The sequence below is a fragment of the Haliotis rufescens genome, unplaced genomic scaffold (genome assembly GCF_023055435.1).
Source record: "Haliotis rufescens isolate VD_foot unplaced genomic scaffold, xgHalRufe1.0.p SCAF_21, whole genome shotgun sequence".
Classification (NCBI taxonomy): domain Eukaryota; kingdom Metazoa; phylum Mollusca; class Gastropoda; order Lepetellida; family Haliotidae; genus Haliotis; species Haliotis rufescens.
This window is the reverse complement of record NW_025963902.1, coordinates 2,537,001-2,681,179: the sequence shown is the minus strand read 5'-3', so window position 1 is coordinate 2,681,179 and position 144,179 is coordinate 2,537,001. Positions and strand designations below refer to the sequence as shown.

The window sequence follows — 144,179 nt, the reverse complement described above, 5'->3', positions numbered from 1 at the left end:
ATCACCTAAGCTTTGCAAATTGAACAGAACGCTGAAAAAAATATTTTCATTGCAATTATTACAACATCCATTTAGACAGGACTCGGACTTGCCCCCTTTGTTCCTGGAACGCGTGGCAGCCATGGAGCAGCTGTAGCCAGACATGTGGAGGAGGTCAAAGGACAAGGTCACGGTCACCTTGTTGCTGTGAAGGGCAAACCGTTAAGGACTGCCTGTACGACTGCAGCCTGTCTGAGAATGACACAGTTGAGTCCGAGAGCTGCAATGAAGTTTGTTTCAACGACGGCAGTTTCTCAAGCAGCATCTGTGAGTGTGTACGAGGCTACTCTGGATCCTGCTGCTCTGATGGTAGGATGCTTCTCTATCTTTCCATGTGTTTCTGTTGATCGCGAAGTGTGAACTGGGATACAAAATGTGTTTGGCCCACAACGATTCAAAAGCTTATATATCAGAAAGGGTAAATAATAACCTATGAGTGTTATATGCATCTCTGACTATAATTAACTTGATAGAATATCTGAACGTGATGAAGTGACATTAATGATATTCTTATCAAATCTTCATCTCATCATGGTTATTTTTTTTAAATCAAAGCTAATTTCATTTCAGAGGCAACACGTGACAATTGTTCCAAATGCACCTGGGCGATGTGGGAACCATGGGGACTTTGTAATGGTTCCGAGAACGGAGAAGTAACGAGAAAACGATCCCTCTGTTGTCGTGTGGGGCAGAAGGAAGACGAGTGTTACGCCCAGTGTAATCGAGAGAGACACGAAACTGTAGACGTGAAACAATGTGACCTATTTGTAGTGAAAGGTGGGTTGAATGTGGAACAGATACTTATAATGCCAGAATACTGTCAGCATAGTATTACGTTATCTATGTCTACCATGATCATGTCAGATCACTACCAGTACATACAATATATAGTTGCTGTGACCAGTCACAATATTGTTAGTACATATAGTATGTAACTAACCTGGTCATGCCAGAATAGGGGGCAAGGGTGGCCCGGTCGTCTGTGCAGAGTTGCGTCCCTTGGGCACGCCAGAAACCTATGAGTGTGGGTTCGAATCCCGGTTCGCCCCGATTATGTTTCTAGGATTGTCAGCACCATACCAGTGCTCGTGGGTTTCACCGAAGTGGTAAACGTCTGAGACCTGCATCACTTCGGGCTTTCCTCCCACATTAAGCTGACACGCCGTGATATAACTGGAATACTGTTAAAAGCGGCGTAAAACCCAACTCACTCACTCATGCCAGACTACTGTCAATATGTAATGTCAGAATACTGCTAATTTTGATCAGTTGTATGGCAAATGCTGCAGCAAATTATCGACTGCTGTGAACAAAAGAAACTTGGTTTGAATAATTTAATTTAAATCGTAATCAAGTTACCTACTGCTGAAAAATATATACTTCAGGAATGTAATGTCATACGCACTATTATTTAGTATATTTATCAATATGGTTAACATTTTCAGATTCAACACAAATTCACTTCATGTACACAATCATCGCCTCTGTCGCCTCCATCGTGCTGACGTCGCTTGTCTGGTAGGTATTCTTCTCTAAAGTGTATCTCGGCTACACAGTGTAGTCAAAATATTGAGTATTCACCGAAGTCTTATACCAAACTGGTAATTAATATGAGCATGGGTATCGTGCTTATAAACCGGTGACCACAATCAGGCTGAATCTGCATCCCACCCATCCCTGTATTACATAACCCCCCTCATGTGCCTTAGTTCAAATCTGCTAGTTACAAAGAATAGCATACGCCTACTTAACACAGCGTACCGTTGAGGAAAAGGCGACAGAAAGGATATCGTAAGGTAAAGTAACATGGAAGTGCAGAAAGCATGCATAAGAGATGCAGTTGTACGTAATGTCAATATTTACTTTTAGGACCGTCTGTCATTGCATAAAGTATGGGCAGCGAAGAACACCCCCAAATCAGGAACTGTCTGGCGTGGCCAACCATGCTACTGAAATGGACAACTATACCAGATTGTCTGCTGTGCGAAGAGACGTGGTTCACAACGACTACCAGAAGACATCTGAGGAAGATGATGGATGTGGGTCCGTGTATGAAACACCAGAAACCCTTCATATGTAATGCCGACCAGTGATACTGTATCGTGTTGAATCATAATAGTGCGTAAGTTGGGTTTTACGCCATGTTAGCGTTCTTGCAGACATATTACGGCGTTGGGAAGCAAGAATGAGTTTCACATATACTAGTAGTACCCTCGTACGAAGTCTTCACAGTAAGGGCCCCCTTACATTGTGTCAATATGTTTGCAAATTTCTTATCAAGATGATATTACCAAAATATAACAGTTTTAGTGGTTACATATGATTATTAATATTGGAACTTTCCAAACATAGAACATTGTCGAAACCAACTTCTGGTGTCCTCCGCCGTGATATTGATGGAATATTGCTAAATGCGGCGTAAAACCATACTCACTCACTCAAAAACAACTATTATTAACAGATAGAGGTTATCACTCGAGAGTGTTTTGCGAGTGTTTTGCGATAGTCAATGTGCTGTATTGGGAATAAACGTTGTAATTTGGGAACTAAACAGACAGTCACCAAAGGGAAGCTACTCTAGTCTGGCTCGCGTTTTAACGTTTTGTAACAGGATTATGAAATGAAGTCAGATTCCCCAAACAGCGAGAAACGAAAAAAGGTAAAACTGTTTTGTAAATCGGAAAAAAGACCTCAAGCACAGATATGGAATCCCGCTATATCTGCCTTGCAAATCTTCTTCACGATTTATAATCCAAAGTTGCCTTCACTGTTGAAAGGCCTCATCTACTCCCTTATAGACACGGTTGATAACGATAACAATTATTCCAGTAATTTGTCCGATCGTCAATTCTGAATCGACCACCAATAGACCAGGGCGACACCATATTTGTTTGTAAACAATGAACCTTATATATTTGCATATGTATCCTTAAATGCCCATAAATCCCCAGTTGACATATACCTTTTTATCCGTTGGGATAAATCACACTGAACCTTCATGTGGAGTTAACCAAACATGCGATGCATCCCATTCGACTTATCAGAAGCAGACAAAGCGATAAGAGGTGGGAATAGGCATTATAATGAGTGAGCTACTAACTTGAATTAGACCTTTCACAACATTGTACTGTATGTGATTAGATTATTCATGAGGTTTCAGGCAATTGCCCCAATGAACACATATACACAATAGTTTGTACAAAGCAGTGCATTTGAAGAAAAGTTACATATATATAAGGTTGACTGCACTATTGGAAACTCCATACCAAATTATGATAAATAACAATGGATGTTAATGCTATGTATGTCATTTATGCATTGCAAAGTGGCATTTAGAAATAAAATATAATAATTGTAGCAAAGCTGCTAGTATATTTACATGATGACAATACCTCAATATTTTTATGCTAAGGGATAACATTATATTGAGCATTTAGATATTTATTTCAAAACACTGAATAAGCTTCACATTCTAGTAAAAATGATATTCATTTTCTGAAATATTATTTCCAAAAGGTAATCAATGGGCACAAACTACTACAAACTATAATGTACTGTGTAGGAAAATTAGTTTGATGTTGACGATATCTTAAGTTAAATAACACACGATTGTTGAAAGATGTTATCAGTTCGTATCAATGAAACTTCATTATCTCTGTAGAATTATGCATGCAATGTAATGTTGAAAATACAATTGTGTAACGTGTTGTCAACAGAATGCTACCATTTATATACCGTAGACTGTTGTGCAGATATCCTGCGTGCGAGTGCAACAAAAAGTGTGATTTGTGTGTAATAAGCATGAAGTACACATAATAAATGCGCCATATTCAGAGGAATTCTCTGCTAAAAGCAAAGTCCATTGTACGATTTCGAGTTTAGGAATCACTATTAATTAGTGATTGTATTAGGTCACCCATTTCTTATCTCAGGATGCGACTATGCTTGTCGTTAGAGGTGACGAACGGGATCGACTGGTCAGGCTCGCTGACTTTGTTCATGTATATCATCGTATCCTCATATGTAGATCGATGCTCATGATGTCAATCACTGGATTGTTTGGTCCAGATTCGATTATTTACAGACCGCCGGCATATAGCTGAAATACTGGAGTGCGGCGTTAAACAATAAAGAAAAGGGTTGGCGAAAAGGTGAGCTTCCCCACCAGGGGCATACATAACAAACACATGCAAGGGCAAGTCAATTGTTCACCTTAAAAAACACAGGTATATATGGTACAAGTCAAAATAGGGAATTCATTCAGACATAATTTGTGATACTGATACGACATGTCTTCCATAAAACGTTTTGAAAGTTTTTTTTCTGGGGCCTTGAATGTTGTAACCCTGGTTACACATCTCTTGTGCAAGAGTTGTATGGCGCTTTTTTAAATCTCCATAGAAACAGTATAGTCGACTGTTCTTCAAAAGTTGTCAAATGTTGACAAAGGCTAGAGCTGCTGGAATATTGCTCGACATGAAGTCCTCCGTCTCGTCAGACAGTCGTGTTGAGAGTCTTTTTGTCACTAGTGGTGAAAAATCAAATGTTTTGACAGAATTGAACTGGTGTCTTTTCTGAGATTGCAAAGAATTACGAAAATTAACATGGTATTAATTCTATTTGTATCAAACATTTTCTTTGAAAATATAGAAATACCTCGCTTAATTGTATTAACAATGGTAGTTAATCTTTGAGACAGAGATTTGGTGGTACATTTGCTGGACCCAGCAACTAATATCTCATTGTGAGGATTTGTGGAACTTAAGTGTTTAAATATACCCCATGCGCATGAAACATGATTGGGGGGCTACAAAAGTTATTCGAATTCACTGTCACAAGTGGAAAACACTGATGCCATTTAATGCTCCTGCGTTCAGGTACCGTTTCACAGAGCGACAGTCGTAAGTCTGTATTAAAGTATAGGAATTACGATACTTGAGTGCTACCGTTGTCACACTGGGTCCAACTACATTGTTCCCTTTACCTTTGTGATTATTTAACCCGTGTATGCGAATTAATGCTTTGTATCATAAAAACACCCATGTGTTACCATCTAATCTTGCTTAATTTCTATATTAATTAATTGTTTTGTTCTTGCCTCAGTTGTCATTGTTGCTGTTTTTTACTCCTATTGCTGTTGTTATAAACAGACCACGTCACATATCCAAACCAAGTCAGATACCCAACTCCCTAAACACACATCAACCCCCAACACCGAATATCAATTGGGGGGATCCTGGGTCGATTTCTGGTGGGAAAGTTTATATAAATCTACAACATTACGCGATAATATGCAACATATTGATCAAAACATCGTCACTGGCAACGATACAAATAACATAATTTATGTTACGCAATGTAATAGATGAGAAGAAAATGTAAATCATAAGGAGCATATATTGGTGCAACAGTATAAAGTCCACGAAACTTTGGAATACACAGTAAACATGCATGTAACATGTCGAAATATAAAACTTTCATGATGAATCAACTAGGCGCTACAGAGACTATGCTGCGGATAGCTAACCTTTTATGGATAAGAAATCCTTTATTTCCCTTAGGGCGTTTCAAGGCTAATTCTTGTCCATTCAAGAATTCACCTGATGATTGGGAAGAAGTAACCGTGAAACGTCACCACAAACAAATCACCAAGCATTGTGTCTTCCTGTTAAATCATCTAATCAATGCCAATTAAATAAAAGCGACAAAACTCTTTCCATTTTAAATAAAAATCCCTGCTAAAAGCGGAGTCCATTGTACGATTCCGACTATGTCATGAGCATGTGTTTACATATCACTATCAAATAGTGATGATACCAGGTGTTCGCGAAAAAGTGAGCGCTTTTCACTAAAATCAGTGACAATTCCGAAAAAGTTATTTTCAGTTTAACTAATTGAGTTTTCTTTTCATTCAACTCGCAATAATTCATAGTCGTACGACTAATTATAGTAGGATTACTGCTGTGCAGCGTCAATAAATACTTACTGTTTTATGCAAAATGTATGAATGGTTGGTGAAACCGGTAGGGCAGGAAATGCTTACCCTTTCGCGAACACCTGGTGTCATCACTGGTCTTCAGTGATCCATTCATATAATTCTCACAGCAATTTTGCACTTCAAGCCTAATGGAATCTTTTTCTTCTTTTTTTCATATTATTTTTGGTTTACTTCTTCTTCTTCTTTTTTATTTCCCGTATATATGTACATATACAGTTCTAATGTCATATACATCGCAGAGTATTCATACCACCACCAGCATTTTCATGTAGATCAGAGGGTATTCATACCAACATACCAACAGTGTTTATCATCCAAAACTGGCTCCCTCAGGAGATATCGCTTGGATGAGATCAAGCGATATCTACACTGTAGATATCGCTGCAATGAAATTACATCACAATGCTTTGCAGACCATTGTGACGTCACTGGTTACCATGACGTCACAATCAAATGACATCACTAATGGCTCTGCTACTGAAGCTGTTTGCAGTACTTTTTACACTAAAGACACTGCTAATTACTGTCTACAAATTGAAAAAGTTGAAAGAATGATGTTGGATGATAAATAAAATCTCACCCTCGTGTCTTTTGATATCAAATATATCAACACTCATTGATAAAAGTGGCAAAAATCCTCGGCAAGCCTCGGATTTTTCCACTTTTATCAACTCGTGTTGATATATTTGATATCAAAAGACACTCGGGTGAGATTCTCTATTTATCTACACATGCAGGTTTGTTAGAATATTGGTCGTTTTTCTTTTTGAGAGATAATATTAATGACATTTATTTAGCCGGACTTTTGAAGATATTCAAATGTTATACATAATTTTTTTAAATGTACCGAGAATACGAAAACTTCACTAAAATACCGAGAAAATTAGCTTGGAGAAACTGTCCTCATCTTTTGTATTTGCAAACAGAGTATGGAAAGATGACCAGTATGAAACAAAACTGGCTTGGTTGCAGTTTACAAAGGATCTTTTCTGTTACTGAATAGAATTCTAAAATTTCTCTTTGAATTTGTTTTAAGATTGACCTTTCTTTGTTTTACTCATATTGTATATAAATTGTTTTCCTCTCCAAACTGTAGTATTCAAAGGATTATTATGTTTACCTTTAAAGCCAAATATTATATTTTCCTGAGTCAACATTATTTTTCCTTCACTAACGGTATATAGCCATACTGACATATCTTTCCATATTTCTTCAACATATTTGCATTCACATAATAGATTATAATTGTTACATCTGTACCTTTGCAAAAGGTGCAGGATGGAGAGTCGATATATTTTATCTTGTATAAGAATACATTTGCTGTTATGATATTTTTTTTATTTTTTTTTATTTATTTTTTTTATTTATTCATTTATTTTATTTTATTTTTTTTTTTAAATTTTTTAAATTTTTTAAAAATATTTTTTATATATTTTATTTATTTTATTTTTTATTGATTTATTGATTATTTGTTTGTTGTTGTTGTTTTTTTTTTGGGGGGGGGGACTGAAACCATCTCAATTTTACCCTTGTAGTGTATCCATGTGAATTAAGATTAACATTCATCCATTCAGTTTCTTCATATTTCTTACCCATTATATTTCCCACATGTCTTGGTTTTGAATTTTAACAAAACATGTATTACGTAGTTATTGGTAAAACATCTTACTTCCTTTTTTCCAATAATGTAAATTATGTTATGTTGTGGTTTTATTATCCACGGTAATGTTATTGTTGTACCATATTGACTGGTTTATTAATTCTGCCTAGTTTTTTTTGTATTACCACGGTTTTTTTCCAAATAGCATGACCACCTATTTAATACATAGTGCAAAAATTTGTTTAAAATTTGGGTACAATACGTTCAGCCGTGTATAATGAATCCGCCATGTATTATGAATATTCTGTCTATCCATGTAAGGTTTTTGTTGAATATGTTTAACTTTTGGAAACACTAACACCTCCATATCCAGGTGCTAAATGCACAATGTTTCTTTTAATTTTACCTCTTTTTCCTTTCCAGATAAATTTATAGCATCTGTTTATGTTTGAATTTTAGTTGTTCTGGTGGGCTTGGAATTGAAGAATTTGTTTTTGAAAGTTTTGATAATAATAATAATGATTTCAGTACAACATTTGTCCCCGATGTTCATTTCTCTATTTATCTTTTCGGATTTTCTTGATAATAAAGTTGAGTCATTTCATCTGAGTCTGCATCAAATTCAATCCCTAAAAGTTTAAATGGAATCTGTTTGGGCTGATAATCTAGATGGGTTATTATCTTGCACTGACAATTTATATATTATATTGAGAGAGTCTTGTTCAACATTCAGCAAGTCACCAATTTTGCATAACATTTTTGTATATCATCTTTTTTTATATTTGCAGGTTCTATTTATTTTTCTCCCCTTAGTTTTTGTTACAACACATTTTAAAGTGGAGCTGGGATGCACATCCGGGTACCCATTTTCGTTCTTGGTTTATACGTTGTAACTGGTGTGATGAGTTTATTTGCATCAACTGCTAAGAAACAACATCAGTCAAACAAAATGGGTTTTGAATTACTTCCATTTTGCAAACTTAACTTTTAAGTTATCAATACCTCTCCATCACTGATGTGTGTGTCAATACCGTTTGGAAAAGTTTATATATGTTACCGAGGACTGTATTAGATGTGTCACAGTATTGTTTCCTTCACTTGACTAGAACGATATTCATCGCCAATATCCATCTCTGTTACGCGTGTCAGAACGGTTACATTTGAGCAGATTAGAACAATATCTATCGTGCATTGTTACCCATCCCAATAACTTTGGTCATTTGTGCTTCTTATTTTTATCTTATATTTGCATGCACATCATACTCGCCAATAAATTTATTTTAACCCATAAATACGTGTATTTCTGATTTTGTATGGCCTGGCAGCTATACTTTCTTCTTATAAGGATCTAAGTGTCTTGTAGGTATTTGTAACATTACGTTCCCTGTGAATGAATGAATGAATGAATGAATGAATGACAGACAGTTAACATCGATATCAGTTGTCGTGTCTGTGTGATGATGAACTAACTTGAGAATTGAGTCTTCGTGTCAGCTATACCATACACTCAACTGATATAGGTATAATTTGTTGTATGAAAGCGCTTTTCACAACAAAATAACTGGACAGGAAGTGAGTGCACTTGTTTAAGGATGTGTTTCGACAGTTTTTATTCAGTTACCGGTCAATCTCATTAAAATCAGATCCTAGTTCCCGCTGCCGCTACACAAACATCTGAGGACATCCCATTACGGGTCCCATTCAGACCGACCTTTCGCAAACTCTGATCGACCAATGGAATTACTGTCGACATTAACCAATCAGAAGGCAGCTTTCTCGTGCTTTACGGCACTAATTTCGAATTGGCGACTACGCTTCGAAACATTTTTTTGACAAATTCTCGCTTAAAAATTAGACACCTGAACAAAAGAAAGTTCTAGAATGGCTAATATATGGTCTAAATTGTATAGATTCGGCCGTGAAGCCCGTAACTATCGTTCGGTATACCCCGTTTTAACGTTTTCGAGGCTGCATGATTAGAAATCACATTCCGACTGTCACTTTCATGATCTGGTAAGCGACGCTCTGATTGGTCGGATGAAAGGTCGATCTGACGTGACCCCTAATGGAATGTCCTCAGATCTTTGTTTAGCGGTAGCGAGAACTAAGATCTGATTTTAATGAGATTGGTTAGGGGTAGATCATTAATGCATTATGTTTCAATTATTCATGTGGTGGATTCTTGTTGCTGACATTGTGATCTTTTCCGGTTATTTTCAGTTGCCAGAGATTTGTCAATGCCTATCGCTAATTCCCTGCACTGTTACACTGGTTGTACTTGAGGAAATCAATGGAGAATACTTAAATTCACACGTGACATATTTTATATCCATTTCAATAACAGCTTAGTTTGACGTTGTAGTTGGAAGTTTACCTCTTTAGGGGACAGCTGCAATACATAATGTACAGAACACCGGGTGTTTTAGTGTATGCATACACGTAATGCCTTGACTTTAAGTCTGAAGAGCCATAACGTGTCCAAATACTCCAGATCCTGGTCATCACATTAACATCAGTTCCCTGTGATGCAGGCCACATTGTGACGTCATAGAAGAGTGCTGACCCTTGTTTGATGCGTCGGTTTTTCGATTCATACCTCAATGAACCGAAACAATTACACAGTCAATGCTTAAGATTAAATTCGACAACGTAAAACATGTTTTATCTACAATAGTTTAACAAAAAACAGTTGTATATATCCAAACAGACAAAACTGACGAGACTGATAAACATTCCAGGTGTAGGAATACATACTGGAATCGGATCCCGCCCCCATCCGACCACGCCCGAGTCACCCCCAGAGCATCAACTGCCTACAGTGCGGCGTTAAACTAACAAACAAACAGAAATACAGACATTTACTACTAATATAGTAAACTCTATAACTAATCCATTCCCAAAAGTTTTAGGCGAATAACCTACTCAATTACAGATACCTTCTTTATGCAAAAGAAAAGGTTGTAGGTATACAGGAAAAAGTGGGAACGAAAGCCGAAACTAAGCCTCTTTTCCTCTGTGGCCAACTGACTTTTCAACAATAAAATCCTTATGAGATAGGCTGACAAGAGTAGCCTCCCTTATACCATAGTTGTCAATGTGCGTCTTCAACCCCATCCTCACACAAAGACATGATGATATCAGCTTTGGGGTGCGGACAACCCCAAGCCACTGTGCGGTAGTGCGTCCCACATTTATGATAGTGGTTCGAATCCCAGATTCGCCCTGATTAAGATTCTTGGTTTGTCACCACCATATATATGTCAGTGCTCGTGGGCTTCACTCCCGGTTTGTCAATGTAAATTGTGACGACGAGTTGGCGGTGTCTTCGATTTCACCGCATCCCACACAACTAACCCCGTTTATCAAGGACATTGAAGCGGCAGGCGAGATCAATGAAGCGAGAGCCACAGCCGTCAGCCTGAGCCAATTAGCGCAATAAGGTGCGAATCATAATCATGGAAATATAGACCTGTAGTACGCGGTCTACTTGGTGTCGGTTTTCCCAATTAGCAAAAGACATTTTCTCTACAACCCTGGCATTTTTTTACGATGTTGGTTGGTTGAAATTGTTGTTTAACGCCGCAGTCTGCAATATTCCAGCTATACGACGGCGGTCTGCAAATAATCAAGTCTGGACCAGACAATCCAGTGATTGATATCATGAGCATCGATCCACGCAATTGGAATCGATGACATGTATCAACCAAGTCAGCGAGCCTGACCACCCGATCCCGTTAGTCGCATCTTACGACAAGCATAGGTTATTGAAGATCTATTCTATCCCGGATCTTCTCGGGTCGTTTTACGATGTAACTTGCTGGAACATTATTACACATGTTAACCTTATACTTTAATGGCTGATATTTTGCTTCTAGTCGTATTACGACGGATAAGCGTGCGGCGATAGAACTGTCACGATTCAAGGAAATAAAGAGCCGTGGCAAGTCTAGAAGGTGCGTTTTGTTGTCAAGGAAAGACAACTCTCGTTTTCATGTGACGTCAATCAATCAACATGGTGAATACAAGTTCCTGTTAGGCCTTCGACCCTAGATATACAGTGGCGACAGAAAAAGAGACGACAAATCTCCTGTGGACTGACGATTGAAAAGTCATTGTTGGTAATATGCCCGAGTGTTATTATATTCGTCGTTACATAGTGTGTATTAGTGAATATTATAGACTCCGTAGTCATTAACATGTTAGGCTCAGCAGTAAGCTAGATTCAGATTTTGACGATTGTCTGCTATTTCGAGGAACTTTATGTCAAAGTAGCCTAGTGGTCATGTGGTAGAATCAGAAAATTGGCAATCTAATTGTCACAGTGTCTTTGCTCAAGTACTGTACTAATTTGTTCCATTTGTAAAATTTGTAAAATCTTTCACCCTGTCAACACCTTCGTTTACAGCAGAATCATGTACCTACTGTCTGGACAAAGCACTGTCCACTGACTGGGAGTGCACAGTGTTTAGAGGCGGAGATAGGTAGATAGGTGCAGCCATATTCACAAATGGATAGACCCCGACTGTGGCGACATATGTTTATTATTTATATGTTTATGATTTTATATTTGCCACTTCTTCCAGGGCAGGGACAACCACAGATATGCCGATAATAGTATAATCGAAGTACACTGCCCAAACCATTTATTGTCAATACTGTGATCAGCGTATATAATATCATGAATTATTATAATTTCAATAGCACTCATTTCCGAAAATTGTCTCTGGTAATGACTGCTTATTTTGCAATCTCATTCATCATGTTCGTAGACGTTTATTTATTTTGAGGTAAACATTTTCTTGAAAAATTTGATTGTTAAAAGTAAAGATTTGAATGCTGTGGTCGATAGGTGAGATATAATGCAACTGTACAATTGCCAAGGAATCACTTCCAATTTATTTACTCTTATATATTTCCAAAATGAAATACCCGTGAAGTTATGGGGTAGAATAGGTCTTCAGCAACCTATGCTTGCCGTAAAAGGCAACTAATGGGTGGATCGATGTTCAGGATGTCAATCACTGGATTGTCTTGTCCAGACTCGATTATTTACAGACCGCAGTCATATAGCTGGAATATTGCTGAGTGCGACGTAAAACACCAAACCAACCAACCAAATCAAAACTGAAATGTCGCAATGTAGTTGTTACTATGCGCTGATTAACATATGATATATCGCTGATGGAGATATAAGATAATTTCTTGTAGTCATCCAAACATTTCCCTACTTCATGTTACCAGCCAGTTCCCCTTGATAAGTCAGTTAACAAAGTAGAAAAACAATTTCAATTCTCCCTGAATAATAGTTTTCAGGAATAGTGTACGTGCTTGATGTGGTATGGCATTAATTAGCACAGCAAGCTGATAGCACTGGGAAGTGTTGTATCGGACTCAGTTTCCTTGTATACCTACGTTTTTGCTTTCGTTTCCACTGTGCATTAGTTCACCAACGAGTTACTATGGTTACTTCCCCAATAGAAGTAATTTAAGTTTTGTTGATACCCAACAAAAAATCTTTAATCATCACAGGTGGAGTGAAACACATAAGCCCTAAATTCCGTTATCAAATAGATGACTGTTTGATTGGCATTAGAAGTTGGCAAATAAGTAAGAAAAATGTACAACTTAATGGACAACAACGTCTCCAGCTTGACAACGGTGTAAGAATCTAGAGCAAAACGTTGCTATATATGCAAAAAGCCAGAAGTTGTGATCCCTAAAGTTGTACTGTTTTCTTACTTATTACCCAACTTCTGGAATGTCAATCAAACAGTCATCTATTTGACGTCTGTGACAATAGAATGTGTTTAAACTACGGTTTTGAACAAATATGATGCACTAAGATACAATGATTATTATTGTTTTTGTTATCTTTAGGCCAAGGCATGACCATGATAACAATGCTAAAAAATACCAATCTCAGTCACAATTTGACAAAACAAAGCTGAACTGATGTATAATCATAACTCACTCACTCATTAGCATTGATTAGGATCAGATCTTTTACTCACTTCAATACCTTTCTGTCAAGATCCAACAAACCTTTCATTTTGTCATGTCAGTGTATCAGCCAATCAGCATATAGACTTAGTTTATCTCAGTATAAACATGTGGAGAATTCAGAGCAGCTTTTCTGATTTTGGTATTTCAAAAATGAATGTAAATGGGCAGTTCCAAATGGAGAATAATAATGGCCAAATGTTTCAATCCACAACAGAGGACTTTGTTTTAGCTTTTGTTTTATTTCTACTACACTAAAAGTAAAACAGCAATTAAAAACTGTCCTATCAAGGCTGCCAGTTAGATCATGAAGGTGAATAATTTAGAAAGCTGATACCTGATTGGCTCAAAACCCCATGTATCCTTCATGTTCACTGGTCAGAGTTCACTGAGGGTTCTCCTGACCTGACCTCCAATGGAGGGTTTGCCAGATCTGTATACCTACAGGGAAGATGCCAGTCTGCTGTTGTGAAGACAAGGCTTGGCTAAAAAAATCAATAATCAGAATTATCGTTCATGGGAAGAAATACTGATTATTGATATGAAAATTGTGTCACTCATAATATCTTACATAACCTATTATGATGAAATCAAATTTTACTTTACCGAAGCAGACATATTTTTGTCCAGTGCCGAAGACGGAAAGCAACTGATTTTTTAACATCTCACATGTTCACAGAGTAATCAATGTAATTTGTGACCAATCACCAGTGAGGTAAAATATGTTGTTTTGTCTGAGCTTTTTGCGTATTTGCTTGAAGTTACTTCTCCATATTTATGGATAATTGATAGATATCGAGTATCGTTCTCAAAGATGTATATTGATATCCAGTCCGAGTGAAGACACAGTTGTATGTCATAAACAGGGTTGGTGAGTTCAGCTGTAGACCGTTGATGCTCTGAGGGTGACTCGGGCGTGGTCGGATGGGGGCGGGAGCCGTGGGCGGCCAGCAGCATCCAGGGACAGTTGTCAACGGTCAAGAAATTTTGTCAAAGACCATGGCCTGTGAGTCATGTGCTACGGAGTTCACAATCTTCAAACGGAAGGTATGTACTTTCAGTTTTGTTTTGTTTGTTTTGTTGTTAACGCCGCACTCAGCAATATTCCAGCTATATGACAGCAGTCAGTAAATAATCGAGTCTGGACCAGACAATCCAGTGGTTGACATCATGAGCACAATTGGAATACGATGATATGCATCAACCAAGTCACCGAGCCTGACCACCCACACTGTCACCTCAGAGTTGAAAATCAATGGGTTCTTGCCATATGTAACCCAAATGTTAAACGTTAAAGCTTGAGATGACGCCCTGATTAATATATACAGTAGAACACGGATATAACAAACCCGGATATAGCCAACAAACGGATACAACGAACTGTTAAAAATTCCCTGATTTATCTCCTATAATATATCATATAAAATTTACGTATATAACGAACTCTCTCCAGCGAACGAACGGATACAGCGAACTGATATCTGATCACCGACAAGCCCATCTATCACTAATTAGTGACGTGTATAGCGAACTGAGAAATCTCACTGAGTGTCAAGTGTCACTGACAATTGGCTGTACGCAATCAGTGGCGAATCAACACAATGGTGGCGAATCAATACAATCAGCTGTGACGGACCAACCTTGTTAAATTTGCATTGTGTTAATCTTACCTGTACATGTAATCTTGTCTGTTGAACAAACATTAAACATATACATTTTACGAGATTGTGTCCAAGTGTCAGTACACTTGCATATGCTATCATGGCGGGCAATAGTAAGAGGAAAGCTATCAGTTTAGACACGAAATTGAGAATTATTAATGCTGTTGATGCTGGCATAAAAACCAAGAAAGACCAATGCTGACGAACTTGCAGTGAAATAAGGCCATGAAGATTTCACATTAACACTGCAATTACGTGTATTGTGTTTTGTCTTATCCAAGATGACAGACGTTTCCGATCGAAAACGTGTATAACGAACAACGGATATGATGAACTGATTTCTCTGGTCCCTTGTAGTTCGTTATATCTGTGTTCTGCTATATTAGAAAGCAATTCCAAGTGATTTAAGGTAGAGAATCCATGATTGATATGTAGAATTAAATCGATTTGATTATTAAGAGTTTGAGGATTCAGTGAGTATTGTTTTACGCCGTTTTTAGCAATATTCCAGCAATAGCATGGCAGGGGACACCAGAAATGGGCTTCACACATTGAACCCATGTGGGGAATCAAACCCGGGTCTTCGGGATGACAAGCGAACTCTTAACCACTAGGCTACCCCACCTGAGGATTCAGAGATAACATCATGACAATAATGGAAAAGACTGGGACCTGAGAACAAAAAAGAAATCCATCTTGAACAAAATATCAGGTCTCCCAGTTTGCAGGAAGATAAAGTGATCAATCCCTTCTCTTGTTTCAAAGCAACATTGGTAACCATTATCTGTATCACAGTGGCATGGAAATAATCAAATCAAAGCCAGTGGTTGATATCAAGAGCCATGTCTTGGCATGATGACACACAGTCAGCAGTGAGTGGGTACCTGGTAGGATGAGATGGTAATGTGACTCACAGGCAGCTTGGTTGTATGCTCCCAGGGAGCTGAGAAAGAAAAAAGAGCGCACCAATCCATTGATGGGGGTGCTAATGGTTTTGTGTTTCGAGCATTCACTTATTTAAATGGAATCTGGTGCATTATTATGATTATTATTTTTGTGTTTGTTTTTATTGTTATTTATGAACCCAGTCTTTCATGATGACATGATCCTCACTAGTCAGCCTCTAACCCAGTGGGACATCGTATGTCAGATAATTGTGTGAAAAATGCAGTTGAAATACGAAATGTTTCTGTAGAAATGTTGTCATTGTTGACATTGTGTACACCAATATCAAGACTTGACAGTGAAAAGCTGTGATCATTCCTACATCAATATCCATTACTAATAATAACCTAAGTAATTCTTGAGGCAGTAAGAAGTAAGTTGTTTATGAACATGATTAAAGGCATGTTCAAACAAACATGACACTAGTTTCCATCCACAATGATTCAGACCTGTGAAAATAGGTCTTCCGCAACCCATGCTTGCCCCAACAATGCTTGTAGTATGGGGCGACTAACGGGATCGGGTGGTCAGACTCGCTGACTTAGTTGATGCATGTCATCGTATCCCAATTGTGTGGATCGATGCTCACGATGTCAATCACTGGATTATCTGGTCCAGACTTGATTATTTACAGACCACCGTCATATAGCTGAAATATTGCTGAGTGTGGCGTTAAACACTAAACCAACCAATCAAATCAAAAATGAAATGTCGCAATTTAGTTGTTACTATGCACTGATTAATGTATAAGATATACTCTGATGGAGATATAAGATAATTTCTTGTTGTCATTCAAACAAACAAAACACAATGATACAGGGATAAACATGGATTAACGTTAAAATTATCATTTGATATAAGGAGGAAATTAAATCTCCAACATGTTCATCAAATTATGGTTCATACATTAAATGACATGACTAATGTTGAAATCAAAGGAACATTAGTTCCTCTCTGTTAATCAGGTCTATATTTTAATGTAATGGTATGAATAGGTACAACCAATATCGGTTTTTAATAGTCCATAAACATGGTACAGTCATTGACATTTCTTCTCTTCCAGAAAATGTGCAGAGATTGTAAACGTCAATTTTGCTCAACTTGTCTGCCAAAAGAGGCAAATAAACGTGATAGACAATGTCAAAAGTGCCGAATTATTGTCTCTGGGAACTTTAGCCGCCAAATCTTGCAAGAGTGGAAGGTCAAGGACATGAGATGTTTCCTTGACAGCCACAACATTCCAACCAATATGTGCCGTGAAAAACATGACCTCATTGACCTTGTGATACGCCACTACAGCCGAGGATCTGTTTCAAACTCAGAGGCTGAGCATGAAAGACTGGTGCAGCAGTTGGTGGTAAGACTTGCTTGTGTTGAGTAGAGTGGGAGGGATGTATAAATGTCAATCAACTCAGAGAGGTGGAGCTTGAGAGACTGGTGCAGCAGTTGGTGGTAAGACTTGCTTGTGTTGAGTAGAGTGGGAGGGATGTATAAATGTCAATCAACTCAGAGAGGTGGAGCTTGAGAGACTGGTGCAGCAGTTGGTGGTAAGACTTGCTTGTGTTGAGTAGAGTGGGAGGGATGTATAAATGTCAATCAACTCAGAGAGGTGGAGCTTGAGAGACTGGTGCAGCAGTTGGTGGTAAGACTTGCTTGTGTTGAGTAGAGTGGGAGGGATGTATAAATGTCAATCAACTCAGAGAGGTGGAGCTTGAGAGACTGGTGCAGCAGTTGGTGGTAAGACTTGCTTGTGTTGAGTAGAGTGGGAGGGATGTATAAATGTCAATCAACTCAGAGAGGTGGAGCTTGAGAGACTGGTGCAGCAGTTGGTGGTAAGACTTGTTTGTGTTGAGTAGAGTGGGAGGGATGTATAAATGTCAATCAACTCAGAGAGGTGGAGCTAGAGAGACTGGTGCAGCAGTTGGTGGTAAGACTTGCTTGTGTTGAGTAGAGTGGGAGGGATGTATAAATGTCAATCAACTCAGAGAGGTGGAGCTTGAGAGACTGGTACAGCAGTTGGTGGTAAGACTTGCTTGTGTTGAGTAGAGTGGGAGGGATGTATAAATGTCAGTCAACTCAGAGAGGTGGAGCTTGAGAGACTGGTGCAGCAGTTGGTGGTAAGACTTGCTTGTGTTGAGTAGAGTGGGAGGGATGTATAAATGTCAATCAACTCAGAGAGGCGGAGCTAGAGAGACTGGTGCAGCAGTTGGTGGTAAGACTTGCTTGTGTTGAGTAGAGTGGGAGGGATGTATAAATGTCAATCAACTCAGAGAGGTGGAGCTTGAGAGACTGGTGCAGCAGTTGGTGGTAAGACTTGCTTGTGTTGATTAGAGTGGGAGGGATGTATAAATGTCAATCAACTCTGAGAGGTGGAGCTTGAGAGACTGGTGCAGCAGTTGGTGGTAAGACTTGCTTGTGTTGAGTAGAGTGGGAGGGATGTATAAATGTCAATCAACTCAGAGAGGTGGAGCTTGAGAGACTGGTGCAGCAGTTGGTGGTAAGACTTGCTTGTGTTGAGTAGAGTGGGAGGGATGTATAAATGTCAATCAACTCAGAGAGGTGGAGCTTGAGAGACTGGTGCAGCAGTTGGTGGTAAGACTTGCTTGTGTTGAGTAGAGTGGGAGGGATGGATAAATGTCAATCAACTCAGAGAGGTGGAGCTTGAGAGACTGGTGCAGCAGTTGGTGGTAACACTTGCTTCTATTGAAGTTGAAGATGATGTATATGTCAATCAACTCAGGTAGGCGGAACTTGAGAGAGCTGTAAATCTGTTTGTCTACTTTCAAAGATGAATTTGTCTGCATCAGAGTTTATTTACAGGAGCGGATGAGAGAAGACAGTGTCCCCGATGTGCCCCCGACAGACACACAGAGAGACAGTGTCCCGTCTCCAGAGGAACCCATGCAGGTACTCAGGTTACTCCCACCATCAGCACTGATCAGTGGTGATTCAAACATTGAAGCCTCGAGGAAAGATTTAGGACCCACTTATAAATATCCAGCGAGTGCTGATCTTGTGTGCTGATAATTTCAAGTGAGAGGCTCACATTGTCTTGCTGTTTTTAAGCAAACAACAGAGATGTTTTCGATGACAAGTTCTCAACTGATATGACTGCAGAACCATTGTCATGAACTCTCAATAAATTCTGAAGTAGTACCACTTTTTCATTAATTTACAGGACCCTCATATTTCCTGTAAGGACTCTTGAAATTAATTATTGGAGGTCCCTGGATGTTAAAAGATGGTACTTGTTGTTACCCTGTCTGGCACTCGGCATTAAGGGGCTAAAACAAGGACTGGTCGGCTCGGAGTCAGTATACTGCACTATAAATAGGCATCAGTCCCGACTAGTACAAGCAGCCACACAAACACACACATGTACATGCTATATAAGTGTAATAATCTTGGACACGACGTTAAACCCCATTTCACCTCACCTCTTTGCTTTTGGTAAGACCCACATGACATAGCACCACAGTTTAGCTCTAATAATGAAATGCGTCACAATCAGCTTTGACCTTTGGGTAACACACAGCATAATATTTTCTTGAATTATTTCCAATGGGGATCCTGGATTAGAATTTGTCACCAGCAACCTCTGGTCGTAAGAGGCAGCCAAATGAATTGGGTGGTCAGACTCGGTGACTTTGTTGATGGTGTGTCATCATACCCTAATGGCTTGGATCATTGCTCACAATATCGATCACTGGACTGTCTGGTCCAGACTCGATTATTTACAGGCTGCCATCATATTGCTGGAATATAGCTGAGTGTGGTGTTCAACAGGAAACAAACAAAGTCAAATAATTGTTGTTGTTTTTTCCTTCATTCAGGAGCTTTGACACTGGTGTTGTGTTCAGAAAGGTTATTCCTCATGTGGCATATTTAGGTCACATATATTTATTAAAAGATTATGTATATTCATAAACATGATAATTTATTGGACCCATGAAAATCGGGTTAGAATAGGTCTTCAGCAACCCATTCTTGCCATAACAGGCGACTATGCTGGTAAGAAGCGACTATCCGGATCGGGTGGTCAGGCTTGCTGACTTGGTTCATGCATATAATTGATCCCAATTGCAGACCACCGTCATGTGGCTGGAATATTGCTGAATGTGACGTTAAACAACATACAATAAAAAAGATAATTTATTGATATAATGACAGACATTTGTTCTGCCAAATGCCTCACTGAATTGAGTAGTAGACATTTTTTTGTCCTGTTGAACACATCTGAAATATTAGGTTGAAATATAACTGTGAATGTCTCGCACATGGGTATTGCAGGAGTCGCCAACGTTAGACCGAGTCCCACGTATGAGGCTTGAAAATATTGCCTCCGTGGAGGAAGTCGACACACTGACGGTCAGGCAACTCAAAGAGGTCCTTGCAAACAACTTTGTCGATTACAAGGGGTGTTGTGAAAAGACGGAACTCACTGATAGAGTGAAGCGGCTGTGGAATGAAGAACAGTCCAACAAAGACAAAGGTAAACAAGGAATTATTCAACGCGACATTCGGTATATTCTGTCCAAATACAACCTGCCTGCTTTGGCGCACATCATATCTTTATATGGGGTTGTATACTCCCCGGGGAGCTGAGGATGAATGGACACTGATACATTGACAGGAGTAATATTGTAGCCCTTGCTACAGGCATGGAGAGGTTCCATTTTGAAACATTTCAAAAAGAGTTTCAGCAGCCTCATCTAAGTGAAGAACACAGCCTTTGGGACAGAAAAAAGAGGCACTGGGGTAGCTCAATGATGAAAGCGTTGGCTTGTAACGCCACAGTGCTGGGTTAAACATCCCACGTGTGTACAATACATGAGTTCCAGTTCTAGTGTCCCCAAATGTGACATTGCTGGCTCATTGCAATATTAGAACGTTATGAACATACTTCATGTCACAGAAGTAATGCTGGAGAAGAAACAGTTCTGAATTTTCCTTACTGTGCCATAGAACACTTGCAGAAAAGTGTAACCATTCCTGTCCTAGAGCACAGCCGTGGTCTAGTGGTAGAGCTTCCGTCCTGAGAGCGGAAAGTCCGCGGTTCGATCCCCGGCCACGTCATACCAAAAGATGTTAACAGATGGTACTTGTTGTTACCCTGTCTGGCGTATACTGTGTCTGAGTGGGGTATTCATGTTAAACTGTGGCATGGTCTCAGTACCCGGGCTAGCACTATAAATTGGCATCAGTCCGGACTAGTACATGCAGCCACACACCCACACAAACGTGCATGTACGTTGCTATATACGTGCAATAATCTTGGACACGACATTAAACCCCATTTCGCCTGACCTGTTAGAGAGCAGGTCAGTGGAGCTGGTTTTGGGTCATTGTTTAGTCCCTTCTTACATTTCTTTCCTCAATTTGCAGCTGAAAAGATGAGAGAGAATGCAGATAAATTAAGTAAGTATAAATAGTGTTCTGTGGTCATTGATCGAATGGCTGTCTATCAAGATGGCCATCCTTTGGTCGGTTTAAGCCTTGTTCCAACATTATTTCATCTAGTTTATATGTGTCATGATGTATTGGCCCAATAACTCCTCCCATTGAATACGGCTCTTAAATATGACATGTTCGACTTCTAATATGTCCTACTAAATTTTTTTTTTAAAAACACCCCATTTTTTTATATGACTATAGTTGGTCTTTCATGGTATGACTGATTAACTATAGTAACATGAAAACATTTGGTTTTCTTCAAGTTCTTTTGAGTAGTACAGAGCTACAGATAAGCAGTGTATTTGCATAAAATACCCCCCCCCCCCCCCCAAAAAAAAAAAACCCAACAATTTTTTTCAGTTAACTTGCATACAGAAGCGCATGCGTTAAATGAAAAACTCTAATGTATAAAAACAGTGCGCTTAAATACCCAATGAAGCTTTTTCAGCATGCGTGCAAATTTCCGAAACACAGTTACGAGCTAATTTACTTTCAGTTAAGCCTATATATTTAGAACAGTTATATACATCTGAAACATTATTTCATTTTTTTTTAAATCTTAAAAGGGTCACTAATTTGGATAAAACTCAATAGAGTGATGAATAGATGAGTGAATAAATATTGGTTTTCCAATGAAAAATGTAATAACCCAATTAAGATAGAAAGCCTTGAGTATAAACTCAATTGCTCAAAAGGTTATCTGGAGCTCTGGTAGTATATGTAATATATTTTATCACATTCCTTTCAGTGATATGATGCTCTTGGCATGTGCAATAGAGCCAACATGGAGATAGTCATATCACAGGGGGTGTAATAACCTGACCCGTATCTGATAAAACTTATCAAGCATTTTGGATGGGCAATTGATATCAGCCTGGGTGGTAAGAAATTAGAGTGATGTCCCTTGTCTGTGTGTCTGCTCAGCTAGCTATCAGAGACAATGTTTTCCAAACGATGAAAAAGTATTGCATTCCCTTTCAAACAGAAACATTTTACCATTTGATGTTATGATATATGATAAAAAGATTATTATATGGCAGTTTCCATATCATACCTCACATCAACCCAAGACAGCTGATATGGGGTCTTGGATTTGATATGGGGTAAGATATGAAAACTGCCACATGATAACCTCTGAGTATTGAACATGCTCTTGATAAGAACATTCAACATTACATCCGTGTATTAGTTAAATGTCAATTTGTTATAAAATCCCCCCCCCCCAAAAAAAAAAGAAGACAAAAAGACAGACAAAAAACAGCAAATACCTTATTATCCCATGCCACTAGAAAAATTTGAATTTGAATTTGATTTTTTTCTGGTTTCCATGATAAAAAATTGGACTTAAGTTCAATCCGTGAAGGGTTTACTTACATCGTGAACCAATTGCATTTCCATACATGTCTTTCAAGTGGTCAACTAGCGACTTCACAGTTTTACAGTGTCGTTTGTTTTGTAATTCAATAAAAGCAAAAGGAAAACCCCAGAGAATCTGAGGTTAACCAGCCTACTCAGCTGGCAAAGGGTATCAGTGAGCTTACAGCATGTTAATCAGGTTTTGATTAAGTGTCATTCACTCTTTGGACCATCTTCCTGGGGCAAGGGATTTAACTGACTATACAAGTCCAGTTTCCATCCTTGCCGAACTAGACTGGAATTATGGAGTTATATTTTTGCTGGGCTAACGAGTCTGTGTATTAGTAAGACCTGTTTTATTACGATATAGATCTTGATTATCGATGAGATCGTCTTCACTGGGTGATGCCATTTTGTTTGAAGCAAGTGCAAGTGATATGAGGTGGAATCTGATTGGTCAATAGGAGGGATATAGAAGGGACTTAACTCGTAATAGCCACTTGCGGCACTGCGATTGAGCCAAGAAATTCCAGACTAGTTCACGAAGATGGAAACTGGACTTAAATACTCAGTTAACTCCTTTTCCTCGGAAAGATGTCTTTGCCATTTTAGAACAAGTCCCGGTTAAAGACATTCCTTTCACTTTTTGTCACAGTTACTTCTTCCTTTCCAGCAGGGACAACCACCAGTTCTGAGCAGGACCTGTGTAAGATATGCATGGACAATACTATAGACTGTGTTCTACTGGAGTGTGGTCACATGATCACGTGCACATCCTGCGGCAAGCGCCTCGCCGAGTGCCCCATGTGCCGACAGTACGTGGTGCGCGTTGTTCACACGTTCCGGTCATAGCCCTCGTCGCGGTTCCGGTCACAGCACAACCCTCATCATCAGCCAGTCATCTCTTGTCAACCTTCATCAACTATTTTTATAATGTATGACAAATATTTTCTTTCTTTACATTTATAAGCAAGCTATTTGTGTGAATTGAGTTATCAAAGGATATTTTTTTGTGAAGTACGTGTAGTAATGAAAATGCATGGCATTTAAGGATTTTAGAATGTGTGTACGAAATGCTTCATCGGGAGATGAAAAACGGACATTTGTTTTTTCATAATTCTACTCGTTGACATGATGAAAGTATTGCTGCGTCAATATTTTGAGTATTTATTTATTTTGTTTATGAGAGCAAAGACACATGCAACCCTTGTCAAACATGTGCTAGCCATCATGTCCATTCTCGGCAACTCGGTGCAATCATAATCTTCACATCTTGAAGACAATTAAGGCATCCAAGGCCCCACAATTCACTCTGCAGAGCGGTGCCTGAATCTGACGATTGTGAGTTTAGATCCCAGATATGTCCTGATTATGGTTTGTAAGCACCAACCCATTAGTCAAGGGGGCACGGGTGGCCCAGTCGTCTAAGGCGCCTCGATTCGCTGTGCAGAGTTGCATTCCTTGGGCACACCAGAAACCTATTATTGTGGGTTCGAATCCCGTTTCGCTCTGATTATGTTTCTAGGTTTGTCAGAACACTACCCGTGCTCGTGGGTTTCACCGAAGTGGTAAACGTCTGTGACCTGCATCACTTCGGGCTTTCCTTCCACATTAAGCTGACACGCCGTGATATAACTGGAATAATGTTAAAAGCGGCGTTAAACCCAACTCACTCACTCATTGGTCAAGCTTTCCTCCCACATTAAGCTGGCCTGATATAACTGAAATACTGTTAATCAATGCTTACTCAAGGATAATGCGGGGTCTGAGAGTACACCTTGTTATCTAAAAAAAAACCTAGATACTCACATTGATGGGGGCGGTCGGGTAGCCTAGTGGTTAAAGCGTTCGCTCGTCATGCTGAGACCCGGGTTCTATTCTCGACATGGGTACAATGTGTGAAGCCCATTTCTGGTGTCCCCCGCCAGAATATTGCTAAAAGCGGCATAAAATCAAACTCACTCACTCACTCACATTGATGCCTTGCAGGACCTAAGTTATCACTGCTTTGTAAGACCATATTGCTCTTTTTAAGAGGAAACAGGAACTTTGTAAAACTTATTGTTAGATTGCTACATGTTTGCACAACAAGATGGGGGTGTTACTAGAGATGGGGTGTTACTAGAGATGGGGGTGTTACTAGAGATGGGGTGTTACTAGAGATGGGCTGTTACCAGAGATGGGGGTGTTACTAGAGATGGGGTGTTACTAGAGATGGGCTGTTACTAGATTTGGGGAGTTACTATAGATGGGGGTGTTACTAGAGATGGGCTGTTACTATAGATGGGCTGTTACTAGAGATGGGGTGTTACTAGAGATGGGCTGTTACTATAGATGGGCTGTTACTAGAGATGGGCTGTTACTAGAGATGGGGTGTTACTAGAGATGGGCTGTTACTATAGATGGGCTGTTACTAGAGATGGGGTGTTACTAGAGATGGGGTGTTACTAGAGATGGGGTGTTACTAGAGATGGGGTGTTACTAGAGATGCCAAGAATGTTTCAGTACAGCCACCCAATAAACACAATCCTCATTCTCTATATCTCCAGGGTTTGTATTTCTTACACTATCCTACACTATCCCCGGGATCCATTCCCGTGATCTCAAATTACCCACCCTTGATGTTCATAATTTGATTGCTCCTCTATTCAGTCTAACTAACCAATCAGAATGCGAGTTACAAACCTGCCTCATCTCTAGTACGTGCATGAGATCTCTTGTAAATAAACTGTTTCTGTATTCAAATTGTTTGTGCATATATCCTTTTCTTTGAGAACTTCTGTGTTAGATGATACAATGATGTACACTGACATCTATTTGTTAGTGTTTTCAATGACACCTTGATGGCAGATTGTAATGTTATATATATTCTATTTATGAGTGAGAACTAAGTAGTGTACATAGGAAATTCTAAGCGTGAAGAAACGATGCACTGTTTTAACACTGATCGCCAACATAGGCAGTAATAAACAAACACACATTTTTAGAAAAGTGAGGTGGAAGACATATCCTTTATTATCTTATCATCTTTATTTGAAATTATTCTAATAGTTCAGGTTTCCATGGTTACAGGAAAAGATTACTTGTGATATAACCCATATGGCATACCAAGCAAGATTGGTATTGTGAAATATTGCAGGGATGAACTCATGTCATGTATTGACGCCTTCGACATCCTCTCCCCAAACCTTCCTATCACAGCCAGAGACTCAGGCAGCCAGTTGTCTACGGTGCCGCAATTTAACCGTGCAGAGTTACATCCCTTATGCAAGGGTTCGACTCCTAGATTCGCAATGATTACGTTTGTAGGTTTATCAGAAGCATACCCATGCTTGTGGGTTTCACCAAAGTGGTAAACATCTGAAACCTGCATTAGTGCAGGATTTCTTCCACATCAAGGTGACATGCAGTGATATAATTACAATGAAATACTGTTCAAAGCAGCATTAAACCCAACTCACTCATTCACTCACTCACTCACTCACTCACTCCATCCCACTCCTAAACAGTATTGACCAAAGCCCAACCATGCTAACATAGCTTATACTTTCTGATGATGTTGAGGTGGATATAAGGATAATTTCACAGGTTAAATATTGCTGCTGAGGCAATTAATTTTTCTTTGCTGGTTTACGGATTTGCTGACATTAAAAGTAGCAATGAAAAAATATTTTCAAACCTCTGACTCGAATTGTATAATGAAATAAGAAATATTACACAAATTGTTGAAAAATGGATTTATTGTGAACTACAAAATACATAGCATAATGTTTACCATAAGAGTTTGAAGCCGTGTTGACTGGTAAAAGTTATGTCCCTTTGATATGACATATCAGTCTGCATAGTTGTTTGGGCATGGAAAGGGTGACATTGACATGGCTTCATTGTGAATGCAGTTGATGGGCAAAAATTTAGGAAATTCAGGGTCATTTGAAGACAGTTATATTTTATAGTTTTTGACCACCGGCATTGTAAAGACAAAACAAACCAACTAAAAAGAGTAATCTCCTAAGTAGAGAACTAACCAAACCAAATTCTTTTTCTTTGGAGACTTGCATGAAGAACTGCATAATTATATGATTATCCTATTTTCTGAATTTCAGCATAGATAACAATCATATAATTGTAAAAGACTTTAATATCGTAACTAAAATATGTACATGCTATATATGCAGGCCCTCCTATCTATTGAAAAAAAAGTGTTGAATGGGTTTAATAAATGGCGTATTGGTAGCATTGCTTCTCTTTTGGAAACAAATGCATTTATTTTTCAAATGAAAAGAAACAGTATAGAATTTGACAGAGGTCGGATGCGGAATATGTGCACAGCTGCTATGGGGAAATTAGGTCAAGTTCATTGAAATAACTTTGACTGCATCTGTCAAAAGCTGACCGTAGCTAATTGACGAAACTGTTTCCAGAAAAACAGCATGCGAGAAATGGCAGCGATAAACAAATAAGTGACAGCGAAGTAATTTCTTTTGGTTCATCCGTTTAGAAGTCTTGACTGTAAAGTATAAAATTCATGGCATTAATATTATTGTTTAGGTGTCAATAAGATGCAGACTAATTCCTTAATGTCGACATTGATTGACGGAATGTTTTATTAACCATGTTATATCAACAGTTGTTGGGCAGATACTAGATCTAGCTCTAAGACGTAAACAGTGAAGTAAATTATGCGTGAAGTAATTTATCTAGCCAATGACTGATAAGCTTTACATTAATAATGAATACAAAATAGATTTTTGCTGAAAATGAGTAATCTGTATAGGGGGAATTATTGTTTACATTCAATGCACATGAAGTTCTTAATAAAAGTTACATTCTCTGTAAACAAGTCTTGATTAAAACACTTCACCATATCTCTTCTCTGCTACTGTCATCCATGTTTCGCTCGCTGTGGCGAGTGTTGTTGTAGTCGGTGAAATGCGGAATTTACAGAAGCGACCGAATATGTCCGGTTGCCAATGCTGTCGGTTTCAATAGCAGCTCTGTGGTGATTCCAATGAGAACCATTGTTACGACGATAGTTTATGCATTTATGTTGCATTTGAAACAATTCCTTCGCACTTAGAAGCTATACATTTATTCCGATGATGTATTCTTTTCATTCAAATAGATAGGAGGGTATGATATGAACTTTTTTTTAGTTGAGTTTTCACTTTCCACCTATCACACATTCTTGTTCTGTTGATTTTAGTGGTGGTGCTGGCCTTGGAAAGTTATTGTGAATTATTTTAATGTTTATGTGATATTTTTGTTTTATAGATTTTGTTCAGTTTATTTTGTCCGTTTATTGCATGACCTGGCCATTTATGAACATGTCATGGCATTAAGTATTAAGATATCTGCTCGTATTAACCCAGTTGCTCAAATATGACTACAGGATGTACCGTGTTGTAATGTATATTTGAAATCCAAATTCATGTGTTTCCCAAAATATTTTGATATAATCATTATCTTTCTTGCTGTGGATGCTATCCTTTGCTATTCAAAGCATTTCAATTTTTAAGAAAACCTATTTGTTTAAGAATTATGCAAGAGTCTTGCTTGTGCTTTAAAAATATGAAGGACCAATGTGTTTGAAGTAGGTTTCATTTGGTGTTCAGTTTTAAGACCAAATTAATCATGTTAATGAGCTGTGTATTCAATATATGCTTTTGAAAATGGTTGTTGTGAAAGAGCTTTTGAATCAGAGTATGTATCAGCTAAACTTTTGATAAACTACGATGGTGGCATTGGTGATGTATTTCTTTGAGGTCAGCCTCGTTTGTTCAAACAATTATTTTGGCTGACTTGTTATACTTTGTGACAATCTTCTCTTGCTTGATCTGTTGAAAGACTCTATGGTGCTATTGGAAAGATTTTGTTGATTGAAATATTTTGTGGACGACATTTTAGATTATGAAGGTCATATAGGCCACCTGAGACATAGAGAAGATGTAAACACTTTGATAACGTTCTTGTAAATGAAGCTGCTCGCACATAAATGTTTGTATATATCGGGAAACCTTTGACAGGAAATTTGTTTTATACGTATGAATACTAGTTATGAATTATATGAATAATAAAATGATAGAAGAGCAGCCTGTTGTGAAGTCGGGAAGACTGAATGACTGTACTTTATTAAATCTTATACAGCTGAAACTTTTACAATCTCATTAAAATCAGATCCAAGTTCTCGCTGCCGCTAAACAAAGATCTGAGGACATCTTATTAGAGGTCACGTCAGAACGACCTTTCGCCAACTTTGACACCACTGAAATGACTATCAAGAAAGTGACATCAGCCAATTAGAAAGCAGCTTTCCAGATTTAAGGCACTAGGCTTGAAAGATATGTTGACACAGTTCTCGATTAAAATTTTGAAAAATTAACAAACGAACATTCCAGAAGGTCTAATATATGGTTGCGGTTGTATGGCAGTGCTTCCCACGTACTGTGCAATGCCTCCTCCGTTCACATGTTTATTCCACGGAAGCGAGAGATAGACTATAATTTTGATGGAACCGACTGTCACTTTCTTGATCTGGCATGGGACGCTTTGATTGGTCGGATGAAAGGTCGCTCTGACGTGTCCCATAATGGGATGTCCTCAGATCTTTGTTTAGCGATAACGAGAACTAAGATCTGATTTTAATGAGATTGAAACTTTTAGTTTACGTAAGTTCTCATTTCTTAAGAAAAGATAGGAATGGCTTGTTCAGTACAGTTCTAACTATAGCGCAGATATTGAAATTTTAAAAGTTAAAGTATCTTTGTGCATGTGTATAACCTACCACTTTGATACGTAGAGCATCTCACTCGAGTGTCTTCTGATATCAAATATATCAACATTTGGGAATAAAATTTAAGACTCCGAGGGTTGCCGAGGATATTTGATATGAAACTTTCATCCACGAGTGTTGATATATTTCATATCAAACTTTCATCCACGAGTGTTCATGTATTTCATATCAAACTTTCATCCACAAGTGTTGATATTTTTCATATCAAACTTTCATCAACGAGTGTTGATATATTTGATAGCAATCTTTCATGCATTAGTGTTGATATATTTCATATCAAACTTTCATGCATGAATGTTGATATATTTGATATCAAACTTTCATTCACGAGTGTTGATATATTTGATATCAAACTTTCATCCACAAGTGTTGATATATTTGATATCAACATTTCATCCAGAGTGTTGAAATATTTGACATCTGAAGACAAAAGGGTGAGATTGTATTTATCATTCAGATCATTCGTCCACCCATTTTTATTTTGTAAATAGTAATAACCAGTGTCTTGAGTATAAAAAGCACTGCTAACCATCCTCAATAACAAAGAGATCGGAGATGTCATGATACCTGATGACTTCCTCAATGGTCTGCAAAGCATTGTGATGCAATTCGTTGTCCCAATATATCCCAGGTGGTATCTGCTGTGGAAGCCAGGTTTGGATGATATGATAAATGGCGGCTTATCAAGAACAGTGAAAAAAAGGTGTGATCTTGTTTGAGGATTTTACACGACTCTGTCCACAACTTCAGTTAGCGTGTGCTGTGAGATTGGCTTCAGCTTATGTTACCAGTATTTATTTATAGAATGTTGTCAGAAATATAGCATTGCAACAAGCATAATAGCACACTTGTATTATTCAATCCCATTTGTACACAATGTATTTTCCTAATCATGTATTTTCTTAGATTAGTTTCATGTATTTAAACTATATTTTTGTTGCGCGTCTCAAATTGTTTGTTTCAGCTTGTACAGTAGTTACATGATGGACTTGATACAATGGTCATAAGTCACAAGAATCTGATAACCTCTGTGTGTGTGGGGGGGGGGGGGGGGGCTGCCTGTGTGTCTGGGGGGGGATCAGGAAAACTACGAACCAGAAAATGCTGCAAAATGTAATTTTACAACAACATAAGTTTTCGTTTGAGTTGGTAGCCATGGTAACATGGTCAGTTGTAATGAAAAATATGTTCTATGAAATTATTTCAAGAAGTTCAGGTCCTCCTCACTTACAGAAAAAAACATTGTATATCTTGAAGCATTGGATTCCAAACTTAGTGCCTCTGGCAGGCAAATTGGGACAAAATTGTGATATTGTTCAAAATTTGATTTTTTTAAAAATATTCTTATTTTTTGTAAATTCTGAGGTATTGGGAATTTTTACTGTCACTTACTGTGGATCTCTGAGCAGGCCTTATATACGTGGAATCGGTCATTGTAAGTAAACTTGACAAACATGTCAATATCAAAGCAAGAAGGGCATTTGAAGCAACACACTGCATATTCATTAGCCTTCAATCCATGAATTTGGTGAATACTTCTCAATGGCCATGGGGGGCACGGGTGGCCCAGTCGTCTTAGGCGACGCGATTCGCTATGCAGAGTTGCGTCCCTTGGGCACGCCAGAAACCTATGATTGTGGGTTCGAATCCCGGTTCGCCCCAATTATGTTTCTAGGTTTGTCAGCACCATACCCGTGCTCGTGGGTTTCACTGAAGTGGTAAACGTCTGAGACCTGCATCACTTCAGGCTTTCCTCCCACATTAAGCTGACACGCCGCGATATAACTGTAATACTGTTAAAAGCCGCGTTAAACCCAACTCACTCACTCACTCAATGGCCATGCTTCACAAATAGAAACAATGCATCATTTACAGCCAACCTCATCTTTTACTCCGATATGATACGCAGAACGGAGTGGTTTCGGAGTAAAAGATTTGATTTTAATTAGATTGCATTTTCAGCCATTTGACATTCTGACCCTTGTGCTCCTACCTTCTGTGCACATGGTAACGATTGATCACACTAGCGGTGCATCAGAACTGTCCATGGACCGCAGGCTAAACATGGATGACAAGTTACCAGCAGTGAACATTGATGCTGCCTCACACTATAAATGCTCTTGACAGATGTAATAAAATGAAAAGATTGTGTGATTATATATATTTTATAGGTACAACTTTATCTGTAGCCAGGACCTCTCACAGCTTCTCCGAGGTCAAGAAAGTAGCAGTAGAAGCATTAAGGAGTAATACAGGATGAGATATAAAACCCTTAATTTACATTCAATGAGTTGAAAATACATGTAGGTATCCATTCATCCTCATTAAGATCAGGGCACGGGTGGCCCAGTCGTCTAAGGCGCTGCGATTCGCTGTGCAGAGTTGCATCCTTTGGGCATGCCAGAAGGCTATTATTGTGGGTTCAAATCCCGGTTCACCCTGATTATTTTTCTAGGTTTGTCAGCACCATACCTGTGCTCGTGGGTTTCACCAAAGTGGTAAACGTCTGAGACCTGCATCACTTCGGGCTTTCCTCCCACATTAAGCTTACAGGCTGTGATATAACTGTAATACTGTTAAAAGTGACGTTAAACCCCACTCACTCACTCACTCACTCACTCACTTAGATCAGATGTTTGTTCTCGCTACCGCTAAACAAACATCTGAGCACATCTCGCGACAGTTCACGTCAGAACAACCTTTTGCAAACTTTAACCAACCAACGAAATGACTGACAAGAAGTAGACATTAACCAATCAGAAAGCAGCTTTCTCGAGCATTCAAACTGGCGACTTCCACACCAGACTACGCTTTGAAAAATATTTCGACAAAGTTCTCGATTTTAAAATTTGAAAACTAAACAAAAACAAATTCTTGAATCTCTAATAGAGAGCTGATGTTGTGTGGCAGTTCTTCCCACAGAGTGTGGAAAATCTCGTCCATTTGAAATGTTTAGCCAATTGCAGCGAGAGATAAACAATGATTTTGACAGAATCAGTTGTACAGCCTGTAGCCCATGTTAACCCTTTCAAGGTTGCACAATAATAAAGTAATTCCGACTGTCACTTTCCTGAACTGGTAACCGTTGCTTTCATTGGTGTGATGAAAGGCCATTCTGAGGTGACCCATAATGGGATGTCCTAAGATCTTTGTTTAGCAGTAGCCAGAAGTAAGATGTGAATTTAATGAGACTGGCATCCATTCAGGAAATGGTCATAATTTTATGTCTGATTATCAGAGTTACCTCCCTTAGCTCTCACACCCTCCGATGTAATTTGCTTGCATCTATTACTTGGTTGAGCGCTGTTATCCTTTCAAGTAATGCAAAGCTACCTACTATGTATGACAGAGCAGTATATATCAAGCTATTGGGACAGTTGTTCCAATATTGAAATAGCATGGTGCCTGATAATATTGTCCTAACAATCACAGCTCTAGGCTGTGTGTGTGCATTCATTTGACCATGTCTGTGTGTGAGTCTCTCTCTGTCTGTTTCTCTGTCTGGATGTGTCATCAAATGTCATCAATGTCAATGTCATCAAAATAAGATCTTAGTTCTTGCTACTGCTAAACAAAGATCTGAGGACATCCCATTACATGTCACTTCAGACTGACATTTCGTGAATTTGACCAACCAGTGGAATGACTCAAAGTGAAGCCGACATTAGCCAATCAGAAGGCAGCTTTCTCGTGCTTTATGGCACTAGTTTCAAACTGGCAACTGCGCTTTGAAACGATTAATAATTTCAAAACTGATCAGTCTGAACAGTCTGGAATGGCTGAAAGATGGCCCTAGATTGAATGGATTCAGCTGTAAAGTCCGCAACTGTCATTTAGAATTCCCCATGTTAAATTTTCCGTCACGTTCCTGATCTGGTGAACGACACTCTGACTGGTTGGATGAAAGGTCGTCATGGGATGTCCTCAGATCTTTGTTTAGCAGTAGCGAGAAGTAAGATCTGATTTTGATGAGATTGTTTTTGATTGAGCTGATTTTTATGTGTTATCTAAACATGTATCAGGAAAGGGATTATCTCCATGTTTTGTGTTATCTAAACATGCGTCAGAAAAGGGATTATCTCCATGTTTTGTGTTATCTAAACATGCGTCAGAAAAGGGATTATCTCCATGTTTTGTGTGTATAAACTTGCTGAATAAACCTATGATTTGTCATATGATCATGTCGAATATTAAAAAACTGCTGTGTCCACATGAAATGATGAGAGTATGGACAATTTGTATAATATGGTTTAAGCCTTGAACAGTGTCTTCAACAGACTCTTAGATTTGTCCTCAAGTGGCATGTCATGTAATATGGGTTGTTAGACTAAAGAGTCATTGAGGAACCCATGGATGATCACGTTGATGATAATTTTGATGATCAAGTTGATGATCACGTTGATGCTCACATCCTTGTACCACACAAAGTTGAAACACTACACAATAGCCCAGCCAAGGGGCCCTTTCTCAAAGCAATCATATCACTGTGACTGTTGTAAGTCCAACAGTTTGATAAAGACTGACAACAGTCATAGCAGCACAGTTGGCTTGTGGAATGCAGCCCTGGTGTGCTGTTGGACAATGTCACGCTGAGCCAAACCCCCGTAGATTAGTCCCCAGGTTATTGTGCCCTTCTTTTCATATGACAAAAACAGACATCAACCTCGCAGAGGGCATCTTCCCGAGGCAAGTGAGTAAACTGACTATAAAAGTCCAGTTTCCACCCTTGCCGAACTAGGCTGGTATTATGGAGTTACATTTTGGCTGGACTAATGAGTCTATGCATAGTCCAATCAAATCGCGCACCGAAATCGAAATCCGGTTCATAAAGTGTCATGCAGATTTCGGTCGACTGCAGGATTTGCAAAGCATGTGCAGCGCTAACTTGTTGTCAACAGATTTTTTCTAAATCTTTTCATGCTTTTAATCAAGGTGCTCACGTGATTTGATGCACTTCGCGATGTAAGACACGCTTTATCACAATATAGATCTTGATTATCAATCAGATCGTCTTGACTGGGCGCCACCTTTTTGTTTGAAGCAAATACAAGTGATACGAGAGGTTGAATCTGATTGGTCCGTAGGAGAGGCATAGAACGGACATAACTCGTAATAGCCACTGGTGGCGCTACGATCGAGCCCAGGACTTCCAGCCTAGTTCGGCAAGGGTGGAAACTGGACTTTTAAAGTCAGTTAACTCTCTTGCTTCGGGAAGATGCGCAGAGGGTGCCGATCCCTACCCTCTAGGCATCCGGCATACCACTGAATGTGTCTTGGCATCTAATGTAAGAACTCTAAGAGTCATATCAGTGTCCACAGCTGGTACAAGTAGATTTTCACACATATTGCACTACAATATGCATGCTCATAAGCTTAGGGTGAAATATTTATTGATTTATCATTCTTTGCCAAAAAAAAAGGAAAAGGAATTTCAACATTGAAATATTGCATCCATGTAGCAGATAAACTTGACATCTGACATCTGGAATACCACTTAACAAGGCTCGGTATCTGCCATACCAACAGGATATTAGCTCCTTCAGCACCAGTGCAGTCACCAACTGTCTACAAGACTTAGTTTGAATCTGCAAATTAAAAAATATGTATGTGTATTCCAGGGGCGAGCTTACAGCCGGCTGGTACTACTAGTCAGAAGACAAGATTATTGTAATTATTGACAGCTAATGGTTGTTATGAGCAATAAGTAAACTTTGTAGTATTACCACGTGAAATATAGTGAAACATTCTCAACTCAGATCTTGCATAGATGTAGCAGTTCCTCAAATTCCGGGGAAAAATTGCAGAATAGCAGTTTTGTTCATGAAAACTGTCAAAGTCGCTCTTTATATGGTCAATATCTAAAACAGCTAATTTTGGTAAAATATCAATTTTTCTTATAAGACCACATTAAAGGTTTCACTGTATTTCTACATACAAATAATTTTTACAAGTATTGATTGTTATACTTAGCTTGTGTTTGCTGTGAAAGACAAAAACCATTGTATGTTTTTGTACAAGGCTGACTTTGCAGTGCTGAAGTATTATATTGATGCGAGTTATGAATGTATGTTTTGTAATTGTCACAATAAACTAAACTTGTGTTCATCACATGACATAGTATTATTTTGTTTCTCTAAGGTGTAGGCGTGTTGCAGCAATATAACAGCAGCCTGTCAATATCATGTCTAGACCAGACAGTCCAGTGATTGATGTTAAGGGGACTTATGCTTGCTGTTGAGGTACGATGACTACCATCTACCAAATAACCATGCCCGACGACCCGTAAAGGCCAGGGCTAGGAAAGGTCGTCAGCAACCCATGCTTGCCGTAAAGGTGACTATGCTTGTTGAAGTAGGCGACCAACGGGAGAGTGTGGTCCGGCTCGCCGACTTGGTTGATGCATGTCATCGTATCCCAATTGCGTAGATCGATGCTCATGATGTCAATCACTGGATTGTCTGGTCCAGACTCGATTATTTACAGACCGCTTTCATATAGCTGGAATATTGCTGAGTGCGGCGTTAAACAACAAACCAACAACAACAACCAGAGTCAGAGACCAGTGTTGCAGATGCGTTCACTTTCAAGACGTGACTGATGGTTTCCCTACAGACTACATACAGTCAAGTCTTGTAAATCTGACAATCGGCTTTATCCGACACTAATGATGGGAACCGATTAAATCAGTGCTATTTAGACCCATTAATCCGAAGTCTCGCACCCCGACTCCGACACACCTAATTTGCAACGAATTACCGAAATCACTCATTAATCAGACGCGTTAATCCAACACAGTGATCAGCATACTCCGTGGTCATCTGCCCGCAAGTACACAGCCAGTGTTTTGATTAAAACTTTGCTTAACAATAAACATTTAATGCTTTAAATATAGCAAACAGGATTAATCACATGCTTAGATTACATCAATCTCATTAAAATCAGATACACGTTCTCCCTATCGCCGAGGACATTCCATTACAGGTCACATCAGAAAAACCTTTCGCAAACTATGACCGACGAATGTTGGTACTACTTAATTTCGTTTATCCAACATTATCATATGCAACAAGCCATGTCGGATTAACGGGACTTGACTGTATCTAGGTGAGCTACAGTGCATTGGCTCTTTTTCTGTAAGATAAAATAAGAGATTATGAACATGCCATTTTTGTTTTGAGATCCAAATGATTCATTGAAGTGTCAGTGATTAGAGACCTGCCAAAATCAAGACACAGGAAATATTTTGTGAAAAAGCAAACATTAATGATCACACTACCATTTGTTCTTCACGTCAAGACAACATTTTCAGTGTGACATGATTCTATTCCATCCATTCGTTAACCATATAACATAAGACAAATATCAATGATGTGATGCTTTATTTCGTTAAGTAACAATACTTTTGTGTAAATAAACCACACAGTATGTATCATACAAAGAGTTGTACTGTACAGTTTCTCATGGAGACACAACAAAAGCATAGACCTAACAAACCTGTGGTACTTGATACACATACATGAACAAAACAGGATTGATACTATATTATGCTGGTTCTACACAACAAAATCAAATCTACATCATATTGCAATCTTGTGAAAAATGTTAAGCAGTCTTCTCCCCTTCACACTCTCATACAGGCACATTTTCATGTTGTATCACAGTTTGTTTGCTTATTGTCTGCGATGGGTGCAAACAGAACGAAATTGAAAGAATTCTCAACACAAAAATGTCAACGTAAACAATTTCTGTCACAAAATGAAACAATTTTGACAATGACACAGCACTTAACATAGGAAATCACTCATGAGAGTGTAATCATAGCGTGACAGTATTCCGCTGAACACGTGACAGGAACTTGTGTCATGATAGTCTATTTCGCTGAACACGTGACAGGAACTTGTGTCATGATAGTCTATTTCGCTGAACACGTGACAGGTACTGTGTGTCATGATAGTCTATTTCATTGAGCATATGCATGTTTTTCAACAAAATAAACAATAGCGTGATTTGGTCTGTTAGAAATGATAGGTCAGTCGGTAAAGGATTAATATTCCATACTGAATTCCAATCAAGTCTATGGTCCTACTGTGGGTCATGTCATTGCTACAGGCTCCACACAGCAACACTGACATTCTTAATGACATCACACTGATACTCAAACAATGGAAAACACAAGAAAATACAAATGTCAGCGCCAACATCATTCGACCAATCATTTCGTTTCTGTTACACCTAACCAATCAAAATGCTCTCTTTATGCTTCATCTTCTTCATCACTCTCTCCAGTCTTGCGCTTCTTGTACGGCACCATTCCACCGATGAGGCCGTTGGCGGTGTTGAACAGGTTGATGGGGCTGCTGCCATCAGTGATCAGTGTGGACTTGAGTCCCAGAGACTGCAGCAGCTTCACCTGCAACTCCGGCCCAGCGGAAGCCATCGTGCGCAGAGTGTCTGCCCCCACTGCACTGACCATTTCCTTGAACTTCTGGGTCTCAATGGAAGAGACCTCGCGGGATTTATCAAGTTCAAGATCATTCTGTTCCTTGACGTACCTCAGTTCAGCATCACGTGCCTGGGTGAGACGCTCCAGCTCGGACTCCTATAATCAAAATAAAATGTCAATAGAAGTAGAAGAAGAAGAAGAGTTAGTATGATTTTACATCACAGCAGGGGAGATCAGAAATGGGCTTCACACATTGTACCCATGTGGGGAACCGAACCTGGGTCTTTGGCATGACAAGCAAAAGCTTTAGGCTACCCCACCGCCCCTAGAAGAAGAAACAGCCTATATATTCGTTTTATAGCCCCGAAAGAATGTACAAATCTAAGAATCATTTCCTTCAATAATGTTACAAGCATAATGCAGGACTTCAGACTAATTCAAATATTCAAATAAGTGACAAGTGACCCAACCAGTAAACTGACTGACTAGATTACAGGAACAAACGGCATGGAGACCAATAATGAAATTCTCTCAGAAATGGAGAATTTCTTGAAACCCTTTGGCATAAGAAGCACTGCAACGACAGAAATAACTCCGCAAACTTACAGCTTCAATCTTCATGGCTTGTGCCTTCAGCTTAGCCTGCTCTACAGCAGCCTCTCCCTCGATCTTGGCTGCCTCAGCCCGGGACTGAGCCTCTGCCTTGGCCTGCCCGGTGCTCTCCACAGCAGCGCTGTTGGCCTGCAGCTCCAGCAACTCCTTGCGGGACCTCTCAGCCTCGGCCTCATCGCTGATCTTCTGACGCTCCAGGCGACCCTTGGCCTCTTGCTCCAGACGCTCAGCCTCATGTCTGTGAAGACAATGTAATATACGTATAAACGACTGTCCAATGTTGGAGAAGGATAAATAAAGTCAGCTGTAAACATTATTGTCACATAAAAGTTGAAACATGGAAAGTAACTTTATCCATTGGATGAATGTTTTGTTTGTTTGTTGTTTAACGCCGCACTCAGCAATATTCCAACTACATGACGGCTGTCTGAAAATAATCGAGTCTGGACCAGACAATCCAGTGATTGACACCATGAGCATCGATCCTCGCAATTGGGATACGATGACATGCATCAACCAAGTCAGCGAGCCTGACCACCCAATCCCGTTAGTCGCCTTTTACGACAAGCCCCAAACGAGTGAGAATCAGTAGCCTGTTGATCGGATAAGGAAGTGTTATGAATCATCGTTGCCACGGTTACCTGGCAGCAGCTTCCTGGGAGTTGGTGGTGATTTCAATGGCCAGCTGCACGGACTTCATGAGAGAATCCCGTGTGCGCTGGTCGACCGGCTCCACAGACTGGATGTCAATGCTGGTGATGTGAAGGTTGTTCTGGGGGAAGGTGAACTTCTCCCTCACCTTGCTCTTGTCGTCAATACCAAACACAGATGCACGGATGATCTTGGCAGAGTTCTGGAAAATATGGTGGTTGATGTTATTAATAAGTAACATATTATTAAAATAAATAAAAATATATATGGATTCATATTTCATTTCATAGATAACTCAAAGATGCATGTTTGAAAATGTCAAGTCGGCTCAACTCTGAGATGGCTGCCCGTCAGGCAAACCCGTGGTTGATAGTTTGCTCTTGTGACAAGCATGGAGTACTTGGAACTGTCCCTGCCATGAATACCCATGGAGTATGTGGAACAGTCCCTGCCATGAATACCCATGGAGTACTTGGAACTGTCCCTGCCAGGAGTACCCATGGAGTACTTGGAACTGTCCCTGCCATGAATACCCATGGAGTATGTGGAACTATCCCTGCCAGGAGTACCCATGGAGTGTCCCAAATTGATGCATGTCTTTAATATCTCCCATCACAATTAGAAAAGTACATTCTTTTGATCACATCAACGGAGTGAGTTAGATACATTTAACATTGCTTTTAACAATACAGTAAACTATGTTCATAACGAACACGCTTATAACAAACTTGCGTATATAACAAACTGTTTTTTTGTCCCGGCCATTTGTTGTGTATATGTTGTACATATTCTTGTAATGAACAACGGTTATAACGAACTACAATTAGTGGTCCCTTTGAGTTTGTTATAACCGTAGTTTACTGCATTTCAATCATATCACGTGTGAAAAAGTGTACAGTGTCAAAAATGATGCAGGACTTAAAATCTTTTACATCCACGAGGATGGGGATGTCGCTTACAAAGGGTTGTAATGAATGTGGATATATCTATATATATAACTACTAGGAAAGTATAACCTCTATATCACATATCTATATATATAACTACTAGGAAAGTAAAACCTCTATATCACATATCTATATATAACTACTAGGAAAGTATAACCTCTATATCACATATCTATATATAACTACTAGGAAAGTATAACCTCTATATCACATCTCTATATATAACTACTAGGAGAGTGTAACCTCTATATCACACATCTATATTGGGGTGGAGAATAACAACAGTTACTCACTTTGTGGAAATCATCGAACTGGACCTGGGCGACCGCCCCTCGGACCCGGGAAGCAATGGCCTTACAAGCATCTCCTGTGAAGTCTGGGACACTGAACAGTTTAGCCGCCTCCCCTTCCGACTTCTCAAGCACTTCAAAATGCCTACACAAGTACACAAGATATCAGAAACAGTCGATAAGAACTGACACAATTTTCAAGGTCTAATATAATTTTCAAAATAACAAAAGGCCATTACCGTATACTACTCAAAAGAAGCTAAGAATCAGTCGATTCTTTTATAGTACCATAGTTATTCTGTCAAAATTCAATTTTGAACAAAATAACTTTTTTTCAAGTTACCTCCCAGGGGATTCCTGGATAAATCACTGATGAATGCTTCACTGTATATAACTACAGTCTACAAAAGTGCTGAATTCAGATGCCATAATGAATAAATACTTGAAATCAGTATCATGAAAATAGGAACCTTGTTCACACCAACTATCACTAAACAGGTGCTATCCTCCACATGCATTAGTATGAGATGTTCAAACTTACCAGTTGTATGATAGCTGCAGTGACAGACGGGCGTGGTCGGCGGTTTCCACGACGATGATATCAGTGCAGAAGTCAGGCCCGAGAAGCAAGCACAAACTCTTGATGACATTGGGTTTCTTGGGCTTGCCGCCAGACAGACTGAGCTGTGTGAATTGTTCGTCAGGGCCCAACATCACCAGCTCAGGTCCAAACACAACCCTGAAACACAACGGGACTAAATCTTAAACAGTTCAAGATGTCAACAAAACTTTCATTTAAATTCAATTCAACACATTTTATCAAAATTTACATGCAAGCCTTGATAACACGATCAAGAAGTTCTTACATGATTATCAACATTATATATCGGTAGTCTAATCAAAAGACTGTTTGGTAGGATGAAAATAATAAATACTGTTTCAGATAAAGGACACTTTAGACAAGTGAGCTGAGACCAAAATTAATCAATTTGCAATATTTATGACTTTTGTCAATTGGTTAAGCTATCATGTTGTCACCTGGATCAGAGAACGGCCACAGTAATTTTATGAAAAAAGATCTCAGGATATTGAGTCTCTGATCCTTGTGTTTCTCATCTGACCGAGTCTCTGATTCAGAAAATCCAACAGCTTTGCCTGACAATGAGGATGTTGATGGTGACCCACCTGGCCTTCTTGTCCTTGTAGTCATAGATCTGGACTGCTGCATTGTGGGGGACTCTGAAGGTGACGACACGTGTCTTGTCACGTGGCTTAGCCGCGACGTCACGTCCCCGGTCACTACGGTCAGCGAGAGGGTCCTTACCAATCGCGAGGAGATTCTCTACAATAGGGGCAAGTGTCTTCTCCCAGAGTTCCTCATCCTGGTTCAACATGTAGGTCTCCCCAGTGATGGCACGCACCTGAGATCAAATATAACAGAGGGGGGGTCAAGTTTGGTTCAGGATATAACTTTTTTTTTTCTTTTTCTGTAAGTTAACACCACACTCAGCAATATCCCAGCTATATGATGGTAGTGTGTAGATGATCAAATCTGGACAAGCTATCCAGTGCATGACAACATGAGCATTGATCTACGCAATTAGGACATGATGAGATGCATCTACCGAGTCACCACCCGATCCTGCTAGTCGCCTCTTATGACAAGCATGGGTTGCTGAAGACCAATTCTAACCCAGATCTTCATGATATATCTAGTATCAAACATGAAGAAATTTTTCAACATTCCACTGTATCCTGTTCTTGTCTTGCTTGGACAAAAAGAGCTCAATTATTGTCACCTATGAGTGAGTTATAGTACTAGATGCATAACGCCGCTTTGATAGAATTTGTTACATTCCAAAATGACAGTAATTTGGGACAGTAACTTGACCACTTGCAACAAATTAGCATATATATCGTGCTGAAAAACCAAAAAAGCATAATATGTCATTGCGTTCCTTGACCAGCTGATCCTGATATGGCTAAGGGAGGTAATCCAGCCTCTTAAGAAGCCTCAGGTCATTGGGCCGGTACTGAGTGTAATGACACATCAATCAAGATTAGACATGGTTACCATTGGTCCTCATTTACCTGAGGGATACATTCTGCCATGAAATCCAGCATTTCTTTTAATGTTGGATTGAAACTTGAATACATTCATTTCTATATACCTTGCCATTCTTGATGTCTCGGACATATATCCCCTCATTCTCGTCCAGTGGGATCGCCTGACGTTTCATCACCACCTCCACCTCCACGGGGGGAACATACTCGGTGGGTCCTCGGATCATCCATCGATCTCCAGGGTTACGCTCGTCTCCCTACACAAAACAATAACATTAATCTGTTTTCCCATCTTGGACCATGTGCACCTGACGAAAATATTGTAATGAATATTATTAGCAAGAGCATACAAAAGGTTGCTGAATCCACATTAGAAAGTTATACTTGTCTGCTTGCTGCTAAAGGGAAACAACTCTCGACCTTGTTGAAATTTGGATGGCTTTTTCTTCACGGATTCAAAATTTATCATGGACTATCATCTTGACGGGTTTGACTGGTGTTCAGTGCTAATTTGCATCTGGTGATAACATGGGCTAAATGAATTGCCGAGATGACAGAGTTGGAGTACTTTTGCCCTTGAAATAGTGCCAAGGACAACTTAATAAAATGTCAGTCCTGAATAACTAGTAACATTTATGGGCGATAAATCTGAACCAGTGACAAGTGAAGCATGTTTGCACTAGTCCTGCGACTAGCGATAGTCTTTAAAAGTCAAATGTCTCATACTGCTGTACATTAAATACTACAGTGAGACTTCAGAATGTTTTTCCCAGATCAAGGGGCGGTCGGGTAGCCTAGTGGTTAAAGCGTTCGCTCGTCACGCCGAAGACCCGGGTTCGATTCCCGACATGGGTACAATGTGTGAAGCCCATTTCTGGTGTCCCCCGCCGTGATATTGCTGGAATATTGCTAAAAGCGGCGTAAAACCATATTCACTCACTCACTCACTCCCAGATCAAGCCGATAAAATCAAATAAAGTATGAAGACAATTTGGAAATTAAAATGCATCCTCACAGGAAAATAGGTTACCATGGTAATCTGTTACCATTATTTTCAATATGTTACCAATGTGATGCAGGAAATAAAACTTTGTGTTGCGAGTTCCATGCAGGAAACATGGTTCTCCTATGTTATCAGTTGTGTAGATAATAGTTTTACTCACTCCATCCTTGTCCTTGAAGCATTCATTAGCCCTGAGGATGAGACCCTCGTCTTCTCCCAGGATGTACACATTCTGAATTCCCTTCTCAAGCCGCTCACCGGGCAACAAGAAGAAGGACTTCTCTCCCTGAAGGAAAACAAACAAATTTTGAACAAGCTGATTATATAAATTACAGTCCAATTGTCAGTTGTATAATGAAGAAAATTAAAAACGTGCATTAAAGTTTGAAATGAATTTTTTTTTTAAATTATCATAATGCCTTTACCAGACTGATGAGGCACAGCTTGGTTGTGTGTGATGATAAGGAACGTGTTACCTTGATTACGTGTGATGGTTGGTGTGAGCGATGTTATGGTGTTGTGTGATGGTTGGTGTGCATGATGTTATGGTGATGTGTGATGATGGGTGTGAGTGATGTTACGGTCATGTGTGATGGTGGTGTGAGTGATGTTACGGTGATGTGTGATGGTGGTGTGAGTGATGTTACGGTGATGTGTGATGGTTGTGTGAGTGATGTTACGGTGATGTGTGATGGTGGTGTGAGTGATGTTACGGTGATGTGTGATGGTGGTGTGAGTGATGTTACGGTCATGTGTGATGGTGGTGTGAGTGATGTTACGGTGATGTGTGATGGTGGTGTGAGTGATGTTACGGTGATGTGTGATGGTTGTGTGAGTGATGTTACAGTGATGTGTGATGGTGGTGTGAGTGATGTTACGGTGATGTGTGATGGTGGTGTGAGTGATGTTACGGTCATGTGTGATGGTGGTGTGAGTGATGTTACGGTCATGTGTGATGGTGGTGTGAGCGATGTTGTGATGATGTGTGATGGTAGGTGTGAGTGATGTTACGGTGACGTGTGATGGTGGTGTGAGTGATGTTACGGTGACGTGTGATGGTGCTGTGAGTGATGTTACGGTGATGTGTGATTGTGGTGTGAGTGATGTGATGATGTGTGATGGTACGGAGTGAGTTACGTTTCGGAACGTGTATTACCTTGATAAGCTTCTTCCTCCCCAGCTGTGGTCTGCCACTCTCGTCGGCGGGGTCGAGAATCACACAGTACTGACGGTTAGTTAGAGTGGTGATGTTCACTACTCCCACAACCTGAAACACAAACATATTGATAATAGCATGTACACATTGTTAATTAATTTAGTACATAAAACAGTGATAAACAATAGGATAAACAGTTTCATGAATCAATTTTATTTGCAATAAAACATCTCAGAACGTTTTACTGATCTCTGAGCTGATGTCTCCACAGAGGCGGTCCTACAGATACAGGCATAGGATAGACTGTGAGTGAGTGAGTGCCACTTTTAACTGTATTCCAGTTATATCACGGCGTGTCAGTTTAATGTGGGAGGAAAGCCCGAAGTGATGCAGGTCTTAGATGTTTGTTTACCAGTTCGGTTAAACCCATGAGCACGGGTATGGTGCTGACAAACCTAGAAACATAATCGGGGCGAACCAGGATTCAAACCCAAGATCATAGGTTTCTGGCGTGCTCAAGGGACGCAACTCTGCACAGCGAATCGTGGCGCCTTAGACGACTGGGCCATCCGTGTCCCCCAGACCCATAAGAACATACTACAAATAATTGTAGCTCTAAATACCAACCAACCAATATATTTTGAATCCTTTGAAATTTTCTGTACAGAATGAACCAGTTTTTTTAAAACCTATTTATCACTTTTTTTATTGGAATGTAAATGTTTAGTGAGAAAAATTGAGTGTACTGTGTGTTTGGGTACGCTTGTACTCACCTCCTCGTACACCCCCGGGATGTGGGTCTCGGTGTCCGTCATTGTGATCAACCATTCCTCTCCATTCTTTCTCACAATGCTGAAGTCATCCTTGAAAGTCTTCAGTGAACGCATGTGAAGTGCTTTCTGCAAAAGAAGTAAATATGATATATAGTGAAAATGTTTCCCACTTGAAGTCTAGACATTGTTAAGTGAGTGAATGAGTGAGTGAGCGAGTATGGTATTTATTCCAGCAATATCACGGCGGGGGACACCAGAAATGGGCTTCACACAATTTACCCATGTCGGGAATCGAACCCAGGTCTTCGGCATGACGAGCGAACACTTTAACCACTAGGCTAAGCGACCACCCAGACATTGTTGAGTAATCACCGAAATGTTCAATAATACAGCAATCATTCACTTAGACATGCAAATTTTAATCATTTTAACATTATGGCAAAATCAGTATCTTTCACCAAAAAGGAAAAATCCTTTAGTTCAACCCATTGAACACACAAATTATACACAGTAGGCCTCATCAACTCAGATTTCTTTCATATGACAAAGCATTTCTGATGATGTAAGTTCAATCTTGTCTGAAATAGCCAAACACTGACACTCCTCTCTACCGATAACTCTCTACAAATAACTCAACTTGTATTTGTTATTGTCCCCAGGACTTTTCATTGAAGAAAATTCACTCAATAACTGCAAACTGAGCATATTTCAGCCTCATGTTTGGTGTAAATAATCAAGTCTGGTCACGACAATCCATGGATATTGTGAACAACGATACACGCCATCGGACTTTGATGACACGCGACTAAGTCACCGAGTCTGACCACCCGATCCATATGACTGCCTCTTTCGACCAGAACAGGTAGCTGGCACCATATTGTAACCCGTAATCCCCACAGGGAAATACATTAGGATAAAGTGTTATTTGGATTCATATATACTACTCAAAAGAAGTTCAAGAACACTCACAGTGCTGTGTGTTCCAACACCCACCAGCCATGACAGACTATTGTCACATGAAAGAAAAATGGGTGTTCTTCAACTTCTTTTAAGTAGCACATATCAACAAAACAATGCAGAATACTGACCTTTTCGGTGAGAACATAAGCATTGACAATATCGACAACTTCCTCGTATGCTCCAGGCAGGTAAGCTCCAGTCTTCTTGACCAGCCATTCCTCCCCTGTGACCCGGGCACTGCCGTCACGGTCCAGGCACTCTTTGCGAGCCCGCAGCCGGATAGCTTGATTTGGCTTGATGACGGTGGCCCTGATCGTCTCCTCTACTACTACCTCCTTACGTGGGATGTATGTGCCTGCAAAGTTACATAGGGGAAATGAGATTTACAATTTAGTTTCCACAAACTATATTTGATAAATAGTAACTTTGACTATCAACCTTGATGAAAAATTTAAATAATATACTACTCAAAAGAAGGTAAGGATCACCTGATTCTTTCATATTACTATAGTTAATCTCTCATGTCATGACAGATTAACTTTACCATTATGAAAGAATCGGGTGATCCTTAATTTCTTTTGAGTAGCATATGTGACTAGATGAAAACATCTCGTGAAAGATTTGTGTAAGAAGGAAACTTGAGTTTCATATATTTGATATATATCACGTATATCACTCATCTCTGATCAAGATCTAATACATTAACTCCTTCAATGATTTTCCCGAGCTTAACATAATGTCACATCAAATAATATCAATAAATATTAAATAATTAAATTGTTCCTTATCATGCAACAAACAAAATTGATTACATGTTATTAATTTTGACCAAATTCAATAGAACAAAGAAGTATTTCCATGCAAAAGCAATCAACTTGTTCAAGGCTATTTTTCCTGAAGAAATTCAAGGTTATTTTCCCTGAAGAGGTTTACAATAATCTAATTACTGAATAAAACTCCATAACATATGGCAGAATTAACAATGTTACCATTGTTATACAATGTAACAAATAAAAATCATATTAAAAACAGATTAACCAAAATGTGTAATAGTTTATGGATTGTCCCCAACATCATTTTTATCAATATGTTGTACATTATTAAATATATTTTGTTCTTTATTAGGGCTAATTGAGATATACCAGTAATATACAACACTTTGTGTTGTTAAATATGTATCATATACCTAATAGGCTGTTTACACTGTTGAGAGATGCAATAATTTAGGTTACTGTACAAAAATAAACCTTAGTCAGTTCTGTACTGATTTCCAAGAGTTTCATCATGCTTTGGATGATCAACCGCCAACAGGACATTTTGGCTAGCTGCCTTATTACCTCCCCTTTCACCAATCAGAGCAGCATTCATCAAAAGCTATTTTAAGAAACTGATTCAATGTCTACTTTAGACACAACTCTGCTGCCATACACATGGCCATATTAGTACATATGCTATTAGTCTGTTCAAAGTATATTACTCTTTCTTCTATTCTAAATATGGTAAATAAAAACAGTGTAAGTGATTGATGTAATGCAATTTATTTTTTCAAAGTTGTAATATTTTCTTAAACTTTACCTAAATCAACCCTGAATTTCTCAAGCAATTTTATTCAGCTGCCTGGATCTTGTCATGTTGACTACAGAAATCCAAGAACAAGTTTTGGCCAAGGCCTGAACCCATGGATTGCAAGTCTATGTTAAAGTATGGAATCTTCATAAATAAGACCACCATACTGAGCAATCACACATACATGGAATTCATAATTGCTTCATCAGCATTCCAAACTTGGTATCAGTATTAACCCTGTCTCCAAACAAAACAGGTATTCCAGGCAAATTATGTCCCTAGCTCTTTGTAAGGGCTCAAGTTAGCAATTTCGTAACGACATAGGATTCCAATAAGAAAATAGTTTCCCAGCAAACCTATGCTGGTCGTACAAGGTGACCAACTGGATCAGGTAGTCAGACTCAGTGACTTGATTGATTACAACCTCTTGTATCCCAATTGTGTAGATCGATGCTCATGATGTTAATCACTGGATTGTTTGGTCCAGACTCGATTATCTACAGACTACCTCCATATACACAGCTGCCTTAAATAACAAACAAATTTGATTTCATGTCCCAAAAGTATCATTGTTTTTAATATCACTTCTTTAAGACTCGATCAGAGGTCAGTTGTTTGTTTGTTGTTTAACACTGCACTCGGCAATATTCAAGCTATATGCTGCGGTCTGAAAATAATTGAGTCTGGACCAGACAATCCAGTGATTGACAACATGATCAGTAATCCTCCCAATTGGGAAGAGGTCAGTTGTCTTTCCCCATTATCTGAGAAGGTTCGAAGAGCATCAGGTAATCTGACTTCCTGAAGAAAGCAGCCCACAACGACTGTACATACCTGGTCCCTCAAATAACCACTCGTCCCCTGCAGTCCTCTTCTCCCCAGTCTCATCCTCAAAGTCCAGGATTGACCGGAGACGAAGCGCTGAGTTGGCAGGTACTACTTTCAGCGGAGTGACAGGCTGCAATACAAATGTTATTATCATATAAATAGTACATTCCATGAAACATATGTAAACGACACAACTCTTGGTAGGGATATTCAGATCTCTTTCTATTTAGATAAACAATTGACATATGAGAATCATCTTTGAATATGACGAAAGGATACAAACATTCCTATCAAAAGTCGAGAAGTATACTTCATAATCTAACAAAAAAATAAATGGTTCAATTACTTAGCTTTCTTCAAGAGTAAAACAATTCTTTTCTTTTTCATAATATAACATATAATTATCCTCCGTTTAGACCAGTCTGAAGTTGGAATATCAACTTTTGACAGAACATTCTTCCATATTATAAAAAATTAGGGGGAGACAATAAGTCTTGAAAGTGAACGCAACCCTGGTCTCTGACTCTGGGTGTTCTGGTGTTTGAGATGTGTATTTATTCCCACCTGTTTGAGCACCTCCCCAGGGTACAGAGGAAAGGGGTCTTGAGCCAAGCGGATCTCCTGATCAGCGTGGAACAGCTTGGCCTGACCACTCTCATTGCACACGATGTGGTCGTCCTTGTTGCGGACGACGGGGTTCTCAACGACGCAGTAGTGGCGAGGGGGCACCACCAACATCTTCTCGGGGCCGAGGACAACCCTGGAATGTGCATTTAGAGTAAAGTGTGGCCAAATACTTATTTTAACTCTTATATTTTCACTTTGCAAAATATGAAGGTGTTAACTTCTCACATAAGTCACCTCCTCTTTGATTTTCCAGGCATTTTCTATCTTGAAATAGGAACCATCACCAACTGAAGATGTACCAACTTTATTATTTTTTATAATTCAGCTTTCCTTTGATTTCACAAAAAATAAAATAAGTTACTAAACAGTTTTCTATTATATGCTCTTTTGCCAATATCTGTTTCTTAGTTACCATGGAACTCTAAAGAAGTTGAAGAACACCCGATTCTTTCATGTTTCTGTAGTTCTGTTATTCTTTGGTGTCATACATTTTGAGACAGCTTTTTTTTAAAGCGTTCTTTTTCAGAAAATATACCATAAATCAACACTGAAAATATTTTTATTCTTTTATATTTTTCCCAGTATCTCAGAAAATTCATTTCCTGCTTCAACTTTCTCAACCCCTGTCTCCTGTCGATGTCTTCCATCGTACATGTAATATGCTTGAAGCCAAAGTCTAATCTCTTTTCTGTTTATATACTCCAAAACTAGTACCTAATCTCACCTCTCATTGTCCTGTCTGATGTACGTCTTTGGCCCAATCTCCAGCCGTGTGACGTTGGTGTTCTGGTCCAAGCAGTGGATATAGTAGTAGGGAGGGATCCTGTACAAGGACTCCTCCACAGATCTTCGTGGTGCAGACATCGTGTGTGTCTCTAGCGTAACCTCAGCTGAACATACAACACATACAGCTTAAACATACTGCAAGCATAGATCAGATCAAAGATCAAAGATCAAAGAGAATGTGGACAATTGGATTGAACTCACTGTCTAGCCTCGTTCTTGAACACATATGATATTAATTTCTTAAAATATATGAAAGAGATCTAATTGAGAAAATGAAGCTGTTAATTGATCAAATGAAATTAACATGACATATTAAGCACATGAACCTGCCATTTTGAGTGAGTTGATATATTAAAAATACTTATGTATTGCACACTTAACGATTTTGTTATGCAACATAATTCCATTGACATCATGTTAATATCTCAACTACCACTGGAAACTTTATAATAAGTATGTGATAAAGTCAATAAAATCATGAATCCAAATATATTCCACAGAAACCTGGGATAATGTTTTTCGAAATTCATTTCGACAAATTACATGAGGTGAGGTGAAATGGGGTTTAACGTCGCGTCCAAGATTATTGCACTTATATAGCGACGTGGAAGTACGTGTGTGTGTTTGTGTGGCTGCTTGTACTAGTCCGGACTGATGCCGATTTATAGTGCTAGCTCACTGAGATACCATGCCGCAGTTTAACATGAATACCCCACTCAGACACAGTATACTGACTCCGAGCCGACCAGTCCTTGTTTTAGCCCCTTAATGCCGAGCGCCAGACAGGGTAACAGCAAGTACCATCTTTTAACATCTTTTGGTATGACGCGGTCGGGGATCGAACCCCGGACCTTCCGCTCTCCGGGCGGACGCTCTACCACTAGACCACGGAGGCGGTACAAATTACATGAAGACAAGCTTATACTGTTAGTTACCGTGTTCTGGTGCGCTTAGCATATATCTAATTAGCATAACCAAACGCTGTAGGTTACAGGATCACAACTATGTCCAAGGTTAATACATCCCTGTACATCCTCGACGTGATATATCAGGAATAGTGTCCATTTGTAGTGCCGTTGAACAAAATTCACTCACTCACTGTTGGAATCAAGTGTTACAATACCAGATGGTTACATTGTAAAATTACGAAAACACACTTACCTAATATAATAACTTGTCCCTGCCGTTAACTGCAACAAGAAAAAGAAACGATGTGAACAGATGAACTTTCACATGCTTTAGCTCACGCGCAGTTAAGAAGATTCTCCCACGACTAACTCACTTCTGGCTGCGCTGGAACGAGAAGTCCGGGTTTATATGACGTCTATTTAGCTGCGCTAGCGATATGAATCAAGAAATGACGCAGGTGACAAGACATGGGACCCGTATCCACTGGACCGCAGAGAGAGGATATCACATTGTATGTACCTGACAACGCCCAATATCAGCCGCGTCAGCGATTTCAGCAACCACTTAGTACAGTATTTCACAATGTTTACTTCATGTTTCTACGAGTCGGCGCATGCGTAGTATATTCCACGCAACTAATATCAATGCGGATAACCTCAAGGCCGTCTGTTGCAATCTCCAAAGCTTCATTGTAATCATGTAGTTGTTTGTATTTACGGTACGTCAGTATTGAACGTCCTGTTACACACGACACCTTTCGGAAATAAACGCGGGGGAATACCATATACTATTACGCGCAAACATGGCACATATTACAGTTCACCTCTAATGTTAAAAGGTATTTCCTGGTATAAGTTGTCCTTGAGGCGCTGTTTCATAACACTAATCCTCGTACACAAGTTATAACATGTAAACGAATTCAAAGCATTACAAGCTCGTGGGCTATTGCATGCAACCCGTTTCTACTAATGAACAAAATACTGGAAATAGGTACATGCAAACAAAATACCATTCTGAGGTAAACTTATCCCAAGGAAAGAAAATCACATATCATGAAAAAATGAAATAAGCATTTCCTTGAGGGTTTGTTGTAATATGTGTTCCCATTGTTTCGGGAAATAAGGAAGTAGAAACACATTTTTGCGAGAAAAGGCAAACTACCATCTCCTACAGTCTATTCTACAGTGCAAAGTTATGTCTAAATAATAAATACACATTAAATTGTGATACAGTGATCTTCGTGCAACCCATGACGCAGTGCACGTGATATGAAAGATGCATTCAAAATTGATGATGTTATGCATGGATAATTGCATATGGTCCAAACTGACAGTCTAAATCGATCGAGAGGCCAAGCAATGCCTAGCAACAACCTACATTTACTTCTACTGACTAGAGGCGATCAAGGGTCGATCTATTCGTCACACCCCGCTTAACAAACTCTCTAAACACGGAAGTTTATTTGCGTTTTCACATGCTTTAGTGACAGACATCTTTTTCAAGCAACTGGTCATTTGGAGGTTTCGATCTGGCTAATGTTGGTTCACACTTGAAATGTCTGATGAACTGTTCTCACGATACAAGCATGTTCAAAGTGGGCGTGTCCACTAGGAGCGTTTAATCGACGGTAACTTGCCTTCTTTATAATAATCAGCAATCAAGTGGATTCACACAAGATTAATTACGGTTTCATATTGTATCAAATGTGGCCTTTGAATGTAGTACTGTGCGTATCGTGTACCCGAATAAACATGTTTTGGTCATAACAAACGGGTAGAACAAAGGAGGAAGACGGGTTGACCCGCTTGATAGAATTAAGTATCCTGGTCGGTTTCGATGATATTACATGTTTATCCAGAACTGTCATCACCTCTTATCAAGTGGCACGTGACTTGGGGTACTTACAGAACCGATATCACGCAGTGAAACGAAAGTACGAATGCTATTAATATCGAAAATTCAGCAAAATTGGACCTACTGTCCGACACCTACCTTGTGTATTGTGATGTGTGGTGCAAGACCGGCGAGGTTGATCAACCAATCAAATCACAGGAGCCCGAGTATTATCTAAAATTAGCTGTGACATCACTTCCGCTTATACATTCCATGCGTGGTTAACCTCGAGATCGAAGTAAATACGGCTTGTTGGGACTTGTTTTAGTGATCGAATATTAGTTAAACTGATTAATATGAACATTCTATATAAAACCTACTGCATTGTAAAACACATATAGTAAATATGGCGCTTTATTAGAATCTGTATATGATTTGGGGTTACCGAGTTGGTTTATTCTGGTCGTTCTGACATTGTCGATAAAGAAGGTAAAGTGTTTGACTTACCGTTGTTTTACGCCGCAGGCAACGGCGTCCGAGTCCGGCTAGAGGTTGATAGCATTAACAACGATCCACACCACTGGTGTGTGACGACACGATGGCAGCCAGGTTACATATTGTGGCAATTAAATCGTCTTTGAGGTCAGTTCTTTATATTTCAAATATAAGCACCCGGAATACCACGGGTTGAACTATTTGGAACCAGCAGAGGCCATATAATAGATGGTATTATATGGTCTCTGGAACCATGCAGCAATAGGTTTTAACATGCTGTTTTAATTTCGTCATGAAAGCATATCGTGTGATTAAGTAAGACAGGCCTACGAATTGCCGAAATTTGAAAATGTTAATATTATACTATACTATGAAATTACATAATCAATGAAAATCATAATGCAAGCGAAAGGCAAACAGCTGCTTTTAAAACGATAATTGTTCATGTCGTATAAGAGCTACTCCTGCAATGTTGCGAAATACCTTGTCCAAGGTTGAAGCTACTGCAGCTAAGTAAATCAGGTGATCAGCGAAGTAGGTGAGTGAGTGAGTGAGTAGGTGTGAACATTGGTGGGGGCGGGGGGGAAAGGGATTCGTCATAACTCTTTGTGTTTTTAAGTTTTTGAGATAGCTTTTCAACAGGTTTTAATCAAATACTTCATTTATATTGAGAAGCGACAGTAAATAAATTATTTTTACTTATTCCTGGTCGGCTGAATAAGAAAATCATTATTTTTTTCACATTTCATTTTTTTAGTCGGCTGATTCGTGAACGTTTTTTTAAAAACTGTCTGTCCTATTGTGATTTAAAAAATATTTATTTTCAAGAAAAAGGAATGGGATCGGTGAACATACAAAGCCTATGTAAACACCTCTCCCTACAAAAGACATTTAACAACTGATAAGAGTTACTGCACATACAAAATAAGTTTAGATTAACTGTACCTACTGTTGCAAATTTCAAGTACACATAAATACACACATACATTTATCGGTACATAACCAAACCGGTGCATCCATGCACATATACTTAACAAATGAACAGATTTTACAATAGCAAGGTTAGTATCAGTAGATGTTGCAGCATTTCTATATAATACTGAATCAAGTCATATCCTTTTATGTAGTAGTACATATTGTTATTGCAGTAGTTACAACATGAAAAGAAGTAATATGTAGGATCTTCATAATGGTTTCCACAGGAGCAGGTGGTAGACTCATAATTTTGTGTGTGATATTTGTGCGCGTTTAAATGCGGCGGGGATGTATAATTTGACAAAAACGGGTACCATAATCTAATTTAAAGCTATTTTTTTTAAAAACATTTCTGTTATGGTGATACTTTTAGTGAAACCACATGCAAGACTGTCAATGAGGCTACAGGCAACGTTCAAATGGCGACAAACCTGATTTCGACAACCTTGTTTCCTGTACATCATTATACCACTTCTCAAACTATACTCAACACATTGTTCCTTGGTTTCATCACATAGACTAACAGTAGTTAACGTCTAAGAGCCGCATCACTTGGGGACTTCCTCCCACTAGAAACTTACACGCCGTAATTTAACTAAAGTTCGATTCAAATTGGAGCTAACTAAAAAATACCATCAACTAGCATCGCTCTGAGTATAATTATTTTGGTTGTTAGTGTGCTTCTTGTTTAACGCCACACTCGGCAATATTCCAGACGTTCCAGTGACTGACATCATGAGCATTGGTCTACGCAATTGAAATACGATTATATGCATGATTGATTATATATACGCCATACCCGTGCTTAAGGTTTCACAACAGCCGTAAACTTCAAAGACCTGCACCTCTTCGGATTTTCCTCCCACATTGCCATACCTTCTTACAGGATTGGGGGGGGGGGGGGGGGGGGGGGGGGGGGTTCTGGGGGAGGCAGCCCCACTGTTGTAAATGTAAAAAGATAATCTACCATGATAACATGTTGGTTTGGTTGTTTAAAGTAAAATTAATAATGGTTGACATGTCGTGTCTGTGACTTTTTGGTTGGAAACCCAATAATAATAATAATAATTTCTTTATCACCCATTATTTCTTAATCCTGTTCAGCTTTGCTTTAGAAAAATGCACCGATCACGACCGCCGTCTTTGAAAACCACAATTGTCGAATGACGTCAACAATCTTCAGCTATGACGTCGTTGCTAGTGTGACGTCATTCCGACCTTACGTCACAAGGAAATTCGAGTACTTCAACAATGCCGTCCTGATGACGTAAACAATACACCGGTGTGCGTGAAGTGATATTTGCACTAGTGCTGTGGGTAATAAACTAGTATATTACTCACATTCGCACGTTTGAATTTGAAGTCAATTGAAGCCATATGGCGTCACAGTACTTCAATTGTTGAGAAAAATGCGATATGGCGTTGTGTTCGTTGATTCATTGACACCTTGTCAATCATCAGGTGGAGATATTCATGTAGGCCACCATTATTGACACTGGTCCGTGTGGTGTTGGTCCGTGTGGTATGCCGAAATACCGAACACATATTTGTACAGTGTTATGGAGACGACCGACCCTGCGTGTTAGTGAAACTACAATATACAAACTCACAGATAGCATTTACAGATGACATGTCGCGTCATTTCCATTCCCCATTAGAGGAACTTTCTGTGACCCCGATACACAGTTATCATAATTTGTGAATCATATACTGGTAGGCCATGTATCACCAACACCGAACTTTACTTAACCCCCTGGATGCCAGAGGGACATATATGTCCCTCCTCTACACCCCTCACTTTGAAGTCAAATAAAATTCAAAATACATCACCCACACAACTACACTTTACAGTTTTAAATAAGGTGGTATATTCCCTGTTCTGTGATATCATCCACTGGCATTTTAGGCCAAGCAAAAGTACTGAACATAACCTCTGAAAATTAGGTACATCGTAAATGTCGCCATTTTTTACACATTACTAAATCACCACTCACGGCGTTATTTACAGCATGTTTTGAAATCTAAATTTCGGGTATTTATTCGGAGAAATGAATTTCAAAAATAGCATATTAGTGATCACGGGTATCTGTCTTTTATGAAATCACCAATGATCATTCCAAAACGTCTCCGATAACCCTAGAATCGTTTAGAATGTTTTGGAAAAAACGAAAACACGAACGCCGAAGTGAACTTTCCGCCATATTGGATAGTGTTTACAAAATCACGTTTCAGGTACACCGGTTATGAGACGCCTGTAACATCACGTATATTTCAAACTTATCTGCGATACCTACATCCTTGAATTCCTCATACATTTTAGAATCAAATGACCAGTGATCTTTGTCACCAATACAAAGTGGCTAGATGAAATCAAGCAAAATAAGTTGGGAGTGAAAACGAACGCTGTGCTCGAAAAACTGCACATGGTTGAAATGTAAACAAAGCAAAATTCAGATTTTACACAGTGTAGCATTTTCTCCTATTTTGAGCTACCCATTCGTCTATTCGTTCAAGATATTGGCTCAACATTTTCAGAATATGCATGGGAAGAGAATCGTAGGAAGAATTAGGGAACTTCAAATAGATACATTGCAATGATTTGATATTTTCAACAGGTGTTGTCAAAATTACCGTTCTGGTTGACGCCATGACTGACGCAAAATCACGCACAACGACAACGGTATTTATCGGAATTTCTGACTATTTCCGATTGTTTCAATGAAAATTATGACAACAAATAACAGTACATAGATTTTCAGAATGTTTCTGATTACTTACATGTCACATTTATGTTTCTACGATCCCTGAATCAACGAAAGTTCCCTCGTACAATCCTGCGTACTGTTGACAGTGAATACGCCATTTGGTAAAAGTGGGTCACAGGTAGTGATGTCATACGTCAACATTGTTGTACATATTTGGTAATTTCGTAGAGGTGAAGGTCCTTGAATGAGAGTACACACGATCATTGTATCATGCTATTTACAGTTTCAGTTATGGTGTATATTTTGCATGTCTTTTATACAATTTTTCACACAAATCATTTCACTTTGGATATTTGTCAATGTTCAAAATGAAATCATACGTACATATAGGCCACAACATGTATGAACGAACCTTTGATAATCTCCTGTTTGTTTGAACATTGTTTACATAACAATTGATAGGTTTTAGTGTCGAATACGATATTTCTTTCCTTTGGACAAGTGTTACAAGATGAAGTGTAAATGTAACTGCAGCATGTACGTATTTCTTTGGATGTGTAATAAGTCAATATTATAAGTTCATATAACCAATGTCCACAAATAGCCGTTTCATTTTATTGTATAACTAAAACTGAATATATTACTTTAACAAAATGGATAATATTTTTCGGTAAAATATATGCACACATTTCTGAAATGTCTTGGTCTTGGATTTGTCTTTTATGTCGTTGGATACAGAGAACAGTGATATCTAACGATTCGTCAGGTGCGCGTTAGTCACAAACAATTTACGAATTATTCCTCTCGTTTTGCATTACATAATCAATGGTTTCATTCTTTTTCAATATTGTGATCACAGGATAGAAAACAGTTTACTTTATTTCTCCAGGAATTGTAAAATGTATAAAAATATAACCCATGCCAGGTACCAAACGTATACGATTATCCTGATATTTCTTAACCCAGCTTTCTTCGCATCTTTTATTGTGTAAGAAAAAATAATATAATCATGAACAAATATATGTCCAATATTGAATATTGGTTGTTTTGAAACATTCTTTTGGGTATTTCATTACGTAAATTGATGCCAAACAGGTGCGTGTCTTGTCCAATTAAGACACACGATAAACTAGCTAATTGTTTACATATTCAAGACATTATTTAATTGGTGAAAGCAGTCATTTTATGTTGTGTCGAAAAAGCATCAAATTCCGTTCCACACATCGAGATCTACCATACCATGAACGAAAATTAGAGGAGATATATATTAATCAAAATACCAGTGTCGTCTTTTTCCGACGTTATCAAAGACATAAAACCAGCCATGACGTCAAAAGGAATGGTGTTATTTTTAGGGTATTTCATAACATTTGATGATAAGGCTAGTGCTCCATTAATAATGATGCAACATTAGTCAAATTACACTTACACATTCAGGAGAATGTTGGAATCTAAGGACTAAGTTATAGGTTAGATAGGGCCATCCATTCCTCTATTACCTCTTTTTAATGAAGCACGATTTCATCATTTCTTATGGGTCTGTTTTACAACTAAACGTATACAGTTTCTTTATCGATATTTGTGTTGGAATAGTTTGGTTCCTCGTGAACAAAACACCACGAAAATATGTTATCCTTACCCACGGCTAATTCTCATCAAGTGACCTGAGTTACAATAAACTAGTGCTAAGCTTAGCGGAGTTATGCCCCCTTTTCTTTGTACGTGTGTAACCTCTCTGTCGCCTTTTGACGTCATAGAGAAAAATCAGTTTTCGTCATTTACAGCAAGCTATTTTTGGCATTGCATGTTTGTCGTTATACATACGCATATAACTCCATTTGGTATATAGTTATGTCGTTCAGATATTAGGCAGTATTTTGTTCGCTCACAGATTCCGTAAAGCTAGTAAATAAAAAAAATCGTCGCACAGTGTACTTATATCGGTGTTCGATAAAAAGCGGAGAAATTTACTGTTTTTCAAGGCAGAAAAAATTCTCGGGCAACACTTAGAAGTGTATTTTTATTAAACCGGTTCAATATTTGCAGTTAACTCTACACCATTAAATAGGAAATTTAATATTCTCCACCCCTGCGTAATTTTATATCCAGAGGTAGATCCAGTGCCGCGTGAGCGCAATTCTCGCACAACCTTCACTTTTCCGATCTAAGGAAAATGTGCGTCAGAAAAAAAACTCGGCATCCAGAGGGTTAAATAGTGGATATAATATGAGTGTTCATGTTTACTATACTATGTTTACGATACGAGTGTCTAAATCCCGGTATTTCTCGGGGGAGAGCGAGCGAGTGTCGTAAACATAGTATGAAATGAACACAAATATAATGTTCTATTTTTTACCGAAGAAGATGTCTACATACAGAGACCAATGTTAGTGTTTAGTACAGCAAGTCGTAACAGCAGCGGAACGTCAATTTGTCGAATGACGTCAACAATCTTCAGCTATGACGTCGTTCTAGTGTGACGTCATTCCGACCACACGTCACAATAATTAAGGATTGACTGTGTATTTTTGCGGTTTATTTAGGAGATAAACATACTGTGTTTTCAATGTAGAGCTAGATTACCTGTAGATTCAACCCCGCTAAATTGAATTTGGAACCGAACGCGCAGCGTGAGGTTTCAAATGTTAGATTTAGCGTAGTACCCGCATCTGTGCATTTTGTAACCTGTAATTTTAGATATAATTATTTAAATATGCCTACCGACAATGACTGAAAATAGTACTATTCTATGAATATTAGCTTCCGCGGTGATGCGGCCGTCAAACCAGCTGTTTCAATCATAGGGGGTTTATTGTGATTTAAAATCCTCTGATTGACCAATCAGAATCGAGTAAATTCCAAATTCATGGTAGAATGGGGTATGAATCGAAAAACCGATGTGCAAACTGTATGAATCCGCGTAGCGGATTCTTACAAAAGTTTGCACATTGGTTTTTCGATTCATACCTCAATGAACCGAAAAAATACACAGTCAATGCTTATAATTAAATTCGACAACTTAAAACATGTTTAACCAAAAACAGTTGTATATATCAAAACAGACAAAAATGACGAGATTGATAAACATTCCAGGTGTAGGAATACATACTGTGGCGTGACATGAATCAGGTGATCGTTTAATTTATGCACATAACTTGACACGCCTGTACAGTCAGTAGCCAATCAACGGAGAGCAGGATCAAAACAATGTTCATTGGACCTGTCAATTAAGACAAGAGGCGAAAAGAACTGCAAATGTCAAACTGTAACGAACCGGAAGAAATATGTCCGGGAGAAGGCGGCTGTTTCAAATTACATGGTCAGTTACCGCCAGATTCAAACATTACTTCCCTGATTACGGTAAAACACAGTTGGAAAAATGCTAGTTAGAAATGAAACCCGAAGACATGAAAGTTGAACCGAGGCGAGCAGAAAAAAAACAGGCGAGCGAGCCTGCACGTTTGCTGTTTCATTCATTCTCGGCCTTCGGTTTCAAAGGGTAGTTTGGACAATGAATATGCATGAAAGTCGCTAAATGTCCTGTGCATGACGATACACGTGAGCAGAAAGGGAATTCCCTCGATTGTAATATTGGGATTTCCCCGACATTCCGCAGTAATAAAAGTAGTGCGCCTCGGTTGGCGTGGCTTACTTTTTTACATTCAGTGGGAAATGAATGCAATAACACGTGACCAATTCAGCTAATCAGAATACAGGAATTTCAATGAACACAACGAAAATTTAATTATTATTCGAATGACGTCAACAATGCCGTCCGGATGACCGAAATAATACACTGTTGTCTCGTGACGTGATATGACCCTAGGGCACATATGGTCTTTTTAACCCTGATATGTTTGCCCTCGTGGGTAATAAATAAAGAATACTACACTCATTTTCATTAGATATCATTTTTAAGAAACGAGTGGACTATATATGGTATCTGACAGAGCGAAAGCGAGGTTAGACACCATAGAAAGTTCACGAGTTTCGTAAAAAAGGTATCTAACGAGAATGAGTGTGGTATTATATTTATTACCCATGCACCTAAAATATGTATTTAAGTGTAAATACATAACACATTTCGTTCGTGAACAGACCAAGCTGAAATCGGATGCAAATCTGGTTGCGCATGGATATTGATATATGCCCAAATATAGGCATTGTTGACATTTCTATACATACGCATTAACAACTTGTTCCTGATGTTGTGTGTGCAAACATGACAGCATCAACGCTCAAGATCTTATTTAAAGTATTGATTCAACTTAAGGTAAGTCAAGCGTATTGTTGTAGTACGCATGACAACTGTAAGAATACTTTAAAAAGCCAATTAGCGCCGCGATTTGAATCTCGTTCTTTCGCATCGACGGGTTCCCGGCTGTGCAATCAAAATAGTTCGGTTTCCTTGATCTATCAGCGGAATTAATATCCTGTCTGTACCATTTGGGAAGAGTGAAATCCGAGTGCTCGCCGAATACGTTTATGTTAACTGTATGACCCTGTACTGAAGACGTGAAAATCAACAAACTCAAGTCTGCTTACACGTCAGTGACAGCTTCGAACGAAGGCCAAGGTCACACTCGGAATAAGAAAAGACAACCGTGATCTACTCGCAGCGTTTTACGGGAGAGGTCAATAGGGAATATTATGTTCACATTTGGGATGTTTGGACCCAAAAAAATTAAGCAAGGCACACTTTTTTCGAATGAGTTGTATCGGATCTGTTCACTTTGAGTGATCTGGCCGTGCAGTAGTGTATCCTCATTCATGAACAAACACCTCCGGAAGCAATGTCACAAAATAAGCTTAGAATGGGAACACTGATGGCATGGGACATCCAACGTAAGTCTACATATGTGTCCAGATAGTGTAAAGTGGCTTCATTTCACGACGCTCAACCTTTTACGTTAAATCTGAAAGTCGCGAAAGTGGTCGGGTGTGTCATTCTCATAGGGACCCTCGATCTATCGGTAGTCGTACATTGCATATGGGTATAGCTCGATAGTATAAGGTAGCTCTATGCATTACTAATATAGAATGCAAAGTGAATTTGATGCGTGTGACGAAATTGTTTGGTTTAATAAAGTGTGTGAGATTCCTTCATTTCTGCCTTGTTGTTGTACAAGTGAATGACGTCTCGTGATTTTTTTTATGAATAAAAAAGTAGTTCCGGTGTGACAGAGGTCACGGTTATCCAATCAAAACGAATAATACAAGGTCAACCTTGTACGACGCACGTCACACTCCGTCGCAGTGGTGACTCAGCATAACACCACTGCCACAGGCTAATTAACATATCACGTGACCGGACTTTTCTCTTGTTTGTAAACAAACGCGCTTTTTCAAAAATCAGTATAGAACGGACTAATGCAAGTATTTGGGAGCGCTTTACATATTGTTTTGCATAATTATATAAATATGCTACTACAGCTGCGACAGTGAGTTGCATGATAAAATATATTTATACATCAAAGTGACCGTATCGCTAGCTCTCCGTTGGGCTTCGATGACAGCACGTGGAGCCGTACAACCAATGTAAACAAAGGATAAATACGCAGAAACAAGTAGATGTTCACGTTTTAGAATACTTTCTTAAAGAACCGTAACCGTTCTTTGACATTTGTTTACGAAAATGTGTAAACTTGTCAAACATGAAACAGATGAAAAGCATATGCAATATCTTGAATGGACTTTGAAAGATGTGACGAATCGTCACATGGCGCTGGCCACTCTCCTACCCAGTTCCATGCGGCCGGCAGCTAGCTAGCATAGTACCTCTGCCACAGGCCAGCGCCATGTGACGATTCGTCACATCTTTCACAGTCCATTCAAGATATTGCATATGCTGTTCATCCGTTTCATTTTTGTCAAGCTTTTACATTGTGGTAAACAAATGTCAAAGAATGGTTACGGTTCATTAAGAAAGTATCCTAAAACGTGAAAATCTACTTGTTTTTGCGTAGTTATCCTTTGTTTACATTGGTTGTACGGCTCCACGTGCTGTCATCGAAGCCCAACGGAGAGCTAGCGATACGGTCACTTTGATGTATAAATATATATTGTCATGCAACTCACTGTCGCAGTTGTAGTAGCATATCTATAAAATTATGCAAAACAATATGTAAAGCATATACCAAATACTTGCATTAGTCCGTTCTATACTGATTTTTGAAAAAGCGCGTTTGTTTACAAACAAGAGAAAAGTCCGGTCACGTGATATGCAAATTAGCCTGTGGCAGTGGTGTTATGCTGAGTGACCACTGCGACGGAGTGTGGGCGCTGGCCTGTGGCAGAGGTACTATGCTGGCTGGCTGCCGGCCGCAAGGAACTCTGGGTAGGAGAGTGGACGCACGTGTGACGTACGGAATTAGTATCTTACCACTCGTATCTTCACCACGTGGGTGATAAAAACGGTTATGTTTGAAACCTAGCGAAATAGGACAATAGGATAACCGCAGATCGAGATTTCTCATACGTCACTTAAAGTATTACACGAATATTTGGGGTACCCAATCGACGTTTAATATCAAGAGCATTTTATTATTTTAAATTTTACTCAATCTAAATGTACGGATTTGTTTCCGTAGTATTTGTCTGTATTTTAAACATATGCGTATATATGCAAATTGTTTTAATTTAAGTGAAATGTATACCAGCAGGTTTTGTTGTCTCTAATGAGGAGATCATGGGATGGGCACGCCAGAAACCTATGATTGTGGGTTTGAATCCCGGTTCGCCCCGATTATGTTTCTAGGTTTGTCAGCACCATACCCGTCGTCGTGGGTTTCACCGAAGTGGTAAACGTCTAAGACCTGCATCACTTCGGGCTTTCCCCCCACATTAAGCTGACACGCCGTGATATAACTGGCCTGGAATACTGTTAAAAGCGGCGTTAAGCACAACTCACTCACTCACTGATACATTGGAATGGGGATTCAAACACCACTGCATGCACTCAGAACTTCATATTCGATTATCCAGTTTTTCATGTAGGTATCATAACAGATTGGAGATATAATACTGGATACTCGAGGCTGTCAGAACCTCGAAACATTTCCCAACTAAATTATCACAATTGAAGCATTACACTGTGTGTGTGATACTGGGCACGAGGTTACATTCTCAGTTTGAATATGATAGTACACCTGAGAGAAAGATGGAATGGTGATTGTTAAAAATACGTTTGGCCTACCTAAAGGAACAGAAGCGTACGTAAAATATAATATTATTGGAGGGTAACTTAATGACGTCATTCTGTTTCGTACATTTGTGTTTGTTTGACACTTGGTCATGCATTTATCGATCTTTCTTTGTTATTTAACGGCACACTCATCAATAATTCATCTATTTGACAACAATAATCGAGTCTGGGCCAGAATATTTTTTTGAAAACGTTGCAGAGACAGGGCCAGACGTTACTAAATGAGGGGTTTGTAGCTGTGTATCGGCGACCGCTAATGTCGAAATTGACATGTTACTCGTCGAATCGGGCTTAGTTGGTGCACAGCAGCCTATGCTAGTTGTAAGAGGCTACTAAATGGATCGGGTAGTCGAGCTCGGTAACTTGGTTGATTGCGTGTAATCGTACCCCGACGGCGTGGATCGATGCTCATGATATTAATCACTGGATTGTCTGGTCCAGACTTGATTATTTACAGTCCGCCGTCATATAGCTGGAATATTGCTGAGTGCGGCGTAAAACAACAAACCAACCAACGAACTAAGCTAAATTGAACTAAACCCATATACCTCATTTTGTGAAATATTACATTTAACCTTAAATCAAGTCTAGCGTTTATTGAGGAGGATGACAAACTTGAAGATGACAGAGCTGGCACAGCTAAGGGACGCAACTCTGCATCTTTTACAGACTCCCTGTACAATAGAACCTATAAACATCATGTTACGAAAGAATATTTCTTTCATAATTTTTATTAAGAAAGATTTTACAAAAGAATTACATTCGTGGACGTTTTTGGTCAATGAATATATTGATGTCAAGATATTGTCATTTGTTGATGATGTCGTGCAGTTTATAGATTCAGGAACAACGTGACGGTGACGGCATTATTCCTCATGATCAATTACCTTGTGAACATTCAAACTTAAATATTTTTTTAATATGGATATCAATTGTTGTTTATATGTCTGTTTATAGAGAGAGTAGAGAAAAAAATATAAAAAGGACATATCTTCGTTAGATATACTTTACTTTGGTGAATACTTTAAATTTCAGGTAATTGTTAATTATGTTGTCCACACATAATATATATGTGCATCTGTCTTATGTGTTGTACTCTGGGCCACAGGGGGGAAGGGTGGCCCAGTCGTCTAAGGCGCCGCGATTCGCTGTGCAGAGTTTCGTCCCTTGTGCGTGCCAGAAACCTATGATTGTGGGCTTGATTCCCGGTTCGCCCCGATTATGTTTCTAGGTTTGTCAGCACCATACCCGTGCTCGTGGGTTTCACTGAAGTGGTAAATGTCTGAGACCTGCATCACTTCGGGCTTTCCTCCCACATTAAGCTGACACGCCGCGATATAACTGTAATACTGTTAAAAGCGGCGAGATATTCTCGCACAACCTTCACTTCATGTGCGTCAGAAAAACAACTTGCAATGTACCTATTTGAAATTCCCTTATTCTTCCTACGATTCTCTTCCCATGCATATTCTGAAAATGTTGAGCCAATATCTTGAACGAATAGACGAATGGATAGCTCAACATAGGAGAATATGCTACACTGTGTAAAATCTGAATTTGGCTTTGTTTACATTTCAACCATGTGCAGTTTTTCGAGCACAGCGTTCGTTTTCACACCTAACTTATTTTGCTTGATTTCATCTAGCCACTTTGTATTGGTGACAAAGACCACTGCATGGTCATTTGATTCTAAAATGTATGAGGAATTCAAGGATGTAGGTATCGCAGATAAGTTTGAAATATACGTGATGTTACAGGCGTCTCATAACCGGTGTACATGAAACGTGATTTTGTAAACACTATCCAATATGGCGGAAAGTTCGCTTCGGCGTTCGTGTTTTCGTTTTTTCCAAAACATTCTAAACGATTCTAGGGTTATCGGAGACGTTTTGGAATGATCATTGGTGATTTCATAAAAGACAGATACCCGTGATCACTAATATGCTATTTTTGAAATTCATTTCTCCGAGTAAATATCCGAAATTTAGATTTCAAAACATGCTGTAAATAACGCCGTGAGTGGTGATTTAGTAATGTGTAAAAAATGGCGACATTTACGATGTACCTAATTTTCAGAGGTCATGTTCAGTACTTTTGCTTGGCCTAAAATGCCAGTGGGTGATATTACAGAACAGGAAATTTCCCACCTTATTCAAAACTGTAAAGTGTATTTGTGTGGGTGACGTATTTTGAATTTTATTCGACTTCAAAGTGAGGGCTGTAGAGGAGGGACATATATGTCCCTCTGGCATCCAGGGGGTTAACCAAACTCACTCTGGGCCACTCACTTCTTTGAGAAAAAGATAAAATCACATTAATAAAAATGGATGTTAGCCAAATGTACTGAGATCCGATGATATGGGATTAATTAAATTGTTGAGAGAAAAGAACACGTTTAGAATGTGACCAAAATGACCACCATTCAGCTTCAACACTTGTATCAGTTACAATACACAGAACAACAGTAAGCACATGCAGAAATAGAGCAGACTGTCAAGGAGGATGCCTATTTAGGACGCGAAGCAAGTCTAGATTTATTCGCGCTTATTTACTTCCGGGTTAAGATTCAAGGGCCTATGTCAAGGCCGTACGCGAGTGAGTTTGCAAACTTCAGACTGCAGTTTGGTTAAGTATCGAGTTTTACAGTGCACGTTGTCATTGGCATATTTATTAAGACAGGTTTTTAGGCGGTGTCATCGACGGCAATTGTCAAATAACAGCACACAACAGCTGTCCATGTGTAGGTGCCTAATAGTCTAACGACTTTACCGTTGTTTACGTAGAATCGACTCGCCATCGGGGTACTCGGATCGGGAAGACTGTGTCTCGAGTTGACATCACACTGACTGTTGCTGATCTTTCCTAGGAAGGAGTTTGCAGACCCGAGAGACTTACAAAGGTGAGTACCGTATTTTCCTATTCATCAACTGGGAGTTGGATGTCCCCGAGGACCGCGGTCGATGGAGATCAGTGGAGATGTGGGGGATGGTCCAGACTGTAGCCTAGGCCCCCATCAGACTCTCGGCTAGAGGTGATAGAGGTCAGTCAGGTCACTAGCTGGCTATGATAAATACTGATGTGATGTATCTTCTAAAAAGTTAAGTGCATGATTACTAAAATCACAAAATCGCCCTCAAAGTAGCTGTGTTACAGACAATTTCATTCAAATCGGATCTTTTAAGTACTATTTTATCGAGGATCTCACCCAAGTGTCTTTTGATATCAAATATAGATCTATCAACTCGAGATGATAAAAGTTGAAAAGTTTTTCCACTTTTATTAACGAGTGTTGATATATTTGATATCGTGTTTTTCTACTTTTATTAATGAGTGTTGATATATTTGATATCAAAAGACACGAGAGAGATTTTATTTATCATCCAATTTCATTCTTATATCGAAATACGATAAGAAAAAAGGTTTTTGATGAGAAACATTATTGTTACATTAGACTAACATCTAGTCTCTGAAATGAACATATTTCACAGAAAAAAACTTTTGTTAAATTATAGTTTTGAAATATAATAAAAAGGAGCCCAGAGATTTTTTTCATTTTCAGACACTGCAGTAATCTAGACTTGCCAAACATTATAGACTTGCATTGGCTGTATTAGATATATTTGTTTCAGGGTCTGTATGACAGACTAGATAAACATAGTAAACAGTTTTGAGTTCTACCAGATCATTGAGTGGCCCAGTACTGGCTTATTACTGAAGTCCCTGAGTTCTACAAGATCATTGAGTGGCCCAGTACTGGCTTATTACTGAAGTCCCTGAGTTCTAAAGATCATTGAGTAGCCTAGTACTGGCTCATCACTGAAGTCCCTGAGTTCTACCAGATCATTGAGTGGCCCAGTACTGGCTTATTACTGAAGTCCCTGAGTTCTAAAGATCATTGAGTAGCCCAGTACTGGCTCATTACTGGAGTCCCTGAGTTCTATCAGATCATTGAGTAGCCCAGTACTGGCTCATTACTGGAGTCCCTGAGTTCTATCAGATCATTGAGTAGCCCAGTACTGGCTCATTACTGGAGTGGGGATGGTCCAGACTGTAGCCTCGGCCCCCATTAGACTCTCGGCTAGAGGTGATAGAGGTCAGTCAGGTCACTAGCTGGCTATGATAAATACTGATGTGATGTATCTTCTAAAAAGTTAAGTGCATGATTAGTAAAATCACAAAATCGCCCTCAAAGTAGCTGTGTTACAGACAATTTCATTCAAATCGGATCTTTTAAGTACTATTTTATCGAGGATCTCACCCAAGTATCTTTTGATATCAAATATAGATCTATCAACTCGAGTTGATAAAAGTTGAAAAGTTTTTCCACTTTTATTAACGAGTGTTGATATATTTGATATCGTGTTTTTCTACTTTTATTAATGAGTGTTGATATATTTGATATCAAAAGACACGAGAGAGATTTTATTTATCATCCAATTTCATTCTTATATCGAAATACGATAAGAAAAAAGGTTTTTGATGAGAAACATTATTGTTACATTAGACTAACATCTAGTCTCTGAAATGAACATATTTCACAGAAAAAAACTTTTGTTAAATTATAGTTATGAAATATAATAAAAAGGAGCCCAGAGATTTTTTTCATTTTCAGACACTGCAGTAATCTAGACTTGCCAAACATTATAGACTTGCATTGGCTGTATTAGATATATTTGTTTCAGGGTCTGTATGACAGACTAGATAAACATAGTAAACAGTTTTTGATGATAGCCTGTGCATGAAGATGTGGGGACACCTTCACAGAAGGTTGCATCATGTGAACCCTAAGTGGACTAACCGCCCGATCTTGCTGAAGAATGCGCAGGTTCCAGCTAGAGCCAATCAGATGTCAGCTTCTAATAACGATTCAGCTTCATTTCTTTACCACCTCGATAAGGATTTTTTTTTTATAATTATATGTAATAGCAAAAGAGAAACTGCCTCAGAACACGACAGACCTCTTGATTATACGCCCTTACTGGTGGAGATGGTGCTAGAAAACACTGTAAAATAGCCACAACAATATAACAGCGTGGTTTTATTTTTTTGCACTCTGAACTCTCAGATTCAGTTTTGACATTCAGGAAACAGATATGCTTTTGAATGCTTTGCTTGCTTTAACTGTCTAAGACCCTGGTCATCATCACAAAAGTTCACCTAATGCCTGAGCTCCTGTGTAGACGTCATCAAATCTTCGTGCAAAGCAGTATCATAAAAGATCCGGTTTTAATGAGATGGATGGAGATCGAGGTATGCTTGTGTCTGGCATCCTTCACACAGCAGCATGAATGCTGACAGCGGCATTTAACATCAAACAGACAAACATTGTCATTACCCACAGGGGGCATGGGTGGCCAGGTCGTCTAAGGATGCACAATTTGCTGGGCAGAGTTGCATCCCTTGGGCACGTCAGAAACCTATGGCTATGGGTTTGAATCCCGGTTTGCCCCATTTATGTTTCTAGGTTTGTCAGCCTCATACCCATGGTCATTAGTTTCACCAAGCTGGTAAACATCTGAGACCTTCATCACTTCAGGCTTTCCTCCAACATTTAGCTGACACATTGTGATAATACTGACTTCTGTTAAAAGCGGCGTCGCAACAATTGAAAATATTTCTTCTCTCCCGTCATGAGTGATCTTTTAAGCAAAATTCCAGCAATATCATGGCTAGGGACCGCAGAAACGGGCTTCACACATTGTACCCATATGAGTAATTGAACCTAGGTCTTCGGCATGACGAGTGAACGCTTCAACCACTGGGCTACCCCACTGCCCCTCCCCTGTCATGAGATGAGAGAAACAAGATATTTCACAAGACACATAATATCTTCTATTTATTACCCACATGGTTAATAAAAATCCTATGTTCGCTGGTGCAAATATCATTTCACACACACCATTGTATTGTTCTTGTCATCCAGATGGCATTGTGTGGGAAATACAAGAATTTATACCCTCGTTTCATAAAATTAGTATGACACACATACTCGAACTCGTGTAATAATCTCTATGACTGCCATCATATTCTTGTATTTCCCAGCTGTCTGATATGTATTCATTATCAACATAGAGTAATATGATTCCAGGTATGACTTATACAACAGCAGCTGCTGAAAATGAGGATTAGGTAACAACAGCTCATGGTTATTAATTGTACATACTGTGTGTAGCAGGGCGTGGAGTCATCCTACAGATGACATCCTAACCACTTTGGTCATGTGGACAAGGCGTCCGACCTCGGATCAGAAGGTCCGTGGTTCAAATCCCATCACGGGACTTTATGGCCGCTACATTGGCCCCCAACGTCGGGCTGAGCACGTTCATATCAAATTTGAGCAAAATAAGTCTCAGTACCCTACTATGCGGCCTGGGACGTGCCTTCTGTTGACGGGGGAGTATGTAGCAGGGTGTGGAATCATCCTACAGATGACATCCTTACCTTGTCAGCTTGCTGACTGGGTTAACCTCTTTGGTCATGTGGACAAGGCGTCTGACCTCGGATCAGAAGGTCCTTGGTTCGAATCCCATACCGGGACATGTGCATGTGAATATCCAAAGGCAACAAAAGCATGAATACCCAATACTTAAGTTGATACACATGTACATTATGTGAGGCTGGATGAGGGTGAGCTAGGTGAGGTGAAATAGGGTTTATAGGGGCATCTGCGGTAGGAACTACTGCACTCAAGTGGGCGGAGCTTATACGAGTGCTCTGACAAGTCAGTATGACGTCATGATAACACACACATTTCATTGGTTAATGCGTAAACGGGTAACGTCATGTAAACACCCACCCACGTTGACCGTTTGACAACAAGGACGTAAGTTTTAATGGTAATAAATATCTATCAAACGATTCCAAGACTTTTCAACGCACGCGTAGGTCTTTGGTTTCAAAACCTACCTGCCATGTCGTCTTCACATCTTCATAAAACGATACAGCGGAATGTCCACGATTTATCCAATGCAGTTCAACACAGAAATTATAGATGTTCTAGTTCTGAGCTATTCTAGATCTCTGGACGAGAACGAAATATGTTTGTCGTGATGAATATGAGCAGTGAATTTGAACAAAAAACATAATATGTGTTAAGGCACCAATCGCTATCCTGTGGTTTACGGTATATCTGCAGTTTCTAAACAGCATTTCTCACAATATATACGGCAATTGTTTGCCTTATGATCGTACTACATGTATATCAATAGGAACTTGAAAATACCAATAGGTTCATCGATAGAATGCATAATAATCAATAGTTGCAATAGTTGCAATTAGATAAAAAAAATACATACATTATGTGAATTTTGAACCTGAGTGTGTGTTGGTTAGCAAGGACTCCACCGACTTCATATTAGAGTTACCTCCCCTTTGGTTTGTGTAGGGACAGGAAGGAGAATGGCCATCTTTGAGATTGTCAGCAATATTTTATTCATTTCTATTAAGTTTATTGATATAATAATTATCAAGCATTTAAGTTGGTTTACTGCTATTGCAGTACTATTGCAATAATATGGGGCACTATTGCAATAGTGAAAATAGCCCCAATAGTGCCTCTATTACTGTAGTATCACAGGTACATGCCAATTGGACACATAAGTGAGTGAGTGAGTGGGTGGATGGGTATTCCAGCAATATCACGGCGGGGGAAACCAGAAATGTGTTCGGACCCATGAAGATCCGGGGTAGAATAGATCTTCAGCAACCCATGCTTGCTGTAAAAAGCGAATATACTTGTCGTAAGAGGTGACTAACGGGATCGGGTTGTCAGGCTCGCTGAAATGGTTGATGCATGTCATCATATCTCAATTGCCTTGATCGTTGCTCATGATATCTAGCACTGGATTGTCTGGTCCAGACTCAATTATTTACAGGCCGCCGTCATATAGCTGGAATATTGCTGAGTACGATTTAAACAAACAAACAAACAAACAAACAAACAAACAAATAACATGCCAATGGGGTCTACTGGACTTCTTATCAAGTGTGTGGGAGTGGGCTACTTCACAAGAGTGACCCCATCTCTGTCATAAAACATTCCCGCAGCCAAGCTCTCGGTCATGTCAACAAGTTAGCACCGATAACAATTATTACACACATGTACCTCTTAGACTATTTGTCAGGGAACTGTTAATACTAATTAATGTGCAATAATGTTTATTCAAACATAATGGCCTCTTCATGTTTGATGGTCCTTTTTATCCCCCACCAAGAAGTGGGAGGGGCCGGGATATAGGAATGGGTGGCGTCCGTCCGTCCTTCACATTTCATTTACGGAGCAGATCTTGAAAACCGTACCATATTTCTTCACCAAACTTGGCACATAGATAGGTCTAGTGGTGAACTGATGCCTTATGATAGTTTGGGATTTAAAAGTTTCCATGGCAACGACTTTGACTTAGACTGAAAATGTCGGTAGTCCTCGTTTCCGGAGCAGATCTTGAAAACTGTACCATATTTCTTCACCAAACTTCGCACATAATGTCATCTCGCAGTATTGAATACATTTCCTTTCTTGTTGGTAAGTTCTGCGTTGCTTGTGTGTATGTTCCTCCAAAAGTGTCATGGACACGGATCATAAACTGCAGATGGCAAAACAACACCAGTAATAACTTTTTTTAGTGCTGCAATTAGGCCATCTACAAAAAGGCCCAGTGAACATAGTTCACAGGAGCTAATGCATTGCACACAACCGGACATGTCATATTGGCGGAGGATATGAGTATTTCATGCTTGTTATCAGTGACATGAGTCACCCCGACCTAGCCATCACATTTATGGTTATGACTTTATTAAGATGAAATAGGAAATTTAATCCCATTTGGAGTTTTTAGTAACATCGGCTACAGCTGTTTGCAAGGATAATCGACCTCTGAGCAGGTCTAGATAAATAACGGTATACATTATATATGTGGCTTTCATGCACTTTCAAAACATGTTATCAATGTTCACTTGAAGATGATTTCTTATTGTTATTCATAGAAGGCAAGACCTTTTGTGGGAGGGTTCAATTTTTTTGCCCAAAATGTACTGTCAGAAACTTTAAAAAAAAATCCAGATGAAAACAATACAATTTTATATATCGTAACTATGGAAGTTTGACGTCTGCCCAAATGTTGCAATGGTAAGGCAGAGCTACAGATAAGCATCATATTTGCGTAAAATACCCCCACAAAATATTTAAAACCCAATTACTTTCAATAAACTTGTGTACAGAAACGCATGCATTAAATGAAATACTAAAATGTAAAAAAAACACGTGGAAATACTCAATGAAGCTTTTTCAGCATGCGTACAAAGGAGCTAATTTCCGAAACACAATTACGAGCTAATTTACATTCCGGGTCAAGCCTATATATTTAGAACAGTTATATACATCTGTAACATTATTTCATTTTTTTGAAATCTTAAAATGTTCACTAATTTTGGAAAAAAACAACAGAGTGATGAATATATGAGTGAAAAAAATGTTACCAAATGAAAAATGTAATAACCTAATTAAAATAGAAACCCTAGAGTAAAATCTCAACAGCTCAAACAGTTATCTGGAGCTGTGGTAAGGACTGTTGCACTTTTCCAAACTGTTGTGTTTGATGTTACCTCCCCTCGATCACCCTAGTGGTTAAAGCGTTTGCTTGTCACGCTGAAGACCCGGGTTCAATTCCCTACATGGGTACAATGTGTGAAGCCCATTTCTGGTGTCCCCCGCCGTGATATTGCTGGAATATTGCTAAAAGCGGCGTAAATCGTACTCACTCACTCCTCTCGATCACTGTTGTTTTGACCTAAATATGTGCACAGATTTTATCGACACATACATGATCAGTTGGCCGGTAAATGTGTTGGGGAGATAGTTTTGCCTTCTTGGTCTTTTTGAAAGCATGAGTTGTTTCCACTGAGGTCTATCCATTAGCTGCCAAGATTGTGCCTATAAGTGTGTTATAATTTCAAACTGATTTTCACAAGAGATATCGTTTGAACTCACACGGCAGCCATATTGAAAGCTATTTATGGCCATAACTGAGTCAATGTTTGTAAAAATGTATTGAAATTTGGTATCTATTCTGCTAGTTGTGGGATAAGCTATTTTGTTGTTGCCATATTTTAATATTTTACCTTCTTTTGACCATGCTCTTAAATTCTCTCAAAATACATATTTACTCTGTAAATTTCTTCTGCACTGAAAGTGGGAAACTGAGGGAGCAGTCATTAGCAGACATGTTTCTCCTTGTGATGACGTCATATCATGTTCAATTCATTACCGTATATGACTGTAGATAAGCTGATCTCATAGATAAGCCAAGGAACTTGGTCCTTGAAATCTGTTTCAAAACGTTATGTCTAGTAGATAAGCCTGACCTCCAACCTGAAACTACGTCTCATCATCATCGGAAATAGAATATCAACAAATACATATTAAATTATGCAAGTTAATCCTGTTGTTACACCATCGGTAATAAAAAGTGTTCATTGTATATCTGGACTCATGTTTGTAATCTCAAAATCTATTTTATCAATTTTAATCAAAATTTCATTCAGTTAAATTTACATTAATTTTGGCGAAATCGTGTGTCCCTCCGATACTTACAGCTTCCGTTTGCCCCGTTCCACGTTATCATATTCAGGTGAGCTACAGTGCCATGGCACCATTTTTTATATTTGCGAAAGTACTTGAGTACTGTAATATGATAAGTTTATGACTACATCAATATACAGAACAGCTTGTATTATACTTAATGTAGTCGTTGTATTAAACGTCCTTGACCAACCTTTCAACCAGTCTGCAAGTAATCTTTATGAGTGCCCAGCACAACATTTATACGGTAGCGTGTTATGCAGACCTTGAAACAAATATACCGTATCCGACGTAATAAGCACACAGGGCGCTCTCAAAATTAGAAATAGGGGGCTCTAACTAGAATATTATTTTGGTGGAAAAAACAGAGTTGCAAAATAAATTTCGTGGTTTATGCTGACAGCCTGAATGTAAATGTATATATTTTTCCAGAATTTCATTGCCCATAATTAAGGGTGCATATTATATGCGAATAAATAAGTCTTGTGTACATTGATCAATCGGAAGGGGTGCTAATTGGGATTGTTCACTAGTCAATATGTTAGCAATTATCGCTGTGGGCGCTTATTAGAGCGGGACGCTTATTACGTCGAATACAGTATGCAATAAGTCTATTATGTTTGGTAAGTCTAGATTATTTCAGTTTGAGCAAATGAAGAAAGTCTCTTGGTTCCTTTTTGATATTTTTTGTGAATATAATTTTTTTTAAATGAAATATGTTCCTTTCAGACAGGGCAATAAAATGTGGGGCCATATAGTCAAAGGGAGACAACTGGCGTGCATGTTAGAGCATATGGTATCAGTCCTACTTATTAATAAAATCATAATTGATTGGTTCCGGTTGGCAATGACTTGGTTTATTTGTCAGAGGCAGAGCTGTTAGTTGATTTATCCTCTATAACATGCTCGTGCACAGTCACATCACACAGGCACAGCCAATATCAGCCATTGATTTTCAATCAAATGTGTCGACACTCCACACATGGAACGAAATTTGTCACTTGTCTGACAGCACAGTAGGCAGCAGGGACACTGGTACGGAGGCTGCAGATATTCTGTAAGTGTCAGCTTTGTTCTGTTGCACTGCTATGTCCCCGGTTGTTGTTTGGGAAATGTTTTAGTGCTTGGTATACCGGGTGATTTCAAATTGTGATTTTTATTATGTTTAATGTTATTCACTTGCCAAATACATGTACCTTCGAAATACTTCTCTAATTCCAAAATGCAAGTTCGCATTCTGGAGTTCTTCTGTGGCAGTGGTGTAACACCAAGTCATCACTTTGTGGGTGCATCCTTGTATCTTTATTGAATGAGTAAATGTTATCCTGTTCCGTCTGCGAAATACGCTCCAGTCGGAAAGCGCACGTTAAACCTCCAAGTGTAAGTAAGTAAGTAAGTTATCCTGTTCCAGCAGCTTGTTTTGTTCCATTTATGAACTTCATTTCCTGCACTGATGATTCAAATTGCTTCTGATTGTGCATTGTAAAATATTGTGATACACTTTAATTCCAATATCCATCCCTACTTTTTATTAATGTGGTTTCCGTTTATCCAGCTTAATGCAATGATATTTTTTAATCTGAGAAAAAGTTTCCGGTGACTAATTTGTATGTTCGTGTGCTGCCCCAAGTTTGTAAGGTACGGTAAATCTGGAAATTAATGCGTCTCCAAATTATTACGACTCCTGACCCCTAGCCAAAAATGCGACTCAATATCAATGCAACCCCCCCCCCCCCCCCCATCCCCAGTGGAATGATACATATCCTAACCTTAATACAATCAAACAGCAAATAGCACCGCTTATTAGCACTGAGTAAAGCACTTCCGTAAAAACAATAAACAGTGTTTTCCTAAAAAAACATCTCACAGCTTATATGTTTACTCTGCTGACTGGCATTATGGAAGTTCAAAGTCTATGAAATAATTGAACCAACAACAGTTCACTGATTTGTATGCGGAGAAGGTGTCATGCACGTCACTATTTAAGTGCAATAATCTTGGGCACAACGTTAAGCCCAATTTCACCTCACCTGCATTGGGTAATTATGCAGTGTTGTTTTCTGTGGTTGTTTTTAAATGTTTCATGCATATTTTATGCAAGCAACTCAAAATTAATTGGGTGATGGTAATATGTTTTCATATTTGCACAAATACTCAGCTTGTCTGAACCATCCCTGTGCAATTGTCAGTAAAACTTGGAATTAAAAAGTTTGTGTAAATGTTGTTATAACTAATGTGATGGCTTGGTGAACATGGTCAAGGAGACTTGTTGTCCACTTATGACGGGACCAAGAAAGAGGAAGAGGATTAATTTGCATTATTGTATTGAATACAATTTGAAAATTAGAAAATAAACCCCATTTTGAACAGATTAACAATTTTTGTCCAATTTGCCTGCGAAGGGTAGCTAGTTTGGAATCCAACTTAAATTATGAATGCAATGTTAAAATGACACTGAATTCAATAAAATAAGAACTTGCACAAAATAATGATATTTTCCCATTTTGCCTGCCAAAGGAAAAATTTTGGAATCCTAGATAAACCCCTCCATAACACTGTAATAATGAAAGTTAACCTGTCACCAAATGTATGTGAATGCGCCCCCTAGCCTAATATGTGACCTGCAAATAGTGCGAGTAGCACTACCTTTGAACTATAAATTTGTATTATTTGTTTGTTTGTTGTTAAACGCCGCACTCATCAATATTCTTGCTATATGACGGCGGTCTGTAAATAATCAAGCCTAGATCAGACAATCCAGTGATTGACATTATGAGCATCCACATGTGGAGTGTCGATCCACACAGTTGGGATCGATGACATGCATCCACCAGGTCAGCAATCAACCGATCCTGTTAGTCGCTTCTTTCGACAAGCATAGTCCCCTTTTACGGCAGACCTATCCTACCCGGGATCTTCACAGGCCCATCCAATTTGGATACGATGACATGCATCAACCAAGCATGGGTTGCTGAAGACCTATGATTAACTAAGACGCCAAGACTGTAGACTTAGAATACCACAATTTAGTGTTGATTGAAAGCAGTTCAACTGATCACAAACATAACTTAACTGCCTTATATGTGATCTAATGTCCATGAAATATAAAGCAGGAAATTTCATATAACGCATATTCAAATGAGATGGGTCGGGTCACCAACGAAGATTGTACAGGTTCCAACTGTTCTTAGTGGTTGTCAATGAGCAGTGTGGTGTATTCACCACGACAGCTGTTACTGTTCTGGACATGTTCTTTATATGGGTGGGCGGTTGGGTGGTCTTGTGGTTGAAGCGGTCGCTCATCACGCCGAAGACCTGGGTTTGATTCCCGACATGGGTACATTGTGTGAAGCCCATTTCTGGTGTCCCCCGCCGTGATATTGCTGGAATATTGCTAAAAGCGACATAAAACCATACTCACTCATTATATGGGTGAGCAGATTATTTGACCAGGTTGACTGCTTGATCAACTTACCCACACTTGACACAGTCAGTACCTGGTGAGAAGAAGACTTAATTTAAAGTTTAGTTACACTGTTTACTGTGAGCTACTGGTAGAGCAAGACATGCTTCCCCTTTAACAAAAACCTTGTGTAAAATATTTTCAGTTATCCATTCTTATGATTTTCACCACAATTTTGCCTTTCTCGTCTAGTGGAATCGATAGTCAAAATTGATTATTCTCTGATGTTGATGTTTTATATTTGTTATACCCTATTCGACGTAATAAGCGCCCAGGGCGCTCTCAAATTTAGAAATAGGGGGCTCTTATTGGAATATTATTTTGGTGAAATTTTGTTGTTGAAAGATCGTTAATTTCGTGGTTTATGCTGACAGCCTGAAATGTTTATTTACAACAGATATATTTAATTGCCCATAAATAAGGGTGCATGTAACACACGAGTGCGGATTTTACGCGAATAAATAAGTATATTGTGTACATTGATCAAACGGAAGGGGTGCTTATTAGGATTGTTCACTAGCCAATACATTAGCAAATATCGCAGTGGGTGCTTATTAGAGCGGGGCGCTAATTACGTCAAATACGGTATATGTCATTGTTTCTGCCCTTGTGCAGTGAACCGGACATGACACTAAACTGCAATAAGTTCAGATGAATATGTGTTACTTTATGATTGAGAGCATAGGACACTTGCATTTTTTGCATTGCAGACAAATCTCGTTAATCCGACACTCGTTAATCCAACAATCGGCTTTACCCGACACTAATGACGGGAACCAATCAAGTCAGTGCTATTTAGACCCGTTTTCCAATAGTCTCCCCCTCTGACTCCGACACAACGAATTTGCAACAAATTATCGAAATCACTCTTTAATCTGTCTCGTTAATCCTTTAAATAATGCTTTAAATAAACAAAACAGGATTAATTACATGCTCAGATTACCTCCATCTCATTAAATTCAGATACAAGTTCTCGCTACAAGAATTTTGAATGAGTCATGCAGTAGTTTTGTGTTAAGCTTTAGAGGTTGCATGATTAGAAAACATATTCCGCTAACAATGCAACATAAAAATATAAATATTTCATTTTTCATTTTTTTATTACAATGTGTTTGTATCGTTATCTATCATGTAGTTGTCCAATTTTTTATCATGGATGTTGATACTTCTTAATTTGTTGACATACTTGTCAATCCAACATAATAATCTGCAGCCAACCATGTCGGATTAATGGGACTTGACTGTAATTAGTGATAATTACATGCTCACATTTATTTCATGATTTACAGTATGACTCCGTCACATATCAATACTTATTACCTACGAGGGCAAACATATCAGGGTTCATAAAAAACATGTGCCCTTGGGTCATATCACGTCATTCGGACGGCATTGTTGACGTCATTCAAATTTTATTGTGACGTGAGGTCTGAATGACGTCACACTAGAAACAACATCATAGCTGAAGATTGTTGACGTATTGACAAATTGACGCTCCTCTGCTGTTGCGACCAGCTGTCTTTGCAAGTAAACACTAAAATTCGTCTCTGTGTGAAGACATCTTCTTGGGTAATAAATAGAGAATTATGTTATTTGTGTTTAGCTCATAAGACTGGTATATTATAGCTTGTTCTATTAGTATTATGTTTATGATTTAGCATTTTGTTTCATGACAATAGGACCCGTGAAGATTCCGGGGTAGAATAGGTCTTCAGCAACCCATTCTTGCCGCAAAAGGCGACTATGCTTGTAAAAGGCGACTAACGGGATCGGGTGGTCAGGCTCGCTGACTTGGTTGATACATGTCATCGATCCCAATTGCGTGGGTCGATGCTCATGATATTAATCACTGGATTGTCTGATCCAGACTCGATTATTTACAGACCGCCGTCATATAGCTGGAATATTGCTGAGTGCGGCGTTAAACAACAAAGCAACCAACCAACCAATCATGACAATAAAATATATTACTCATACCACGATGCACTAATTCTCGCGGGTCATTGTTTCAGTCCTTAAATGAATACCTTATCTTTGGTTTACCATGTGTTGTATTTTCCAGATACTGAGGTACATCCAAGATGGCGGACTCGAAGCATGAAGAAGCGGGGGAGGTGTGTATTATGTGATCCAATGAGTAGACTGATAGTGTATTGTGTGGTTAATATGGTTGAACCCGTACAGATCAGGGTTAGAATTGTTCTTTGGCAACCCATGCTTTAGCAGACTCGCTGACTTTGTTGATGCATGTCATCCCATCCCAATTGCTTAGATCAATGCTGATGTCAATCAGTGGATTGTCTGGTCCAGACTCAATTAAATGGATGAAGACACCTGTCACAAGGTTGACATGGTGGCATAAGCAGTCTGTGAATTATAGATGGGTATAGATGGGATATAACTCTTAATAGCCACTTGTGGCGCTACGATCAAGCCCAGAAATTCCAGCCTAGTTCGGCAAGGGTGGAAACTGGACTTTTACAGTCAGTTAACTCCCTTGCCTCAGGAAGATGGACACTTACCCAGCAGGCTGCTGTGGTGGAGATAACAATATAATCACATTGACTCATTTGGTTGCATATGTAAAATGTATTAATATAGTATTAATTGTAGTCTTATTGATGGTGATTAGTTTAAATTCACATGTACTTGGTATATTACTATTATTATTATTTTTATAGAATAAATAAACATGATGAAGTGTTCAGAGAATGAATGTTGACTTCATGAAAAACGCCATGTAACAGCTGGTGGCATTTCCATGGCAAGCACGGCTAAATGTTTACTGTCATGTGGAAGGATCTACCGGTATGTAAAATAAAAGAATTCTTTTTGTGTTTTTGAATATCATCAGTATAACTGCTTGCAAAATGAGCACATAGGTAAATTGAAACTGCTGAATTTGACATAAAAGCTGTTACTATTGACTTGAAGTTGTTGTGTACTGGAAAAGGGTTAGGCTGCATGAGGTTGTAGACTGCAATAGATGGTAGACTGCAAATAGGTCATAGACTGCAGAAGGTGGTAGACTGCGGTAGGTGGTAGACAGTAGTAGATGGTAGACTGCAATAGGAGGTAGACAGCAATAGGTTGTACACATAATTTTATTTGAAGCATATTATACTCTGCAAAACGAAACCACACAAATAGTTAAATCGTAAATATCTTACAGAGCGTGTCCATAAAAACTGGATACCAAAAATAAATTGGACATTTCTGCATGGATTGGGGATGATTTGTGTGGAAAGATTGGGCTACTTCAGAAATTTGATGAAAAGATAGAAAAATCACAAAACACAAGCAAGTCAGAGCCTGGCGCCGAACCACACCAACATGACATGCACGTGCAACATCGCTTGTTGGGATATACAAACGTTGGGGTTTCATTTGCTTGCCATCGCAATCCTACAGCTTCGCCGTGACGGTAGACGTGTTTATTGGCACCGCAGGGAACATTATGCACAAACTGCATTCAGGAAGTGGACAGATTAAGTGGCGACACTGTGATGATGTGGGCTGCCATCTCCTACACTGGTAGAACAGACCTAGTACAGTTTCTGGGTAATTGGATGAGATTCTTCAGCCACACGTCCTTCCCATTAAGCAACAAGCGAAAGTCATTTTCCAACAAGACAACGACAGACCTCACACGGCAGTGGCGATGGAGCTGTTTACGTCAGTTCCAAAATGAAGCTATGTTGGTGTATGGGTCAAGGCTATTGGTTGGTTGGGTTGTTGTTTAACACCGCACTCAGCAATATTCCAGCTATATGACCGCAGTCTGTAAATAATCGAATCTGGACCAGACAATCCAGTGATTGACACCATGAGCATCGTTCCACGTAATCGGGATACGATGACATGCATCAACCAAGTCAGCGATCCTGACCACTCGATCCCTTAAGTTGCCTCTTACGACAAGCATAGTCACCTTTTACGGCAAGCATGGGTTGCTGAAGACCTATTCTACCCTGATCTTCACAGGTCTCTAGGGTATTGATCAGAGTGGTGATACATGCTCTGGATAATTGTGGTTTCATGTGGTCATTCGTATATATCCTCTCATTGTTTGATCCACTAGGGAAGTAAGCTGTGGGGTGGCCGGTTCACCGGGGCAACAGACCCGATCATGGAGAAGTTCAACGCCTCCATCTCCTATGACAAGAGGATGTGGAAGGCTGACATTGAGGTACTTCAATCTGTTATTTCCTGATTAAAACTTATTAACAAGGCCTGCAGCTTGAATATGTTTATTTATATGAAACTAAATTTCCACGATTGTCAGTGTCATTTTGGTTTTGCCAGGGTATTATTCTTTTTCTGAAACTGTTTGTTTAAAATGTTGCTTTTATAAAATAGTTTTATTTACATTTTGTGTCCAAGGAAAACCAATTATAAGAAACAACCACTTCAAATTTGCTGTAAGTGGAAAAATCTTCATGTTAAACTACACATGCACCTAGACATGCGAGAGTGGTTCCTTGGTTCAACAAATATTGAATACACTTGTCACAGTATGTTTCAATCAGAACTATACTCACGAAACATAAAAACATATAGAGAAGTATGTTTGTTAAGAAGAGATGTTTCCAATGTGTACCTATTTATGACAAAACTAACAAGCAGTCAAGTGTTACCGCAGAGTGTCTTTATACTTTTCATAATATGTTGCACGTGATTTCCGAACTTTACACGCTAATCCTGCACGAGACAAATGGAGCATCTGGAGTCATGGGCCTATGACGTCACATGTGATGCGTTCATGAGCGTCAGTTCACACAACAAAGCAGTATGTTCGTTTGTACTTGAAACCAATCTTATGTCTCTTGAATATGAGTAATTCATATATTAACCAGGATACAGTAAACTACATTTATATCGAACACGCTTATAACCAACTGATGGATATAACAAACTGTTTCTTGGTCCCGTCCATTTGCTGTAGATATGCTGTATATGCTTATAACCTGCAGTTATAACGAACTAAAATTAGTGGTCCCTTTGAGTTTGTTATAACCGTAGTTTACTGTATATGTTTTTTTGCGTTTCTTGTGGTGGTGAGTATAGTTTGATATGTTACTCTGTTGTGTCATGCTTGCCGTAATAGGCGACTAACGGGATCAGGTGGTCAGGCTCGCTGACTTGGTTGATGCATGTCATCATGTCCCAATTGCATGGATCAATGCTCAATCACTGGATTGTCTGGTCCAGATTCGATTTTATACAGATCGCCATCATATAGCTGGAATATTTCCGAGTGCGGCGTTAACCATCAACAAACAAACATGTTGTCTAGTAGGGCATGATCATACGATCATAAGTCCCACAGATGACATCTCTACCATGTCAGCTGGCCTACAGTATTAACTTCTTTGTTCATGTTGACCAACCTTGGATCAGAAGGTCCGTCGTTCGAATCCCATAACGGGACTCGAAACTGTGATTTGGGTCTTTCCATCTGCTGACATTGTTCCAGGGAAGTCAGGCGTATGTGAAGGCACTGGAGAAGGTGGGCATTGTGACGGCAGCCGAGAGGGACTCCATACTTGGTGGCTTGGAGAAGGTGACGTTTACAACCTGAAGGGTCTCTGGTGTGTGTCTCAGAGATTTATCTAGGATCTTAAGCTAAGCACCCATGATGGGCAAACTGGGAAACAGTTTAAAATTACTAATAATTGTAAAGTTCATATGTTCTTACATTTGAGGATGCAATTTAGAAGTCTTTAGAAAATATGGTCTGGTTCACAATTTACAGCGAGATATGGCTTGAAGTGTCATTTTGAATGCTAGTAAACTGCAGTCTGACATTTATGGAGATTCAGACAAATCATCGAGAAAGACGGTCTTTGGTTGGTATCAGTGTAGAATGTACTACCAGTTTTGAGTGTGAAATAGGACCTCCATTCATGGGCAGATAACTCACTTTTGTCTTGGCCCTCTGATGTTGCTAGAACATTGTTAATCACTGACGCAGGAATTTATGATGTGTTTGCAGGTTAAGGAGGAGTGGCAGAAAGATGAGTTTGAGTTGAAGCCAGGGGACGAAGACATCCACACTGCCAATGAGAGGAGGCTCAAGGTTGTTATTTAGAGTTATTCAGGGACAAAAAACTTTTGGAACAGAACATGTTCATGTTTTTTTACTATGTTGATCAGGATTAGGATAAGGTCTAAGTTAAGAAAAACGTCAGTGCAGGAGACGATGGACATTGTTTTGTCAATGCTTCAGGAGTTTATCGGTGCAACAAGATAGCTAAATTAAGAAACATGTCAGTGCAGGTGACGATAGACATGCTTGTGTGAATGTTTCAGGAGTTGATCATTCCGCAGGATGACTAAATTAAGAGAAGCGTCAGTGCAGGTGACGATGGTGTGAATGTTTCAGGAGTTGATCATGCAGCAGGATGACTAAATTAAGAGAAGCGTCAGTGCAGGGGATGATGGTGTGAATGTTTCAGGAGTTGATCGGTGCAGCAGGATGACTAAATTAAGAGCTGCATCAGTGCAGGTGACGCCGGTGTGAATGTTTCAGGAGTTGATCATGCAGCAGGATGACTAAATTAAGAGAAGCGTCAGTGCAGGTGACGATGGTGTGAATGTTTCAGGAGTTGATCATGCAGCAGGATGACTAAATTAAGAGCTGCATCAGTGCAGGTGACGATGGTGTGAATGTTTCAGGAGTTGATCATGCAGCAGGATGACTAAATTAAGAGCTGCATCAGTGCAGGTGACGATGGTGTGAATGTTTCAGGAGTTGATCGGTGCAGCAGGAGGCAAGCTGCACACGGGCCGGAGCCGCAATGACCAGGTGGCCACGGACATGAGGCTGTGGATGAGAGATGCCCAGCTGCAGCTCCGCACTTACCTCACCGACTTCATCAGCGTCATCCTCAACAGGGCTAAGTCGTGAGTACACTGATGAAGAGAATGTCAGCTCAATGCGAGTCGCCCATTTGGGGAATCCAGGTTGGATTGGCCCCCACCAACCTATGATGGTCGTAAGAGGTGATCATGGATCGAGTGGTCAAGCTTGCTGACATGGTTTATTGTGTGTCTTCAGACCCCGATGACATAGTTGCTCATGTAGCAGGGCGTGGAGTCATCCCACAGATGACATCCTTACCTTGTCAGCTTGCTGACGGGGTTAACCTCTTTGGTCACATGGACAAGGTGTCCGACCTCTGATCATCAGGACCGTGGTTCGAATCCCATCACGGGACTCAGAAATTTTATGGCCGCTACAGTCACAATATCAATTCACTGAATTGTCAGTTCCAGATATGATTATTTACTTGCCAATTGTTTATTGAGTGTAGTGTTTTCCAGCAACCAGAACAAACAAGCCAAACAATAATGTCACTTAATGTGTGTCTATTTTTAGTACACTAAATGATCACTGAAATCAAATGAGTCATGCTCTGGGCATATCTTTTGAGAACCCTACCATTGCCTGGTACAGAAACAGTGTATTAAGGAGATGAGACTGTAAAGCTATGGCACATGTTCACTGAGACATATGGTTGTTCTTGTGATTTAATCTGAGCATACGCTGGCTTCCTTTTTGCTTGAATCAGGCTGTGTCTTGATTTGACTACACAGCAAATCAACCCAGTCCCAATTAAAATCAGATCCTAGTTCTCGCTATCGCTGAACAAAGATCTGAGGACATCCCATTACGGGGCACGTCAGAACGACCTTTCATCCGACCAATCAGAGCGGAAAAGTGTTTTCTAATCATGCAACCTTGAAAACGTCAACACGGGGTATTCTGAACGACAGTTACGACCCGTACGACTGATTCGTCAAAATTATCGTCTATCTCTTGCTTCAGTGGGATAAACATTTGAAAGAAGGAGGTGTTGAACAGTATGTGGGAAGCATTGCTATACAATCTCAACCATATATTAGACATTCCGGAATGTTCGTTTGTTCAGTTTTCAAAATTTTAATCAAGAACTGTGTGAACATATTTTTCAAGCGTAATCTGAAATGGAAGCCACCAGGTTGAAACGAGTGCCATAAAGCTCGAGAAAGGTGCTTTCTAACTGGCTGATGTAGACTTCTTGTTGGTCATTTAAGTGATGGGTCAAAGTTCGCGAAAGGTCGTTCTGACTTGACCCGTAATGGGATGTCCTTAGATCTTTGTTTAGCAGCAGCGAGAACTCAGATCTGATTTTAATGAGATTGCAAATCAACCGTGAAGTTAGTGGTGATAGCTTTCTGTATTGACACAAACACAATAAATGATACCAGCTTTCCTTTTTCTTCAAATGTTTTTTTCTTTGAACTTTGCCAATAATTTGATTGAAATATTTTTCAGAGAAATTGACATCTTACTACCTGGTTACACACACCTACAGAGAGCACAGCCAATCAGATGGAGCCACTGGTTGCTGAGGTGAGTCTTTGTGAGTTTGAGTCGGTGGCTGGAAAAATAGTTTCTAAAGAAATAATATTTAATAGAATAAGCTTGAGTTAGAATATAGCAGTGGGAAAGAGAACAGTTTTATTGATCATTTATCACAGTTATTATAAAATTAAGTAATTTGCGATAAAGGTGCATAAATTGAAAATATGTTGTTTCTGATATGTAAGCCCTTTGGAATATTTTTTATGCAGTTCGATTAACATAAACATGGTCAAAGTATCAAATGATACTTTGTCATTTAGTTTATGTACTGGTATGCCAAATGGGTACATGATTGTTGTCATGGAGATGGCAAATCCCTTCCAAACTGTCGTTCATTTGATAGAATTTTATGAGTAGAAGTTGTGATTATGTTCTGTTTTAGCTAGGTGCTGGACAGGTAACTCAGCTGCAACTCGGACTCATGTTAGTCACATGATATATTGTTTAATGACAAAAACTCACTGTAACTCCATGGTTACACTACAAAACTCTGATGTCCCCATTTTTTCTGACTATGCACACATTCCTTCTGACTTTTATGTTTTTGAATAAAGATAAAGCTTCAGTCAAGTTCAGTTTTTGCCAGGGCTTATGTAAGATAATTCCCAGTGACACATTATGTTCCAAGCTCTTGAGGCCTACAGCAGGTACCAGGTAGGGTCGGGTAATAGCGGGGTGGGTACCCGGGTAGTAAATGTGGACTCGTCCCAGCCCTTATTTCTAGCATCAGGGTAGGGCACGAGAGCCCTTTATTACCTGAAGCACCCAAGTTCATAGGGCAGAGTTGCATCCCTTAGGGTGCCAGAAAATTATCGTCGTTGGTTCGCTCTGCTTATGTTTCAAGGTTTGTCAGCACCATATTCTTTCTCGTGGTTTTCACAAGGTGATGAATGTCCAAGACTTATATCACATCAGGCTTTCCTTCGATAATGTGAAATATTCCTCAAAGTGTCATCTCATCCAACTCTCTTAGAAGTCAGCCTCTAAACTTATATGACCACTTCTTCGTCCCTGTTGTGTTCAGCTATGGGTGGATGTTGCAGCGAGATCTGAAGAGACTTGACCAGCTGAGGGAGAGAACAGCAGTTTTGCCCCTTGGCAGGTCAGTACTGGCAGAGTTGTCTCCCCTGAAGAGAGCATGCAGTTTGAAATAGGAGATGATATGTTTGTATCATTTGTGCGTTTGTTGTTTAATGCTGCACTCTGCAATATTCCAACTTTATTATATCGGTCTGTAAATAATCAAGTCACGACCAGACAATCCAGTGATTGACACACTGACCACCGATCCTGTTTGTCACTTCTTATGACCATCATGGGATTTTATATACCAGGGGTGAACTGATACATCGGTGCATCGTGAGTTTTCATGTGACTATGCGATACACAATTCATTTTTCTTTCTGTATCAATACAAGTTGATATACTTGCTAAAATAAGTTACTTACTACTTGTTTAATGACCCCCACCCCTGCCCCCATCCACAACAACACCTTTACCCCAACCCACACCCCCACCAACACCTCCACCCACCCCCACCCCGATCCACACCCCCACTTCCACCCCTATCCAGAACCACACCTCTACCCCCACGCCCATCCACACCCTCAACCCCGCCCCAATCCACCCACACCTCCATCCACTCCCACCCCGATCCACACCCCCACTTCCACCCCTATCCAGAACCACACCTCTACCCCCACACTCATCCACACCTTCAACCCAGCCCCAATCCACAACCACACTTTTCTATCCCCACCCACACACCCACACCCACACACCCACCCCCAACCACACCCACACACACACACCCATTCACACACCCACCCACACCTAAATCCGAATGGTGTTGTCAGTCAGATATTGCAAAATGTGTTGTAATTAGCCTTTCAAGTTCAATATTAAAAACGGGGGCACGGGTGGCCCAGTCGTGTAAGGCACCGCGATTTGCTGTGCAGAGTTGTGTCCCTTGGGCATGCCAGAAACCTATGATCATGGGTTCGAATCCCGGTTCGACTCGATAAGGTTTCTAGGTTTGCCGGCACCATACCTGTGCTCGTGGGTTTCACCGAAGTGGTAAACTTCTGGGGCCTGCATCACTTCGGGCTTTCCTCCCATATTAAGCTGACACGCCGCGATATAACTGCTGTATCGTTTCACCCTTATTATATACTAATTCATGTTAGGTGTTATCACATGCTTATGGCTTGCATTTGAAAAAGCAGTAAATCATGTCATAAAAACAGTTGATTAAAATATTAAAATTTTAAAAATATTCATAATTGTCCAGGTGCTGATTTTCAGTGGCCCTTGGAATGTAGATTGAAGGTCCAGCGACCTGTTGACTGGGGTAGTAATTGCCTGCCTACGAGTATGCATTGTGGGAAATAGGCACTTTACAAATGTACATGTGTATTTGTAGTTTAGAAATTGTTCTCTCAAATTTTGTCTTTTTAACGCATAATTACCTGGTATTGAGATATCAATCTTTTCAAGGTCACAGGTGGCCCAGTTGTCAAAGGCCCAACAACTTGCTGTACAGAGTTGTGTCCCTTATGTATGAGAGAAATCAGTGATCGCGGGGTTGATTTACAGATTCACACTGATCGCGTTTTTAAGTTTGTCAACACCATTCCTGTGTAGCTGCATTTCAACAAGGTGGTAAACATCTTATTTCCGTTTTGTCATGCCGTGATATTACTGAAATACTGTTCAAAGCGGTGTTAAGCTAGTCTCACTCTCTTGTTATTCTTGTTTAGTGGTGCGCTGGCTGGGAATCCGTTTGATGTTGACAGAGACTTCCTTGCTAAAGGTAAAACGAGTGTTCTTATTTCTGTGTCATGTTTCAAAGGTGTTTAGGCAAGAATGTATAAATTTCAAGTGATTTTTTGGCATCCATGAAATCGATGGGCGGTGGGGTAGCCTAGATGTTAAAGCATTCACTCGTCACACCAAAGACCCGGGTTTGATTCCCGACATGTGTACAATGTGTGAAGCCCCTTTCTGGTGTTCCCCACCGTGATATTGCTGGAATGTTGCTTAAAGCGGTGTAAAACCTTGATCACTCCATTAAAGCGAAAAGTATTGAAGTCAATTCTTTACACATTTTATTTCTTGTTGACTGGAAGCAGAAGTGAAAAAATAATGTTTAGCCATGTTCCAAACAAAAAGACTAAATACATATTTTATTAAACTCAGCATGAATATATAGAATGTGGTGTTAATGGAATCGATCTTTGGTTTCAGAACTTGGCCTTGGGGATGTGACAGGAAACAGTTTGGATGCAGTCAGTGACCGAGACTTTGTCGGTGAGTTGTCTGGTCCAGACTTGATTACTTACAGACCGTCGTCAAATAGCTGTAATTTTGCTGAGGGCAGCATTAAACAACAAACAAACAAATAGTGTTGTCGTTTTTTAAATTTCAAAGATAGGGCTACTCGCAATAATTTCGGGACTCATTTTAGGCTAGGGGCTGTTGCTCATCTTTACTTTGTAATGCGTTAACTTCATGATTTAAAAGTTGGTGTGGTTGGTTTGCTGCACTCAAATATTTTAGCTGTATGACAGTGGTCTGTAAATAATCAAGTCTGGACCAGACAATCCAGTGATTGATATCATGAGCATCGATCTACGCAATTGGGATCCATGACATGCATCAACCAAGTCAGCGAGCCTGACTGCCTGATCACCTTAGTCGCCTTTTACGGCAAGCATGGGTTGCTGAAGACCTATTCTATCCCGGATCTTCACGGGTTCGTGGCTTTAAGTAGTTGAACAATCATGAATATTTTATTAACTATTGCTAATTTAGGACCCAATTATCCCAGATATTCCTAATTGCCTCAAGCTGGGGCGTCTCTGTATCCGTTGCTGAGTTTGCCTCCTGTTCCGCCATGTTTCAGTGGAGTTTCTGTTCTGGGCGTCGCTGCTCAGCACTCACCTCAGCCGCTGGGCGGAGGACCTCATCCTCTACTCCACCAAGGAGTTCAGCTTTGTGACGCTGTCGGACGCATACAGGTCAGTATGGATCAGAGTTGTAGCAATAGTGGAGCTTTGTCACGCTCTCGGACGCATACAGGTCAGTATGGATCAGTGTTGTAGCCGGAGTGGAGCTTTGTCACGCTCTCGGACGCATACAGGTCAGTATGGATCAGAGTTGTAGCAATAGTGGAGCTTTGTCACGCTCTCGGACGCATACAGGTCAGTATGGATCAGTGTTGTAGCAATAGTGGAGCTTTGTCACGCTCTCGGACGCATACAGGTCAGTATGGATCAGTGTTGTAGCAATAGTGGAGCTTTGTCAAGCTCTCGGACGCATACAGGTCAGTATGGATCAGAGTTGTAGCAATAGTGGAGCTTTGTCACGCTCTCGGACGCATACAGGTCAGTATGGATCAGTGTTGTAGCAATAGTGGAGCTTTGTCACGCTCTCGGACGCATACAGGTCAGTATGGATCAGTGTTGTAGCAGTAGTGGAGCTTTGTCACGCTCTCAGACGCATACAGGTCAGTATGGATCAGAGTTGTAGCAATAGTGGAGCTTTGTCACGCTCTCGGAGACATACATGTCAGTATTGATCAGAGTTGTAGCAGTAGTGGAGCTTTGTCAAGCTCTCGGACGCATACAGGTCAGTATGGATCAGAGTTGTAGCAATAGTGGAGCTTTGTCACGCTCTCGGAGACATACATGTCAGTATTGATCAGTGTTGTAGCAGTAGTGGAGCTTTGTCAAGCTCTCGGACGCATACAGGTCAGTATGGATCAGAGTTGTAGCAATAGTGGAGCTTTGTCACGCTCTCGGAGACATACATGTCAGTATTGATCAGAGTTGTAGCAGTAGTGGAGCTTTGTCAAGCTCTCGGACGCATACAGGTCAGTATGGATCAGAGTTGTAGCAATAGTGGAGCTTTGTCACGCTCTCGGAGACATACATGTCAGTATTGATCAGAGTTGTAGCAATAGTGGAGCTTTGTCACGCTCTCGGAGACATACATGTCAGTATTGATCAGAGTTGTAGCAATAGTGGAGCTTTGTCACGCTCTCGGAGACATACATGTCAGTATTGATCAGAGTTGTAGCAGTAGTGGAGCTTTGTCAAGCTCTCGGACGCATACAGGTCAGTATGGATCAGAGTTGTAGCAATAGTGGAGCTTTGTCACGCTCTCGGAGACATACATGTCAGTATTGATCAGAGTTGTAGCAATAGTGGAGCTTTGTCACGCTCTCGGACGCATACAGACTACATTGCCAGCAGAATCTATCTCTATGCATCCTGAAGGTAACACATATGTTATCAACCATGAACCACTGTGAGAACAGTTCCACTATGGTGTGGGGCGGTGGGGTAGCCTAGTGGTTAACGCGTTGGCTCGTTACACCGAAGACCCAGGTTCGAATCCCCACATGTGTACACTGTGTGAATCCCATTTTCCCCGCTGTGATATTGCTGGAATATTGTTTAAAGCGGCGGCAAGAGGGTCGACTGACTATAAAAGTCCAGTTTCCACCCTTGCCGAACTAGGCTGGTATTATGGAGTTACATTTTGGCTTGACTAACGAGTCTATGCATAGTCCAATCAAAATCACCCAACGAAATCGAAATTGAAATCCGGTTCGTGAACTGTCATGCAGATTTTGGTCAATTGGAGGATTTGTAAAGCATGCGCACCGCAAAGTTATTGTCAACAGTAATTTTCCAAAATATTCCCAATCAATCAGATCGTCCTGACTGGGCGCCATCATTTTGTTTGAAGCAAATACAAGTGATACGAGAGGTGGAATCTGATTGGTCCATAAGAGAGGCTTAGAAGGGACTTAACTCATAATAGCCACTGGTGGCGCTACGATTGAGCCCAGGAGTTCCAGCCTAGTTTGGCAAGGGTGGAAACTTTCCATAGTCAGTTAACTCTCTTGCCTCAAGAAGATGCGTAAAACCATACTCACTCACTCCACTATGGTGTGGATGTACTTTAAGTGTTAATAAGGCCTTGTGGGCTACAATCACTCTGTCAGTATGATGATGATGATGATGATGATGATGTGACTGAGTTACTGATCATGCGTTGCCATCGACAGCACCGGGAGCAGCCTGATGCCCCAGAAGAAAAACTCGGACAGTTTGGAACTAATCCGTGGAAAGTCGGGAAGACTTTTTGGAAATGTATGTGGTAGAGTAGCCATTTCATTATCAGTGTATGTGGTAGAGTAGCCATGTCATTATCAGTGTATGTGGTAGAGTAGCTATGTCATTATCAATGTATATGGTAGAGTAGCCATGTCATTATCAATATATGTGGTAGAGTAGCCATGTCATTATCAGTGTATGTGGTAGAGTAGCCATGTCATTATCAATGTATGTGGTAGAGTATCCATGTCATTATCAATGTATGTGGTAGAGTAGCTATGTCATTATCAATGTTTGTGGTAGAGCAGCCATGTCATTATCAATGTATGTGGTAGAGTAGCCATGTCATTATCAATGTATGTGGTAGAGTAGCCATGTCATTATCAATGTATGTGGTAGAGTAGCCATGTCATTATCAATGTATGTGGTAGAGTAGCCATGTCATTATCAGTGTATGTGGTAGAGCAGCCATGTCATTATCAATGTATGTGGTAGAGTAGCCATGTCATTATCAGTGTATGTGGTAGAGTAGCCATGTCATTATCAATGTATGTGGTAGAGTAGCCATGTCATTATCAATGTATGTGGTAGAGTAGCCATGTCATTATCAATGTATGTGGTAGAGTAGCCATGTCATTATCAATGTATGTGGTAGAGTAGCTATGTCATTATCAATGTTTGTGGTAGAGCAGCCATGTCATTATCAATGTATGTGGTAGAGTAGCCATGTCATTATCAATGTATGTGGTAGAGTAGCCATGTCATTATCAATGTATGTGGTAGAGTAGCCATGTCATTATCAATGTATGTGGTAGAGTAGCCATGTCATTATCAGTGTATGTGGTAGAGCAGCCATGTCATTATCAATGTATGTGGTAGAGTAGCCATGTCATTATCAGTGAAGTGGTAGAGTAGCCATGTCATTATCAATGTATGTGGTAGAGTAGCCATGTCATTATCAATGTATGTGGTAGAGTAGCCATGTCATTATCAATGTATGTGGTAGAGTAGCCATGTCATTATCAATGTATGTGGTAGAGTAGCCATGTCATTATCAGTGTATGTGGTAGAGTAGCTATGTCATTATCAGTGTATGTGGTAGAGCAGCCATGTCATTATCAATGTATGTGGTAGAGTAGCCATGTCATTATCAGTGTATGTGGTAGAGTAGCCATTTCATTATCAGTGTATGTGGTAGAGCAGCCATGTCATTATCAGTGTTTGTGGTAGAGTAGCCATGTCATTATCAGTGTATGTGGTAGAGTAGCCATGTCATTATCAATGTATGTGGTAGAGTAGCCATTTCATTATCAGTGTATGTGGTAGAGCAGCCATGTCATTATCAGTGTATGTGGTAGAGTAGCCATGTCATTATCAGTGTATGTGGTAGAGTAGCCATGTCATTATCAATGTATGTGGTAGAGTAGCCATTTCATTATCAATGTATGTGGTAGAGTAGCCATGTCATTATCAATGTATGTGGTAGAGTAGCTATGTCATTATCAATGTATGTGGTAGAGTAGCCATGTCATTATCAATGTATGTGGTAGAGTAGCCATTTCATTATCAATGTTTGTGGTAGAGTAGCTATGTCATTATCAATGTTTGTGGTAGAGTAGCCATGTCATTATCAGTGTATGTGGTAGAGTAGATATGTCATTATCAGTGTATGTGGTAGAGTAGCCATGTCATTATCAGTGTATGTGGTAGAGTAGCCATGTCATTATCAATGTATGTGGTAGAGTAGCCATTTCATTATCAATGTATGTGGTAGAGTAGCCATGTCATTATCAATGTATGTGGTAGAGTAGCCATGTCATTATCAATGTATGTGGTAGAGTAGCCATGTCATTATCAATGTTTGTGGTAGAGTAGCTATGTCATTATCAATGTTTGTGGTAGAGTAGCCATGTCATTATCAGTGTATGTGGTAGAGTAGATATGTCATTATCAGTGTATGTGGTAGAGTAGCCATGTCATTATCAATGTATGTGGTAGAGTAGCTATGTCATTATCAGTGTATGTGGTAGAGTAGCCATGTCATTATCAGTGTATGTGGTAGAGTAGCCATGTCATTATCAGTGTCATTGTGCCTGCAGTGATTATGGAGTACTGTAAGTCCCCAGAAGTCTGCTTGCAGTCACTGGTCTGCCTGGCCTAGACTCAACTATTACAGGCCACCATGATATAGCTGGAATATTGCTGACTGTAGCATAAACAACATGCACTCATCACTCTCATGACTACTTCAATTTATGGGTTACTTTAGGAAAAGTCGTTTTTGAAGTGATTGGTTTTTTAAATGAGTCAAATTAAACTGTGATAAATAGGGATGGTTGAATTACTCCCTTGTTCTGCCAGTGTAGCACTTGAACAACGAGTCCTAATAGAATCAATAAAGGGTAATTAGAAAGCAGCATGGGGTTAAATCCCTTACTTGTGTGATGAGTCCCATGACAGATGTATTGTACGTGATGTTGCAGTGTTCGGGATGATTGTATTACTCCCTTAGTCCCATGACAGATGTATTGTACGTCATGTTGCAGTGTTCGGGGTTCATGATGTCCCTGAAGGGGATTCCCAGCACCTATAACAAGGACCTGCAGGTAATTTACATCTACATTTACAGGACATGTGCAGGACATTTACAGGTCATTTACAGGACATTTACAGGTTATATACAGGACATTTACAGGTTATATGCAGGACATTTACAGGTTATATACAGGACATTTACAGGACATTTACAGGTTATATACAGGTCATTTACAGGACATTCACAGGTTATATACAGGACATTTACAGGTTATATGCAGGACATTTACAGGTTATATACAGGTCATTTACAGGACATTTACAGGTTATATACAGGACATTTACAGGTCATATACAGGACATTTACAGGTTATATACAGGACATTTACAGGTTATATGCAGGACATTTACAGGTTATATACAGGTCATTTACAGGACATTTACAGGTTATATACAGGACATTTACAGGTTATATACAGGACACGTACAGGACATTTACAGGTTATATACAGGACATTTACAGGTCATATACAGGTCATTTACAGGACATTTACAGGTCATATACAGGACATTTACAGGTTATATACAGGACATTTACAGGTCATATACAGGACATTTACAGGTCATATACAGGACATTTACAGGTTATATACAGAACATGTACAGGACATTTACAGGTTATATACAGGACATTTACAGGTCATATACAGGACACGTACAGGTCATGTAAGGACATTTACGTGACCTCTACAAGACATTAAGATTTACAGGACATTAACAGGTCATATACAGGACATTTACAGGTTATATACAGGACATTTACAGGTTATATACAGGACATTTACAGGTTATATACAGGACATTTACAGGTCATTTACAGGACATTTACAGGTTATATACAGGACATTTACAGGTCCTATACAGGACATGTACAGGTTATATACAGGACATTTACAGGTCATTTACGTGACCTCTACAAGACATTAAGATTTACAGGACATTTACAGGTCATTTACAGGTCATTTACAGGTCATATACAGGACATTTACAGGTTATATACAGGACATTTACAGGTTATATACAGGACATTTACAGGTTATATACAGGACATTTACAGGTCATCTACAGGACATGTACAGGTTATATACAGGACATTTACAGGTCATATACAGGACATTTACAGTTATATACAGGACATTTACAGGTAATTTAAGAACATTTATGTGACATTTACAGGTCATATACAGGACATTTACAGGTTATATACAGGACATTTACAGATCATATACAGGACATTTACAGGTTACATACAGGACATTTACTTGACCTCTACAAGACATTAAGATTTACAGGTCATATGTATCGTGATATATCTGGAGCTGAAGTGTTTGACCAAAATCGCTGGTATTTTCTACATATCAAAGTAAATATTACGATGTGAAAGTCAGCAAGATCAGTAGCCGCCATTATGTAGCTATGGATACTGGGGAAATAACAATGTTAGAGAAAAGTCACTCTTCTCAGAAATTTAAATGTTTACAGACAATGATTCTTGTTATACCTCTATTAAAAAAGAATCTTGAAATTCCATTCGTTAATCTGTACCACGTAACGAAACAATACATTTCAATGTAGACCCCCAAATCATGTGACTGACACTGACCTCGAAGATTGACTCGTCACATGATCAGTATTGACCTGTCATGTGATGGATATTGACTCGTCTGCTAGAAAACAAGATGGCATCTAGCATACTAACGTTTTACGGTTCGCAGCTAAGTTACAGTAATGAAACAGAGCAGGGTTTTAAGGCTTCATAAACTTTCAAGTGAATTTCAGTACAACATAACGATTGATTACTCTTGACAAGGTCAATATGCGAAAACGAGGACCCTCTGACCCAACCCCTTCAGCGGTCTGACCGGACCTCAGCCTCGGTCTGGTCAGACCTCCTCAGGGGTCAGGTCCTTGTTTTCCCAATTTGACTTTGTCAAGAGTAATTATTTTTATTACCTAAGAGGGCAAACATATCAGGGTTCATAAAATCATATGTGCTCGTAGGGTATGATCACGTCACGAGACAACAGTGTATTTTTCCGTCATACGGATGGCATTGTGGACGTCATTCAAATCTTATTTTGAAGTGAGGTTGGAATGACGTAACGCGAGACACAACATCATAGCTGAAGACGTCCTTCGACAAATTGTGGTTCTGCTGCTGTTGTGACTTGCTGTCCTTTTAGGTAAACACTAACATTTGTCTTTCAATGTAGACGTCTTCTTCGTTAAAAAATAGAACATCATATTTATGTTCATGTCTATGTTTACGCTCTCACTCAGGAAATAACGGGATTTAGACACTGATGTCGTGAACAAAGTATGACATGAACACGAATATGATATTGTCTATGTACAGTACATGTGGATGAGTAATTCTCGTGATTGTTGGGGTGTGGTTGACTCCACCCTGGTGATGAGATCACTGACTAACGAGTTGCCCGATTGCTTTACTTAGGAAGACAAGGAGGCCATGTTTGACACCTATGACACCCTGGCTGGCATTCTACAGGTGGCGACGGGTGTCCTCTCTACCCTCAAGGTTTGTTACTGTTTGCATTGAAACATAAACAGAGCATATGTTTATCACACACACACAGTTTGCCAAAAGTTTGCTGGCCCCTGTGTTATTGTGAGTGAGTGAGTGAGTTGGGTTTAACGCCGCTTTTAACAGTATTCCAGTTATATCACGGCATGACGGCTTAATACACGTTGGTTAATATGAAGAATTACTCATATTCAAGAGATATAAGATTGGTTGAATGCACAAACGAACATCCTGGTATGTTGTGTGAACCGACGCTGACGAACGCATCACATGTAACGTCATAGATCCATGAATCCAGATGCACCATTTGTCTCGTGCAGGATTAGCTTGTGAAATTTGGAATTCACATGCGGCATATCGTGATAAGAATAAAGACACTCTGTGGTAACACTTGACTGATTGTAAGTTTTGTCATTAAGTGGTACACATTTGAAACATCTCTTCTTAACGTACATATCTCTCTATATGTTTCTATGGTTCGCGTCTGTTTTGGCGGTGAGTATATTTATCTTCAGCTTTATTGTTATTTTGAAGCAGTGAGGTGGCCGCGTGGTTAAAGCGTTCACCCATCTTGCTGAAGGCCTGGGTTCGATTTCTCACGTGGGTTCATTTCTAGCGTCCTCATGATGTTGCAGGAATATTACTAAAACGGTGCAGAATCCACGATTGATATGTTTCAGATCTACCCTGATTCCATGAGCGCAGCGCTCAGCTCTGACATGCTGGCAACTGATGTGGCCTACTACCTCGTCAGGAAAGGGGTAAGGTGTCCATGTTTTAGATTTTCAGCCATAAAATCGCCCAGAGCTGTGGTAGTTCAGAACGTATGTCATCAGTTAGATCCAGCTAGCTTTCTCATCAGTGGTTCATTGAGGGAGAATACAAATTTTGTTTTTCAGTAGTTACTGTTCTAGCAGGGTAGGGATGGTTGGGTAGCCTAGTGGTTATAGGGTTCACTCGTCACACACAGGCTCGGGTTTGATTCCCTACATGGGTACAGTGGTTAAAGGGTTCACTCGTCACACACAGGCTCGGGTTTGATTCCCTACATGGGTACAATGTGTGATGCCCATCTCAGGTGTCAGCAGCCGTGATGCTGCTGGAATATTGCTAAAAGCGGCATAAAATATCAGTCGCTCCCTCCCTCACTCACTCAAGCAGAGTAGTGGCCATGTCTTTGTGCGCTTGTGAGACACTGATTTCCGTGCCGATTACAATAGGGTTGTAATATTGCCTCCATTATCCCTCTATGTCATATACATGAACCATCTACAGTCAAGTCTTGTTAATTCGACAATCGGCTTTGTCTGACACTAATGATGGGAACCGATTAAATCAGTGCTATTTAGACCCGTTAATCCGACAGTCTCGCACTCCGACACGCCTAATTTTCAACGAATTGCTGAAATCACTCATTAATCAGTCTCATTAATCCGACACACTGATCAGCATTCTCCGTGGTCATCTGCCCGCGAGTATACAGCCGGTGTTTTGATACAATTAACAATTAATGATTTAAATAAACAAAACAGGTTTAATCACATGCTTAATCTCATTAAAATCAGATACAAGTTATCGCTACCGCTGAGGATATCCTATTACAGGTCACATCATAATGACCTTGACATTAGCCACTAAGAAAGCAGCTTTCTTAAGCATTGCAATCTCATTAAAATCAGACCTTAGTACTCGCTACCGCTAAACAAAGATCTGAAGACATCCGATTAGGGGTCACGTCAGAACGACCTTTCATCCGACCAATCAGAGCTTTGCTTACCAGATTATGAAAGTGACAGTCGGAATGTGATTTCTAATCATGCAACCTCGAAAACTTTAACACGGGGTATTCTGAACGATAGTTACGGGTTAAACGACAGAATCCATACAGTCTAGACCATCTGTTAGCCATTCCAGAATGTTCTTTTGTTCAGGTTTAAAATTTGTAATCGAGAATTTGTCAAAATATGTTTCGAAGCGTAGTCGCCAATTTGAAATTAGTGCTGTAAAGCCCGAGAAAGCACCCTTCTGATTGGTCAATCCATTGGCCGGTCAAAGTTCGCGCAAGGTCAGTCTGACGTGACCCGTAATGGGATGTCCTCAGATCTTTGTTTAGCGGAAGCGAGAACTAAGATTTGATTTTAATGAGGTTGTTAAGCATTGGGGCACTAGTTTCAAACTGGAGACTTCCATTCTAGACTATGCTTTTAAAAGTATTTTGAATCAGTCAAACAGCCCGTAACAGTTGTTTTGTGTTGAACTTTAGAGGTTACATGATTAGAAAAACACATTCTGCTGACAATGTAACACAACAATTTGAATATTTCTTTTTTCCTTTTTTTTATTACAACATTATCTATCATGTAGTTGTCCGATTTTCCATCACAAACATTGATTCTACCTAATTTCATAGTCGTTAATCCAACATAATCATATGCAGCCAACCATGTCGGATAAACGGGACTAGACGGTACAAGATTTAAAACTTAATTGAGATATACTGGATAACTTTTGAAAAACAGTGAAGTATTGCAATCACAAAGCTTGTTCAGGGAAATGACAATGAAATAGTTTTTCGACACTGGGGTGAGATCCTGTGTTTGCCTGTGCAGGTTCCGTTCCGTGAGGCCCACTCATTGGCTGGCGGCTGTGTGGCGCTGGCGGAGAGGAAGGGCTGCGTCATGGAGAAGCTCCTCTTGGAAGACCTCAAGACTGTCAGGTACAGCAATAAAGTGAAGTGAGCCGTCCCCGAGGGTCGCGGCCAGCATGTTGATGTGCATGTCTATATGCACGGGAATCACGCACGTTGAGACGCCCAACGCTTACATCATATTCGTGCGTGCGTGATTCCCTTGCACCCTTTCGAGTTGAGTTGATTGGGTCAACTGTGTCATATTGCCCTGTGACGAAGGGTAGCATTATGCAGATGGCTGTTTCAATGAATGCTCATTCCACCCATGACGAACAGGTCTGGTTGTTGAGGAAATATAGTGATAGCTAAATAGACAGATTTTTTATTCATGCACCGATTGTCTTTAAATGTAATATCCAGTTATGTTTGACTGTTTAATAATCTCATACCAACTTTGACTGGAGTAGGTCCGATAGTTTTTCAGATATTGTAGTAAACGTTGGTACCTTAAATTACCTTCCAGACTGTAGGGCTGTAACGATTCACTGATACCTACGATATCATCGTTACTATGATGCACACGATTCTTGAACGTGATATGCTATAAATAGAACAGGAACTAACAGAGTGACTGACCTCCCATAATGTCAGTAGTAGCATAACCATGCTGTAACCATGGCAGCACACGAGGACATGGTGACTGAGGACACTTCGACTGACTGCTACATTTAATAACCATCCCTTCGATGAAAACCTTCTTTTTTTCGGTGTTCATTGTTAAAGTGTTTGAGATGATAATAAATGAATGCATGAAGAAAGAGGTTCTAGAGCTGAATTTCAGTGATTTCATCATTTCTTACTATTTGATGTGGTGTATCGTGATACCTGTACTATTGTCAGTCTGTATCGTGATACAAATCGTTACGCAAGATACCAAGCGATACTCAGCTCTAGTGACTATCCTAAAACCTGTGTGTGCATGGTGGCCTATAGATGAGTTGCATCCCTTGCCTGTATCAGGATCTGCTGATCATGGGTTTGAAGTCAACATTCACCTTAATTATGGTCCTTGTCAGCAACACATCCATAATATTAGGTTTTATTGAGATAGTAAACATCTGCACCTTTAGGCCACCTCCCACATTACGATTTGACATTATTTATCACTGTAAAAGCAGTTTAAACCCCATGTCACTCATTCACTACGTTTGTACCGGCAGCCCTCTGTTCGAAAGTGATGTGGCCAATGTGTGGAACTATGAGAACTCGGTGGACCAGTACACAGCCTATGGTGGAACCGCCAAGTCGAGTGTGGAGAAACAGATCTCGAACCTGGAAACCTGGCTCCAAAGTTGCCGACTATAACCATCATCATGTGCCAAGGTTAAAAGTTCAGATGATATATTTTTTTCTTAGGATAAACTTTTAGTTTTCGTTCATCTTGATACCTTCAGTGTGACCTTTGTCGTGGGTCACTGTTGGTCTTGTTAAGCGTTGATTCCCAAATTGAAACAATATATTAACCCAGAAATCTCAAAGTAAAAGAACCCACAAATAACCAACATGTGGTATAAATCTACAAATGTATTACAAAAATTCACTAGGTTTTACAAATCAACACAAATTACTACACAGCAATTACAATGGCAGTACACAATATAGTGGTAGTACAATATTCAATGGCAGTTCACAATAGAGTGGTAGTACAATATTCTATAACAGTATAATAATATGATGGCAGGGGTCAGTATCAAATACAAAAAATACAGTGGTGAAAGCAAAAGTCAGTGATAATATATATATTCACCAACAGCAACACTAGTCAAGCTTCAGTTATGGGCAAGGCAGGGAATCAGGGATGATGAGCGATCCTCACATGAAAGCTGGTTCTGATGTGATGAAAATGTGTGAGTGATACACAAACACGCTCTTGTCGGCTTATGAAGGCTAACCAGCTACTGGAAATTTCCACATGGTGCCCTCTCAACATAAAACATTACAGAAATTTTGGTAACATACTATCACCGTCCACGGTATACCGGACCGGAAGTTTACACACTGCACTAGCATCTAAATATAGTACCTTCCTGACGACTGATCACTGTCCAAGCACAATGCAATGAGCCTCTACCGAATCTCAACAGAAACAATGTAACACAGTTACAATCATTGTTTAACAATAAAATACACTGCCATATTTATAACAGTCTGTTTATCCTAGGAATACACTATGGGAGAGCTCTGTGTATCAGTCCATATCAACAATGTTTACAGGGAAAAGCACAGAGATGCTGTTACCACAGCTATGTCTATCCCAGAAGCTGAAACACTTTTCTCTTCCTAAACTGATAAAGGCAATGGCTTGAAGATGTGTGTGAGTGGGGGAAATGATTACCCCCAGTTTAAGTGGAACGGCTGTATGCTTATGGACGTCAGCATGAAGGACCAATGTACTATGATAAGTCTCCAGGGCACACGGACAATTGACAAGGAAGGAGTTTATTCAAACCAATCACAACAAGTGTTTTCACATGCTATTTTCGTAATTACTTTGCCTGTGGTAGTGTTTACTTTGTTAAAAAGTCTTGTTGTTTATTTCAGTAATTTTCATATTGGTAATGAATAGGGGTGAAACGGTACATCGGTACACAGGTGCATCATGAGTTTTCATGCAATGATATGATACGTTTTTCTTTCTATGTCCATACAAGTCAATACACTTGCTAAAATAAATTACTTACTACTTGTTTAATGACCCCCACGCCAACCCCCCCCCCCCCATCCACAACCACACCTCTACCCCCACCCAGGCGTTTTGGTCAGTCAAATATTACTAAAAATAGCCGCTACATACATGAATCTATAGCTAGCTCTTCCTTTGGAACCTGCCCTGAAATATTTATAGTCAAGAAGTTTCCATGCGTGACCTGTGTATCGGGATAAACATCGTGCCTTGACCTTGCTGCATCGTTTCACTCCTAGTAAATAACATGTACTGACATTAATCTTGTCTTGTTGGGTTAGCTTAGAAAGGTGAGCTTCAATACCTTGGCGCTGTTTTTGTTGTTGAAGTTTGTTATCTCAACAGAATGAGAACCGAGAACATTTGTATGAGGACCAAATAGGGTATTTTATTTGCGCTTATTCAGCATTTTATTATCAAACTCCCGTCTCTGTGTATAACTACAGTATGTTTGATTGTTAAGAGGCATACAATGTCATTTTTTAAATTATAACTTCGCATTCCTGTGATTTGTTTTTGTACTTGTACTTAATTTACTGCCATCGTTTTACTTCCAATGTTTAAACTGCTGTTTGCTGTATCATCTTTCCCAGACGTTAATCTTGGCTTATATGAGTTACACGTCATATGCATCGTGGAGATATATTCGGCACATATACTGTGTCTAAATGGCTTTCATTGCTGATCAGATCATGTGATATTGTTTTTATTATTGATTACATGTTCACGATCTGTTTAGTGATTAATTGCTTGCGATTTGTGTTCATGATTAAATGCTTGTAAATTGTTTAATAATTAAATGCTTGTGAAAAATATGATCATTTAATGCTTGTGAATTGTTTTATGATTAAATGCTTGTGATGTGTTAATTGATTAAATGATTGTAATTCTTTTAATGATTAAATGTCTGTAATCTGTTTAATAGTTATATGCTTGTGATCTGTTTATTGATTAAATGATTGTTATTTGTGTTTTGATTAAATGCATATGATTTGTTTTACATTGGTGAAGCCTGCCACGTGTGCATCATATGTACAAAGACAGCTGTGATGGTTAAATGTATTAATAAACAAGTTGAGAGGCAACACACTTTGTGGTTATTGTCAGAAAGGGCAAGGATGAGAAATAGCCCATGTGAAGTGAAAATGGCTTTTATGAAAGAGAATTGCATCACAAGGATTTGAATTAGATTTGATTATAAACCAAACAAAAAAACAAATTCTTATGTTTGTCTGAACCGGTTGGAATTCTTAGCAGAATAAGTCCACAGTACCCTGACTGATGTGGGGATTGCTAGGTCACAGGCTATGGCCAAAAATGCTGAGCGTTTGACTAGGGGAACTAAATCCCAGTGATAGTCACGACTAAATAGTAAATCGCAACGATAGTGTCAACTAAATAGTAAATCCCAAGGATAGTGACTACTAAATAGTAAATCCCAACGATAGTGACAACTAGATAGTAAATCCCAACGATAGTAACGACTAGATAGTAAATCCCAACGATAGTGACGACTAAATAGTAAATTTCAACGATAGTGACGACTAAATAGTAAATCCCAACGATAGTGATGACTAAATAGTAAATCCCAACAATAGTGACGACTAGATAGTAAATCCCAATGAATGTGACGACTAGATAGTAAATCCCAACGAATGTGACGACTCGATAGTAAATCCCGACGATAGTGACGGCTAGATTGTAAATCTCAATGATAGTGACGTCTAAATAGTTTCGATCACCAGAATAACAATACATCTCTGTAAGTGTAGAAATGATGCAACGCAAATACAACCAAGAACCTGTCAATGTGACAAGGGGCGTCGTTGAGCCTGTTTCTTCTTAATACTGTTTTAGTATAGAGTTCTTACAATTTGATCCCATTGTCAGTCGCATACCTGCCAGATCAGTGAGTGAGTCAGTATGGTTTTACGCTGCTTTTAGCGATATTCTAGTAAAATCACGGAGTGGGACACCAGAAATGGGCTTCGGACATTGTACCCGGATCTTCGGAGTGACGAGGGAACGCTTTAACCACCAGGCTACCCGCCCGCCCCCTTCCTAGATGAGAGCTGTTGAAATACGTGATTCTGACAGGGGAGACAATAAGGCTGTGTGGCGCTTTAGTAAACTGTGTGCACCAAACAGGTGAGTGAGTAAGTTTAGATTTATAGTCACATTGGCAATATTTCAGCCATATCGTGACTAAATCAAGTTGTACAGTAATTATACATAATTATAGACTATAAAATCTGTTGAGGGACGTTAAAAGGACTATATTATTACAGAGATAGATTTAAAACTAGTATGTAACCATAAAGTGTGACTATTAATAATGATACACTATACAAATGGGCTATGGATCACCAGCAACCAAAGTTAGACCACCATACTATGGTTGGTTTGTTTGTTTGTTGTTTTACGCCGCACTCAGCAATATTCCAGCTATATGACAGCGGTCTGTAAAAAATCGAGTCTGGACCAGACAATCCAGTGATTGATATCATGAGCATCGATCCACCCAATTGCGATCGATGACATGCATCAACCAAGTCAGCAAGCCTGACCACCCGATCCCGTTAGTCGCCTTTTACGACAAGCATAGTCGCCTTTTACGACAAGCATAGTCGCCTTTTACGGCAAGCATAGTCGCACCATAGTACGGACCATGGGGACTTACGGTACATCTGCTTCCTGCTTGGTACCAGGATTTCCACCATCTGGCTACTGATGATTGTTAGAAAGTTTTAGCCAAAAGATTTAAAACCTACAATTATTCTACGATTAAAACCATGGAAAATGAAACATACTTTGAATGTATTGGGAATTACGTACCCTCTCAGGGGGACAATTATTTTATGTTACTTCAACCCCCTTTGAAGGTACAGCCACTTACAATCACAGTTATATAATCTTTCTGCCAAATTGAAATCACTTACTTTTCACAATGCATATTATCAAAATGCATCAGCCATAGTGTTACCTGCAATTCCAACATGACTGGGCAACCAGCAAAAGACGATGTATTGGCCAGTTGCAAGTTCATGGTATAATTCTAAAATAACTTAAATGAATGGATGACTTGAAGAGCTCGTTTTTATTGCCTGTAGACAATCTAGTGAATCTGACGAGGTGATGAACCCTTTGCAGCTGGATTGTTTTTGAATTTATTCTAAAGCCGTTGAAATGGCTTTGGCTTCAGCGGTAAAAATTGAGCTATGGTCTGGTAATCGGGATGATACGGAATAATAACAGCAGCACTGGAGACTTTGCCACCATCCTTGGATCCATCTTTAAAAATAGAACGGTGGGATTCATATTTAGTTCTAACTTGTATATATTCTTGTTGATATATTATTTGTGTCTGATTTTTAAAAATGTGTAAGTAAAGTCTACTTCCGGTCTGATAAGTTGCCAAGAAGTTGAAGATTAAAGACTGAAAGGAGAAATATTATCTGAATCAATATTGGCAGCTGTACTGTGGGGTTTAATTCGTATTCCTAGTGGTGGAACCAGCTTAGACTTACTGTGAAAAAGGTCTTCGTAAAGGGGTTCAAAAACACATTTGTAAGCTGGGTTTAATGGGTTAGAATGGAATTTTGTAATGTATTGAAGTGATAATTTGATTCAAAGCGCCGTTGATTCAAAGATGGTTCATCAGCTTCTACATACATATAGGCTATCCACGGGAGATGTTCGAAATGTGCCAAGACATAGTCTTAGGCCCTGAACAAATGCTGAAGGTGACTTGAATCAAATTTTTGTAAATTGCTCTTACAGGCTCCACCATAAACGATGGAGCCATAATCTAATTTAGAGCGGATCAGAGACCTATACCAGTGGAGGAGGCTTCTCTGGTCACCTCCCCACATTGAATCAGCAACAACTTTCAACAAATCTAGAGCCTTCAGGCATTTAGTTTTGAGATAATTAATATGTAGCTTAAGAGTCAAATGATGATCGAAAATGAGACCCAGGAACTTGGCCTCTTCTACAGCCTTGATAGAGTGCCATGTAAAAATACTTCTGGATCCTTCTGGTGCTTGTATTTCCTACACAAATGACTACAGTTGGTCTTAGCTTTTGAAAACTTAAAACCATTTTCAAGGCACCATTTTTGGAATTTGTTGAGACACAGCTGCAACTGTCTCTCGATGGTAGGCATATTTTTGCCACGACATGGAATATTAACATCGTCCACAAAAAGGGAACCATCAACCTTTGACAGACTATCAATCTTTATACTAAACAGAGTCACAGACAAAATACTGCCTTGTGGGACACCCTGATCCTGATTATAATGGTCAGACAGGGTGGAACCCACACGAACCTGAAAATGTCGGTCTGTTAAAGAAAGGGATATATATTGAGGCGGACAAGCTCTTAATCCCAAATCATGTAGATCTTTTAAAATACCATGCTTCCATGTGGTATCATACGCTTTTAACTAAATAAAAAAAAGATTGATAATGCATGCTGGTTATTTACAACTGCATTTTTTACAAAAGATTCTGAACGTACCAGATGGTTAATGGTACTTCTATTTGACGGAAACCACATTGAATGTTAGCTAAGAGATTGTTGGTTTCCAAGTACCACACCAGCCGATTATTTACTATTCGTTCCATGGTTTTGCACACACAGCTGGTTGGTGATATTGGTCTATACTTAGATGCGAAAGTATGGTCCCTACCAGGTTTAGGTATGGGAACAACTATTGCATTACGCCACGATGGAGGAAAATCTCCCGATGTCCAGATCCGATCAAATATATCAAGACGTGACTCTAAACATGAATCAGGCAAATTCTTCGGGCAGATAGTGAATATTATCCACTCCCGCTGCAGTATCGTGCGCTTGACCTTGGGCAGTATTTAGCTCATGGAGTGAAAATACCTTATTATAATCTTCTCCATTTTGAGAAGTAAAACAAACCCTCTTCTTTTCCTGTTGTTTCTGATATTTTTGAAACTTAGCATCATAATTCGATGATGAAGAGTGTTTGGCCAGCGTTTCGCCCAATTTATTTGCAATATCCAGTTTATCTGTTAACAGAATGGTCACCTTCCTTGAGGTGGTGGACGATCGATTTTGATACTTTGCCTTTAATTTTTGCAATCATGTTCCACACCTTGGATATTGGTGTGCGAGAATTAATTTGGTGACAAAACTCCTCCAGGACTTACACTTATTCTGTTTGAATGTACGGCTTGCCATGGCATTTGTGATTTTAACATGATTCAAATTGTGTACAGTTGGATGTTGGCGGAAATATGTCTCCGCATTTTTCCTGCACTAATTATTCTGTTTGCACTCTTTATCAAACCATGGTTTCAAATGTGTAGATTTGCAGAGGACTTAGGAATGGTTATATCAGCAATTTCATTCAGCTTATCCGAAAACGATTGAAAAGGGTTTGTAACAGTCCTGAACATATCAGGTGTTAATCCTAAAGTAATTCCACCTTGATGTAGGTGGAACATCAGATGGATTATTTGCTGTTAATATTGTAGGAAAATGGTCGCATTTACACAAGTCATCGTGGACCGACCAAGTAAATTTATTTAATAGATTTGAATCTGTTAGTGACAGATGTGACAGATCCATCATTGAAAATGCATACATTGTTATCGGAATCCGATCTTCAAGTAATTCCCCCCTAACAATAACTTTAACACTTTCTCATAATGAGATTTGCCGTTAAAGTCACCCATGATCATGCAGGGCTTAGAGAGCTGATCATATAAGGACTGAAGATCCGATCTCTGAAGCACAGAGGAGGGAGAAATATACAGAGAACACAGTGTAAAGGTTATGTGTAAAGCCAGTCTCACTGCAACAGCTTGAAGATGAGTTTGAAGTGAAACAGGGCTGTGGATCACGTCCTGCTTCACCGAAACAGAAGATCCTCCAGTAGCTTTAACACCTGGTGGAGAAAATGAATGATAGGAACTACCGACGCAAATCAAAGGTGTCGGTCTGTTTGAGATACGTCTCTTGAAGACAGATTTCTGATGGCGTAAACTCTTGTATTAAAAGTTGTAACTCGTTAATATTGGTTCGAAGACCTCTGCAATTCCACTGAACTAGTGGAGTGGAAATGTTCATGTTACGGGTGGGTGAACAGGAGATCTATTTGTCCCATTTCGAGGCGACTTACTTCTGTTGCGCCCTTGGGAATGTGGAGAGACATCCATGTCCTCCAAAGTTTGATACCGATTATAAATTTTAATAGGGTCACGGTGACCCTTTGGTACACGATCTTAATTTTTATTGCGTAGTCAACGTTTTTGTTTGCACTTTTAACAGGGGCTGGTGTTGATGCCAGTTCTGGCGCTGGTGCCAATGTTGGCATAGGCGCTGTTGCCATTTGAGTTGAGACTGGAGCTGATAGTGATATATCACCTGTTTGGGAAGATGAACTGGATTGTACAAAAGAATAGGCGCCTTTTGAGACCCAAGTAATATCGGTCTGGCATTCAACAGACATGACAGATTTGGCAGGGATGCATTTAGGACACTGCTGAGGTTGGAGAAACAGAAGCCATGATCAAACGCTTTGCTTCGGGAATGCTTCACACATTGTACCCATGTGGGAAATAGAACCCGGGCATTCGCCATTGTTGTTTATAGGCTTAACTGGCCTTTGTGATACATGTAGTACGAGTACCTGAGATTGCAATACAGTTATAAATAATTTTGATGTAGTTGCTTGACTACTAAAACGATCATCTTTAAATGATGGAAATATGTTTGTGCTCGTGTGAAATGGAAGGCGATATTTGTACCTATATCGGCAGAAGTTCTGTGTCTCAAAATAATAAAATACCAGTAATTATGAAACTAGTCTACGTCTAAATATGCAAGCTCCTTCCCAGCGAACCGGCTATCGCTGTGAGGAGCTTGCTAACTATGCAAGCTCCTCACAGCGATAGCCCGTTCGCCTAGCTCTCCATACTATGTTACCGAGAGTGTAACGAAGGTGTCACGCGCTGGGAAAGAGCTTGCTAAATTTGTTGGGAAGGGAGACAACGCAACAGCATGTCAAAACATGTACATCAGCTGAAGAAATGTTGAAAATGACGGATGAAGACGATTCTTCCGTTGAGGAAAATATTTCAATACGAGAAATCGCACCAAGGCCTGTTCCAAGGGCGAAGCATCCTTTCATCACGCATGTCAGGGAAGGATACGAACAGTCTCGCACAGACCCCATGCCCCGACAGCCAGGGGGCCAGGTGGGGATTGATGCTGTATATTAGGCTTGATAAAATACATATTATATATACATATCTAAAATATATTTAATCACTGAAAATATAAAACAGAAACAATTTTTCCAGCTCACATGCAACAGGAATACAAATGTATGGTCATGTTTGACCCACTCATGGTGTCCCGTTGTCCCTGCTGTGTTCCACGGTTGCGGAATAATTTGCAGAAATGCCCACTCTGTGCAGAAATGTTGCAGAAAATAACATGTGTAAAAGTTGCATAGGTTTACTGAAACGAACAGTCATTATTTGAATTGTGTATTGATTTAATTCATTAAATCATTCCAAATAATTATTTAAGGTGGGTTTTTTTCTACGGAAAAAAGAAACTCTAGACAGTTTACAAATAATCTCTTAAACATTTTACGTTTTGAGAAATGGTTATTTTAAAGTCAAGTTGACTTTTGAATCATTGCTTAGCAAAACCCAGATCACTAGATTCACTTCAGTGAGCTATTCTAGCCACAGATAAGTTTATACACAAAATGCTTCCACAAGTCCAACAGTTGCAAAACTACAAAATTCATGAAAACAAAGTTTAAAGTTTGCAGAATTAATAAAATTTTGGTTGCAGAACTTACAAAAATTGGAAGCAGAATTTTTATTTTTTGGCGACAGAGTACATTTTGGACTGATAGTATGTCAGAACTGCAGGAGAACATGGCTGGGGTCGCCATGACCTCGGGGCCTCATACTTTCATACTCGATCAGGCTGCAGTGGGCAGCACATTTGAATCCAGTTTACTTTTATAGATTTGTAATCAGAAATAAAATGAAATAAAAAAGTCTTCCTTACCGACCTAGTCAGCTTTGAAAAATTTAAGAAAAACAAACAATTTTTCCCTGTCCTTGTGTGAATCTAGGGATGCCTAAATATTAAACTTTAGTGGTAAGGGTGACAGGGACATCAATTGATGATAAAATCCCAACTAATTCCCTGCTTGTCAATTTCAGTAACTTCTTCTTCAAATGCTGGGGCAGTGGGTTATACAAAACTTGCAAATTTCTATGTCACTGGTGTTGCTCTATAGCTGAAATAATCCTGACGTGACGTTAAAGTTTAATTTGCCCAAGCTATGTCACTTGCAGATTATTTATTTTTCAGCCGCGAGACAATGTTGTAAAACTGGGGCAGTTTCCACCAATCATATCACTGAATGTTGGCGGAGTGGTGTACCAGACACGACTCTCCACACTTTTGAAGTACTCGGACTCCATGCTAGCGGCCATGTTCAGTGGCCGTCACGAGGTCGACCAAGACAAAGATGGCCACTACTTCCTGGACACCAACGGTGCCGTGTTTGGCCACATTCTGGAATACCTCCGCTACGGGACAGTTCCGCCGTTCGACTTATCCACCGCTGTCTACAGAGATGCCGAGTACTATGGCCTACACTCCATGGTTGAAAAGCTACAGCTTCGACCTGAAATTGCTTCTATTATCGTAAAAAAATCCCATCGATCCCAGTTTCCAGGGTACCAAGATGCCAAGCATGACGTCATCCGAGCAGCAGTTGCTAATGCATCGATTAACAGAATCGGTGAAGTATTGATATGTGCTTTCAGAACAGAGTTCAAGGCGAAAGCTCAGAACTTTAACCCCTTCCACGGATGCATCGTGGAATCAGCTCATGTTAGTATTGGGCCATGGGAAACACAAGCTGACGAAGAAGTGTTTATGAAATGTCTGGAAAATGATCTCATGGAGGATGGATTCAATGTCAAGCCACATGAGGGTAAACGGAAGTGTAAATATTACTATGGACAAACCTGTCAGAAATTTGTCTACAAGTTGCAAATCATATTTTACCCATTGGCACCAAGAACGTCTTCACTTGCTGCATGAGCACTGTTCACTGCACCGGGGGGAACACCATGAACGTCTCCACTTGCTAAGAGTGCACCTGTCATTGCATGGGGGAACACAATGAACATCTTGACTTGCTGCATGAGCACCGTTCATGGCACGGGGGAACACCATGAACGTCTTCACTTGCTAAGTGTGCACCTGTCATTGAGCGGAGAACGCCATGAACGTCTTGACTTGCTAAGAGTGCACCTGTCATTGCACGGGGGAACGCCATGAACGTCTTCACTTGCTAAGAGTGCACCTGTCATTGCACGGGGGAACACCATGAACGTCTTCACTTGCTAAGTGTGCACATGTCATTGCATGGGGAACACCATGAACATCTTAACTTGCTGCATCAGCACTGTTCATTGCACTGGGGGGAACACCATGAACGTCTTGACTTGCTGCAACAGCACCGTTCATTACACTGGGGGGAACACCATGAACGTCTTGACTTGCTGCAACAGCACCGTTCATTACACTGGGGGGAACACCATGAGCGTCTTGACTTCTCCACAGAGAGATTCAAGAAAAGAGTTGGTCCAAGTTCCCCATCTTATCAAAAGGGTAAATGAGGTGGCAAGATTATTGCACTTATGTAGCTACATGCATTCATGTACGGGTACATGTGCATGTGTGTGGCTGCTTGTACTACTCTGGATTAATGCTGATTTTACAGTGCTAGCCCACTAAGATACCATGCCGCAGTTTAACATGGATACCCTACTCAGACACATTAGACTGACTCTGAACAGACCAGTCCTTGTTTTAGCCCCTTAATGCCGAATGCCAGGCTGGGTAACAAGAAGTGCCCTTTTTTATTGTCATTTGATGTGTCAGGGTCCGGGGAACGAACCCCGGACCTTGTGCTCTACAGGCAGACACTCTATCCTCTAGGCAACGGAGGTCTATGATAGATTTATGATAAATATGTGATTACAATGTGTGACCCTAGTGGTTATGGGTCATCATGCTATGCTATGCTCATGCTATCAACCACTAGTATGCCCCGCCCAGACTAGATGATTTACATGCTGCGGTGATATAATGGTGATATTGCTGACTGTGGGGTAAAACAACATGTGGTCAGTCATCTTAAAAATGGTCTAGATTTAAAAAAAAAAATATTAATGAAAGTGAGTCAAAAAATGTTTTAGTTAAGGGAGCATCCATTTAATTTCAGAGGGTGTTGGGTGGCAAGATTTTTAAAATGAAAAGTCCATAAATATGCCCCAAATGAAAAGGTTGGTGGCAGTAGTGAAAAAAAGGAAAAGTTTGTTTTGTGGAAAATATCCAAACGTCATTTTTTGTGTTAATAGTGAAAATGAATGGATTGTTTGATGGTGCTTAGGAAATAAATAGTTTGTCACCGGCAGGATAAAAAGAGATTGTTCTCAGACCCATGCCCAAAATCTTTTTGGTGCTCTCTTATTAAGACTTCCATGTCTCTAAGTTTACGATAGTGATAAGTAGACAAGCCATCCACTGGTAGCCATCCAAGTCTCGGTAATGTCTGTAACAGAAGCAGGATCCAATGCTTCCGTTGTTTTGTTACTGTTCATACATGATATTTGTAGCTGATGGCTGTGAAGAAGTTTTACTGCTTTTTGATAAAATCCCATGAATGTGTTTTAGTAATACTGTTTTATTCCAGATTTGTTCTTCAGTTGAATTATGATTTATGAAGGAGCTATACTGTTGTGTAGATGTGGGCAAAGTGTACTTAATGAGAGCCGTCAGCTGTGTATGTACAGGATGATATGACACTGTTATGGATAACGACTTTATTATTGTTTGTAGCAATGTTTTAGAGCTACTTCAGCCCTCCATCAGGTGAATACTGATTAATTGTATTGAGTTAATCATGTTCATCATGTTAATATATATGCCTGTTCATCTCCCATTTGTCAGATACCCCATTTGTCAGACTACCCATTTGTCAGACACCTCATTTGTCAGACACCTCATTTGTCAGACTACCCAATTTGTCAGACACCTCACTTGTCAGACACCCCATTTGTCAGACACCTCATTTGTCAGACACCCCATTTGTCAGACACCCCATTTGTCAGACACCCCATTTGTCAGACACCCCATTTCTCAGACACCTCATTTATCAGACACCTCATTTGTCAGACACCCCATTTGTCAGACACCTCATTTGTCAGACACCCCATTTGTCAGACACCTCATTTGTCAGACTACCCATTTGTCAGACACCCCATTTGTCAGACACCTCATTTGTCAGACACCCCATTTGTCAGACACCCCATTTGTCAGACACCCCATTTGTTAGACACTCCATTTGTCAGACACCCCATTTGTCAGACACCCTAAAACAACTTTTATAGTTGAGGGCACATCAGGTGTGTGATATATTCCCTTAAATCCAAACAGACTGGTCCTGTCGTCAACAACTGTCTGACAACTGGTACAAAAGAAAACAAACTATATGCAAATCAATATTTATTCTTGATATATTATTACTTTATACTTTGGAATATATTGCTCAGTTAAAGAAGTTTTACACTTTATACATGAACTATAATACATAACATATACATAATATATAAAATGACCATCAATCATTATGAAATAGTAATATTTACTTCCACATCAATGTCAGTGTACTGTCAGTCATTCAAGCCAAAGTTGGAATGTAACCTGCTGCATCCAGAAATTGCACTATCTCACAAACTTCAGTGAAAACAAATATAGTTACAGTTTAACCAAGCCATTAAAACTGCAAAGAGATCTGTGTCATATCAATATGAGTAAAGGGGTGTTTGGCAGTTACAAAATATTCCAGTGTCTGACAACTGGGTGTCTGACACATGGAAGGACCTCAAATGCCTATCAAAGACTTGTATATGTATAATAGATATATACTGTTTGCTTGTTATGTTTATGACAATGCTCCATGATTTAGTGCCCAGTCAGGATTGGAATTGGCATGTTCCTTGCTCCCTGAGATGGGACTGTTTATGTATGTATGTGTTAGATATACTGTTGTATACTATTATTTATTGGTGTGTGAAGTGATGTGTCTGCCATCTTGTGATGTGTAGCAGAATTTTCTGACCAAGTTCATCATTATTGTTACCGTTATTTATATCATTTATAGACGTTCTGACGCCACATTGTTAAGATGTTTTAGTGTCACCAGTCTCCAATGTATGCATATATTTTTGTCACAGCCTAGTTATTTTGTATTTATATTACAACTTTTCCCTATTTTCATACACTGGTAATATCAAAAAGTAAATATGTTCACATCATTCCTCCAGTTGTTATGTGTTTGGTTTTGCCGAGTCATTAGATAACTATATAGTTCTGACAAACTCCCGTTATGATGGACACCCACCGTCTCAGAAAGGGGTCACAATGAACACCCATCTTCCCAGATAGGGATCACAATGAACACCAATCATCCCAGATAGGGATCACAATGGACACCCACCATGCCAGATAGGGATCACTGTGAACACCCACCAGGACTGACACCCACTGTCCGAGATAAGGGATCACAATGAACACCCATCATCCCAGACAGGGATCACAATGAACACCCATCATGACTGACATACACCGTCCCAGATAGGGATCACTGTGGAAACCCGTCATGATGGACACCCACCTTCCCAGATAGGGATCACTGTGGAAACCTGTCATGATGGACACCCACCGTCCCAGATAGGGATCACAATGAACACCCATCGTCCCAGAGAGGGATCACAATGAGTTCCAATCATCCCAGATAGGGATCACTATGAACACCCGACATGGTGGACACCCACCGTCCCAGATAGGGATCACAATGAACACCCACCGTCCCAGATAGGGATCACTATGAACACCCGTTATGGTGGACACCCACTGTCCCAGATAGGGATCACAATGAACACCCACCGTCCCAGATAGGGATCACTATGAACACCCGTTTTGGTGGACACCCACCGTCCCAGACAGGGATCACAATGAACACCCACCGTCCCAGATAGGGATCACTATGAACACCCGTTATGGTGGACACCAACCGTCCCAGATAGGGATCACTATGAACACCCACCGTCCCAGATAGGGATCACTATGAACACCTGTTATGGTGGACATCGACCCTGATAGGGATCACTGTGAACACCCACCGTCCCAGATAGGGATCACTATGAACACCCGTTATGGTGGACACCCACCGTCCCAGATAGGGATCACAATGAACACCCACCGTCCCAGATAGGGATCACTATGAACGCCCGACATGGTGGACACCCACCGTCCCAGATAGGGATCACTATGAACACCCGTTATGGTGGACACCCACTGTCCCAGATAGGGATCACTATAAACACCCGTTATGGTGGACATCCACCGTCCCAGATAGGGATCACTATGAACACCCGTTATGGTGGACACCCACCGTCCCAGATAGGGATCACAATGAACACCCATCATGATGGACACCCACACTCCCAGATAGGGATCACAATGAACACCCACCGTCCCAGATAGGGATCACTATGAACACCCGTTATGGTGGACACCCACCGACCCAGATAGGGATCACTATGAACACCCGTTATGGTGGACACCCACCGTCCCAGATAGGGATCACTATGAACACCCGACATGGTGGACACCCACCGTCCCAGATACGGATCACTATGAACACCCGTTATGGTGGACACCCACCGTCCCATGATCTGGATCACAATGAATACCCGTCATGAAGGACACCGACCACCACATCACGATTGGTATGGATCATGAACAACAATCTTGGGATATTGATCAAGAACAACCATCGCGGTGGGTGTGGATCATGATCATCAATCACGGTAGGCTTGGATCATGAACGACCATCATGGTAGGCTTGGATCATGAACAACCATCACTGTGGGTGTGGATCATGAACAACCATCATGGTAGGCTTGGATCATGAACAACCATCACGGTAGGCTTGGATCATGAACAACCATCACGGTGGGTGTGGATCATGAACGACCATCACGGTAGGATTTGATCATGAACAACCATCATGGTAGGCTTGGATCATGAACAACCATCATGGTGGGTGTGGATCATGAACAACCATCATGGTATGATTGGATCATGAACAACCATCACGTTGGGTGTGGATCTAGAACAACCATCACGTTGGGTGTGGATCATGAACAACCATCACAGTGGGTGTGGATCATAAACAACCATCACGTTGGGTGTTGATCATGAACAACCATCAGGTTGGGTGTGGATCATGAACAACCATCACAGTGGGTGTGGATCATGAACAACCGTCATGGTAGGCTTGGATCATGAACAACCATCACGGCAGGCTTGGATCATGAACAACCATCATGTTAGGCCTGGATAATGAACGACCATCACTGTAGGCTTGGATCACAAACAACCATCATGGTAGGCTTGGATCATGAACAACCATCACGGCAGGCTTGGATCATGAACAACCATCACGGTAGGCCTGGATAATGAACGACCATCACTGTAGGCTTGGATCACAAACGACCATCATGGTAGGCTTGGATCATGAACAACCCTCATGGTAGGCTTTGATCATGAACAACCATCACGGTGGGTCTGGATCATGAACATATACTCCTCACAAAAAGTTAAGCAACAAATCTATTATGTGTCAGTCCATGTTCATATATTCCAATAACTAAATACTGACTAAAGCAACACAAAGAAAGAGCACAAACACACATTGTCCTCAAAGGGAACTGAAAAGCGTTTATGCCTAACAGGTTTACAAATGATCAAAAACAGTATCATGAAAACAGTCGTGCAAAATGTGCTGCACTGAAAGATGAAAATCTTTAAATTTGAGTTTAAGTCATTTTGAAACAATGATCCAATGTTCAGTAACGTGTATGTCCACTATTGGCTTGAATGCAAGCTTCTACACGTCTTGGCATTGACCAGATAAGCCTATCAAGTGTCTGTTGTGGAATGTTCTGCCATTCTCTCCTTAAGGCCTGTTCAAGTTGATCCAGGTTCTGAGGACGAACATGAAGACCATAAACACGCCTTCCAAGAATGTCCCATGCACACAATGTCCACACACGTGCCCTACCATCGTTGAAGTCAAGGCAGAATCTTGACTTGTCTGTGAAGAGAACGTTACGCCAGCGATTCACCCTCCAGTTACGACGTTGATCGGCCCAAGCAAGTCTCTGTTGTCGATGGTGTGCAGGCAGTGGGATACGTCGTACTGGTCGTCTGGACCTCAGATCCTGAGCGTGAAGTCTGTTTCTTACTGTCTGTGTTGAGACTCTGTTTCCTGCAACTCTCTGAAGGTCATTCTGGAGAGCCCGGCCGTAGTAAACCTGTTTCTCCGGGCTAGGGTGGCTAAATATCGGTCCTCACGAGGAGTTGTCACCCTTGGATGACCTGTGCGTGGTCTCTCTGTCATCAGTCCAGTTTGATGGTATCGAGTTATCGCTCTTGAGATGACACTGCGGTGAACATTAAAATGATTGGCAACAGCAGTTTGGGTGAGACCCCACTGTACCATTCCAACAATCTGAGCAACCTCAGTTGGCGTTAAGTGACGCCTAGCCATGTCTAAAGTGTTAATTTCTACAAATTGCCCTTGCTGGCAGTTTGTAAGCAATCAGGGTGCATGGGTGAAGTGTGTAAAACATGCATGTCGTGCATTTTGCATGTGTGTTTTGAGGGTGGTTGTGTTCAGGCGATGTTATCAGTGTTAGCAGGAAAATCTACATGGAAAAGGCTTTAATTCGAGTATTCGTAGGTAATTCTCCTGCCTGAATTTGTTCTAAGTGGATGGCATTCAACACTGATGAGAATGTTGCACGGAAAATAATACTTGTTGCTTAACTTTTTGTGAGGAGTATATTTTTGTTTGTTATTCGTCCTGGAATGGTTCAATTTGACATACACCTTCGACTTTCCTTATTTAGTCTCAGTGGCGTGGTCTCCTAAGCGCCCTTTCAGTAAACCTCTACCTGGCTATATGCAGGCAGCAGCATGGAAACGGGTCTTTGCCTTCATTGCTTGTTCCTGGACCATCAGCATTGCGATCAGCAGCCCCTACACAGTTGACCTCAAGTCACGTTCAGGTATCTTGTACATGGATATAACGCCCTCCAACTGTTGGTTCCATCTTCTGATGGTTCTCAACATACTGCTCATCCCAATTTTCACAGCAGCGGCTTGCTAACTGTGAATTCGGTCCTTTATGAAATGTCCTACCATGTCCACCATAGGTCGTCACAACATGAATAAGCTGCAGCTTTCTCAGATGGTCCACATCATGACCATCATCTACCTCCTCACCTTCATCCCCCTCTTTATCATCATCTCCGCCAAGGTTCAGATACAAGGTGTCAAGGCAGTTTTCCGGGCTGTTGACTCTTCCTAGAACGTCCTCAAGCTATTTCTTTACTTCAAGCTGTACAGACCTGTCATTAACCGTGTAGGTCCCACACAACAGTAACGAGGTGTCACTGTCCAAACTGCTGGGAACAATGTAGCTGACAGTCACTTTGAAAAACAGTTGAGTCAAGTACTTAGTGGAATTTAGTACCGTCTGGTGCCTCGTCCCTAGTGGTGTTTAGTACCTACTGGTGCTTCGTCTCTAGTGGTGTCTAGTACCTACTGGTGCCTCGTCCCTTGTGGTGTCTAGTACCTACTGGTGCCTCGTCCCTTGTGGTGTCTAGTACTTACTGGTGCCTAGTCCCTTTTGTTGTCTAGTACCTACTGGCGCCTAATCCCTTGTGGTGTCTAGTACCTACTGGTGCCTCGTCCCTAGTGGTGTCTAGTACCTACTGGTGCCTCGTCCCTAGTAGTGTCTAGTACCTACTGGTGCCTCGTCCCTAGTAGTGTCTAGTACCTACTGGTGCCTCGTACCTAGTAGTGTCTAGTACTTACTGGTGCCTCGTACCTAGTAGTGTCTAGTTCCTACTGGTGTCTTGACCCTAGTGGTGTCAAGTACCTACTGGTGCCTGGTCCCTAGTGGTGTCTAGTACCTACTGGTGTCTCGTCCCTAGTGGTGTCTAGTACCTACTGGTGCCTTGTCTCTAGTGGTGTCTAGTACCTACTGGTGCCTGGTCCCTAGTGGTGTCTAGTACCTACTGGTGCCTAGTCCCTAGTGGTGTCTAGTACCTACTGGTGCCTGGTCCCTAGTGGTGTCTAGTACCTACTGTTGTCTCGTCCCTAGTGGTGTTTAGTACCTACTGGTGCCTTGTCTCTAGTGGTGTCTAGTACCTACTGGTGCCTGGTCCCTAGTGGTGTCTAGTACCTACTCGTGTCTCGTCCCTTGTGGTGTCTAGTACCTACTGGTGCCTGGTCCCTAGTGGTGTCTAGTACCTACTGGTGCCTGGTCCCTAGTGGTGTCTAGTACCTACTGTTGTCTCATCCCTAATACCTACTAGTGCCTCGTCCCTAGTGGTGTCTAGAACATGCTGGGGCCTCGTACCTAGTAGTGTCTAGTTCCTACTGGTGTCTTGACCCTAGTGGTGTCAAGTACCTACTGGTGCCTGGTCCCTAGTGGTGTCTAGTACCTACTGGTGTCTCGTCCCTAGTGGTATCTAGTACCTACTGGTGCCTTGTCTCTAGTGGTGTCTAGTACCTACTGGTGCCTGGTCCCTAGTGGTGTCTAGTACCTACTGTTGTCTCGTCCCTAGTGGTGTCTAGTACCTACTGGTGTCTTGTCCCTAGTGGTGTGTAGTACCTACTGATGCCTTGTCTCTAGTGGTGTCTAGTCCCTTCTGGTGCCTGGTCCCTAGTGGTGTCTAGTACCTACTGTTGTCTCGTCCCTAGTAGTGTTTAGTACCTACTGTCGCCTTGTCTCTAGTGGTGTCTAGTACCTACTGTTGTCTCGTCCCTAGTAGTGTTTAGTACCTACTGTCGCCTTGTCTCTAGTGGTGTCTAGTACCTCTTGTTGTCTCGTCCCTAGTAGTGTTTAGTACCTACTGTCGCCTTGTCTCTAGTGGTGTCTAGTACCTACTGTTGTCTCGTCCCTAGTGGTGTGTAGTACCTACTGGTGCCTCGTCCCTAGTGGTGTGTAGTACCTACTGGTGCCTCGTCCCTAGTAGTGTCTAGTACCAACTGGTGTCTTGTCCCTAGTGGTATCTAGTACCTACTGGTCCTCGTCCCTCATGATGTCTAGTTCTTACTGGTGCCTCGTTCCCAGTGGTGTCGGCAATCGTGAAGAGGAACCTCCTCGTGGTGAGTGCTGAGTAGCGCTAATAGCTCTTCCCCCGTGTGGAACCGGGGTAGAATATTTCCACAGCACCCCATTGCTGGTCGTAAGAGGCGACCAAAGTGGGCAGCCCGTTTGCCGTGGGTTGCGTCCCTGTGTCGGCGGAGGACGGGAGTCTTGTAGTTGAGGGCACTGGTTCCTGGAACTGTGTTCCTTTGCCCAACACACTACTTTGACCCTTACTTCACCTAGACGGGTGGTAAGATGGGCCCGGTCTTATCAATCGGCTGGTCATGCCAGGCCCTGTGCGTAATATTGTATATGCACACCTGTGTTGTATTTTAATGTATATTTTGGTCTTGGCCGTGCATAACTTGTGTGAATTCTCAATTTTGGATTGAATAAATTGCCAAGAGTCTTACGCCAGAAGGCGGTGGCTCATGGGCCAATCTGGTACTTTCGACCTCTGAGTTCTATGTCCCTCCAATTGACCAATCAGATTCCACCTCTCATATCCCTTGCATTTGCTTCAAACAAAATGGCGTCTCCCAGTGAAGACGATCTGATGGATAATCAAGATCTATATTGTAATAAACGGTTCTTACTTCGCGAAGTGCATAAAATCACATGAGCACCAAGATTAAAAACATTAAAAGATTTGGAAAATATCTGTTGACGATCTTTCTTTTTTAAAATATTTTTTATTCAATTCAGTATATGATATTACAGAGTTATACATTGAGTAGCACATCATGTGGTATACTTATTAGGTGTTACATACCCATACAGCAAATTTAAGTTGGCTACAGGTGTCTCACAATGTTCACAAATGGTGAAACGGGCAGGCTACATTTGCCATGTTTATTAACTAAGTGGGAAGCTAAATCCTTACAGCACATTAGTGGAAATTGTTCATGTTGAAAAAGATTAACTAGACAATTCATTTGCCAAATTTTTCCATTTTCTGTCAAACTGTCTTACTGTATTGATTTTGTGTGCAATTGATTTCTCTATCCGAAATATATCAATTAAAGTCTTCAGAAACTTTTCAAATGACAATTCATTTTTCTTAATACTTGATACATGTATAGAGCTGACGCTAAGTTGACGGTACACATGCACAGTTAACTCCCTTGTTTCGGGGAGATGCTGTGGTGACGAATTGGGAATGATGCATTAACGTGTCAATAACCTTAACTAATGTATAATTAAATCCAGTTGTACTAACGTTTTAATGATGTCGTGGTGTCATTAGCGCGTCATTAACTTAATGAAGGTTCTGGGCATCATTAGCGTGCCATTAAAAACAAACATGGCAGCGAACATATTGTTTGAACGCTTAGGACGCACAAGGAAAGACCGTGTTTTCAGAAAACGAACTCAACACCTCGAATCCATGAGCGATGAAAAAGTAAGGGCACGCTACCGTTTTGGGAAGGCAAGCATCAGATATATCTGCGATTTTGTGAGAGATGAATTACAGCCCAAATCTGCAAGATCACACGCACTTAGTAATGAACTACAGGTAAATGTTTGATAATTAACAAGTCGTCACTAGAAACTCAGCTAGTTTGAAATAAACATATAATTATAGCGCCACGTCGGGCAAGCGGCAATCTTTACAATAAATGAAACGCACTTCTACGCGGGTCAGCTCACTGGTCTGTGTTGGTAAAGTCATATGTGCAGCCTAATGATACCAACCTTGTAAATATCACAATTGGAAGTGATGTAAATTCATGAATCCCTTTTACTTCACTCCAGAAAGATACGTTTTCAACTTGGCGTTGTCAGCCATGATAAATTTCATAAGGGGGAGTTAATCTAATGACTTAAACTGAATGTGTCGTGCACACTGAAGAGAACAGGCATGCGTTCAGTAGGCCGAGGCGCTTTCTGAGCGCTTACTGAGCGCTCTCCGCGGGCGCTCGGGTGTTATCGAATGATCTTGCAACTACCGCCGGCGGAGGGCGCGGTTTTCAAAATGGCGTCGCAGACTGATTTTAGCAATATTGATGAACATTGTGTATGCGAAGTATTATTGTTTAGAATAAAGATACGATAAACGTACCGTTAGTTAGACAGACACCGATCAGACAACAAAACTCTATTGTATGGCATTATCGTGATATACGTCGACCCAATTCATGTAATCCTACCGACTTATTTAACATTGTAAAATCAAAATATGGACTAGATTGTGTTGATTCGCCGCAATCTGCGTGCAGCCAATTGTCAGTGACAATTGACACTGAATGAGATTTCTCAGTTCGCTGTACAAGTCACTAATTAGTGGTAGATGGGCTCGTTGGGGAAATTAAATTTTATATTATAATATATGAGATCGTGGAGTTTGTAACAGCTTGTTGCATCCGTTTGTTCGCTCTATCCGTGTTCGTTATATCCGTGTCGTACTGTATTTACAAACGTACTGGGGTAAATAAAATAAAGTCGAATGGGAACGTTAGGTGAATAAGAACTTCTGGTTCTGCATTGAAGCTGTCGAATATGTAGATTTAAGAAGACAAATAAAATCTTACTTCTTAAAACTGCATTCCAGGTATTTTATTTACCAGTTATTTGGGTAAAACATATTGGTTTGATGTTTATATTCATATATATTTAATTTCAGTATATTCTGGACAGTTATTAAGGGGACTAAATTTAATGCGTCGGGTTAGACATGTCACTATATTGCCAAAACGGCAAGAACAAAGTCTCATAAATCACAAAAAAATAATTACTTACCTATAGGGTTAGAAAAAAATAGAGTTACTAAAAGTCGTATGTGCACTGGTGCAATATCGTTCACGCGCACTAGTATATTTTAGTATGTCATCCGGCGGCATTGTTATCGTATTTCAAATTTTATTCTGACACTAGAAATGACGTCATAGCTGAAGACAGTTGACGTCATTTGACAATTGTAGTTTTCTAAGACGGCGGTCGTGATCAGTGCATTTCTCTAAAGGAAAGCTCAGATGGATTAGGAATTAATAGGTACCAAAGAAGTTATTATACTCGCATGTTTGTCAGACTGATTTTACAAAACTCGTCTAAGAATAAATGTATTACCCTCGCTCTCGTTCGGGAAAAACAATATTTCCTGGGATGTGTTGTTTTAGTCAACACTTGGAGATTCCAGGTTATGTTGATTGACCAAAAGTAATCTATGGATCGGTGCCTTGGTGGATTGTGTTTCATTGTACCCCGACGGCCATTCTTCACCACTTGCACCTTTCCGTAACCTGCTTGTTCCAGAGTTGGTCACGAATGCCCATGACGGCATGGGACGTTGTCCAAATCAACCACTGGTTAAGTTATCAGGGACAAAATCGATTATTTACAGGCCGCCCTGATATTGCTGGAATATTGTAGACTGCAGTAAAAAACAACAAATCGCAATGTTTCAGATTTATTTAATAGAAGATAGACACCTATGAAAATATCTCAATTTACGTTTCCAGTTTCGAAAAATGAAGGTTTATATCGCATAATAATACATGTCAAATGTTTACAAAAAGAAATCATGTGAGTGTTATTGGGACAAAACTGCAAATTCATACCAAAATTTATTAAACATGTATCTTGTTCACAAACAGACGTATGAAAAGGATTTTTTCTGTTCTGAAATTAACATGGGTTGCACGGGAAAATACTCTGCGAGGGGCTTCAAAATGCAGCTAAAACAATTGGAATGTCCTGGTTTGAACAAGTGAAAAGTCTTCAAAATAAATGTATTTACTTATGTGGTGGTATCAAACTTCACCACTGAGTGCGTGTATGTCTAACAAGTTGTTCCATGTCGAAAATGTAATGTTCACAGGCCCCGCTTTGTCCAAGTCCGCCATCTTTGTCCCTCGGCGTGCCTACTCCTCAGTATGCGCGGAGGCACAAGAAAGCACTCTCAGCGTGCGTTCCGTTCATTAGGAAATATTCGGAGGTGCTCGCTAGCGCTCGCGGGCGCCTCGGCAACAAACGGCTTATTGAATGCACGCCAGTTTTGCGTGTTCGCTTCCGGCCAAAAGATCCTTTTAATTAATTATAGCATGCACATCTTATATCAATCACTGCAAAAAAAGTCCATATATACAAGCTTGTATATCCTTTGGAAAGATGATATTTCCAAAGGATATACAAGATTGGAATGATGATATATACAAAAATATACAAGTTTGTATATACGACATATATTTGTATATATGGTAGGAGGCGTCACACAGAAATTGTTAATAATCCAGTAATGACTTTTTTTATGATAAAGTTGTCTTTTATAAGTGAATGAGATGTTTTACAGTTGTTCATGTGAAAAAACTATGAATGTTTATTCAGCGTCCGAAAACCCATAACACGGGGATATATGTTGTATTAATGTTTTATGTTTTACAAAAGATAATAAGTACAAAGGTATGCTTTTCTAAATATGCTTCAACATGGGGAAAGGGACATTGCACGTTTGTGGCAGTATTGCTCCCAGGTGGCGTCCTCGTCCACTAATGCCTACATCCACTAATGCCTACGGCCTACAATAAACAAAGTCATGCACCAGTGATTTTCAGCGACACCTACTATCAGTGCATCATTTCTGCATCATTGCATTAGTTCTTATAGTATATACACCAGCAGATATTTGATGATTTCAAAGAAATTTCAAAGAGTTCATTCCTAGCATGGGTATGTTGTTTTCATTGTGTAGGATTTATTCCACACTGTTTTATTTATTTGTATGCAAAAGTGGACTTAGGCATTAATGGCTGGAACCCAGGTGGCCGGAAGCGCAGAAACTATTCCCGATTTTTTAAAAGTACTGATTTAACTCCGAAATTTTACATCCGCCATCTTTGTTTTTTTTACTTTTGCCACTGTTACATTTTTTGGTATGAATATTGTCCAGACGGCACAAAATTGCTTAAAATGCAATCAAATGTTCAAAACATTTCTTGGGGCTCAGTCTAATATTGTTAGCAAAGTCAACAAACTACGACCATAAATGTAATGTACAACAGGCGCAAGAAAATGTTAAAAAAATCTTACAAATACAAATGATAAGAAGTCGAATATGAATACTTATACCTGTACTTTTTACAATGAAAGTGAACAGCATGCCGATGTTATACAATGCAATCATATAACATATCGCGACTGATAGTTCTAAACAATCAGGCAATCAACATAATGACGGTATCAGTGGGCTCATCGTGATATTTGAAGATAAAAAATGATAACACATGTCATTAGTCTGGGAAGTAATACACAGCATCTTGACAATGAACAAAATGAAGAAGAAGAATAGTTTATTAAAGTGTCACTATTTAAACAACCAACCATTTTGGCTTTTGAGACAAAATACGCATCACCCACCCCCCACTCGGTTACGACTCTTCTGGAGAAAAACAACAACTTTATTTACAATTGCATTTCAAATTTATAATGCATATGTATGTATATCCATGTATATGCTCATGAGAAATGGAGGAGAATATGTGAAAATCAAATTCAAATTTATTCCGATAACCCTTAAGCAACGTGTCAGTATTAAAGCTTGATGTATTAGAACAACACTATTTGGGAATGCCAGGTGCTACTGGTAGTGTTGGGTATGCTTACCCTTTTTGAAGATTCACTCTTTGTAATTCGACATCAAACGGATTACATCACACTCTGAGTAAACAATCTCATTTAACCCTTAATTAGTTAATTAATCTGCAGTATATTGTATCACTTAGTATTGCCTTAACGAGGAGTATTCCCTTGTCAGTTGTTGGTGAGTGATCAATTTATGTCTGGAGAAAGGGATTAGCCTTACTTACAATAAATTAACATTTCACACTGCAACAGAAGAGATTATCGATCATTATGCCTTTATAAGAAAGTGAGAAAGATAAAGATTGAATGATACATAACGGGCCGTGCCTGCATTATATAGCCTGCAAGAATCGTCACTGTAAACTAATAGAGGATTAATTTCAATTTTACAGAATATTCAACTGCTAAGTATATGATAAAGTGTTGAAGTAGCATTAGATATGTTTGAGATTACAGTTTTCAATTAACTGTATAATGTAACAACAGAGAGAACGAAGAATTTTTTTTGAAAAACCATAACAGCATGCATATGTTATAGCAAAAGGAACTTGATAAACATTCATTTTGCTTAATTTCTACTTTGGAAAACTTATTTGGAGCTCTGAAAGCTTGACGCTGTATAATTTGGGACGCGCATGGTTGGATGCAAACTAAATGTTTAATTCTCGCAAATTAAGACACCAGCGGCGGTATAGGAGCGTATATCTAATGTCATTCAATACAGAATAATACATGAAGATGTTTCAATGTTAAGATTAAATATATCTAATATATGGAAATTAAATCTTGATAACTGTTTTTAATCTTTGATCTTTTGGGAAAATAATAGTGGAACTGGTTGAGTGACTGACGTATTCTACATTAAAAAGTGACAGATACGTGATTTACATCATTAAAATTTAAAGTGATGCAGTGATACAATTATAAGTGAGGGTTGTGATTTATTTAGGAACGAAGTCAGTATTTGGGGATTTAACTTGCGCTTTCCGACATTATGCGTATTTCGCACACGATTAAGAAAATAATGTAATTCATTTATTTATATGAAGTACAAATGCATCAATCCTTAATCACCCGACTTGTTGAATGTTATTTCGTGAATACACAAATTGCATAACACATTCCCCGAGGACAAACCCAAATGGCCCGTCCCTTTGTGACAGGTGTTAATTAGAGAATGTATTGCCACCACATTATGTCCCGGCACTTTTATGACATGTAATGAACCTAGTCGGTCCCTGAATCTGTAACAACAACATTGGTCTTATAAAATCAAAGTAGCATAAATGTTACGTAATTCGTATTAAAAAATTGACTGATAAATATAACATGAATATAATTGCCCTTTTGGGGATAACATAATATTGGGAAAATATACTTAAAAGTACATGATTAAAGAATTTCAGAATCAACTGTTTCTTGTATTTATGACCGACTTCACACAAACTGAATAATTAAACATATGTTTATATAGCTATAATTACATGCATGACACCTACATTATCATGAAATAATAATGTTGGTCATGTTTGTTAATTTGTACATTTCGTTGTTATTGGTATCCTGGGGATGTTGTAATTATACACGTGTTCTGATCTTATTTGACGTAGAATACATGAAAAACGATTGGTCAACAGTATGGTGCGGTCGATGGAAAGGTGTTCAATTACTAAAAAAAGCTATTTAACTGTTTAATACTTAAAACGTGTCTTAAAAGATGAATTAATTCTTAAGTTATAACATTAGTGCAAATTCACCCGAACGTAGGATTTACATGGACCGATTTCAAAATACCAAATTGACAAATTGTTTCCCATAAACCACTGGATATAAACTCACTTAGCTTTTAGAATAGAAAGGCGAATCGTTTCTTAATATATTGTCTTTTAAGCCGATGGAAGTTTAAATCACTACAACCGAGTCCGAGGCGATAAAGGATTATGTGACAAAATCTGGTATCATGGCTTAACTGTATATAAGTCACACTGTCCAAGTTTAATAATCCTCTATATCAGATGACTATTCCAATTATTAATGGTATCAGGTAGGAATAACTTGGCAAAGCATTCTGTTCTACAACATATAGCCTGTATATTGCTTGATTTCTATAAATGTAATTACTAACAGCAAAGATGTTTTCCATCCTGTAAAAAGGTGTAATGGCTGTGTTAGTTTCTCTATATATTTTCTCGTGGCCTGTACCCCTTATCGCCCCACAAATAGTCCGTATAGTCCGTATTGAGTGAGTAAGTTAAAATTTAACGTCTCATCGGCAATTTTTCAGCGTCCGGAATGAATCTTAGTGGAAACATTCTAGGATTATTCTTGTTCTTGGTACAATTATCCCAAATGTGGGCATTATATGCTTGTTCATAACTTCTAACGATTTATGTGAAAGGAGTTATTTAACTGAGTGAGTGAGTATGGTTTACGGCGGTGGACACCAGAAAGGTATCTAAGACTTCTAAGGCAATTAATCATAGGGATTTCCTTTTTAACTCGTCAATATCAGAATCTGACTGAAATATTATTCCCAAAGTCATAAATATTAATTCCTTTCATTTTAAGATTAGGTTTTGCACTTAATATTAAATTATATTTAAAACAAATAATTAATGTATTTTACATGGGGGACGAAACGACACACATTGTATTTTATAATAATGCACAATTTTGAATGCTTTAAACTTGTTGCATTAAACAAATACTGGATTTGATGTAGTCATTTAGTGAATCAATATGTGTCTAGTCTTCCAAATGTTCTATTGCGAACACATATAGTGTCAGCGCTCATGATCGCCATATCTATGAATGAATAAAAATATCATCATTAATAAACTCACCTGAGCTCACTGTGTGTTCTGAAGACAAATCGCTGTTAGGCAACCTGCACGGCTTTGTTCACGTTCACCCTCAAATGTACCATAGAAATCTGCGATTGTGCGTGTTCAATGTTCGAATGCATTTTTGCGACAGGCGTTCGTTTATTTATTAAAATTCCACTAATTCATTAATCACATTGAGTTGCTCGCCTCTTCTCCAGTTGCTCACACTCTCAACTGATGTAGCTGCCTTGATTAACTGGAGTCCGGATGTACCTAATTACAAACTCCGTTCTAATTATGCTAATCGTGGAAGTGCATTATACTGGATGACAAACTTAGTAATCCTTTCGGTGTCCTCCCATTAGTTAGACGTCCCAATAGTTAGACAGCTTATAACAACACTTTAAACGGTTGAGTGCACACTAATCCTTATGCTTGTTACCTCAGACTTTAAAATGGAATAGTCCAGGTAAGATCTGACAAACAAAGCAAAGCAGCTTTAAATACATACTTTAATATTATACTTAACATTTAATGACACTTTACATTTGATAAATTTTATACAGTTTGTAACAACACTTTGTGACAGTTTTTGGTAATGTACACTTTACATTTAATAACTTTTACAGTTTATTTATCCCAGACGAAGCAAGTGTGCTAGGTGACAGGTCTGTTGAGTCGCTCTTGAACTTCTGTCTTCAGTTGTCGAAAAAGCCGGCCATAGGTTGTTGCTTGGCGATCTGGCAAAAGGGCGAACACTAGAGGGAAGGTGATGGGACCAACTCTGGCATGAATGATGTATACTTGATCCCATAAACCTGGACATGCTGTGAAGGTACCATCCATATAAAGGGTGTCAGCTTCCTGGAGGGCTTGTATCTGTTCTGCAGTGGAGAAAGCCAGGATCTTGTCATCGCCGCCGTCGCTGAACAGTAGAAAGGGACGTCCATCTGTTGTCTCTGACCATTTGTCTTCAATGTCTACTGCTGACCGCGACCTGGGTAACGCTGGAATGTAACACCTGAACAAGAGCAAAGGAACAGTTACACATATGTTACATGAAATATTGATCATGATTTCATTAACTTGACATGTTTAAGAGCGAAACAAGTTATGTGGGACCTAAAAAAAAGAAGTAAATTCTAACCAAGTAAAAAATACGGGATGATATTTACCTGTAAAGTGCACTTTTCACGCTCTGAAATGATGGCATCGCTGGCATGTTGGCTTCATCTACTTGGGTGACTTGCTCCTCGTACAATGCCTGCATCTGTGTGGTTTCTTCTCGAGCTCTTTTACGAAGATTGCTGACAAAGTTCACTCTGGTTTCATCTTCAGGCGGATGGTTATGTTCCGACTGATTTCAAAGAAAGTCACCGACAGTCGTACATTTCCCATTGCACGTCTTGACGACACATCTCCAATGTGTGCAGGTTTGCCTCTCGCGGTTTCTGTTGCAAATATATCCATCTATTATCAACTGCTCACTTCCACGCCGAGAGGTGAAAACTCTACTTTCCTTAAACCAGCCATATCGATACTGATAACGATACGTACCCCAAGATCATTTATTATGAGTAGATAATCTAAACTCAACCCCTTCAACTGATCATACAGTAAGACAATTAAGCTACTCCATAGTTTACATAGTTAATCTCATGCCTATTGAACCTGTGCTGAGAGTAAGGTAATTTTTAGGTTAATTAAACGAAATTATAACATATATACTCCCTAAACTGTGAGTCCCCTTTCCCTACCCAGTACTTTAATCTAATTAGGACTGATCCATTACACCTGTAGGTATATTCCCTCTTTGCCTAAATAAACATGTCTAACAATTGGGACGTCTAACTAATGGGATGTCTAACTAATGGGATATAACCATCCTTTCACACTAATGATCCTTGTTTACAATGAACGCATGCCAATTGACTAAACAAACATCCTTAAGTAGAAGTATCACAATGGACGGTGTGTACAACTGTTTGACAAACAATATCAACCAATATTTCATATTTAGAATCACCATTACATGAAATCACAGGAACATATATATTAAATTTTACTTTGAAAACTCCAGAACTAATGTCGTGAACGTAATATAATAGGAATTTATTCCAACGATGTGTTTCCTATATATGTTTCCTTGTACAATTTTAAATTCATGGATTTTTTATCTATTATTTTGCAATGATCGTGACAATCGCTAAAAGGCTACTCTCTTGCTATTCCGTTTAGTGGTTATTCTAGTTTAGACAGCGACAGCCTCTCGTTATACAACCAGTGCTTTTCTAACCCCGATTTATTTAAGACAGCGTCTGTCATTCGCTATACAAACAGTGTTTTTTCTAACCCCGATTTAGTTAAGACAGCGGCAGCCTTTCCCCATACAAACAGTGCTTTTCTAACCCCGACCTAGTTAAGACAGCGGCAGCCTTTCGTTATACAAACAGTGCTTTTCTAACCCCAATTAAGTTTATACAGCTGCAGCCTTTCGTTAAACAAACAGAGCTTTTCTAACTCCGACCTAATTAAAACAGCAGCAGCCTTTCGTTATCCAAACAGTGCTTTTTCAAACCGCGATCTAATTAAGACAGCGGTATTATTTACATTATCTGTTACTAAAATCTGCACAAATGTTCTATTTCTTATGTAAAATGCAGTCAACATAAAGAAATAAAATTTATTTCATAACACATCAAATATAGTTGCCATAATGAAATAGTATTAACATGTTATTGTCACGTGAAAAAATACTGTTCGGTAACATTAGTTTCAAACCCCAAGAAAACCTCTTGCGAGTTCAAAAAATTCAATGAAGCTGTGGTAAAATCTCTCCATATATACAAAATTGTATAGTTTTGGAAAAACCAACTATACAAAATTGTATATTTTGGAAATACCAAATATACAAAATTGGATATTTTGTATATATGGGTATTTTTTCTCTTGTGTAAAAATGCACAGTTTGAGCGTCAACGTGGTCGGGGGGTCCTGTCCGACCCGCCTACCGAGTTTCAAGATGATACTCCTTTTTTGAAATTTTAGCACCCATGCCCATGGTGACAAGCCATCCTTTTGACACAATGATGGACCTAAGGCCTGGAGAACATCGCTAAAAATGCACAGTTTGAGCGTCAACGTGGTCGGGGGGTCCTGTCCGACCCGCCTACCGAGTTTCAAGATGATACTCCTTTTTTGAAATTTTGGCACCCATGCCCATGGTGACAAGCCATCCTTTTGACACAATGATGGCCCTAAGGCCTGGAGAACATCGCTAAAAATGCACAGTTTGAGCGTCAACGTGGTCGGGGGTCCTGTCCGACCCGCCTACCGAGTTTCAAGATGATTCTATTTTTTTGAAATTTTGGCAGCCATACCCATGGTGACAAGCCATCCTTTTGACACAATGATGACCCTAAGGCCTGGAGAACATCGCTAAAAATGCACAGTTTGAGCGTCAACGTGGTCGGGGGGTCCTGTCCGACCCGCCTACCGAGTTTCAAGATGATACTCCTTTTTTGAAATTTTGGCACCCATGCCCATGGTGACAAGCCATCCTTTTGACACAATGATGGCCCTAAGGCCTGGAGAACATCGCTAAAAATGCACAGTTTGAGCGTCAACGTGGTCGGGGGGTCCTGTCCGACCCGCCTACCGAGTTTCAAGATGATACTCCTTTTTTGAAATTTTGGCACCCATGCCCATGGTGACAAGCCATCCTTTTGACACAGTGATGGCCCTAAGGCCTGGAGAACATCGCTAAAAATGCACAGTTTGAGCGTCAACGTGGTCGGGGGTCCTGTCCGACCCGCCAACCGAGTTTCAAGATGATTCTATTTTTTTGAAATTTTGGCAGCCATACCCATGGTGACAAGCCATCCTTTTGACACAATGATGACCCAAAGGCCTGGAGAACATCGCTAAAAATGCACAGTTTGAGCGTCAACGTGGTCGGGGGGTCCTGTCCGACCCGCCTACCGAGTTTCAAGATGATAATCCTTTTTTGAAATTTTGACACCCATGCCCATGGTGACAAGCCATCCTTTTGACACAATGATGGCCCTAAGGCCTGGAGAACATCGCTAAAAATGCACAGTTTGAGCGTCAACGTGGTCGGGGGGTCCTGTCCGACCCGCCTACCGAGTTTCAAGATGATACTCCTTTTTTGAAATTTTGGCAGCCATATCCATGGTGACAAGCCATCCTTCTGACACAATGATGACCCTAAGGCCTGGAGAACATCGCTAAAAATGCACAGTTTGAGCGTCAACGTGGTCGGGGGGTCCTGTCCGACCCGCCAACCGAGTTTCAAGATGATTCTATTTTTTTGAAATTTTGGCAGCCATACCCATGGTGACAAGCCATATTTTTGACACAATGATGACCCTAAGGCCTGGAGAACATCGCTAAAAATGCACAGTTTGAGCGTCAACGTGGTCGGGGGGTCCTGTCCGACCCGCCTACCGAGTTTCAAGATGATACTCCTTTTTTGAAATTTTGGCACTCATGCCCATGGTGACAAGCCATCCTTTTGACACAATGATGGCCCTAAGGCCTGGAGAACATCGCTAAAAATGCACAGTTTGAGCGTCAACGTGGTCGGGGGGTCCTGTCCGACCCGCCTACCGAGTTTCAAGATGATACTCCTTTTTTGAAATTTTGGCACCCATGCCCATGGTGACAAGCCACCCTTTTGACACAATGATGGCCCTAAGGCCTGGAGAACATCGCTAAAAATGCACAGTTTGAGCGTCAACGTGGTCGGGGGGTCCTGTCCGATCCGCCTACCGAGTTTCAAGATGATTCTATTTTTTTGAAATTTTGGCAGCCATACCCATGGTGACAATCCATCCTTTTGACACAATGATGACCCTAAGGCCTGGAGAACATCGCTAAAAATGCACAGTTTGAGCGTCAACGTGGTCGGGGGGTCCTGTCCGACCCGCCTACCGAGTTTCAAGATGATACTCCTTTTTTGAAATTTTGGCACCCATGCCCATGGTGACAAGCCATCCTTTTGACACAATGATGGCCCTAAGGCCTGGAGAACATCGCTAAAAATGCACAGTTTCAGCGTCAACGTGGTCGGGGGGTCCTGTCCGACCCGCCTACCGAGTTTCAAGATGATACTCCTTTTTTGAAATTTTGGCACCCATGCCCATGGTGACAAGCCATCCTTTTGACACAATGATGGCCCTAAGGCCTGGAGAACATCGCTAAAAATGCACAGTTTGAGAGTCAACGTGGTCGGGGGGTCCTGTCCGACCCGCCTACCGAGTTTCAAGATGATACTCCTTTTTTGAAATTTTGGCAGCCATACCCATGGTGACAAGCCATCCTTTTGACACAATGATGACCCTAAGGCCTGGAGAACATCGCTAAAAATGCACAGTTTGAGCGTCAACGTGGTCGGGGGGTCCTGTCCGACCCGCGAACCGAGTTTCAAGATGATTCTATTTTTTTGAAATTTTGGCAGCCATACCCATGGTGACAATCCATCCTTTTGACACAATGATGACCCTAAGGCCTGGAGAACATCGCTAAAAATGCACAGTTTGAGCGTCAACGTGGTCGGGGGTCCTGTCCGACCCGCCAACCGAGTTTCAAAATGATTCTATTTTTTTGAAATTTTGGCAGCCATACCCATGGTGACAAGCCATATTTTTGACACAATGATGACCCTAAGGCCTGGAGAACATCGCTAAAAATGCACAGTTTGAGCGTCAACGTGGTCGGGGGGTCCTGTCCGACCCGCCTACCGAGTTTCAAGATGATACTCCTTTTTTGAAATTTTGGCACCCATGCCCATGGTGACAAGCCATCCTTTTGACACAATGATGGCCCTAAGGCCTGGAGAACATCGCTAAAAATGCACAGTTTGAGCGTCAACGTGGTCGGGGGTCCTGTCCGATCCGCCTACCGAGTTTCAAGATGATTCTATTTTTTTGAAATTTTGGCAGCCATACCCATGGTGGCAATCCATCCTTTTGACACAATGATGACCCTAAGGCCTGGAGAACATCGCTAAAAATGCACAGTTTGAGCGTCAACGTGGTCGGGGGGTCCTGTCCGAACTCCTACCGAGTTTCAAGATGATACTCCTTTTTTGAAATTTTGGCACCCATGCCCATGGTGAAAAGCCATCCTTTTGACACAATGATGGCCCTAAGGCCTGGAGAACATCGCTAAAAATGCACAGTTTGAGCGTCAACGTGGTCGGGGGATCCTGTCCGACCCGCCTACCGAGTTTCAAGATGATACTCCTTCTTTGAAATTTTGGCACCCATGCCCATGGTGACAAGCCATCCTTTTGACACAATGATGGCCCTAAGGCCTGGAGAACATCGCTAAAAATGCACAGTTTGAGCGTCAACGTGGTCGGGGGGGGGGGGGGGGGGGGGGGGGGGACCTGTCCGACCCGCCTACCGAGTTTCAAGACGATACTCCTTTTTTTAAATTTTGGCACCCCTGCCCATGGTGACAAGTCATGCTTTTGACACTACGATCGCCCCTAAGGCCTGGAGAAAATAGCTAAAAATCTACAATTTGAACGTCAACGTGGTCGGGGGGACCTGTCCGACCCGCCTACCGAGTTTCAAGACGATACTCCTTTTTTTAAATTTTGGCACCCCTGCCCATGGTGACAAGTCATGCTTTTGACACTACGATCGCCCCTAAGGCCTGGAGAAAATAGCTAAAAATCTACAATTTGAACGTCAACGTGGTCGGGGGGACCTGTCCGACCCGCCTACCGAGTTTCAAGACGATACTCCTTTTTTTAAATTTTGGCACCCCAGCCCATGGTGACAAGTCATGCTTTTGACACTACGATCGCCCCTAAGGCCTGGAGAAAATAGTTAAAAATCTACAATTTGAACGTCAACGTGGTCGGGGGGACCTGTCCGACCCGCCTACCGAGTTTCAAGACGATACTCCTTTTTTTAAATTTCGGCACCCCAGCCCATGGTGACAAGTCATGCTTTTGACACTACGATCGCCCCTAAGGCCTGGAGAAAATAGTTAAAAATCTACAATTTGAACGTCAACGTGGTCGGGGGGACCTGTCCGACCCGCCTACCGAGTTTCAAGACGATACTCCTTTTTTTAAATTTTGGCACCCCAGCCCATGGTGACAAGTCATGCTTTTGACACTACGATCGCCCCTAAGGCCTGGAGAAAATAGTTAAAAATCTACAATTTGAACGTCAACGTGGTCGGGGGGTCCTGTCCGACCCGCCTACCGAGTTTCAAGATGATACTCCTTTTTTGAAATTTTGGCACCCATGCCCATGGTGACAAGCCATCCTTTTGACACAATGATGGCCCTAAGGCCTGGAGAACATCGCTAAAAATGCACAGTTTGAGAGTCAACGTGGTCGGGGGGTCCTGTCCGACCCGCCTACCGAGTTTCAAGATGATACTCCTTTTTTGAAATTTTGGCAGCCATACCCATGGTGACAAGCCATCCTTTTGACACAATGATGACCCTAAGGCCTGGAGAACATCGCTAAAAATGCACAGTTTGAGCGTCAACGTGGTCGGGGGGTCCTGTCCGACCCGCGAACCGAGTTTCAAGATGATTCTATTTTTTTTTGAAATTTTGGCAGCCAAACCCATGGTGACAATCCATCCTTTTGACACAATGATGACCCTAAGGCCTGGAGAACATCGCTAAAAATGCACAGTTTGAGCGTCAACGTGGTCGGGGGTCCTGTCCGACCCGCCAACCGAGTTTCAAAATGATTCTATTTTTTTGAAATTTTGGCAGCCATACCCATGGTGACAAGCCATATTTTTGACACAATGATGACCCTAAGGCCTGGAGAACATCGCTAAAAATGCACAGTTTGAGCGTCAACGTGGTCGGGGGGTCCTGTCCGACCCGCCTACCGAGTTTCAAGATGATACTCCTTTTTTTAAATTTTGGCACTCATGCCCATGGTGACAAGCCATCCTTTTGACACTACGATCGCCCCTAAGGCCTGGAGAAAATAGCTAAAAATCTACAATTTGAACGTCAACGTGGTCGGGGGGACCTGTCCGACCCGCCTACCGAGTTTCAAGACGATACTCCTTTTTTTAAATTTTGGCACCCCTGCCCATGGTGACAAGTCATGCTTTTGACACTACGATCGCCCCTAAGGCCTGGAGAAAATAGCTAAAAATCTACAATTTGAACGTCAACGTGGTCGGGGGGACCTGTCCGACCCGCCTACCGAGTTTCAAGACGATACTCCTTTTTTTAAATTTTGGCACCCCAGCCCATGGTGACAAGTCATGCTTTTGACACTACGATCGCCCCTAAGGCCTGGAGAAAATAGTTAAAAATCTACAATTTGAACGTCAACGTGGTCGGGGGGACCTGTCCGACCCGCCTACCGAGTTTCAAGACGATACTCCTTTTTTTAAATTTTGGCACCCCAGCCCATGGTGACAAGTCATGCTTTTGACACTACGATCGCCCCTAAGGCCTGGAGAAAAAAGTTAAAAATCTACAATTTGAACGTCAACGTGGTCGGGGGGACCTGTCCGACCCGCCTACCGAGTTTCAAGACGATACTCCTTTTTTTAAATTTTGGCACCCCAGCCCATGGTGACAAGTCATGCTTTTGACACTACGATCGCCCCTAAGGCCTGGTGAAAATAGTTAAAAATCTACAATTTGAACGTCAACGTGGTCGGGGGGACCTGTCCGACCCGCCCTACCGAGTTTCAAGACGATACTCCTTTTTTTAAATGTTGGCACCCCAGCCCATGGTGACAAGTCATGCTTTTGACACTACGATCGCCCCTTAGGCTTGGAGAAAATAGTTAAAAATCTACAATTTGAACGTCAACGTGGTCGGGGGGACCTGTCCGACCCGCCTACCGAGTTTCAAGACGATACTCCTTTTTTTAAATTTTGGCACCCCAGCCCATGGTGACAAGTCATGCTTTTGACACTACGATCGCCCCTAAGGCCTGGAGAAAATAGTTAAAAATCTACAATTTGAACGTCAACGTGGTCGGGGGGACCTGTCCGACCCGCCTACCGAGTTTCAAGACGATACTCCTTTTTTTAAATTTTGGCACCCCAGCCCATGGTGATAAGTCATGCTTTTGACACTACGATCGCCCCTAAGGCCTGGAGAAAATAGTTAAAAATCTACAATTTGAACGTCAACGTGGTCGGAGGGACCTGTCCGACCCGCCTACCGAGTTTCAAGACGATACTCCTTTTTTTAAATTTTGGCACCCCAGCCCATGGTGACAAGTCATGCTTTTGACACTACGATCGCCCCTAAGGCCTGGAGAAAATAGTTAAAAATCTACAATTTGAACGTCAACGTGGTCGGGGGGACCTGTCCGACCCGCCCTACCGAGTTTCAAGACGATACTCCTTTTTTAAATTTTGGCACCCCAGCCCATGGTGACAAGTCATGCTTTTGACACTACGATCGCCCCTAAGGCCTGGAGAAAATAGTTAAAAATCTACAATTTGAACGTCAACGTGGTCGGGGGGACCTGTCCGACCCGCCTACCGAGTTTCAAGACGATACTCCTTTTTTTAAATTTTGGCACCCCAGCCCATGGTGACAAGTCATGCTTTTGACACTACGATCGCCCCTAAGGCCTGGAGAAAATAGTTAAAAATCTACAATTTGAACGTCAACGTGGTCGGAGGGACCTGTCCGACCCGCCTACCGAGTTTCAAGACGATACTCCTTTTTTTAAATTTTGGCACCCCAGCCCATGGTGACAAGTCATGCTTTTGACACTACGGTCGCCCCTAAGGCCTGGAGAAAATAGTTAAAAATCTACAATTTGAACGTCAACGTGGTCGGGGGGACCTGTCCGACCCGCCTACCGAGTTTCAAGACGATACTCCTTTTTTTAAATTTTGGCACCCCAGCCATGGTGACAAGTCATGCTTTGACACTACGATCGCCCCTAAGGCCTGGAGAAAATAGTTAAAAATCTACAATTTGAACGTCAACGTGGTCGGGGGGACCTGTCCGACCCGCCTACCGAGTTTCAAGACGATACTCCTTTTTTTTAAATTTTGGCACCCCAGCCCATGGTGACAAGTCATGCTTTTGACACTACGATCGCCCCTAAGGCCTGGTGAAAATAGTTAAAAATCTACAATTTGAACGTCAACGTGGTCGGGGGGACCTGTCCGACCCGCCTACCGAGTTTCAAGATGATACTCCTTTTTTAAATTTTGGCTCCTTTTTTTAAATTTTGGCACCCCAGCCCATGGTGACAAGTCATGCTTTTGACACTACGATCGCCCCTAAGGCCTGGAGAAAATAGTTTAAAAATCTACAATTTGAACGTCAACGTGGTCGGGGGGACCTGTCCGACCCGCCTACCGAGTTTCAAGATGATACTCCTTTTTTTAAATTTTGGCACCCCAGCCCATGGTGACAAGTCATGCTTTTGACACTACGATCGCCCCTAAGGCCTGGAGAAAATAGTTAAAAATCTACAATTTGAACGTCAACGTGGTCGGGGGGACCTGTCCGACCCGCCTACCGAGTTTCAAGACGATACTCCTTTTTTTAAATTTTGGCACCCCAGCCCATGGTGACAAGTCATGCTTTTGACACTACGATCGCCCCTAAGGCCTGGAGAAAATAGTTAAAAATCTACAATTTGAACGTCAACGTGGTCGGGGGGGACCTGTCCGACCCGCCTACCGAGTTTCAAGACGATACTCCTTTTTTTAAATTTTGGCACCCCAGCCCATGGTGACAAGTCATGCTTTTGACACTACGATCGCCCCTAAGGCCTGGTGAAAATAGTTAAAAATCTACAATTTGAACGTCAACGTGGTCGGGGGGACCTGTCCGACCCGCCTACCGAGTTTCAAGATGATACTCCTTTTTTTAAATTTTGACTCCTTTTTTTAAATTTTGGCACCCCAGCCCATGGTGACAAGTCATGCTTTTGACACTACGATCGCCCCTAAGGCCTGGAGAAAATAGTTAAAAATCTACAATTTGAACGTCAACGTGGTCGGGGGGACCTGTCCGACCCGCCTACCGAGTTTCAAGATGATACTCCTTTTTTTTAAATTTTGGCACCCCAGCCCATGGTGACAAGTCATGCTTTTGACACTACGATCGCCCCTAAGGCCTGGAGAAAATAGTTAAAAATCTACAATTTGAACGTCAACGTGGTCGGGGGGACCTGTCCGACCCGCCTACCGAGTTTCAAGACGATACTCCTTTTTTAAATTTTGGCACACCAGCCCATGGTGACAAGTCATGCTTTTGACACCACGATCGCCCCTAAGGCCTGGAGAAAATAGTTAAAAATCTACAATTTGAACGTCAACGTGGTCGGGGGGACCTGTCCGACCCGCCTACCGAGTTTCAAGACGATACTCCTTTTTTTAAATTTTGGCACCCCAGCCCATGGTGACAAGTCATGCTTTTGACACTACGATCGCCCCTAAGGCCTGGTGAAAATAGTTAAAAATCTACAATTTGAACGTCAACGTGGTCGGGGGGACCTGTCCGACCCGCCTACCGAGTTTCAAGATGATACTCCTTTTTTTAAATTTTGGCTCCTTTTTTTAAATTTTGGCACCCCAGCCCATGGTGACAAGTCATGCTTTTGACACTACGATCGCCCCTAAGGCCTGGAGAAAATAGTTAAAAATCTACAATTTGAACGTCAACGTGGTCGGGGGGACCTGTCCGACCCGCCTACCGAGTTTCAAGATGATACTCCTTTTTTTAAATTTTGGCACCCCAGCCCATGGTGACAAGTCATGCTTTTGACATTACGATCGCCCCTAAGGCCTGGAGAAAATAGTTAAAAATCTACAATTTGAACGTCAACGTGGTCGGGGGGACCTGTCCGACCCGCCTACCGAGTTTCAAGATGATACTCCTTTTTTTAAATTTTGGCACCCCAGCCCATGGTGACAAGTCATGCTTTTGACACTACGATCGCCCCTAAGGCCTGGAGAAAATAGTTAAAAATCTACAATTTGAACGTCAACGTGGTCGGGGGGACCTGTCCGACCCGCCTACCGAGTTTCAAGACGATACTCCTTTTTTTAAATTTTGGCACCCCAGCCCATGGTGACAAGTCATGCTTTTGACACTACGATCGCCCCTAAGGCTGGAGAAAATAGTTAAAAATCTACAATTTGAACGTCAACGTGGTCGGGGGGACCTGTCCGACCCGCCTACCGAGTTTCAAGACGATACTCCTTTTTTAAATTTTGGCACCCCAGCCCATGGTGACAAGTCATGCTTTTGACACTACGATCGCCCCTAAGGCCTGGAGAAAATAGTTAAAAATCTACAATTTGAACGTCAACGTGGTCGGGGGGACCTGTCCGACCCGCCTACCGAGTTTCAAGACGATACTCCTTTTTTTAAATTTTGGCACCCCAGCCCATGGTGACAAGTCATGCTTTTGACACTACGATCGCCCCTAAGGCCTGGAGAAAATAGTTAAAAATCTACAATTTGAACGTCAACGTGGTCGGGGGGACCTGTCCGACCCGCCTACCGAGTTTCAAGACGATACTCCTTTTTTTAAATTTTGGCACCCCAGCCCATGGTGACAAGTCATGCTTTTGACACTACGATCGCCCCTAAGGCCTGGAGGAAAATAGTTAAAAATCTACAATTTGAACGTCAACGTGGTCGGGGGGACCTGTCCGACCCGCCTACCGAGTTTCAAGACGATACTCCTTTTTTTAAATTTTGGCACCCCAGCCCATGGTGACAAGTCATGCTTTTGACACTACGATCGCCCCTAAGGCCTGGAGAAAATAGTTAAAAATCTACAATTTGAACGTCAACGTGGTCGGGGGGACCTGTCCGACCCGCCTACCGAGTTTCAAGACGATACTCCTTTTGTTAAATTTCGGCACCCCAGCCCATGGTGACAAGTCATGCTTTTGACACTACGATCGCCCCTAAGGCCTGGAGAAAATAGTTAAAAATCTACAATTTGAACGTCAACGTGGTCGGGGGGGACCTGTCCGACCCGCCTACCGAGTTTCAAGACGATACTCCTTTTTTTAAATTTGGCACCCCAGCCCATGGTGACAAGTCATGCTTTTGACACTACGATCGCCCCTAAGGCCTGGAGAAAATAGTTAAAAATCTACAATTTGAACGTCAACGTGGTCGGGGGGACCTGTCCGACCCGCCTACCGAGTTTCAAGACGATACTCCTTTTTTTAAATTTTGGCACCGCAGCCCATGGTGACAAGTCATGCTTTTGACACTACGATCGCCCCTAAGGCCTGGAGAAAATAGTTAAAAATCTACAATTTGAACGTCAACGTGGTCGGGGGGACCTGTCCGACCCGCCTACCGAGTTTCAAGACGATACTCCTTTTTTTAAATGTTGGCACCCCAGCCCATGGTGACAAGTCATGCTTTTGACACTACGATCGCCCCTTAGGCTTGGAGAAAATAGTTAAAAATCTACAATTTGAACGTCAACGTGGTCGGGGGGACCTGTCCGACCCGCCTACCGAGTTTCAAGACGATACTCCTTTTTTTAAATTTGGCACCCCAGCCCATGGTGACAAGTCATGCTTTTGACACTACGATCGCCCCTAAGGCCTGGAGAAAATAGTTAAAAATCTACAATTTGAACGTCAACGTGGTCGGGGGGACCTGTCCGACCCGCCTACCGAGTTTCAAGACGATACTCCTTTTTTTAAATTTTGGCACCCCAG

General features: G+C 40.3%; 5 protein-coding genes across 9 annotated transcripts; 4 read left to right on the top strand and 1 right to left on the bottom strand.

Annotated features, from left to right (window-relative positions):
* The first annotated feature begins 619 nt into the window (after positions 1 to 619).
* On the top strand, positions 620 to 2,656 carry LOC124133313. Its single transcript, XM_046497669.2, has 3 exons — positions 620 to 816; positions 1,485 to 1,557; positions 1,909 to 2,656. Exons 1-3 carry the CDS (start codon positions 648 to 650, stop codon positions 2,117 to 2,119), a joined length of 453 nt encoding a protein of 150 aa, XP_046353625.2. The 5' UTR covers positions 620 to 647; the 3' UTR covers positions 2,120 to 2,656.
* An 8,966-nt stretch (positions 2,657 to 11,622) lies between these two features.
* On the top strand, positions 11,623 to 24,572 carry LOC124133439 (E3 ubiquitin-protein ligase RNF34-like). The gene is made up of 7 exons (XM_048401095.1): positions 11,623 to 11,755; positions 14,504 to 14,684; positions 17,307 to 17,600; positions 19,064 to 19,150; positions 20,534 to 20,735; positions 21,629 to 21,661; positions 23,727 to 24,572. The coding sequence occupies exons 2-7, from the start codon at positions 14,562 to 14,564 to the stop codon at positions 23,903 to 23,905; spliced, it is 918 nt and encodes a 305-aa protein (XP_048257052.1). The 5' UTR covers positions 11,623 to 11,755; positions 14,504 to 14,561; the 3' UTR covers positions 23,906 to 24,572.
* Positions 24,573 to 37,205: 12,633 nt separating this feature from the next.
* LOC124133440 (major vault protein-like) lies at positions 37,206 to 53,523 on the bottom strand. Of its 3 annotated transcripts, none has more exons than XM_046497870.2 (16): positions 53,451 to 53,523; positions 51,711 to 51,739; positions 50,488 to 50,653; positions 49,701 to 49,896; positions 49,143 to 49,266; positions 46,871 to 47,097; positions 45,783 to 45,908; positions 45,010 to 45,120; positions 44,014 to 44,139; positions 42,958 to 43,107; positions 41,972 to 42,207; positions 41,328 to 41,525; positions 40,790 to 40,931; positions 39,540 to 39,751; positions 38,893 to 39,136; positions 37,206 to 38,442 (listed from the first exon to the last, which is right to left on the bottom strand). In XM_046497870.2, the coding sequence occupies exons 3-16, from the start codon at positions 50,625 to 50,627 to the stop codon at positions 38,098 to 38,100; spliced, it is 2,577 nt and encodes an 858-aa protein (XP_046353826.2). In that variant the 5' UTR covers positions 50,628 to 50,653; positions 51,711 to 51,739; positions 53,451 to 53,523; the 3' UTR covers positions 37,206 to 38,097. The 3 variants fall into 3 exon arrangements, with proteins under 3 accessions (XP_046353826.2, XP_046353824.2, XP_046353827.2); XM_046497868.2 differs by lacking the exon at positions 53,451 to 53,523 and adding an exon at positions 51,978 to 52,080; XM_046497871.2 differs by lacking the exon at positions 53,451 to 53,523 and adding an exon at positions 51,832 to 51,957.
* Positions 53,524 to 67,240: 13,717 nt separating this feature from the next.
* Positions 67,241 to 104,841, top strand: LOC124133441 (argininosuccinate lyase-like). Of its 3 annotated transcripts, XM_048401094.1 has the most exons (18): positions 67,241 to 67,569; positions 80,772 to 80,823; positions 82,791 to 82,898; positions 84,186 to 84,272; positions 84,705 to 84,788; positions 85,461 to 85,615; positions 87,030 to 87,107; positions 88,144 to 88,221; positions 89,879 to 89,931; positions 90,366 to 90,428; positions 91,024 to 91,138; positions 93,196 to 93,280; positions 95,791 to 95,850; positions 98,295 to 98,378; positions 99,065 to 99,145; positions 100,994 to 101,100; positions 102,234 to 102,396; positions 103,288 to 104,841. In XM_048401094.1, exons 2-17 carry the CDS (start codon positions 80,791 to 80,793, stop codon positions 102,376 to 102,378), a joined length of 1,416 nt encoding a protein of 471 aa, XP_048257051.1. In that variant the 5' UTR covers positions 67,241 to 67,569; positions 80,772 to 80,790; the 3' UTR covers positions 102,379 to 102,396; positions 103,288 to 104,841. The 3 variants fall into 3 exon arrangements, with proteins under 3 accessions (XP_048257051.1, XP_048257049.1, XP_048257050.1); XM_048401092.1 differs by having other exon boundaries at positions 102,234 to 104,841; XM_048401093.1 differs by lacking the exon at positions 67,241 to 67,569 and adding an exon at positions 76,174 to 76,303 and having other exon boundaries at positions 102,234 to 104,841.
* A 5,930-nt stretch (positions 104,842 to 110,771) lies between these two features.
* On the top strand, positions 110,772 to 116,160 carry LOC124133442 (BTB/POZ domain-containing protein KCTD7-like). Its single transcript, XM_046497875.2, has 2 exons — positions 110,772 to 110,994; positions 112,136 to 116,160. Exons 1-2 carry the CDS (start codon positions 110,827 to 110,829, stop codon positions 112,874 to 112,876), a joined length of 909 nt encoding a protein of 302 aa, XP_046353831.2. The 5' UTR covers positions 110,772 to 110,826; the 3' UTR covers positions 112,877 to 116,160.
* Positions 116,161 to 144,179: the final 28,019 nt, after the last annotated feature.

Bases quoted from the DNA above. Each gene is read 5' to 3' on its own strand.
- LOC124133441 (XM_048401094.1), top strand. From the start codon at position 80,791: ATGGCGGACTCGAAGCATGAAGAAGCGGGGGAG. The intron at 85,616-87,029 runs GTGAGTACACTG...AATATTTTTCAG, and splicing joins ATCCTCAACAGGGCTAAGTC to AGAAATTGACATCTTACTAC. The intron at 93,281-95,790 runs GTATGTGGTAGA...GTCATGTTGCAG, and splicing joins CGGGAAGACTTTTTGGAAAT to TGTTCGGGGTTCATGATGTC.
- LOC124133439 (XM_048401095.1), top strand. From the start codon at position 14,562: ATGGGGGCGGGAGCCGTGGGCGGCCAGCAGCATCCAGGGACAGTTGTC. The intron at 19,151-20,533 runs GTACTCAGGTTA...TGGGTATTGCAG, and splicing joins CTCCAGAGGAACCCATGCAG to GAGTCGCCAACGTTAGACCG. The intron at 20,736-21,628 runs GTAAACAAGGAA...CTCAATTTGCAG, and splicing joins ACAGTCCAACAAAGACAAAG to CTGAAAAGATGAGAGAGAAT.
- LOC124133442 (XM_046497875.2), top strand. From the start codon at position 110,827: ATGTTGAAAATGACGGATGAAGACGATTCTTCCGTTGAGGAAAATATT. The intron at 110,995-112,135 runs GTGGGGATTGAT...TTTATTTTTCAG, and splicing joins CCCGACAGCCAGGGGGCCAG to CCGCGAGACAATGTTGTAAA.
- LOC124133313 (XM_046497669.2), top strand. From the start codon at position 648: ATGTGGGAACCATGGGGACTTTGTAATGGTTCCGAGAACGGAGAAGTA. The intron at 817-1,484 runs GTGGGTTGAATG...TAACATTTTCAG, and splicing joins TGACCTATTTGTAGTGAAAG to ATTCAACACAAATTCACTTC. The intron at 1,558-1,908 runs GTAGGTATTCTT...ATTTACTTTTAG, and splicing joins GTGCTGACGTCGCTTGTCTG to GACCGTCTGTCATTGCATAA.
- LOC124133440 (XM_046497870.2), bottom strand. From the start codon at position 50,627: ATGTCTGCACCACGAAGATCTGTGGAGGAGTCCTTGTACAGGATCCCT. The intron at 47,098-49,142 runs GTATGTACAGTC...GTAACTTTGCAG, and splicing joins GTGGTTATTTGAGGGACCAG to GCACATACATCCCACGTAAG. The intron at 45,121-45,782 runs GTGAGTACAAGC...TTTGTGTTTCAG, and splicing joins TCCCGGGGGTGTACGAGGAG to GTTGTGGGAGTAGTGAACAT.